The 105,262-nt window shown below is 37.4% G+C and overlaps 4 protein-coding genes across 17 annotated transcripts; 2 read left to right on the top strand and 2 right to left on the bottom strand.

Moving 5' to 3' along the window:
- Nucleotides 1–1,090: 1,090 nt before the first annotated feature.
- Nucleotides 1,091–21,389, bottom strand: USP16 (ubiquitin specific peptidase 16). 6 transcript variants are annotated; one of them, XM_026077746.1, is made up of 18 exons: nt 21,303–21,389; nt 19,605–19,703; nt 17,379–17,554; nt 16,598–16,701; nt 14,155–14,258; nt 12,116–12,297; nt 11,061–11,153; nt 10,205–10,335; nt 9,757–9,844; nt 8,650–8,728; nt 7,640–7,731; nt 6,759–6,815; nt 5,439–5,606; nt 4,168–4,840; nt 3,326–3,420; nt 1,999–2,085; nt 1,526–1,682; nt 1,091–1,408 (listed from the first exon to the last, which is right to left on the bottom strand). In XM_026077746.1, the coding sequence occupies exons 2-18, from the start codon at nt 19,663–19,665 to the stop codon at nt 1,284–1,286; spliced, it is 2,472 nt and encodes an 823-aa protein (XP_025933531.1). In that variant the 5' UTR covers nt 19,666–19,703; nt 21,303–21,389; the 3' UTR covers nt 1,091–1,283. The 6 variants fall into 6 exon arrangements, with proteins under 6 accessions (XP_025933531.1, XP_025933532.1, XP_025933534.1 ...); XM_026077747.1 differs by lacking the exon at nt 21,303–21,389 and adding an exon at nt 20,975–21,060; XM_026077749.1 differs by lacking the exon at nt 21,303–21,389 and adding an exon at nt 20,661–20,742.
- On the top strand, nt 21,155–25,000 carry RWDD2B (RWD domain containing 2B). Of its 2 annotated transcripts, none has more exons than XM_026077753.1 (5): nt 21,155–21,260; nt 22,171–22,386; nt 22,487–22,554; nt 23,193–23,558; nt 24,286–25,000. In XM_026077753.1, the coding sequence occupies exons 2-5, from the start codon at nt 22,180–22,182 to the stop codon at nt 24,521–24,523; spliced, it is 879 nt and encodes a 292-aa protein (XP_025933538.1). In that variant the 5' UTR covers nt 21,155–21,260; nt 22,171–22,179; the 3' UTR covers nt 24,524–25,000. The 2 variants fall into 2 exon arrangements, with proteins under 2 accessions (XP_025933538.1, XP_025933539.1); XM_026077754.1 differs by lacking the exon at nt 21,155–21,260 and adding an exon at nt 21,550–21,749.
- Nucleotides 25,001–26,316: 1,316 nt separating this feature from the next.
- LTN1 (listerin E3 ubiquitin protein ligase 1) lies at nt 26,317–58,077 on the top strand. Of its 8 annotated transcripts, XM_026077599.1 has the most exons (31): nt 26,664–26,921; nt 28,112–28,315; nt 28,700–28,798; nt 29,875–30,105; nt 30,913–30,965; nt 31,399–31,579; nt 32,251–32,424; nt 33,486–33,676; nt 34,983–35,130; nt 35,508–36,296; nt 36,847–36,888; nt 38,130–38,322; nt 41,243–41,482; nt 43,168–43,321; nt 43,562–43,712; nt 44,475–44,676; nt 45,552–45,711; nt 45,885–45,989; nt 46,271–46,413; nt 46,721–46,856; nt 47,846–47,990; nt 49,920–50,133; nt 50,400–50,637; nt 51,555–51,629; nt 52,575–52,761; nt 53,111–53,282; nt 54,417–54,637; nt 55,166–55,360; nt 56,057–56,224; nt 56,962–57,033; nt 57,821–58,077. In XM_026077599.1, the coding sequence occupies exons 1-30, from the start codon at nt 26,679–26,681 to the stop codon at nt 57,022–57,024; spliced, it is 5,517 nt and encodes a 1,838-aa protein (XP_025933384.1). In that variant the 5' UTR covers nt 26,664–26,678; the 3' UTR covers nt 57,025–57,033; nt 57,821–58,077. The 8 variants fall into 8 exon arrangements, with proteins under 8 accessions (XP_025933387.1, XP_025933384.1, XP_025933383.1 ...); XM_026077602.1 differs by lacking the exons at nt 26,664–26,921; nt 57,821–58,077 and adding an exon at nt 26,317–26,442 and having other exon boundaries at nt 56,962–57,389; XM_026077598.1 differs by having other exon boundaries at nt 56,962–58,077.
- A 5,155-nt stretch (nt 58,078–63,232) lies between these two features.
- On the bottom strand, nt 63,233–68,676 carry N6AMT1 (N-6 adenine-specific DNA methyltransferase 1). Its single transcript, XM_026077606.1, has 6 exons — nt 68,534–68,676; nt 67,841–67,927; nt 66,347–66,437; nt 65,577–65,660; nt 64,704–64,845; nt 63,233–63,653 (listed from the first exon to the last, which is right to left on the bottom strand). Exons 1-6 carry the CDS (start codon nt 68,674–68,676, stop codon nt 63,547–63,549), a joined length of 654 nt encoding a protein of 217 aa, XP_025933391.1. The 3' UTR covers nt 63,233–63,546.
- Nucleotides 68,677–105,262: the final 36,586 nt, after the last annotated feature.

Here is a 105,262-nt window from a genome sequence, read left to right on the forward strand (position 1 = left end):
CATGCTCTCAAAATGTGACAGTGGTTAAATGCATCTTATTCTAACATCCACCGTTAAGCTGCCTTAAAAATAGCGTAGGGAAAAGTTAGCTATTGAGAAGTGTCAGGCACATCATACAGTGTGTTAGAATCTTTTAAATAAGCATAAGGGGAAATTTTGGAGTCCTATGTTAAGAATTTTTATGGACAAGTAAACAGCTTATGTGTCCTAAAGAAGTTTAAAGGGAGCTGCATTTGAAATTCAAGCCACTTTAATAATTAAGAAGTCTTTTTATTACTCTTGCCAGCACTATTCTGTTTCACAGCCAGAAGGGAGTGGAAGGCTAAATCAAGTCTGGAACTTACTTTCTTATGCCTAAATAAGGCTGCCATACAACAGCTACTCTACTGCTTGCTTTATATGCAGTTGCTGGTGTGGCTGAAAATTAAACTCAGCAATTTTTCAGAGGGATTGGCATACCAAATCAACTGCACAAGTGGTACTGCTGGCAACCTTAAGAGTAACAGGAACACATATGACTACCTGTTTTCTTAGCAGGTTTGTTGTGAAAAATACACTAAATGGAAGCAGTAAGTCAGGAAGAAGTTGCTTTTCAAGCATGCAGGAGCCATGATTTCATTTACGTAAAATGCCATGTGCAGTCTAGCCTGCAGGGAAGACAACTTTAAATTAGAAACTACAAACCACTTTAGGACTAGCTTTTTTTACCACTGCAGTATAGAAAGGCTAATCTGAGGTGCCTTTAGTGAAAGGAAAAGAGAAATTTGAGTCCTTAAGCTTGTCAAAATACCAGAGTAAGGTTCCTATGTCAAAGAATTCCTAGAGAACTTGCAACCTGAGTGCTTCTGTACTAGAACTAAAGGGTCAGGGGAAAGATAGCTGGTGCTGAATTTGTCTGGAAGAGAAGATGTGCAGGAAGAGACAGCTTCTTATGCTTAGAACTACATACAGATATGTAGCTGAGCTAGCTGTAGTTCAAGATTATAGCCAGTCTCTAAAGTGAGATTTGCTGACCAAAATTCATGAGCAGTTATAAGAAAGCAGTGGTTGCTTGCTCACACAAGGTACTCATTAATTAGAAACTCAAAGCTGTAATTTTGAAAAAAGACTTTTATTTAAAAGTAGTGAAAACACTGGAAAAAGTATAAGTTAATCATTTCATTTGTCAGTGTATCTAAGAAGCATAAAGCAGCTCCAAGGTGGAACAACATGATTTGCAAGTCCATTCCTTCTTTCAGCCGGCTTAAACATGGTTGCACATGTAAGAAGGCTTCTCAGATGAGTTACAGCAGTCGCTCATAGAACAGGAGGTATGCTTGTGAGCTCAGCACTTTTGATGCAGACACAGCTTGTACGTGGGTATCACTAATATGGAACCACTGTCCTTTTACTGGTTCAGTTTCTAAAGCTGTAAAAGAAAATTTAGGAGGCAAAATTTATTAAAAGACATTTTAATTTATTAAAAGACATTTAAGACGTTACTGTTCTGCAGTAAGAACTAATTAAAAGTATTCCTAATGTTCACCTTGAGTAGATTCTCCTCGAAGGACAAGGTCAGAAAGGTGATTGTTCGTATTTCTCATTTTGGCATAAGCAGTGTAGTGTCCAGATCTCATAGTGCCGCTATGTTCAACAACTCCATAGAGAGAGTACAATACTTTTGTATTCCCTTCAGCCACATTCTATAAAAGCAAAAGCATAGGTATGTCACTGAGGTACTGGATTTTAACGAGGCTAGAATATGATCTCTTCAGTCTATTTTTCTTTACTGATGAACAGAAAATTAGTCACCACAGATTCATGCAAGTTACCACAACTATGACCAGTAGAAGTATACTGACAGACTCACATGCAGGTTACAAGGTATTCTGTACTATCATGCAAAATAAGTGAAACTTGATAAGCATGTATAAAGAGATTCTGCTAAGCAGCATAATTTTGAAAACATGTTAAAATATGGAAAGGGAGAATCTGTTCCCCTACATTACCACCACTTACTTTACATTTAACTGAACAGAAAGGAGCCAAGTCTAACACTTCTGGAAACTTGATATGCCTGTTAACTTTCCGTAGATTAAATCCAGCCTTAATAGGACATGGAAAAAAAAAAGTCACAGTGTTAGAATGTAACCTATTAAAACCATGTTTATCATTTACTAGATACTTCACATTGAAGGTCTATGAATCCTAACAAGACATACAAAATTAGGTTTACAATAAGATGGATAAAACTGCTTTTCCCCCTTCTCTCCCCCTTTCTTTTCCCCAATACCCAAGCTTTTCTGGCATTACATCCTTGCCTCTACATGCTGCACTAGAGCACGAGTTAAGACAGCTCTTTAACTCACTCTTTTGGTATCTTAACAATGGTAGCAGAAATGGAAAAAAAAAAAATCAGCTCTATATACTTATGTAACTACTTTGAAGACATCTCTTGCCTCTCAGATACTGTAGAACTGTAGTATGCCTGACAATCTAGTTTTAGATTGCCAGAACTGAAGGAATTTCTACTCCTACCCTATTCAAGTAATATTCCAGTATCAAAATTGGAAAAACAAAGGAAGTAATGTATTTTCCTCAATTATGTTATGGTCTCTTCGAGTATCCTACATATTTCTATTTACTCTGTAGAACTGATTTTCATCTACTTAAGAGCTATACCCCTTATTTTTCAAGCATTTTGACTAAATCACTTAACAGCTTTAAATTTAGAAAAGGTAATACTGTCTCCCATCCCCATTCCTCTCCTGTTTCTTTCTTGAAAACCTAAAGCCCTAAAATAAAAAAAATTTCCTGTAACTTGGAAAAAAGGATAAGCCACCTTTCCTTTGGTGTCTATAGGTAAGGCTTAAGTTGCCTTGCTTTCCATTCACTCTTCCCCCCACCCCTGTAAGGCTTCAGTTTCCTCTCTTTTCCAACTCTACTAGCCTGTTTGTTGCATTTGTTTAGTAAAGGATCTTATCCTGCCTGTACCTTTACTGATGTAAGAGTCCAAGAACTGCTGTAGTAGCAGCAAGCAATTAATACTAAGACACTACTTGATACAGTAAGCAATAATAACAGTAAATGAATAAATTGCAGAAATGTGTTCCCAAAACAGTATTTCCCAGAAAACTAGTAGAATGTTCTTTCAGTTAAAAACAAACACATACTACCACAAATAGAAAAACCCACCAGTGCCTTCCAAACCCTGGAAAAAACAGCCTTACAGCAAATTAAAGCATGCTAACACTGGTTCTAGGTTAAGCTAGTACTATACAGCTATATACATATTATGCTGGTACTATATACATATGTATTTTTGCAACAACAGCCTGCAAGTTACCTGTTGAAATCTCTTTAAGTGAAGAGTTAAAATTGGAGGAGCAAGAGAAATAAGCATTTGTTTTTTGGCATTGGTATAAACATACTTCTTTTCACCTACAAAAAACAAAAAGTATCAATGATTAACATCTAAACAAATGTTACAGCAAAAAATTGATTATTTTCACTATTTACACTGTTGCAATGTCATCTACTCATCTGCTACAATGACTGAGGAACTGAACACTCCCCTTTAACAGGACTAGCTGCACAACACCTGCCTTCTTGCAGATCCTATGTCACAAAAGCAACCAGCTCACACTATGTCTGAGCAACATCAGCATAAGCAGGATCAATTCTTCCATGTTCTCTGCAACTCCCATAATCAGAAGCCGCATGGGGCTTTTATTGGTCTTTTGAGCAAATGCCAACATAATTTCCCTGCAACTGTTATAGCAGAAGTTTTACTTTAAAGAACAAAAAAGTTGTCTGCTAAATAACCACTTCCTTCATTCAACCACATAATGAAGTTTTAGRTTGAAATGCCCTCCTTCCACCCCCCTCAAAAAAACAAACCTAAACCAAACTCACTCCTCCTCCTCAACACTCTTTCCATCCTGCAGTATTCTCTACCCAAGCTTGTGAACCCACTACTCTGCTCAAGTAAGAACTTACTTTCGTACAGTTTAACACGAGTAAGACTGTCCTTCTCACAGTCTCTGTTAAATACTGGTTCTACTGATCTAAGATTAGGTTGCAAGTTACACAACTGCTGCTTCAGGAACACCACTCCACTCACCCACCCACCCAAGTGACAGATAGGGACAGTTTTAGAGTTTTCTTTTGAAAGATAATTTGTCATACTTTTTAAGTTCTTCTTTGGTCCACAATGTCTTTGTGTACATACATCACAGAGTAGTTTATTGGTCTCACTAAGTTTTTCATTACGAGTAAATTGATATAAACAGTGATGGATTGAACTTTCTTCTAGGTTCAGGTCTTCCCTGTTTGCAAGAGTACAAAATGCTGTTTCTGGATCTTCAGTCACCACTTCATGAATCTTTGTTGGAACAGTTTGAAGGTCATCTAAAATACTTATATCAGATTCAGTATTGGCACGCAAGTGTAGTTTTGAAAAGTCAGTAGCAAGCTCCTCCTCCTCTTCATCATCATCGTCATCATCTTCCTTCAAGGATAGGTTGCCAAGGCCAYTGACAAAATTTATAGGAGAATCCAAGTTTTCCATAGGGAGATCCATGTGAGATTCATTTTCCACATGTTCTTGTTCTGGCTTTCCTGTATTTTCATGCGTGCTCTGAACATCTGTACTGTTTCCCTGTATACTTAAGTCTTTTTGTGTTAAGCAGTGATCTTTGCAGTCATTTGCTGATTCCTCTTCTTGCTTCAGGTCAGGTTTTTCAGAGTAAACTTCTGCCTTTATTTCCTGGTTATACTCTAGATCTTCTGATTGCTCAACAGCACAGATATCTGTCAAATGAAGTACCTTTCCTTGAAGTTTTTGCTGAYGGCGCTGGTTCTAAAAATTGGAATACATGATACGTAAGAATATAAGAAGAACAGAAAGTTTAAACGGTGTTTAGCATTTCAGACCGTTTCCTTATCAAAATCTTTAGAGCATGCAATAGGGGGTGGGGAGGAAAATCTATGAGTTAGTGATCTGAGCTCGTCAATTCAAAGTAACTAATACTAAATCCATCCTCACTCAAACATAGCTTCTCACTCTACCTCTTTACACAGTATCTTTAAAATACAGCTAACAACTCTCCTTATATCTTCCTGATCCTTTTTCATGCCTGTATTCTGAAGTTTTACACGACAGGAGAAYGGCTATTTGATACAAATTAATGCTGCTACAGAAGGCAACACAAATTCCACACTGCTTTGGTATTAACTTATTCTTAGCACAGCAGCTTTTAACAGAACATACAACTTCTTAATAGCTATGATGTATATGCAATTGCTCTTTTCAGCTGTGAATTTGCATGAGAATAAATTATAACTTGTCCTCTTCTCAGTGGTTCTCCTTCTAAATTAAAGAAGCAAAAGAAAATTTTTGTTTTACCAGAAGTTACAAGTGCTTTATTAATAAAAGTGAAATACTTATCAAAACCAACCTTGGCTTGTTTTTTGGCCTGTTTCTTCGCTTTTTTCTGAAGGTGCTTACTTGTACTAGGGAGCTCATCTCTCTGTTTAACATAACAGTCATTGTTTTTATCTTCATCATCTTCAGACTCCTTTTCTTTGTTTTTCTTAGCATTTCTCTCATTTGTATTTTTTAACTTCTACAAAAATTAAAACAAAAAACCCTCAGAACAAGTACAAAATTAGTTATGTTATTCTGCAGAAAAACATAGTAGTAGTCCAAAGAAAACTTCAGGGATGAGCATGTTATTCTYGGAGTTTTTCAACCCAAGAGATGACATTTTAGAGACTACACTCATTTAGGCCAACCCAATGGCAACCATACCAAAGAGATACCTCACTCCAGAGGGAGTCCCAAGTGAAATGACAAATTCAGAATGAAACAATATCAAAAAGTAAGGCTATCAGGGCCAAATTATGAACATGTAAAGGGGCAACATTACCTTTGACTCTAACAAATGTAAACCTAATTAAATTCACTGAAGACTAACATTTTACACAGCTGGATACATTTTCAATTGAACTACCTTCCACAGATGTTGCAGCATTGCTCTTCATTTGCTTCTGCTAAAATGAAATTTGTTCATTGCAGAAGACATGATCCCTTTGGCTGAGGAGATTTCATTTTAATATTTAGTCACTAGTGTTTGCATGAGCAACGCTAATGACAAATCTGAAATCTTACACACGCAGATTATCAAAATGAAACACAGGGAACAAGTCTCAAGTGTTTTGAGTGTCTAGAGGTTGATCAAATATTGTTAGAATAAATAGAGTGAATGGTTAATTATTTCTTAACTTTATCCAATATTCTGAAGACTGAAAGCATTAATCCTCTCCATGCATAAAAACTGAATGAAAATAATTAAAATATAAAGCATTTAAGTATATCACTGGGAACCCATCACTGTCATCCAATTTAGTTCAGATTTACAACAGTGAAGATGAATTTGAAACATTTACAACTCAGTCTTCTACTGTAGTAAGACAACATTTGAACATACTAGATAATCTATCTAATTTTGCTTAGGGAATAAACTGACAAAGAAGCAAAATCACCAACACACTATCAGTATTTTTCCAAAGACAACTTATGAGCTGCAATTTACAGGAATGATTCTCAAGAAAATCTCACTCTCTATATTTTTGTGCAAATTTATTATGTTGACTTTTAAGAGAGACTTTAGAATGATACATAAATTCATTCCCTAACGACCATGTAATAAAGGTGTTTTTGTGTATGCAAACAAAAACTAAGAAAGCCAAAAAACCAAGTATGTACAGTTTCTTACCTGATCATCTAGTACTGGAAGTGACAAATCAAGGAAAGACTCATGGATCAAGGATACCTTAAATGAATATTAAAGAGTTTGACTTAGATTTTTTTTTTTTTTTTGAAGTGGCTGCTTGCCGTCCATAGATTTATTTTAACATATCCTTATCTGCATTCAATGCATGCTTTTACTTGCACATACAAATATGAAACTCAGTTTTAATCTACATTCACAAACAGCTATCCATGACCCAAAAATCTACCAGTTACATTACCACAGAAATGAGCAAGAAATATTTCCCACAAATACCATTTTCCTTGTGGCCTAGAACATGATTACTTAACTTAGACTGCAGATACCAATCTTGCAGGCCCTATCAGGACATTCATCTAGCCCATTCACTAATAATTCATTCTCATGATGAATTATCCATCCTGATACCGCACTTTCCCTGTAACTATTTTCCTTGCAACCCCCTAGTCACTCCTGTGTGGGAAAGAGGCAGACCTAATAATCTGTTGGAAAAGGAACAAGGGCCCCAGGCAGCATACTGCCTGTAGCTGAACAATTCATCCACTCTAAAATTCGCTGGAAGAGGATCACCAAGAATTCAAGAGTGAATTATTCCAGCAGAGTCAGCTTCGCTCCTGCTGCCCTCTTTTTCTGGAGGCCATTTAGAAGGGACTAGAAGATTAGCTTTATACTATAAGGGAAGAAAGATTCCAGCCAAACCATGCCCCTCTTTGAAAAGTATGCAGCTAATCAAAACTTAGAAACGTATTAATTGAAGCCAACCTCTTTAATTCCACTTATTTCTACATATAGTTACTTTGGGGTTCTTCTGCAGATTACATATAAAAATTGTATTCTAGACTATTCAAAGCCGGCAGTCTACTTACAGTTCTGCATTCCTCGCACATAATCGTACTGGTTAATTCCCCACCAAAGATTCGATCTACAAAGCTTTGTATTCCCTTTTTCTTTTCATATTCTGAGAATTGACAATAAAATATAAAGTTATTACTGTATATAATATTTTGGTGACCTATTTAGTTATGGCATGCCAAATATAAAAACAGAGGATCCAGTCTGTAAGATGTATGATGGAATACATTAGATCGTTTTCGTTTCCCCAGGAATTACAGCAAGACTCTTAATTTAAGTTCCTTTTGTATGTCAAGGGAATGGAGGTGAAAACACACTGGCAGGAGAAGACAGTTTGACTGAACCAACACCTTTACTAATTTCTCAACTCAAATGCATTTCTCTGTTTTCTCAGAAGAAAACTCTTTCCAGGAAGAGTTCCTTTTTTTTTTCCCCCCCAAAATTTAAGTCAGTCAAACAACTGTCTGAAGCTACAAAATGAAGTATCAGTATTTGTCAAGATGGGTGCTCTATAAACAAAAACAATTTCCTCAGGTAATATTCCCAGCATAGCAGATACTTTGAACTTAAGTTTGCTCTTCATCTTCAAACCTAACTTATGTTGAAAAGTTTAAAAATTCTTCTGTTTAGTGGTTGTTTTTTTTTTTTGAAGCCACTGTTAAGTAATTATGGGCTATTAGGATTGAGTAAATCACTACATTCATGTGCTAATATTTTAATTTCTTACATGGTGTTTGGATGATGAAACAGTGCCCAAACATCTTTTAATGGATAGTGACTATAGAATCAGTTCTCTCTTACTCTGTTCAAGAAGGTAACCCCACCAAGGTCAATAAGACCTTTAAATAAATAGACTCTTCAAGATATCCAAGCCACACATTCTAGATGCACAGACATTCAGGACATGGCATTAAATTGTTTGCTTAAATACATGTCTTTTAGTTGATAGTAGTAATGTTACTTTGTGTACGTCAATGAACCAGATAAGTCTGAATTATCACAACATTAGTAAGATGTATTTTACCTTTAATTTTCTTTTTAAGTTCTTCTTCATTTTGTTTGTTAGAGTCAGACAGCGCCTTCAGTATTCCAGCACTTACTCGCTGAAAGTTTAAAAACAAGCATTCACTGTACAATTCCCTAAACTATTTCAGTCAGTTTTACAAAACACTTCAGACAAAGAAAAAAAATAAATCTTTACCCATTAAGAGAATCAGTACAAACATAACATGCCTTTAAGGATACAAAATAGTTCCTGCATTTCGATATTAAAAAAAAAAAAAAAAAAGCAAGCTTACAACCATAGTGTTTCAATTAGTATGAGAAAAAAAATTAGTCTGAGGATAAAAATATTTTACCAAATTAAAATAAAAAAAATATATATTTTTTTTTCCACAAGAATTCTTTCAGGCACTTCAGAAATTAACAAAGGACATTCTTTAGGACATACTCCAAACCCATTATTTTTACAATAGTTTTGGACAAGTCTATATCTATTTTCTGAAGGACAACAGACATGTAAGTTAAAAAGTGTTAAAAAAGACCTTAAAGCAAGCAAAACTCAACCTTTCTACTTGATTTTACTAGAAGAGCACAGGGAAAAAACAGCACATTGCTTCCTGCAAAAGTAGAAGAGATTATTACCTTAGAAACCTAAACAATGTATACAGTACATGTAAAACATCCAGGCTAAAACAGAAACCTTCCTTGAATGTAGTTCTGTTAAATGAAACCAGTACTACCTGTGGCTGCTCCTTAGTACTGCACTACTTAGAAACTGCCTGCTTCTACAGGTCTGTTGCTGATCCGGTAGATCTCTGTTGCTGCTTCAGGTAAGTGCTTATGCAACACCATCCCCACTCTAAGGGGTTCACTTCTCTCAGAAAAAGTTAAGGAGTGCACTTTTTCCCCTCCAGAAGAGATGAAAGCCTTGGCCTTGGGTATGAAGAAGCCGAAGTACTGGTACTTCAACCAGTACAACTGTTCACACAGTGAGCATCAGTTTATGACCCAAAGTCCAAACACCCCCCACAAAACAAAACGAAACCAACAAAAAACCCTTTAAATGAACAGATGCACTCCGTTAAAATGTACTCAGTGTTTAACTCACAAAACTGAAATAAGCACTCACTTGGATTTCTTCTGCTCTCATTCCATCAAGTAAGTAACGAAGCAATTCCTGACTGTCTTGCTGCTGATAACCTTTAAATCGTATTGCTCTGTTAAATGAAAAATAATTGTAAGGCATAATTCACCTTAAAAGTAGACAGTTATGCTTAAGACTTTGTCTTTTTCTGTCTATTATGAGTTGTTTTTAATTTTTCTATGAAAGCAGTGAGCATGAGCATATAGAGGTTTCTGAAAATATGAAGAAGTTCTCACTAGGTTTCTTTCATTTTACTTCTATTCATTTTTATTTTGTCCCTAACCCTCTTCTTTCAAAACCTTATTAAGAATTACACAAGTTTATGTGCTGTGATGTAAACTCAATGCAATTAAGAAGAAAGCTGCCCTTCTTTTCAAAAACCTGAAAAATTCTTTTGATATTCACTATGCCAGACAATTGTACAGATACTCACTTTTTACAAACCTGAGCAAAAAGTTCCTTAGGAGTGACTATCCTTTTTTTTGTCTCTTGCATTTCTGTCAGGAATTGATACATGGCTAATGTCAAAGGACCTGGCTGATCTAGTTTTATCAGCTGAGGTTCCTGTTTTAAACAGAAGTAAGAACATTGTTGTACTTTAATTTGGTGACAAATCTGTCTGGAATAAGTTTTTCCTAAAACTAAACTCTTCAATTCTTGAAAATATTCTTACAAAACAGTATATACAAAATCCCTGAATGGTAGTAAATTAACCTGACAAAAACAACCAGAGAATGGTTTCTCATGAGATGGAATCAAAACACTGAGCTAAGAATCATGTAACTATTTATTGCTTATATTTACTATATTGCTTAGATATATATTGCATATATAGCTGCAACTCAGAATTTCCTGGATTTCTTGTTTTTATTAGGAAAAAACTACACCTTCTTAAAATGAACAACCCTTCTTTCCCAGCCAAATCCTGATTTTAATGATACGTACATTACCTAAAAGTTAGTGCTGGAGACATGCTCCAGTTTACTATTTTGCATTTAGACAAATCACACCATGCCAAAAGTTACGCATTTTTATCCTTTAAATACATAATTATGATGTAATTACTTCTTTGATGACAACTAATACTTATAGTATTGAATCAGTGCTCTCTCACTTCTAATGAGGTCATGGCTCTACTGGAGTCAATGGTAAAGTTCCCACTGACTTTACATCTTAATCTTGTTAGCATTTAACTGAAGCAGTTTTAAAATCCAGAGAGGAAAGTACTGCTTGTTTCTTTAACAGACTTGAGGAAAAAAAAATCACTATGGCAGTTGAAGCATATATACCATGGAGAACTCGGGTGACTGTATTTTAACTGTTGTGCCAGACATTTTAGCTTCTTTAAGCAGCTCCCTCAGGACTGGAGTTTGTGATAAATTCTGTAGAAGATAAAGAAAGAAAAAGATTGGTAACTGGGGAACAAGCAGAAGGTCAGTGTAGTTCCACTTGTCATAGATTTTTATGGCAAATAAATTAGCAGCAGATTAATTTTTCCAAACACAAGTATGACAAGGTTTAATAGTTAAGATGAGGTAAATTTCGCAGAGCTACGGAGACTTATGAGTGTCCTCTGCATACATTACTTTAGATTGCAGAAGCCCTACATGTACTATCCTTCTGCAGACTGATCTTTTGACCCAATGTATTTACTAGTGCCTGCTTCTAAATCAAGAGGTAACATGCAGTGCATCCATTTCCTTTGATTAAAGCATGTAATAAATATCAAACAGTTCACCAAAACCTGCGAGTAGAGCGGGAATTTTGCTTGAATAAAGTGTCAGTGTTAAGACCCAAAGATCGCAAGATTATATGCAAGTTTTAATACATCTGAAAGGGTAAGTTCATTCTATCTAAACACTTATTAGCTGAGGAATACACACAAGATGGCAATGCATTATACTTATCCAGTGAATATTTAGCTCTATTTGATTTCTTGCTGCTGAGAAAGGTATTTTTGTTTCAACAAACACCAGTGGTCTTTGGGTATTGCTCTCTCATATTCTAAGAGGTCAGCAAGGGTAATATACCAGACCGTATTTTTATTTACTAAATTAGGCAGTTGGCATGCTCAGCCTCTATCAGTAAAAGATGCTGACCCTCAAAGAGAAGGCAATCGGTTGTATCTTCCCTTAGTACAAGTCTGAACCTGCAGCTCCACCGCCCCACATTCCTCTGGGCCAACTCTGTATTTTTAGCATGAACCTGTCATTCTTGGCAGATAAAAAAAATGCAATCTAGTTGGGTGGCTGTACAGTATGGCATGTTTAAATTTTTTTTTTTTTTGCTATTGCTTCTTGCTTCATTTTTTTTTATTTTTAAAAAGCAGTAACAACTATTGTACCTGCATAACTGCATTAAAGAAACATGTATTCCCCAAATTACTAAGTCCTTTCACAGTCACTTCCGAATTGGTACTTGAGTGAGAATTCTCTTCTTTGAGCGAGTCTTCTTTTTCTTGCTCATTCCTGTTGTCTTTTATTACTTTTTTATTTTCAAGTTCTTTGTTTTCCTGTTGTGTTTTTACTGAAATAACAAAAAACATACCATATATTAATCCAGTAACAGGAAATTGGCTAGGAAAAAAGTTATTATAGACAGCAGAAGTCCTCAAAGTTTTAAATTTAAAACACACACAATTACAGAATTATCATAAATGTAACACTACTGTTTTAGGCTCTTAAAACTGTCAAGAGTTGAGATTAAAAAAAAAAAAAAAACCCTGAAATTCCATTTCAGATCAGCATATGATTGAAACGGGCTATTTAGCCAACAAGCCATTCATGCCAACAATCCCTGAAACTCAGCATGTGTTATCTGAAATTTCATTCCTGTTACAACATCATCTACATTAGGGCTTTCTATAACATCCATCAGGATGGCATCTGAAAGAGTATCCCATGGGACACAGCACTACTGTGCGGAATGAAATGCACAGGTCTCCCACTCTCAAAGCATTCTTGTGCTCATTTCATTAACCTAAAAAGCAGAAACTGGGAAGTTTATATTCTTTAAGAATAATCAAGATATTTTCTCCAAAATTACCTTGGTGCATAGCTCAAAATTTCAATGACTAGTTTAACAAAACCATAAAGGTGCACCAGGGAATTTTCTGAATAATCCCTGTACTGCTTCTGCCAGTGTGCCAGTCTTCTCCTGACAAAGTTCTCACAAACTGTAGGCCAATATTAACTTCAAAACAAAGGAACACCGACTCAGAAAAAGGAAAAGAGAGGGACAATATAATCTTTGCAGATGGACAAGAAAGGAAGGACAACAGATGAAACACCTAAAACAGGCAACTTCTGCACCCAGGTATTCATCCAGTTCCAGTTCAAACTGGAGCAAAAATTCTGGCAATATAAAGTTCAAATATTAAGTGTACAAACAGGCAAAGACTCAGCAAAAGACACTGAAGAATGTGGTTCCTTGTCAGAAAACCTCAGTTTCTTCCTGAAGAAATACTCAAAGGCAACTACTGGAGATCGCTACATAGTTGCTGTTTCCCAAAAGGGATGTGATTTGATCTAACTGTAGGATGATGCTGGAATTTTTGGTAACCACAAGTTATAGCATTCTGATAGGCAAATTCTTTTAAGTCTTGCAACGGAAATGTCTCGTAGAAAAACAGTTTTGCAGGAAACGGCATGTTGTGGAAACTTAAAAAATAAATGAACCCCCCCCCCCACACACACACACTTTTTGCAGGTAGACTGCAGGCTGAAAACACCATTTCAGAGAGTGCTGAATGCACAGAAGCTACATATGCCAAATGTATGGCTTCATAAGACAAATCTTTTTTACTCCTTCCATTAGAAAATGTGCTAGGGGGTCGCAACAGCTGGGAACCTAGTCACTCCAGCTGATGCATTCAAGGACTGTAGAACTACTTAGGAAAAAAACAACAAAAAACACAAAAAACTATAGCAACAAAAACAAACTATCCTTAAGCAATGACAATTTTAAGTTTTCCCTCAAATCTTAAGTTAGACTGAGTCTTGCTGATGAATAAATGTGATACTTCTGAGTACTGATAGTGAATTCCTTACTCACACAACAGCCCAATACCATATTCCCACATTCTCTCCCCCCACCGCAAATGTCATAGTAAGACTGTATTTTTTAATTCCTATTCCTGTATTTCTGTTCTGCAGAGATTTAGGGGACACTGAGCAAAATCCTGCCCAATTAACTTAGTGGGCTAGGATGCTACTTACGCTTTCAGAATGCTGACAAAGAAAAATGTAAAGACAGAAACCAGCCTTTTTTTACCATAAGATGCTCCAGAAGTTAAATCTCATTTAGCATAGTCTTGACTTACAATACGATTTGCTACATTTAAGGTGCTTTCTAGTTTACTGTGTGTATACTACAGCTACTTACCTGTACGTGATGTGTCAATGAAAACTTGTTTTCTAACATAATCCACAGTCTGGCCCAATCGGGTTGAAGTATTATATGGAACTTCATTATCACACACATAGCACCTGTTTCCACCCCAACCCAAAAAATAAAATTAATTTTAGTTTTTAAATGTTTAAAATTCCTAAACTATTTGCTGATTTGATGCATGTCATAACACAAAGTTATAAAGTTACAATTGAGTTTTGTTTTGTTTAAGATTTAGAAGTCTTAGAGAAGAGTTTAATTTATTGCTGACTACAAGAATAAAAAGCTAGCAAGATTATCTTTATTAAATGATTTCAGTAATCAGAGGATGCAATCTACAAACATGAATTAGACCCTTGAGAGATGTGCTTAGATATCTAGGCTTCAGGCAAAATAAGTACAAGGGAAATTTTGCTAAAATAAAGAAACTGAACTATCAGGCCCTAAAGGAAATGACTTACCAATTTTATGTTACGAAAAAAAATTTGGAGTATTATGTTTGAACTGGACAAGAAACAGATCTGTGTGCTCTATCAATCATACATGCTTTTACTTGCTCTTTTGTTGCTGATACAAATCTATTTCTCTCTTTATGAAGAAAGAAAGAGAATGATTAGACCACTGAGCTCTTTTAAACAAAACTGCGAGAGAAGCTGCAGTGATAATGGCTCAAGTAAGACTGAAATTCTTCAAGACCACATACAGCATAAGGAAGAGTTATACGGACAAATTTTGTACTTCTGCCCAATCAGGTCTTTGAAGAGCTCACAAAATAAACCCAAGAGAATGCAAATACTTCTGCATTTTGAAACATACCAATTATAGTTGTTAGGCACAAATGCATTTAGCAGATTTCAGGATTACCGAGAGTCAGACTATATTTTCTGATCCTGGAAGCAGTAAATTGCTTCCCTAAACCTCTACAATCCTCAACATTAGTTGAGATTTTCACATTTCTTTGTGTCTCATTGAAAAAACCGGTCTACTTTTGCAATCTTTGTGTATTTATTTATGGTCAATCTGTTTATTTTAAACAAATGGGCATCCTCACTCTTGGAATAACAAATGATAATTAATTCCACAAGCCATTTTTAGCACAATAACCTTTTGTCTGTCAACAATTTTATAGGGGTTTTTGAAGGAATCAAGAATTGGAAGGAAGGTTTTTATCAGCGATGTGTTTGACCAGTGGGGAAAAAACATAAGTACATGTGACTGGTACATCATACCAGTACTGCAAATACATACAATAGCACCTGTTTTAACCCCTAAATAGCAGAATATAGTGACTTACTAGGACTGTCCTCTTTGTCTCCATGCTCAAAACTGTTTCTTTTAACTTCTAAAAGTACTATTTAAGTTCAATTTCAATCACACACTATGGAGAGATTCTAAAAATCTCCAACTTTATTCATACATCCATTGCATTAGTAAGTTCTGGTTACAACTGCCTTTGCTTCTATTTAGTAGCCCCACTATGGAATACAGTTCTTGAAGGTTTGGATTTATAGCAATAGTTTTACACCCAGTATCATATAATTTTTTCGAAGAAATTTTTTATACAAATTTGCACAACCAAGAAATTATTCTCTCCAAAAGGAAGCAAAATATTTTGCTTAGTCAACTTCCTCTCATTCACAAGTATTTTGATCTAAAAACCATATACATTTTAAAACAGAGAAAATAAAGCATTTCAAAATGGTGATTTTAGCACTAATTTAAAAACACAAAGGGAGATTCACTCGTTCATTAATAATGTTATTAATAATGTCCATTTCCATTCTAGAGATCAATAAAAACACTAATTATATATATACATATGTGCTAAATATGATTAAGTAGAAAGATAATGTTATATAAAATAAAACTTAATGACAAAGTAAGTTTAGAGAAAAGCAACTAAGTAGAATAAAAACTATGTCAGGCACAACACTTCTGTATGGCAGTTTAAAGCATGAAGGTTCTTCACCTATAATAGGCTATTCTTTTAAGAGAAGGAAATATTACCACACCAATAGAATTTGTCTTGATTGGTCCAGTAGCATCATGTAATTTTACAGTTTTGCTTAATTATAAATATGGAATTAAGAAGTCATACTTATTGAGAAAATAAAAGTAATCAACAAATTGTTCACTATACATGCATTGGAAAGGAACTTCCACCAAAGTTAAGATTTAGAGCTGCGTAACAACATACATTTCCATGTGTCAATATTTTGACTTAGCAAAAGAAGTAAAATATAAAATCAACAATATTCACTAGTTGGTCCATTTCAACTCTAATTATGAAATTTTTCTAGTTATAGACTTTACAAGAAGGCAATAATTATTCAGTAAATCTTGAAAGACTGCTGGGATTTTTGTGTGGAAAACAAACTATATGCCAACTTCCATTTTCTTCTAGCTATGTCTTATAACTGTTGCCTGACAAACTCACCACACACTCCAGTTGTCCAAACTGAGAACCAAACAATGGGGGTCTGATCTTGGCGTTGCATAATGCTTTAAAGCATGCTGTTCTTGAGAATTTCTGCCACAGCCCTATAATGTTGATAACCAGAAGTGTGACAAAATCCAGTTGACTATCAATGAAACATATATAAAGTCAGAATATAAATATAGTTAATCAGTTTTAATTTTAAAACTATGTTAAACTAACTAGGATGAACAGTTAGGTTGCTATTTCAAGATGCATTTCTACAGAGAGAAAAGTAACTTATTGGGTGAAGAATAACTATCAAGTTGCTTGGAGACTGGATATCTAACCCACTTTACAAACTCCAATTTGAAAAAACTGAAGAATGAAACAGAACAAAACCAAAAACCTCTTCAGCATGCACAGTTCTAAGTTTAATAAACCAATGTTAGCACAAAACACTCATGAAAATCCTGATAATGCTCCTGATTAGGAGCATTAACAGAAATATTTATTTTCCTGGCAAAAGAATTCAGACTTTAAGAGGAGAATTAAGTCCTTAAGATGGTGTTTTAGCCTTAAGTCTGCTAAATGCCTTTGTGCCAAGCTTCCAAGTATTTTATCTGCAATTCAGAACAGACATATTTCATCACACTGAAGTACATCAAATCATTTATATAGCACCACCTTCAGATTAAAAAATAAGGCAGGATATAAGGGTTTAATCAGAAGCTGTCTTGCTCAACTATATTATGAGGCACTGAAAGATAGTAAGGCAAAACAACAACAAAACAAGAGATACCCTATGGCCACATTTTAAACATAACCATATGGAAGGGCTTTCGTCAGTCTCCTCAGATTTCTCTGGTGTCTTATCATCTGTCTTGCAGTCCTGACAAACATGCCATTCCACGTTCAGCAATGCCTTTTTCAGATGGCTTTGTTCCAGTCCTTTACGGATATGCTTGCACACAGGTTCTACAAAATAGAAAGCACAAGAAGGATGTAGATAGCATAACAAGTGTAAACGTCTCTAGGCTTCAAAAGCACAGAGAGCAATCCAGAAGCCAAGATGACCTTTCTAGAGCCAAAGAAAGGCTGAAAATTTAGCAGACATCAGAAAACTGTATCAGAAAGAAATTCTTTGTTATCCATTCACAATCTGGGGATATTGCTGATCCTAAACTACTTCATTACCAGAAAAGTATCACTCAAATCTACATCTAGTCAGAGAAGCTGACAGAGCTTTTGTATACAGACCTACCTACTGTGCCAGGCCTGCTCAAGCTGTGGGTTTCTATTACTGTGGCATTACAATACCCACAGCCTCCGAGGGAGCAGCTACAGCCCACTGCCATGGTTCCTAGTCACCAAGGCAGCACCTGGCTGGCCTATAAAAGTGGAGGTAAGATTATGCTTCCACCTGAGCTGCCTCAGTGAAGTTACACAACAGACTACGGCAAAGAGCAATGGCAGAGTCATCGCATCTATATCTTTGTCACCTTACAATACTACACCCTACATAGAGCTGCATCTTCCAGGCCTAGTGTGAACCCCATCTATTTAGCTAAACTTTGCTAGGAATGGTTAAACTGAGAACTGCAATCACACATTGATGAGAGGAACTCTTAAGAGTTCAACTCCCCCCCTCCTTTTTCTTTTGTTGGTTACTCAGTTATTTGAGGGTAAAGAGAAGCTGCTTGAAAGCTTAAGTCATATACGGAGAATTCCTGATTGACAGGTGATGCATACACAAACTGATCCAACTTCTCCCAAATAACCAGCGTGATATTTAAAAAAAATTTTTTGATGTTCTTTTATACAGTGTATTTTTTTTAAGACATGTGGCATCATCAATCCACAGTTCTTCACTACTTTCATTTACAAATGTCTAAATTTGCCAATACAAGGTCAAATATCTGACAGCGTGAATACTCACTTCAAAGTTAAAAAGCACAGAGTAACCCACATGAAAAGAAAAAACAACATATATGCTTAATATGCTAAAAAACAAACAAACAAACAACAAAAAAAACCCACGCATTCTCTCATGAAATTTCAATCCAGAAGAATTACATAGCTGTTTATATAATTCAACTCTCAAGTCTTTTGCTGCAGAGGTACTTTTATAGCTCAGATCAGAGAGAGCATAACAGCTCTGGATTTACCTTTGCTGTGGACCATATGCAAGATTAGAGCCTCAAGATGGCAAATTTTTCTTGGCATGAGCTGAAACCAGTGGAAGTTTTGTACTTAGACTTCTGATTCTGACCAAGATTATAGGATTTTACCACAGTACAAACGGTAGCTGATAAAAGCTTAGTAGTGCATCTAGAGTTTAGATGCATTCTTTAAGCCTTTTTTAAAGGCACAAGCTTCATCTACAACTTCAAAATTATATTTATTTTGAAATAAAGCTCTTGGATATTGGCTGCTATTATACAGTGAAATTAACTAAGACTGATCACTGTTAGTAGTTTCTACTTGTGGCTTTATAGGTATTTCTCAGAGTGAGCTGACCTATTCAGCCAAGAGAGATTTGAGATGCCATCAGCAACTGCACTGTAACTGATCTTTTGCTGGAAAAAGATGAGAAATAGCAAAGCAGACAGCGGTCTCAACTCCAGGAAAAAGACAAAAGAGCTAAAACACCATAGGACAGAAAAGCTACCATGAGACAAGGACAACCAACTTGTCATGACAAGTTTAGCACCTGACTCTACAAATCCTTTATACATTAAGCAGTCTTAGAGAACTTAATAAGATCTATATGTCAGCGAAGAACTGTTTGAGTAATTGTTTTCAAGACAGGTTTATTATTTTACAGCAAATTTAGGAAAGTATCAAGACCAATGCTTCTTGAAAGATGTAAGTTTCAGTTATATAAAGTCACACTTTGTAATTAAGTCTTCAAAGTCAGTGACTACTGTAAAGCTCTTCTGATAATAATGAGTTTAAGCCTTCTCTGCTTGAAGTTAAAAGCAACATTTTTCTTCCTAGGACTATAGGCGTCTCTGAAGAAACCTACCCAGCATATCCAGAGACTCATCAGCCTGTGTGGTTTTGCCTTTGGTGCGTTTCTTTCCCATATTTGTGGTCTGTAGTTTTCCTTACACAGAACTGGGACCTAGCAAAGAAAAATATTAAATCAGAAACTCAGTTTCAGTTTTATTTGACAGTAGTTAGACAATAGATTATTTCTATCACCAAGTTGTCTCTCGAAGTGAGTTAACCTGTTTTAATTTGATATTTTTGAAAGAAAATGGATTATGTTTTAACACAAAACAGTTGCAATCGGCAGAAGCAAGATCCCAGTGTGAATTAGAAGGGTGATCGATTGCAACAGAGCCCTAAGCCAAGTGCTTCCCTTTGAAAAGTCAGCTACTGCACATATGGTAAGGGATTTTTAGCCTCTGCCATGCAGCTCCTGTAAGGCTCTATTGCTTATCTCACAAGAGATCATTAAAAAAAAAAAAAGTCAGGCCAATTTCAAAATTTATTTTTGCTATCCCCTGAAAATGCGTAAAAGTTCAAAACTGCTGATCTATGCAGTCTTTGCAGGCAGGCCTGACCCTGCTGTCCACACTCCAAGCCACATAAACGTGTCAGCATAGCATTATATCTGCCTTGCAACACCCATCCTTTTAGAACCATTTCTCAGCTCGGACTCCACAGTGCACCAAGCACAGCAGCACAGCATCCTGCCTGGAGCTATCGCTGCCAAGAAACGAAGCCGGACTAAGGGAATCAACGACAAACTAGGACTGGGGGCATTATGACATGATGCACAGAGAGGATCTTCTGTGTGAGAAACCATTCCAGGCGCATGCCTTTAGAACAGATTGCCCAGTTAATTAGAAATAGGCAGGCAACTGCTTCATCAAAAGTGGAAAGATCACCTTTAAAAACTTAGCGCTCAGATTGTTCAGAAAAGGAACTGCCTGTTCATCCAATAAACTGCCCATATAATACATTTTTTTTCTTAAAAAAGCTAAAATAATTGGTCTTTTACAACTATAAACGACTAAAAACCTGCATGAATTGACTTTTCTTCTGCCAGGAAAACACGGGAGTATGAACGCACACAGCTAGTGCTTTAAGCCGCACCGCGCGTGGACAGACTCGTCCGACGGGCTCCTCTCCACGGAGCAGCCTACGCGAGGCAGGGCACCGCAGCGCCCAGCGCCTGCAGCGAGCGGCCGCTAACAGCTGGCAGCGCCCCTGCACCGCGCGGGAACCGGGCGATAACGCCCGCAACGGCACGTCCGCGACCGCCGCCGCGCTGTGCGCCAGGCCGCGCCGCGCCCCCCGCCGGACACCTGCCGCCGGCGGGGAGCCCCCCCYCCGCGTCCTGCGGGCGGGAAGGGCAGGGGTGGCCCGGCCCCCCGCCCCACTCACCCCGTCGCGCGGGGCGCGCCGCCCACGTGGGCCCGGCTCCGCCGCCACCGCGGGGGCCCCACCGCACACGCCAACCCCGGCTGCGGCGCGGCGCGGCGCAGCCTACCCCGCTGCACCGCCCCGCCTGCTTCCGATAGGCCAGCGCCGCCCGCCTGAGCCCGCCCCCCGAGTCTTTACTGACGCACGCCGCAACCAGTAGGGAAAGCCGGGTGCCCCGGCCGGAGCGGAGTCTGCCGAGCGCCGGAGAAGCGAGCCCCGGGGCGGGGGAAGGACGGCGGCCGGAGCGGTAGGAGCGCGACAGCGGGGCCGGCGGGCTTCAGCCCCTCACCTGCCGCTGCCGCAGGGCACACGGCTTCGCGACACATGGCTCTGCCTCAGAGCAGCCCGGCAGCTTCACCTCATCCCTTGGCGGTTGAGCAACGGCCACCCACTGCCTTACGCGCTTCCGCCGCGTTGCATTGTGGGGAGGCAGTGCCATGAGGCCACAGCAGGAGGGAGCGAATGGGATGGCGGCTGTGGCTGCCGACGCATGCGCGGCGCTTCATCACCCCCCCCCGCGCATGCGTGCTCCGCTCGGTGGGCGACGGCCGTGGCCCCTGGGGCATGGGGCTCCGCGGGCCTGGCCTGCGGTGGGGCGGCGCTGTGCGGTTCTGCCTCGGCTGCCCGCTGCGGCTAGGGGGGCCGGGGACAGCCACGCAGTCCTTGTCCTGCCTCGCTTCCCGTGTGCGGCTGCTCGAGTGTGTCCGCGCGAGCAGCCTTACTTTAAAAATAAGCTGTACGTTGTGCTAATGGGGTAACAGCTCTGTCACTTCGGTGGAACTAGAGCTAGGTAGTTGAAGTAAATCTAAATTGGCCGGTTAATCCTAAAATTGGCCGAGGATGCTTAGCTTTCGCACACGTTTTTGGAATGAAAGGTCCCTAAATACGCTTTTGTCCAGCTTTCCAGTCACCAAACACAGACAACTGTGTGCAGAATACATGGGACTGAACAAGACATTTTCTGTTAAAACATCAATTTCTGTTCCATCTCAGATTAATGGAAACATTGTGAACTCACAGAATACCTCTTTAAGCTTTTGAATGGCCAACATGTTTTAATAGGTCTGGTTACAAGAAATAATATGATTTACATTGGGGTAGACAATGAACTTGTTCATGCATATATGTTCTTCTCTCCTAATTTCTCCTTTTCATAGGAAATAGAAATGAGTAACCGAGAAGAAGCTGAGATACAAATTTCTGAATTAGATTTACTCTCTAGCATGTTTCCTTATGAAGAGGAGTTCATTGTGACTGACCAGCTGGCTGTAGCAGAACTAAAACACTATGTTGAAAACCAGTCTGCAGAGGTGCCATCTTCAAAAGTTCAATTTATACTGAATGTAAAGGCAGAGGTCCCTGATGMCTCTATGGTACAGTAAATATTTTTGGAAAAAAAAACTATGATATTGTGGGACTTCAGGTCAGATTTTAGAGCTTCCTTCAACTTAATGTCTGATCATTTGTTTTTAGGTGGAGTTTTCTATGTGCTGTGCTTTACCATTTACATATCCAGCTGTTCTACCAGAAATTACTGTGAGGTACGGCATTAAAAATACAATTAATAAAAATGCTTAAAAACTACAGTGTACTACATATATACAGATATAATAGCAAAAAGTCCTTTTTCATAGTTTATAATCAAATTGAGCCAGATGGACAATGATGTCAGAAGAAAAACAAATCTGCAAGGATATGATTTCTCCAGTGTCCTCAACATACAAGTGAGAAAAATGGGAAAAGAATGGAGGAGTGCCAGATTCTGTACAGAGTGGTCACATATAGATACCATTCATAGGTCTGATGCTCAGGGACTGTCACCTGTTTGGACAAGGCTTAACACTAGCTGAAGGAATGAAAGGTTGCTCAGTGGTCTTATTCTTCCCTTGTCGCAATACTGTTACTCCCTGACTTCTGTTATTTTTACTGGAACATTTCTGTTTAGCGAAGCATTCTGTAGCATTGTATATTTTAGAAAATTACAGATTGATAGCAGTATATGTGGACTCAACAGTTAGCACATTGATTAAATACTGGTTATGACCTTTTTGTAGCTAACCACCTGACTTAAATATTGACAGTAAGTGCAAACCATCTGATTTTTTTAGCAGCTTGAAGTAAAACTGAAAAGCATGCTGAACTGTAAGCAAACTACAACTGTATTTATATTTTTCTCTAGGTCACCCCTATTAAGCCGCTCTCAGCAGATTCACTTGAAYTCTGATCTAAAAACATATTTGATGCAAAACTGCAGTGGTGAGCCTTGCATGTTGAGTGCAAGAGAATGGGTTAAAGATCATGGAGTTGCTTACATTGACAGAGAGCTTTCGTCTTCCTCAGTGACRACATCAGATGCTATGCAGTCAGAAGACATCGTTTTCACTAGATTATGGATCTATAGTCATCACATCTACAACAAGCAAAAAAGAAAGAATATTATTGATTGGGCCAAGGAGCTCTCTCTGTCAGGGTTTTGCATGCCTGGGAAACCAGGTGTGGTTTGTGTAGAAGGTCTGCAGAGTAGTTGTGAAGAGTTCTGGTCAAGGTTAGCTTTTCATTGTACTTAAGTACCATTAGTGGTTAGAATATTATGTTTTTCAAGTTGTATATGTGGCCGGAAGGTGGGAAACTCATCCCTCCTTCCAACCTCCTGTCTGTAGTATTTGTCTCTGTCACAGTGCATTTACAACTCTGAATGTCCACTCTACTGCTGGTTACAATAATGAAAGCTGCTAATACCCAGTGCACATTGCTATTTCTGTTCTCTCTGTATTTCAGTGTGTAGCAGTGGACTGCAGTACCCCAATCTTGTTACATATGTATGTTGTTATATTGTTTTAAGTTCATATTTTATTCTGCTCTCATCATTTATATTTCTGAATAGAGCAGAGTAAATGAACATTACTATTTGATTATACCAGCTAAGAGAGTATGAAAACTCCTAGGATGAATAGGATGCAGATGTGAGAATTCTTAGTATAGACAAGACAAAAGTGAGCACTTAAATTTAAACCACATCTTCACCAATTATTCTGTGAGGAATACCATTAAAGATTTTTAATCCTGAGAAGATATAAAAAGAAACAAGCTCAAGCTTATGGGAGTTTTTGCATTTGAGTAGTATTTCTATGACGAGCTAGGGAAACATTCTCTCTGCCAAGAAGCATGTACAAATTAAATTTATTGACTTCAGTGATTGTAACTATTTCATAGTATCTTCTAAAACTATCTGCATTTTACAGCTAGATTCATATTTCTCCAATTGCTTTCAGAATTAGAAGATTAACATGGAAGAGAATTTTAATTCGTCACAGAGAAGATGTTTCTTTGGAAGGTGGAGGACGTGATGAGATTCAGAAACAAAGAAAGTTCTCCACTTTGGAAGAAAAATGTTTTGATGCACATGGTGCCAGAGGAAACCATATGGATTTGGGGCAGCTGTATCATTTTTTAGAAGAAAAAGGATGTGCTGACATTTTTCAAATGTACTTTGGAGTTGAAGGACATTAGATTGCTACAGGTGCAAGTGCCTATATTTGTAAGTTAATCCTTAAAAGAGATTCCATAGCTTTTCTGCAACAGTTGATCAGYGAAGGGATTAATAATTTCTACTTTTTATGATGAATCCAGTTTTCCATGAAAACGAATACTCAGTGAAATCTTGAATAATGAAAATTACTAAATGAATGCTTTACTAGAGCTTTGGGTTTTCAGATCGTTAGAGTACATACCTAATTACAAAGCCAGAAAAAATGTTTGATAACCTACTGGGCAGAGTTCCAGAACATGGAATTATAGTGAATAAATACCTGTAGGAAGAGACAAAAATGAAATGTAGACATCTCAAGAAAGAAATACTGATGTTTACATAATTTATTACTCTGTTTATGTACACTACATGAAGACTTTTTGGTAACAGTCTTTTTCTTCTTTCTGTCTGAAAGTATATTCTGTCATGATATTAATAGGTTTTCTTAAAAAAAAAAAGAAAAGAGGAGGGCAGCTTCTTAGTCATGTGAATAGTTTCACTGAAGCTAGGATACCTACTAACAGGAGTAAGAATTTTCCATAGATAAAAATATGTACGCAGGTAAGAAAGATACTGTGGTGCCTCCACTATATTTGTGGCTGAGGAGTCTAGTCTATTGATTACTCATGTTATAGTAGAAGCTTACCTAGGACTGGGTTCCCTTACAGTACACTCCAAAATAGTAAAACAATCCTTACCCTACTGAGTTTACAAGTTTGCAGTGCTCTAATTTAAAGTGCTAATTTAATGCTACTTATGTTTTTGAGTCTGATTTCAACAAATTCATATCCAAGATATGAAGGCTAATTTTGTTTCTGTGTTTATGGTTTCTATATCTAAATCATGTACATGTCATAAAAAGCGGACACTGGTTACTACTGATGTTAATATTGCTGTGTAAATCCAATAAACTTCTTACCTTTAAAATCTCATGTGTGGACTTTGTTAGACACCTTTTGTGGTGGTATTTTGCAATGATTTCATTCAACAAGTGTGGTATTGCTCTACTTGAAACCTTGACAAATTGTCAGTCCTTGTTATTTTACAGGAATAGTGCAGCTTGATCAAAAGGACCTAAGACATGCTTGAAGTCTCAATACTTTTAAGACATATTGATAGAAACCAAGTTCAAAGATATTTCAGATTATTTTAATGCTGTAATTTTCACAAAAAATGATTAATTGTGCATGGTTAATATTTTTTTGTATTTTTTTTCTGTCAGTAATTGATCATTTTTGACAGGAATATCTTTTTTTTAAAGGAATAGACTTGGAAAAATATGTTCAAAATAAAACCAGCTAAACACGTTCTTTCTTAACGTAAATACATCTGTGCACTTAGCATTATGAAGAGACCTGGCAACACTGGAAGATCCAAGAACGGTAGCTCTGAGGTAGGAATATCAACACCCAAATTTGCAGAGAGCTAACTTCCCACTGAAGCCATTAACATATGGATGTCTGTCTAATCCACAACCAAGGCCTCCGCCCTGGCACTTGGGGTAATTTTATGTTTTTTCTCAGTCTGCCACAAGCCTTTGCTCTGCTACTGGTGCAAGTGTGAGGCCTGAGCACAGGTCCGCTGGAGTCCTTTACTCCCTCGGGGTTTAGCAGGGCAGCCGAGGGCGCACGAAAGGGCCGGTACTGCCCTTTAAGGGAAGCGCAGCGCAGCTGGTCCACGTGGCCTTGGCAGCGCCTGCGCGGGGCTCCCCACGTRGGCGAGGCGCCGCGCCCTGCCCCCTTCGCTGTGACGCAGCGTCGTTCCCCTTCCTCCCGGAAGTGCCGCGCTCTTGTGCYGGCCGCGGGCGGGTGGGTCTCGAGGCGCTGCTGGGCCCCGCGCGCGCTCTGCCGCCGCCATCATGGGGGGCAAGAACAAGCAGCGCACCAAGGGCAACATGCGGGTGAGCGCGCCCCGGCGTGGGCGGGAGAGGGGGGGGAGCCTCCCCTGGCTGAGTTATTCCGCCCCGAGCCGCGCAACGGGCGCGGGGGGAAGGGGCGCCGCGCCGGCCTAGCCGTGAGGGGCGGCCGGAGGCCCCCAGGCCGCGGGGCTGCGGCCTCGCACGTCGGCGCGGAGGTTGAGGGCCCCCCGTCGGCTCTCCGCGCCCCCTCTCCCCGGCGCCTCTGGGGCAGGGCCCTCATGGCGGCGGGCAGCAGCGCGGCCTGGCCCCGGGGCTCTCCTTCAAGTGCCTGGGGACTAGGGCGAGGGCCACTGCCAGGCTTCAGGTGGTGGCCCCCAACTGAGCCTGTTCCTCTGCTTCCAGTAATAATAATAATAATAATAATAATAAAGAGATGGTGGCTTCACCTTCCTGCGATGATTATACAGTCTTTCCAGAGAACTGGAGGGGTAGGAAAGTGTCATTGCAAAATCATCAAGGGCGTAAGTTTAACTGGGTTAGTTTAGCTACAGTTAGTGCAATTTTCTGTAGTTAGTCTTACGATACAGCTGTTGTGGTGTTTTTGTCTTACATGTCTTTTAAGTGGTGTGGCGTCTGTCATATATGGTGCTCTCTCAGTATGAGAGCATTGTATGTGAAGCATGTGTTTAATATATATAGTTCTTACAAATCTTTCATGTACTTAGAGATGTTTAGGGAACACAAGCATGTCTGTACAGTTAAAGTTTCATAGGCACAAAAACTAGTCAGTTCACAAATATAGTAGTCATGTAAATTCTGGCTTATTTACCTTTCATTCCTAGTGACAGTTGTGGTTTTGTGTTTGTTTTTTTTTTTTTTTGGTAATGATAAATTGCTAAAGTTCATTATACTTTTCTGAAATTTTGAGGTATCAGGAGCCATGAAATATTACGGAGAGGCTTGAAGCATCAGCCAGTTTTGGGATATCCTCCTCTAAGAAGTGTGCTTGAAATAAATGTGAAGCCACTGATATGATGAACGCAGTGTTGATTTAACTGGGACAAGCTACATGAGATGCTGAGCTCCAAAACACTTGCTTTAATACTAGTGGGATAGTGTTACGTTATATTAAATATGTGCTGTCTTGTTCCATTGTTCTGTATCCTTCCTGGACCCCTTAATTGTTGCTGGCAGCATCTTTTTGTGTGATGGGTTTTCTGATCCCCACCTTCTTCCCCCCCTCCCCCCCAAAAAAAACATTAAGAGCGTTCCTTGGAAGCTATATCAGTTTGTATGTAATGACGTGAAAAGAACTGGAAGGAAGAAATTAGTGAAGGAGGGTAAATAGTTTCTTAATAAATTGTTCATGTACAGAAGTATGTCCTTACTATACTTTTTCATATGCACATAAAAATAATGTAATTTTCCATAAGTATTCATGGATTAAAATCATTATGAGAAAATGGAATGCTGATTCTTTAAAAAAAAAATAAATAAATAAAATTCCAGGTCAAACTTCTGTGTTTAAAGTGTAGGTAGCCTTTTTTGTAAGGTTTTGTTTTAAATAGGTTAATTATACAATATGAGTAAGTTCATTTTTTTTCAAATGCATGATGCATGAAAAAGGTTTATAAAATCATTTTGATAAGAAGTAAAATAGTTTAAAGTGACCAAAATATATAACTGAGTAACGTCTCTGTTTTTTAATCAGCCTTCTAGTAGTGGCCGAGCAGCAGAGCTCCTTGCCAAAGAACGTGGAACGGTGCCTGGGTTTATTGGCTTTGGAACCTCTCAGAGTGATCTAGGATATGTTCCTGCAGTTCAAGGAGCAGAGGAAATAGACAGCCTTGTGGATGCTGATTTTCGAATGGTGTTGCGAAAACTCTCTAAAAGAGATATCACAACAAAACTAAAAGTATGTATATCCTTTGTCCCCTGTAGAAACTTTTATGGGAAGAACAATATGTTTTTCTTAAGGGTGGGAGAAGAATCTGCCAAGGCAGCCAGTTCATTCCAATAAATTTCCTAGAACGCACCATCTTTTTTTCACCTGTACTTTTACACATTGCATAAACTATGTTTGGCTGTGTGCAAGCCAGAGGGTATTTTGGAGGACTTCTAAAGGTCGCTCAGGCAGTGCGTTCATAAAAATATCTCTAAATGGTATATTGCTTCTTGCTCAGTTGGAAGAAATGAATATGTTGAAAATGAGAATTACAGTATTTAATAGAAGATGGAAAATTACAGAACACATCTACCTGACATTTCTTAAACCATATTGTTGATTTTTTGATTTTAGGCTATGCAAGAGTTTGGGACGATGTGCAAGGAAAGAGAAGCAGAAGTTGTTAAAGGTGTTCTTCCTTACTGGCCAAGAATTTATTGTAAAATCTCACTAGTAAGTGTTAAAATATCTAAATTTAAAACTTCTCTGGATACTTTCTGTGAAAACCCTTAAGGCAGTCGTATCGATATATTTAACTCTTTATTTTTGTTTGACTTCCTGTCTTATTCTAGGAAAAAGATTAAGCTGATGGAAAATAATGTTCCTTGTGGTTGATAGGTTTCAGTATTTGCCGTGGGTGAAACCCTGAACTACTGATGCCCAAGCTGTATTTTTGGGATGGGGGTAGCTGCTTGTTAGAACTCTGTTAGAAGGATGATAGAACTTTTTCAACAGAAGAAATCTTTATTTATTTATTTATTTATTTATTTAATGTTGAGAGCAGAATAGATAAAGAGAATGTGCTGTTTAGTTAAGATAATTATAAATATTCTTGAGCTAGGACTAATAGCTGACCATCCTGATTATTAAAAAGATAAATAAAAGCATATGTAGCCAGCTAACCCAATACAGTATTTTAACACATATCCAAAGTATCTCAACAGGCTACTGTTGGAAACAGGATATTGGACAAAATGAATCACTATTCTGATCCATTAGAGCAATTCCCAATACCTTTTTTAGGAACCAAGAGTGTAGAAAGTCATGATGCTGTAAATTCGTACACAAATAATTGAAAGTTGCAAATAAGTGATTTGTGTAGGCTTCTGGATGTTTTAATGTAAAAAGTGTCTTACCTGAAGGCTACCTCTCTGTCTCTCTCTGTCTCTCTCTCTCTCTTTTCCTGTCTTTCTTTTCAATGTGTGTATAAAATGGAAATAACAACTGTAGTTAGGGATATCAGGAAAGGGTTACAATTTTGGATGTACAACACATATGGAGGTGCTAGTTTAGGACCCTCCCCTGTATTTAGGGATGCCACTGAAAAAGACTCGTTTTTGTTTTTGTACATATCTTCAAATTTCCGTAGCCTGATTCATTGCAAAAATGCCTGTACTAAGAGAGCTTTTCTCTTTAGATGGAAGAAATTGGGATGTAAGGGTATACTAGAAGAATTTTTGCTTTGAAGTACTTGGCATCAAAAAGTACACTTCTTAAAACAATAAAACCTTTTTTTCTTTTTTAAACAGGATCATGATCGCCGTGTTCGAGAAGCAACTCAGCAGTCTTTTGAGCAGCTGATTCTTAAAGTAAAGAAACACTTGGCTCCTTACTTAAAAAGTATCATGGGATACTGGCTGATTGCTCAATGTGACGTTTACTCCCCTGCTGCTTCTGCAGCAAAAGTAGCTTTTGAAAAAGCTTTTCCTTCAAGCAAGCAACCTGAAGCCTTAGCATTCTGTAAAGATGAAATTCTTAATGTGAGTTTATGTATTTAAACTTACTGTAGTAGTTTTATCAGGCTTTGTGTGAGTATATATCACCTTTTAATACAATTCAAAGACTCATCCTGTCCCCATCCATTCCTAAGTTTTTTTTTTTTTTTTTTTTTTTTTCTCCTCACCTGAAACTTCGCTGCTGCTAAGGTCAAGAGAAGACTGAGACAAATATACCTCCTCTTTATTTGTTTTTTACATGCAGTTATACTGACTGGAACCATACAACTATAGGAATGAATATGAAGTAAACTTTCTTGCTTGCATTTCAATGTAATGATGCTCAGTCATCAGATACTGTTACTCATGGATGGAGTAATGATGCTGGTATGGTTTAGCTGCAGTGATAGAGGACTAAAGAATGCTGAGCACTGTTTCAGAAAGCCTCTCTGAGATGTGTGCTGACCAAGGTTCATGCTCTTCTGCCATCATGTATGAAACTGAATTGTCTGAATTTAAAAAGGTGAAAGTCTGCATTGCTGTCCCTTCATACAGAAACATAATTGTTTTGTTTTGTCTCAGCGTGTTGTCTTCTGTCAGAAGCATGTCAGCACAGGGCTGCAACTTATGAGGTCTTAAAAAGTCTGGATTCAAACAGTACCACCACTATGTTTAACATGAGTYAATTCCATTCTGTTCTTGCTTGGTAGCATGTCTGAAACACGTTTAGTAATGACTTCACTGAGGTGTAAAGATGTTTCTGAATGATGTGTAGACTGTATGATTTACTTGTAAATAGTAAGTTCTCATGGTGTCTGTGTGTGTTTGTTTTATTTTGTTTTCTTTCCCTAGATACTTCAAGATCATCTTCTGAAAGAAACACCTGATACACTCAGTGACCCACAGTATGTTCGCCTGCTTTAAAGTATATCTTTTAAGTCTTAGTCTGTATTGGGTGTTCTCTTGTCCTGGGACATAGTGGATTTAGTTGTTCCAAGAGGGAGAATAGTCATTTAAGAGTCCAAATCCCAACTTTCTTTGGGGCTTAAGTACAAGTATCTTAAGTTGCTGTTGATAATGTTATTGGTTGCCTAGCTTTTGTTTCAGCTTTTTTAGATGTAGCATTCATGAATACTTGGAAGACAAGATGACTCCAAACTATTTCTAACGCTTATAATGTAATTTAGTAGTATTAGAACCTGTGAAAAGTTTGTTATCTGTATTGCCAGCATTTGAAATCAAAAGAAAGAGGGGAAAAAACGAAGACAGTATAATTATAAAGAGCTTTAGAAGCCCACTGATTAATTCACAGTTAATTTTTTATTTTATTTTTCTGAGAACTGTACCAGAGGAAGAAAGAGAAGCCAAATTTTTCCGGATTCTGACCTGTTCCTTGTTAGCCTTAAAGAAGCTGCTTAGCATGTTGCCAAAAAAAGAGATGCGTTCAGTGGAGGAAAAGTTAATGTCACTTCTATCTCAAAATAAATTTTGGAAATATGGTAAACACAGCATACCACAGGTATTTTCTCTTTTTTTAATTCTTCTTTATTTTGGTGGGTTTTAGTTAAAGATAATATGCTGAATCTGAGAAAACACTAATTTCTTGTATTCTACAAGCAAGAATGAGCTTTTGTGCTGACTTATTTTTGAAGTGGTCTTCAAATTTCTAGGCCTTAAATAGACAGTGTTATAGACACTTTTACTTTAAAATATTCCTAATAGGCTAATTTGTTATTTTCCACTATCATCTACTTCTTGGCAATTTGGAGTTGTTTCAAATTCATATAAAAGAAACAAATTGTGTCATTTTAATACACATGTTCACAGTGCTTTGGGTTTCATTATTTAAACTATTTTGTTGGTCTTTACTCTGCCAAGAAGTAGCTGCCTACAGTGGTGAATAAATTGGTTCCCATAGTAGTTCGTTAATTTTTTTTTTTTAAGATGTTTTTGGATAAACAAAATGTTCAATATGCATGTTGTTACTGAAAGAGGTTGGTCTTTTAAAATTTTACAGGCTTATCAAGTAATTTATTTTTAATAATATTTAAGCGTTTGCCTATGTGATTAAAATACTGTGACTGCATATTGCAAGTTTGTGTGGCTTCAAAAGGAATATTATAAAACTACAGATAGTGAAAAAGTATTGTTATTTGCCAAAAATGTTTATTTTTCTGTGGCTTTCCTCAGGTTCGCTCAGCTTTCTTTGAGCTGGCTTCTGCTTTTTGCCAGTACCTGCCTGAGCTGGTGAAAGCTGAAGCGCCAAGAGTTTGTCCTGCTGTTCTTCTCAGCATTGATGACAGTGATGCAGTGGTGTGCCCGGCTCTTTGGGAAGCTGCACTTTATGCTCTTGCCACAATTGAGGTAATGTGGGAAATATAGAAGGCAGGTGTTTTATTTAAATATCGCATTTAACTCCCCACGAAGTGCCAGTGTTCTCTATGTAGAATTAGAAAGAACAGTTTGACTGGATTTTCTTTATGATTAACAACACGAACTTCTCGATGCTGCACACCCCTTTTTCCTCCTTAGGGTACTCATTTTAATTTTCAAACATAGTGTATCCAGCGTCTCTGAAAATCAGGATTGTTCCATCAGATTAATTTAATCTGAATATTTTGGATTACAAATAGTTACTAATAAGTAAAATAATATTTAAAACCTTTTTGTTGGTTAAAAAAGGTTACAAGAATGGCCTTCAGTACATTTTTGGTTTGCTTGTTTCCCCATCTAAGCTAATGCTCAGCCTGATAACCATTTTTGTTTTCAAAGTGAAATACCAGCTTCACTGAATTTAATAGCAGGCCAAGCAGTGCTTCCATAGATTGGGATGGTATCAAGATTTAATGTTGCAGATCTGTTTTGTAATTGCTGGTATAAAGTGTAACAGTTCATGAAAAAACAGATTTCTGTTTGATCCATTTGTTATAACTATAGATATCTGGAACCACGATAAATCAGGTGACAACGTTCAAGGGGAAAAAAGCGCTGAGCTACTTTGTAAATATCAACCTTTTGCAGTGAGTTTTGAAGTCTGTGATGCTTCTACAGTTAGGATTTAGAAATCATTGCATATTCTTGATAAAAAGAACTGAGAGTTAAATACAAGATCGGGTGTGATGGTGATTTTTATGAAGCATCCTTAAATGCAGGATCATTAAGGAGAAACCTTTAACTGAGACTTGCTAGCAAGGAAATTTGGTTGTCCTTAAACAATATTGTAATGGTTTTATCATGTTAAATTCTTACAATTCACAAACTGAAATAGGGAGATCGTGTTTTTTTAGAAATACTGTAAAGGCAATTTAAATATGACAATAACTTGCTTCGGTTACAATGTGGGGAGGTAGACTGAATGACTGGCTAAGTTCTTCCAAGGCAACAGAGTCTGATTTAATTCAGAATAACTGTGTTTCTTTCTGAAGGACTGTTGGAGTCATGTAAATGCCAGAAAAGGAGTTCTACCAAAGCTATGGACAGTGCTTCGAGAAGGTGGACGAGGACTAGCTACTGTCATATACCCGAATCTCTTGCCATTCATTAGCAAGGTACCGCCTGGTATTGCAGAACCAAAGCTGGACTATTTCAGAACTTTTTTCAGCTCTATAATTCAAGGGTATGAATCACAAATTTATTATTTCTCTCTTTTTTGAAATCTCTCTCACTTCCTATTTCCTTTCCTCATTAAAAAAATAGGAAATACTGTTTTTTATTCTGTTTTTTAAGCATTTTAAAATAGGTAATTATGTATCCTTTGGCTGGAGGATATTTAAATATGCATCAATAGTTTATTTTGGGAAAAGACTGTTTCCACTAAAATATTGGAAAATTAATGTTTTCAAAATACTTTTAAATACTCTTAGATGTCCAAAACTGGAGTCAATCCTTTGTAGCTGTCACTGTCGTCTTAAACCTTCAATCTTCTTTCTCATTTTGTCTCTCTTGTCTAAAACATTCTTATTTTTCCTGTCAAACTTCATGTTTATTCCATGATAAGTTTTAAAATGGGAAATGAGTTTAGTGTTAAGAATGGCTTTGAAGATACCAGACTCCTCTCAGCAGTGCATAATTATTACAGAGCTTATAGAAGACTAACATTTTAGTTGTGAGATTTACTGTTTGCAGGAGCTTGATAATTCTCATGCTGATTGAGATTTGGATTTGACCTTTGTTTGCTTTGCCTTTAAAATACTTCAAAACCAACTTTCTATCAAATGTAGCTTAAATACATTTATGTGCATTATATACTTAAAACCATATATAAATTACTTAATGACTAAAATATAGCTTATTTAAAAATCAAGTCTTGATTGACGTTGGGATGGTCATTAGTAGAGTTCTTGGGGGGGGAAAAAGGAGCTATGTAAGGACTGGTTTTGAAGAGCACATTGAATTTTATTTCAAGCAGTAAAATGTTTGTAATATCTGCATGGTAATTTAATGAAAACTAGACCACACACACAAAAATCAATTATTTTTACTCAAACTGATCATGGTGAAAACATCTGTTTTTCTCCTTTTTTATTTTTGTAATGATTGGTTCCCATCTGTCTGCAATTTATTTCATATGGCACAGGATTAAAATAGTGAAGCTTTGAAACCTCTGCTGTGTGTGTTAGAATGAAGAGATTGGACAAATAGGTGAAACAGTAGACTGTGTACTTGCTTGCATATGTTTTCTATATTTATGCAGATATCTCCGAATCCTAAAACTTGATGAAAAATTTAATAAAGCTTATATTAAATGCCTGTATTTATTTTCTTGACTTTTTGAACAAGTCCTATTGAATTTGTTTTGATCTGACATCCCATATTGTTCTCCTGATAAAAGCAACATATTCAGGGTTACACTTAAGCATTGTAACTGAGTTTCTCAGAAGCATAAATGATGGATTTGTTTTCCTCGTGTTGCCTTTCCATAGGTTGTCAAGTGAGCGAGCAGTAAGTAGCCCTTCAGAAAGTTCAGCAATTATAACTGCATTTATGGAATGTCTGCGCTTTGTCATGCTACAGAAAACAGGTGAAGAGGATGAGCAAAGACAGATTCATCAAATGCTTATATATGACCAGGTATTGACTAGAAATACTTAATATTGTTGTATGTGCCTTTAATAATTCAAAGTTACAGAACTAAATTTCTGTGACAATTGGTTCATCTATAGAAAGTCTCATTAGATTTTATGAAAAAAGTAATGTTAGTTAAGTTACTCAAACTTTTCCTTGCTATAAAATTAGCCCTTCCAGTGTGAGGTTTAAATTAAATATATAAAAAAGAGCATCTTGTACCTCTTTCTCATCTGTATTATGTGTACAAGCATTTGTAGTCCTGAATTTTTTGGAATTGCTTCCAGAATGTTTTTCAAAATTATAGAATTTCCTAGTATTATAAAGAATGAAAAGATTATCTGTTTGGGTTTGTGTTCTTTAATTATTTCTTGTCTTTATAGCTAATTCCTCTTACTGATGCTGTACTTAAGGAGCCCAGGTTACAAAATGGACCATTATTTTATCAAATAGCAGAAACACTGAGCTCTTGGGAAGCTAAAGCAGGACTCTCCAGTGATGATGGCACAGATGAAACTTTCCAGAAACTGTTATCAAATTTTTGGGACTGTCTTTTAAAAATGTGTGTGCTTCATGTTGATACTTTGGACGCTGATGAGAGATCATTGCTTGCTATATCTGGTATGCTAGAAATTCTTCAGAATCCAAAGAGTGCTACAAAACCAAACAATAGAAAGTCTCTAATAATCAGATTTACAGATGAGGATGAATCTGAAAGGAACGCAGAGAATGGAAAATTCTCAGAAGTGAAAAATAATAGTGACTCCGAAATACAGGCTGAACAACAACATAGTTTGCCTTTAAGGAAAGAACCTTTAGAAAACTTAGTCTGCAACCTTGCTGAACTGAGTATTGTGTATGTCAATGAACAGAAGTCAGAGCAGCATTTGAAATTCCTCTCTGCCCTGCTCAACTCTTTCTCCTCAAAAAGAGTTTTTCACGTACTTTTAGAGCAGGGAAATGGTGCAAGTTGTACTCACGCTAAATCCCAAGAAAAGATAAAAGCTCATAATGAAAATCCATCCGTACAATTTCTGCATCTGAATTTAATAACTTGGCTGAAAGAAGACTGGAGGAAAGACACCCATTTTCTTGTTGATATTTTGTACAGTGTGCTTAATTGTTGTAACAGTAGTGATGAAAGGAAAATCATTCTTGATGATTTAACAAAGGTATGACTCATTTTGCTAATAGGTTAATTTATCAAAGTGACTGGCCTTTTTGTGGGATGTGATTGATTAGCTTTTATTCTGGGGTTGTGGAAGATGTTCTGCATAAACTTGGATAACTTCAGCATAAAGAAGGTAGACTTAGAAAAGGTTGACAATAGACTGTTGCTGTGAAGGATTATGACATCGATATGTGTCCCTTATATGGCATAAATCATATATCGGCATAAATCAGCAGAGAACTGCTGATGTTGAATTTCTTACCTGCTTCTTTATGCAGTTTAATTCCGTACTAGCCATTGGTGACCTTTCTCTTAAAGAGAGAGAAGACTTGGGAGGCAAAGACTGTGGTATAATAAAAATAACTCATTAGAGTTAATAAAAGAGTATAATAAAAATAAATCATCAGGATAACTTTGTTATTGAAACATAGCAACTTCTTCTTTCCCTGCAGAAATTAAAGTTGTAAAACAAACAGTTAAAATGGTATTAAATACTTCAAATTCATCAAAGAATTTCTGATCAACTTTGTGGGATTTTGTTTTCCTTCCAGATGGATCTGAAATGGATTATTCTTCTCCAGATAATTCAAAAGGTACCTTTTCAAACTGTTTTGGTTTTTGTTTTGCATAGTTTTGAATATTTCCCTGGTTTTAACTTTGAGAATTACATATGCTGGGGTTACTTTTTCTTAAGTAATGTTAATTTCCRTACTTTGAAAACCCTGTAGTAATAGTTTGAGCGCTGTTTGATTTTGACCCCATTTAGATGTGGGGACTGTCTTACAAATGAAATGACAGTATCGAAAAAAACCCAACCATTTATCTTTGTCCCTTCTATTTTTGGTGAATTCTCTTCTCTGAGCTAGAGGGATTCCTGATTCATTTCTGCTCATCTAAGCTAGAGAGAAAGGAGTTTGGTATTAGATCAATGATTTTAGGTTAATCATTTACATTTGTGTCTTCATTCTCCACTGATTATCACTCTGTGCACATTTGCTTTAAAAATGAATATGTAAACTCAAGTATTGTTTATAGAAAGCCATAAAATACTGATGGATGAGGGATCTATTCAGAACACTTTAAAGGATTATTTGTACCATCACCCTTGCATCATGCTTATGAGGAAAACATAATATCCCATTTTTGCACATGGGAAACTGAGGAACTGACAAGTGATTGCCTGGGAAGAAATATGAAGTGCATTACAAGTTTTGGACAAGAATTCATAGCACTTGATTTATAATCCAGTGTGTCGACCACAGTATCTTTCCTTACAGACATTGTGTACTTTATGAATCCTCAGTTTTTATGATTTTGTTATTTAAAATGGCTTATCACCAAAATAATGTTTTTTTGATTTGTGACCTACTGTGTGTTGTTGTTTGGGGGGGGGGGTTGTGTGTTTGGGGGGGGGTTGTGTTTTGGGGTTTTTTTGTTTTTTYTTTTTTTTTTTTAACAGAAATTCAGATGCTGTAAATAGATTTTATTTCACTTGGTCATCTAAAAGTTAGTTTTCTAACTTTGAATTAGTCATTTTTTGGGCTCTGTAGTTAGAGAAAAGAAAAAATAAGCTTTCTCTAGGGTGACTAATTTCGCCCTAAAGCCTAACATAGCCATAATATGTTGCTGTCTCTTGTCTGTCCAAAGAGAAAGTTGGGGGGATTAGAGCGGACATGATAGTTGCAGACTTACTGTTTATGACAGATAGAATTCTCCCCCTATCTGTATACCGTAGAAATAATATTTCTGAGGACCACATACTAATCTTATGTTTAGTTAAAAATAAAAGTTAATAACCTCCGAAGGCTAATAGAATTATTTTCTTGTGGTTCAGGCATGCTCAAGCACAACAAAACTTTCCTTAATCTCTGACTGGCTGAAGGGAGACACGCTTGGAGAAAGACTTGTAATGCTGGCAGATGATCTGTGTCATCTGGGTTTGAAACCCATCGTGGCCTCATCAGAATCATCCTCTTCAGAAAGGTGGACCCTCCTGAGCTTAGTGTTGTCACAACACATTAAAAATGGTAAGCACATTTATTCTTTGGAGTTTGCAAAGTGTAAATACTGCATTTATACTTTACACTTTACTTTACACTTTCTCTATGCTTTACACTTTGCTTTGGGAGGAACTCCTTGAGATCTTCCAGATTACTTAATTTATAACATCTGTTTGTTTGTTTGTTTTTTTTAACCTGAGCCAATTAACCATATCTAGTTTAATTTCATAAACACTAACTTGCAGTTGTGCCATCACATATTTTCTTTTCTGTTTAGCTAGTGTGTCAGCGTTTAAAGAAAATAATCAAATTTGTGAAGCTGGAAAACTTGAAGAAAATTTAAGTAATAGTTGAATTTATTAGCTAAGCTGCTGTAAAATAATATTGTTAGCTTTTAAACCATACCTTCTGAAGTTTACCTTCAAAATAGCATATCAAGAATCAACGGTTATASACTCAGGTGTGCAGTGGCAATGCCTTGTTACAGGAGTTAAAAATTGCTTTGAGCCATTTTTGGCTAGACGTATATTGGGGGAAAAAGTGTATGTGCTCATGTCATAAGTGTACTCTATTTTTTGTTGTTGTTTGGTTTTAAATAATAACATGTTTCATTTTTTCCTTGTGTTTTTTGGCATCTGTGATAGACTTCTCTACTGGAATTGAATTTTCTTGATGCTTTGCATGTAAGCTTTTTGTTTGCGTTATGCTGAACTCAGTATTTGTTTTGATCCCTGAAGTAATATACATGCTTTAATTTTTCTGAATGCTGAGCATGTTTGTGCTGTTTTTAAGTTTCAAAAATACCCATTACAGCCATCTTATTATGTATATTTGTAAGCAGTGCGTCCTGGGTGTGTTATAATATGTTGTTTTTGTTATTGGAACTTTGGAACCTTTAATGCAAAGGAGCATTGGGAAAACCTGTTCCTCACTCCAGATAACGCATTCAGCAAACTTGTTTGGGAGTCAGAGGCTGATTGTCCAGTGACTTAGTTTGTTAGCTCTAGAGTTGGAAGCTTTGTGCTCAAGACATTCATTTTGTGCTGAGTGCTGTATAACACAATTTTAATGCATGTTGGATGAAGTCTGAGAGGCATTCAAGACCTGTGATTCTTCTCAACTTAATAATTTAGGCCAAAATAGAATACATGGATTTTCAAAAAAAAAAAAAAAAAAAAATTTGCCGAGATCTCTCATCTAAGTTTCTCAAGGTAGACTGTATGGAGTACATGGAAGGGCTTTTCATGGATTGATAACTGATCACAAGATAGGAATTGAAAGAGGGGAAAAAGGATAAATAATGAAAGGATGATAATTGTTTCTGATAACAGATTTTTGAAAGTAGTCAAATTAAAACTGCAGGGAACTGTAGCAGCATCTTGCAATACTGAATGATTAATTGGTAAAATTACAACTGAAATTCAATTACAGTAAATACAAAGAAGTATACATGGGAAGAACATAATTGTAACTGTATTTATTCAGTAACAGGCTCTGAGCTTTTATGATCTGAGAAGAGAGATCTTCAGTCATTGTGTTGGTTCCCTGCAAGTGGCAGCTTGCTCCTTAGCAATTAAAAAGGAATATAGGTTATTAGGAACTGCTGGAAAAAGAGTTGAGACATGGAGCTATTGGAGTGAGTCCAGTGAAGGACTACTAAGATGATGAAGGGACTGGCACATCTCTTATATGAGGAAAGACTGAGACAGCTGGGACTCTTCAGCCTGGAGAAGAGAAGACTGAGGGGGGGATCTTACCAAAGTGTATAAGTATCTGAAGGGAGGGTGTCAAGAGGATGGGGCCAAACTCTTTTCAGTGGTGCCCAGTGGCAGGACAAGAGGCAACAGGCACAAACCGAAACACAGGAAGTTCTGTCTGAGAATGAGGAAAAACTTCTTTACTGTGAGGGTGACCGAGCACTGGAGCAAATTGCCTAGAGAGGTTGTGGAGTCTCCATCCTTGGAGATATTCAAAAGCTGCCTGGACATGATCTTGGGCAATGTGCTGTAGGTGACCCTGCTTGGGCAGGGGGGTTGGACTAGATGATCTCCAGAGGTTCCTTCCAACCTCAACCATTCTGTGATTTTGTTAGGGCAAATGAAAATCATTATGCTACTGGTGTGTCAATATCTTGAATATTGCCTATAGTTTTGGTTACTGAAATATCCTAGTTCATCTACATGTTTCTGAAAAAGGGTTCAATAGAATCAGAAAACATCCAAAGAAAGATGACAGGGTTGGTTAGAGAAATGCAGTGGCTTCTGTTTGTAGAGGGAATAAAATAGACTAGAACCTTTAAGCTTGCAAAGAAAGTGATTGGAGATGTGGTTGTGATAGAGTCATAAAATCATAATCCGTTTGGAGAAAGCAAATAGGAAGAGTTTTCTCGTTATTTCTGAAAACGCAAGAGCCAGAGGTTGTCTGCAGATGTTTAGATAGCAGGCTTGAGAACAGGAAAAGGTATACTTTTTCATATACTTCATAATTAAACTGTGGAACTTGTTTCCACAGGATGCTATGGAGGCTTAGCCCAGTCAGAAAGGGGCTAAGCATATTTATGGAAGATGCATCTAGACCACTGCACCTAATTACGCCAATCAGATACAATCTCTGGCTCACAGGATTGACAGGAGTTAGGAAAACACTGGAGGGAAATGGATCATACTGCATTTGCTCTGTTTATATACCCTTCATTTAAACTGATTTAGCTGTTTTAGAGAAACAATACTTGGCTATGTGAAGCTTTGGCTAGAAGATTCTAGATAGCTGTTGAATAAGAAACTGAGTTTAGGTTTGCAATAAAGCTGCTTTGACCTTTATTTTGCATTCAGTGTTAGTAAATGAACCTTTAAAAAAGCAAGTATGTAGAAGCAAATATGGTGACTTTGAGCAATCGTGCTTGTCAAGTAATCAAAGCTGCCTCTCTTCTTTTTCCCCTCCCCAATAGAATCCTTGATTGGTGAAACTTTTGTTGAAAGGATTATTGATAAACTTCAAGCAGCGTTATCTAAAGCTAGGGATCTTTCTGAAGCTGGTAATACAGAACCATCAGTGTCTTTCATCTGTGATGTAGCCTCAAGCTTTTTCAGCTCTGTTAAAGGGTGTTTATTGATGCCATCCTCAGAAGACTTGCTGTTCACCATCTTCCAATTGTGTGCTCAGAGGCAGGATGCTACACACTTAACAGGTAATTTGGAAAAAGAATTGTATTCCAGACCAAATCTGATGTTGGGATGTTAATTTTTTTCAGTTATTGATCTCTTAAAATTTGTCCTGTGGTGGAACATCAGCTAAGTAGTAGAATGGGGAAAATGCTTAAAAATCTGAAGGGAGCTATTTTTGATTTTGCAGAGCTTTTATGTATTGTTTCCAAAAAAATAATTGTGTGAAGCAGAATTTCTAATTATCTTCTCCCAGAAGGTTGCAGAAGACAGTTCGCTAGAATCAAGAGGTGAAAACTATATTGTGAAATTGCAGGCCTTGAAAATATTAGTTTCCCTAAACACCCTTGCAGTTTGTGATTAGTTGTTCTCTGTTGGTTTTTATAAAGTCCGTACAATGGTATTGTTGGGCTTTATCAGATATGCAGCTTTTATGCTTTTTTCCAGATATGCTGCTTTTCATATTAAAAACTTGGGATTTTGCTGCTTTTTTGTGTGAAGTTCTTCTGTTACCCTTTCTAGATCAGGGATATAACATTTCAGAGAGGGAAAGTGGCTTTATCAGAATATGCCTCTTTTGGTTGCTGTGAGAATCAACCCAAGTTGGTCAAATCATGATCTTTGGGAAAAGAATCTGCTTGGCCTCGTAGAATTCTCCAGCTAAGACACACAGACACTAAATACTCTAGACATGCTGCTATGCAGGCTGCGCACAGCTTCCTCTGTGTTGGGAGCAGGAATTGAAAACTCTCACTTCAACTTAACTTTTTATAGATGATTAAATCTGAATTCTTTTTCATGAGACAGATTGAAGAATTTAATACTGAGCACTTGCAGCTGTAACTGACATTAAAATTCTCACGTTGATTTACAATGCAGGTAGTTACTTCTAAACATCAGGTCTAGAGCATCTTGACAGGCATTTCAGACATTTTTGATGTTAGTATCCCTGTGCTTCAGCTATTTTTGAAATTGATATTCCACACTTTAGAAAGTGTTGTAAAGATAAATTAATTGAGGTCTTTGAAATACAAAGAGTGACCATTTTGTTGTTCTTCCAGTAATGCAGAGGTTCCATTGGAAAAAATGCATGCAGTCACTGCACTAAAGATACATATATTTATTCTGAAACCAATTAGATCAGATCAAGTTGCTCTGGCAAATGGAGTCCATTTCTCTCTCCACAGTGTCTCATTTTCAAGCTGAGATGCTGATTTTATATTCTTTGAATGCAGAATTTGTGAGTAGTAAGTTGGCTATATGTATTTGCTGGTATAGATGCAAAAGACGAAATGTTGCAGTATTACGTTAGAATTGAAATAGAACAATATTAACCTGAAAACCAGTGCTGCTTTCCAAGAGAGTACCGATGTTGTGAATGTTCAGTGTTTTAAATAGATTTGGAATTTTAAAGACCTCATGGAGATAGTGTAGTAGATAACAGGAAGCTCACTTTTTTTCTCAAATAAAAGATTACTTGTATATCGGGATTTATTTAAAATTACCACAACAAACCCGTGTATCTGCTCTTGATAGCTGTCATATGTAACTATATATAAAAGAGAATTCTGTTTCTGCTCTAGCACCTTAGTTTTACACGTGATGTGCTATACACACACGTGATGTGCTATGCACGTAAAATGTAACCTGGAAGTTTACCTGTTTGTGTGTGTTTTTTTTGTTTTGTTTTTGTTTTTTCTTCCTACGATAGATTTACTTATATTTAAATTAAAGCACACTTGGATGTCTGGTGTAAATTCACTTGTACRTCAACTTCGGAGTATGCAGAAACAAAGCACCTTTTTGCATAAATCTGCACTGTGGGTCAAGAATCAAATTCAGTCTTCCTCTTTGGATGTTAAAAGGTAATTGTACTTGTCCATTTCATAATATATTGCTCTCCAGAACAGTCCAAGGCTATGCTAGTCTGTATTTAATTAGCATCTTCATTGTTTAGGGTTTTTTCAGCCTGTCAGAGGTGAGAACTGTGGCTTAGAGCACAACTTAAAAAGCCATTGGTACAGCATTGTATCAGGGTAAAACAAGGCAGCTTGGTTTTACTGAATAGTGCTAAACTTGCTTGCCATGTTTTGTCCTTTTCTCAGCCTGCAGGTTTTGACCTCTGCAGTTAGTGATTTGTTGTCTAAGCTTCTGGAAGCTGAAGGACTAACTGGGTATTTTGTGGGAGCTTATGTTGAGCATGTCACACCAAACAAAACTGAATGGGAGAAATTGCACGAGTCCCTATCCACTGAGGTATGAAAATGGTAGTTGACTTTCATGCTGTTGTTGATCTTACCTGTCTTGAAGGCTTTGGCTTTTAGAATAATGAACATGCCTATTTTGACATAGCACTGTGGTTATGAAGACACATGTCTGACCAGAGGTTCTTTCAGCCACTTCCCTTGCTGGAAGAGAAAATATGTATGTTTGTGGCCCCATCAAGTACTACTGAAGAAAATCAGAATTTGTGAAATTAACCTTTTCTACATGGAACACCAGCAACTTACTTTAATTCAGAAATTTAGTGTCTAACAGAATATACCTCGTAAGGCTGTTCTTATGTTTAAGTCTTCTGTAAGATTACTTTTGTGAGAGGACTCCAGTATCTTCAGAGGAATATGAATTGCTGASTGTAAATAAAATGTTAGCATATGTGAAGTGGAGAAAGGGGAAGGAAATAACTTCCTGTCCAACCACCAAGCTTCAATAACCTTATTATTTCTTGTACCTTGTATAAGATATTTAGAGCTCTAAAGATATATATTTATTTCTCAGGCAGCAATGCAATTTCAGGTTACATCTGTGCATTTAATTTAGTTTTTTTTAACTACTGAAATTTGACACAAACTGAATTTAAATAGGAATGGCTCATCTTCACCATTATGCTTTTGATGGTAGTTTGACTCTTTCTTGACTATTTTTTAAGTAACTCTGAATTTTCAATGGATTATAACTCTTCTACATATCATTAAAATGTCATTTATTGTTCATACTCTTTTTATGCACATATTACAGTGGATGCACAAACCTCTTTTGGAAGGAAGGCTGAGTATGAATTGTGAGCATTTGGGATTGTATGTTAAGCTGTGTGGCGCAACTAAACTTCCCAGCCATCTGTGTACTTCAGCCTTATTAAGTAAAATGGTGCTGTTTATGTTGGAAAATGGTATAGTCCATGGATATGATGATGCTGAAAGAAAGAAAATTGACAATATAAGTAAGTTTAAAATGGTAAAACTTAAAGGAATTTGATTTTATAGTAGTTATAATCCAACCAGAATTGATAATAAGAAATGAACAGTAAAGATTTGGCATATAAATATTACAAATTATCCTTTTATCCTTTACATTTTTTTACTTTAGTTTGCCTTTAAAAGTATGAGTTTGTGCAAGTACAGTGTTTGTATTTCTAGGACCTTCTGTGATTATATGCATGCTGTCTCAGCAGAACTTTAAATTTAGAGTTTGAATTTATGCTGAACTTCAAATATTTTGGCAAAGAACAACTTTTCAGTGCATTGGCATCAGTGGGCAATAGGAACTATATCTATGCCATCAAATAAATGTCTTGAGAGTTTTGCTGTAACACAAAGATATTTTGAGGCAGTATTTTTTCTTAATTCCACCAGGTAGAACTTGTTTGTTTTTATTTATGGAATATTAATATTGCATGCAAATTCTTAAATCAGACCCAGCATTATGAAATTAGCTATTCGCCTCCAGAATCTCACTATGAAGAGAAATGCATTTGTTTCGTGTAAGTCTTTGTGAGCTGATGAAGTAGCCGCATATTAACACTGGATTTATTTTTTTTCTGAATTTAGATCTTGATTACCTTGTCTGCAAGAAATAAAAAAGACAATGGAGAAGAGTTAGTCCTTGCCATGTGTTTTGTTTTAAAATTTCCTGAACATCTAGGATTGATTATTGTAACTTTTTTGTGTATTTTATGATGCAATAGCAAATATGCAGTTCATGCTCTGAAGCACCCGAGATTGTATGTAAATGTCAACTTCTTAATGTGTTAAAACTTCTGAAACTTTTTGCATATGCACTGAATATATTCAGCAGTTACTTTTGTTGTTTAATTAGTTGCAGAACTGCTGTACTCATTACAGTGGATTGAAGAATTGGAGAATCCTCCTTATTTGCTTCTTGAATATCTTCATATGTTAGAAGAAATGCACATCACATATGAGAAGTTCAGTACACTTAGTAATACAACTAACCTTCAGCAAACAATATTTGATAGGTATGTAAGAACAAAGTAAAACCTCTATTGAAATACAACTCTTAATTGTGGCTTATCGAGTATTTAGTGCCACCACATTTCCTTGTGTGTGTTAATTCTAACTTCATACAAATGCTTTTGTGGTGAACTGTGCATCTGTATATATTAACCAGGGTCTTTATTCTTCCTTGAAGATCAGAGGAACATGGAAGACTGTGGTCCTTAACCATGGCTAAAGTGATTCGTGAAGGAAACGCTGGATCGTGTGGGATGAAACAACTTTTTAAAACAAGCGAAGGGTATCTTAATACTACAGCCCATATAATCTTGTTGTTTACATTGCAACTTTTAATGATATTAAATGGTATTGATTCTGGTGAATGACATCTGAAGATTGGAAATTTTGAAGTGTGGATGTATGTGCAAGTATGTAAAAGTGAAATTCAGTTTAGTGTATGGGTTTAGTTAAATTACAGGATATTAAGTAGTTCTTCTGTGACCATTATAAACCAACTGACATTTCGCTTACTAGATAATTTTGGGGTTTGTTTCATTCTGGGTGTTGTGTTTGTGTGAACAGGTTTCTTCCATTAACAGAGGGCAGATTGCATACACTTCAGTGTCTCTCCTCATTTTTAACTGAGGAAGAAAAGAAAGAACTTGTCTTTGACTGTGTGGCCAAACTCATGACTTGCATGCAGACAGAGCTCTCTAGTACTGATGGTCAGTATGTTCTTAACTCATCCCACTTTGTTAGAATTTAAGAACGTTACTTTGTAATAATGCCTGCCTTTAAGACATCATATCGTCTTTACTAGAAAGAAATGTCTTTGCAGTTGGATGAACTTTGGATGAACTGTTGAAAGAAAAAGACTTGGGTATTATCCAAGCTATGTTAAGATGTTAACATTAAATTCAAATTAAAAGATCCAGTCCATTAACACACATTCTAATGTTCGTCTTGTCTTGATAATTAAAACCTATTGCATATGCATTATTATTTTTTTCACGTATCTTTATTATGTTATAGAAGCATTTGGGTGTCTTTCCGTTTTGAACTCCTGCTTGAATGACAGAAGTATTGATTGTGATCATTTACTACCTGGAATACTAAAAATCATAATATCTTGGAAAAATGATAATGAAGACAGCTTTCTTTTTAGCTGGTGGGTGCAACTTTGAGATAAATTGATGTCGTTCTCCCTCCCGCCCCAGTAAGAGTTTAAAAATACAGAATGGTCTACTAACTCAAGCAAAATCAACAGGTTTTTTTGTAAATGACACCTGACATCTGCTGCATTAATACTAAATTTTTAAGCCTTTGTAAAACTGGATCCCTCAGTTCGACATACCTGTCTTTAAGTGTTTAATAAGTCATAGTGAAGACAATTGCTCTAGTGCTTGAAGGTGGGGCATATGAAAGCAAGGTTGGGAGACTAAGAGCTTATTTATGCACGTAGATAACAACTGTGTTTTTAAAACCACTCAGAACTGACCAGTTTTTGTACGTTTTGCTGGCTTTTCAGTTCTCAAACTTCATATTGCTTATGTAAGTAGCTTGAATAAAACTTGGGTGCCAAACTTAGTGTGTGGTGGGTTTTTTTTTTTTTTTTTTTAATTCTGGACCTGAAGATGTAACTTAGAAAACTTAGCTTCCAGCAAGAAGTGAAAATAATCTGAGGTTCATCTGTCTTGAGCATAGTGAGGAAAAATTCTCACAGCATAGCCCTGAAATAATGTACCAGATGGGAACATTCGAGGGCTTATATTTGAAAACAGGTCACTTTATTAATTGAAAAAATAATAATTTTGTTGCATTAATTAAAATTTGCTAAATTTTACAATTCATGTAAGTATATTATTTGAGTTACTATGTTGATAAGTAAATTGTACAATTTTAGGAATCCATTAAAGTAACATACAAATGAGCAGGTAGTTCTGATGGTTTATTTTGTGTCTGTTAACTGGCATATATAGGATTGGTAGTTAATGCAGGATTCAAACCCTGGAAGTCAGAGTAAGGGTATGAAAAGTGCATAGAGCAGAGCCTGGTATAAGACTAATTTCTCCTAAGAGAAGAAGCAAATGTAAGAACACAAATACTTTGTTTCCACAGCATGAAGATATGTAAACTTGAGTTGTATTTTTATTGCAGCAGTCTGAAGGAAACAAGTGCTCAGTTGCTTGGTTTCAACATAGAGATGATCCGTTTCCTTCCTTTGTTGCTGAAGTATTCTGCAGCTCCTTTGGCTGACAGTGAATGGGACTTTATCATGTGCTCCATGCTGGCTTGGTTAGAGGTAAAATGAAAGATTATTGCTAGCCATTGCATTTCCTCTTATAGCATTCTCCTACTGCCCTCTGAGCCTCCTAGACCGATTTTTTTTTTTTTTTTGAGCAGGGGATTAAAATGCAAAGTAGGCTAGGAAAAAACTTAGTTATTGTCATCTTAGTGTGCTTTCTTGCTGGACCTTTTGTCCTAAATCTTAGAATGCTGTATGTTAAAAGTTCACCTATCTATTTATATGTGAGCATCTTTACAAAATGGAAAGGTGTATGTCGGGATAATAGAGCAAAACATTGTAGAAACCACTTTAGATGGCAATTAAATTTGAACAAAGATGCACAAGGGTTACCAAGAAGAATGGAAACAGAGTAATTCTAATCGTTCAGACAGCTTGGAACATGACGGTCTTAAGCGTTTTAACTTTTTTCATCTCATGTTAACTTTCTAGTGCTTTGGAGGAATGAACTATGTTTTCAGCATTTCGAAGATAACTTTTTTTAAAAAAAGTTATCTCAATAAAATATGGAACTAAAACCAAATTTTACATACCACATCAGTGTTGCATCTCTGGTTTTGATGTGCTTACTTTTTTAGATTTTTCTCTGGATATGACGGATGTAGTTCTCTCAGCTTAGCAAATATTTGACAGAAGGTTAAAAAGAATTGCACAAAATCCTCTTTTTCATTGAGTTTTGGCAATGTTTGTGTGGCTTAAAAGCACAAGCAATACTTCTCTCTTTTGCATGTTGAGATGAAGTTACATCTCTCATGTAGTAATATGTTTATTAGTGGTATTGATAATTGGAGAATAATTTTAAAATATTTCTGCTCTGGATCTCTATGTTGGAAGATAATATTCTGTAAAACTGAAGTCTAACATGATATGTTAAAATTGACTGAACGAAAGCATCATCAGTCTATCAATATCCAAATGATTATGCAGAACTTGAATATTATAGTCTAACAACTGTCAGAAAAAAAAATCAGTGAGCAGCTGACTGCTTATTTAGAAATCAAATAAAGATATAGAATCTCTGACCATCTAGCCTCTGTTACTAAATTACAGTGCCCTCTGTCACTAGGGTAGAAGGACAGACATATCTCTTGGCAAAAGGCATTTTTTAAGTTTGAGGTTTGCCTCTATAGACAAAGATGAGATAGGTCAGTAATTGCAAGGAAGCATGATCTTTTTTTTTTCAGAAAGCAGATCAGCCATAAAATGGAAAATATCACCAGGGCTGGAAACTTCCATGTGGCCTTTCTTGATGCCAGGATTAATCTTACCTATGCTGTATGTGCCTGTATACTTCGTTTTCTTTTTAAAAAACAGCAACAACGAACTTCTATGGAAAAACTTCTTGCATAGATTAAATGCTTAGGAGTATTTTTAATATTTAGCGATTGTCTGGGACAAATAAAAAGGCGGAGCTAGGTTGTGGGGAGGAAATCTTCTACAGGCAGCCACTTGAATAGTTCCAGCTTAGAATAACGTGTTGTCAATTTCTTTCTGTGATTGGAAAATACAAGCGTGATATTAATGTTTCTTATGTTTAGGAGGGAAAAATGAGAGCACTTCATATTGCAGTTTTGGCTCACTTGACAAGCTACAGATGCATACATTTCTATTTGAATCCGCTTGATGGCAGTTTCCTTCTATCATAAAGAAAGGCATATAAAGAAAGCAATCTAGTATTCTAAACCTTGATGAGATTCAGAAATTCACTGTGACAATTTCAGTAAAAATACAGATAGTTTTAAACTTTTTTTTTTTTTTTTAACTCATAGTTCTAAAGTAGTCTTTGCAGCTGAGTTTTGTGTGACATTACACTTTCTGGTTGTTTTATTTGTTTCTATGTAGAAAGTGAATGTGAAGCAACTGTTGTTTTAAAACAAATTTATAGTGAAGAAATTCTCTCTCTCTTTTTTTTTTTTTTCCTCCTAGACAACAAGTGAAAATCATTCACTTTATCATGTCCCGCTTGTGCAAATTTTTGCTTGTGCCAGTTGTGACTTGGCATCTGCCCTTAGTGCTTACTTTGAAGCTGCAGCTCCTGAAACTATTGAAAACCTTCCTGTGAACTTGATCAGTGAATGGAAAGAATTCTTTTCTGAAGGAGTTCACAATTTGCTGTTACCCTTGTTGGTGAAAGTCACAGGCAAGTATATGGTAACTGGCAAGGACAGTAATAGTGAATATGTGATACAAGTCAGATCAGTCTGAAATAGAACTTGGCCATATTTTTTATTTATAGAAACATTATATTAATGTAGCTTATAAAACTCACTTTTTTGACACTTAACATTCTGTGACTCTTAAGATTAGGTATATTCTAAGTGCAGTCTGAGTTGTTTCTAGTTAAGCTTACTTATGCTAATATCCATGCATTCTGTATCACAGCTTGTCTTTTTCCATTTTAAATAGGTGAAATCAAAAATGCATCTGAAAGCGCTTTTCAAAATTCTGTATTAACGTCTTTGGGTGAAGCTCTAACATACATATCGAAGGACCAGTTGTTAAACCATAAACTGCCAGCGAAGTTTGTTGCAGGCCAGAAAACAAATCTTCCGGATAAACTCCAGACTCTGTTAAATACATTATCTCCATTATTGCTCTTCCGGGCTAGACCTGTGCAGATTTCTGTCTATCACATGTTGTATAAGTAAGAATCAACAAATTTCTCACTACCTCCACTTTTTTTTTTTTTTAATATGCTGTAGAATATGCACTTACAGTTGTGTGTCTAGCAAAGTGATGTTCCAATATGGGAGAAAATGGTTAGCTGGGCAACTTGTGTTCTGTATCAGAGTACATTATCTAAAGCTGTGAATACTAAGCTTACTTATAAAAGTGGACTAACTGTATACTGAGAAATTCTACTGCAGTACATGAATATAAGAGTTTATTTTCTGGTGAAACTGTACCATAGTTACTTAGATATCAATATAAGCTGCTTATTTATAGCCCCTATTTCAACACTCATATAAAATCCTAAAATGTAAACTGAAATGTTCCTGTATTGATCTCGTACTGTAAGTATCAGTAAATAGCATGACCTCTTCATTTTCACTAATTTGGTAAAGAAAATGAAGTGAAGAAAAATATTTAGTATTCCTGTGAACTTTTTGGTTATCTCTAATACCAAAAGATAGAATACAGAATTTGAAAAATAGTATGTGCATTTGACTGCTCAAAATGCAGATTATAAGGCAACTGAGTGGAGGGTAAGATTTCAAAGCTACCATCATCTTTTATTATACTGAGGCATGAAGGTGTAATTGGTAATAGCCTTGTACTGAGATAGAGAAGTTTATTTTAGTATGATTCAGAAAGTTTAAAATGTTCGGAAAACAATTAAGCAAGGTTATGTGCTCTTTGGCCTTTGCCATTTAAGAGAAAACTCTGCAATGGTAACGTATCTCTTAAAGGTTCTGTGTTCTTGTTAAGCAATAAAATAATGGCAATTATTTCTTACCAGTAACATGTTCACTGATAAGCAATGACCTATGCATTACTTGTGTCAAAATGCATAGTCAGTAAAAATTAAATCTGATTTTTTTTTTCCCCCTATCTCTATAGATTAATGCCTGAATTGCCTAAGTTTGATGATGAAGATCTCAAATCTTATGGTGATGAAGAAGAGGAATCAGCATTGTAAGGATTTTTTTGTCCTGTTTTTCATTACTGTTTTCCCTATTTTTAATATCTTTTATATGGATTGTGATTTGCAGCAGAGTAGTAGTCTGTCAGGAGATGTTAAGAGTAAAAATGACATGGTTATGACAAAAGGGACATAAACATTGAAATTATACAACGTAATTGCTTATATCTGCTTTTGTGCTACCACTGGGACCAGTATTTGCAATTGTTTTCTTGGTACAGTTACTAGAGTAACTGCAGCATATGTCCTATGTATTGTAAAATCTTGAGAGATTTTTACTCGACTGCTATGTTCAGCATGTGCCCAGCTGTACAGATAACTTTAGTTTCATGGATTATTCCTCTTAGATGAATTTATCAGTGAATTGAAATAAAAGTGAAGATCTCCAAAATAGACCTGGGTGTTTTATACAGCTTGAATCAGATAAAGTCTACAGTTTGAAGAGGGAATACTATAATTTATTTACTTACTTTTAATCTTAGCTCAGTAACTAAAAGTATGTTTTACTTTGGAGTTAAAGACTTTTTAATCCAATGCAAAATGCAAACCAAACACATCCAGTGATTAGGAGATTGTTCACTAGCTGCTTTGTTGGTGTGACTTGACAAACATGGAGGAAAGCAATCCAGCACTCCATGATGTAGGTTAAAGCAGCTCAGACATAGACCAAATTCATCCTTTCAGATTAAGTGATCAGCATTCAGTTTATATGCTTCCTGCAAGGGGTAAATAGAGCAATTGCCCACTTGAGGAAAATGCACTATTAAAATCTAGCACTACTGTGCAAATCTGGAAGTAAGTTTCTCTGTAGTAAAAGACCCCTTTGATCTGCATATATGCTTGTACTAATAAGGATGGTAGGTACACTGTGAATATAAATTCAATTAATCTTCTGCTGAAGTTTTTTGCTTATTATGCCAGATAACATTTTTCCATAGACCACCTCCTGCGGCTCTTATGTCTGTCCTGGCCACTCAAGAACTCTTGCTAGAAAACATCCTAGAATGCATTCCAGTTGGAGAATTTGCAGTTATCCAGCCACTGAGTGATGAGTTCTGCCTTGTTCTAGGATATCTTCTCACTTGGAAGTTAACATTAACTTTCTTCAAAGCAGCTTCTTCTCAGGTATATGTTCAGAGTTTTTTCATTTTAATGGAATTTGGCTTCTGGAATTAGTGGTATTCTAAAAGCTTCAATAGAACTAGATTTCTGCACTGTGATAGTTCAGGATAGTAATATTAGTAATAATGATTTAAGATTTGTTAACAGATGATTCTTTATTACTTTTTCAAACAACCTTGCTGCATTTTCTAATTATATAATCACTGAGAAGGCTGCAGAGAACTAAATTATTCTCCCAAACATTCATTTCAAATCACAGGATCGCTTTTCCTCCCTACACAAACATCTGTGTCATTTACAGGACAAACTAATTTTATTAAATCTCATCTATTTTTTGTTTTTACCCCATCAGCTGCGAGTTCTCTACTCACAATACCTTAGAAGAACTAGAAGCTTGAATAAACTGCTTTATCATTTGTTCAGGCTAATGCCTGAAAACCCTATCTTTTCTGGGCCAACTTCTGAAGTTCCAAATAAGGATACAAAAACTTTCTTTACTGAAGAACTTAATTTTGATGTTAAAGGTTAGTAAAAATGTATTTGATGTTTGTGCATTTGAGAGTTTTGATACTGCTAAGGCTTAAATATACGTTTCTGCTTAAAAATACATATTTAGAAGATCTTTTCTATACAAAAACACACACCACGTGTACGTACATACATATGAATGAAAATTTTTTGCAATCATTCCCCATAGTGAAGCTCAGCCACAGTAGAGCTATTTACAGAAAAATCGGGGGGGGGGGGAGGAAATGCTTATTACCAGATTATCACTATTAGTGACAAAGTATTATTTCTGCATTGTCTGAATCTTGAACGTATGCAAAAATTCTGAAATACTAAAAATATGTGGTCTAGCCTGCAACTTCTCAATTGTTTCTAGTTTTTTTTTTGATGCTAAGTGGATTTTTTTAATTTTAATATACAAATAAAAGCAAAAAATAAACATTTTAATATATTAAGACTTTTAAAAATATTTAAAACTTGTTAAATTGTCTGTTTTCATCACACTGTTCAGAAGAACCTGAGTTAATCAACCATAATGACAGAAAATAAACTGTTTTTTCTAGCTGAGAAACATGAAGAATTACTTTTGAAAGTTACTTCACTGAAATTATTTTACGTACCTATAGGGATGTAAGCAAAGATACTGAGATTTCATTTCTTAATTTTGTGTTTGAATAGCACTGTGTTGCAGAACAGTTTATTTGGATAACAGGAAGAAAGGCAGAAATGGGGAAGTTTGGGGAATTACTGACACAACATCCCAAGAGAAAGATTTCCCTTATCTCTCTGTACCCTCTCACAGAATATTGCAAACCTCAAATATGCTCCAAACATCTCCTTGCTGGTTCCCTCCAAAGCGAACTTTTTGTCATTTCTGGAAAATTACTGTTGATTTCTGGTAGTTCATCTATAGTGCACCTCTAAGTTACAAGATGAGCTTCCAGTTTGGAAGTGTTAGTCTAAAAAAACAAAAAATAATAAGACTATGGAGAAAGGCAAAGCCAAATATGGAGTTATGATATCAAATATAGAAGGGGCATGTAAATGAAGTTCCAGTTACCACAGTTAGGTTGGTATGAACATTTTTGTATGTGGTGTGGAAGAACCAACATCTGATACAGTATCTCAACATTTTTTTTTTCCCCTCACAGGAACAGGACTACTGTCATCTCAGATACCACACTTGGCTTGCTCTGTATATCACATAACATTGAAAGACTTGCCAGCCATGGTTAGGCTGTGGTGGAATAGCTGTGAGAAACGTGTCTTCAATGTGGTAGATAAATTTACAAGCAAATACGTCAGCAGCGTGCTTTCTTCACAGGAAATAGCTTCTGTACAGACTAGCACCCAGTTATTTAATGGCATGACGGTTAGTAAGACTTTGTGTCCTTTTTTGATTTTACTTGAGAATTTTGCAAACTCTTAAAGAAATGTTTCTTTTCAGAACCAGACTGTAACACAGGGTCTTGTATGATTGTATTTTTCTTACTCTGAATGACTGATGAGAACATAGTTTAGCTTGGTATCAGTGTGTTAAGTTGATGTTGGTACTTACTAATATTCTGTGTTCTGAATAAGTTAGAAAAGAATGGTGGTTTTCWTGGATGTTGGAGAAATTGAGGAGGTAAGTGGAAGATGCCACTATCAATATGCTGCTCCCTTTTTGGTAGATTTGAAAAATATAATCAACTGCTAGATTGAAAGATGGATGGCAACTTCTTGTTAGATTGCCAAGATATGAGTGGGCTTTTATTTGCTTTGAGGAAAGTGTTTTCCTGGTCTAAGAAAATTGTGCGTAGTGAAGTATAAATGGTTCATATATATTAAAAGACAGCAGATAGTGTACATCTCTAATTGATTATAGAGTTATTACTTTAATGATTCCATTTTTTCACAGGTCAAAGCTCGATCTGCTGCACGAGAAGTCATTGCTACTTATTCAGTTGACGATATATTTATCGAACTAATAATACAGCTTCCATCAAATTACCCACTGGGATCCATAACAGTTGAAAGCGGAAAGAGGGTTGGTGTGGCTGTTCAGCAATGGCGCAATTGGATGCTGCAGTTGAGCACGTATCTTACACATCAGGTGAGTTTAGAGAAAGCCCTTAGTTTTGAAAACTTAAATGAATCCTGATGATAGAAAAATAACCCTAATAATATAATACCATTTAGATCTGTATAGCAGATCTCACCAGTAGAACTCAGCGCGCTATAGAATTGGTCATTCTCATCTACTTTTCTCCAGATGGTGAAATGGAGAGGTAGAATTAGCTCCCTAGTAAGTCGTAATAAATCCATGGCCAAAGCTGAGAATGTAAATCTTCTAAGACGTAGCCCAGAGTTTGCCGTGTGAGGCAATGCTATCTCAACTATAATTTGAAGAAAACACAAATCAGTATGTGAAATTCTCTAAAAGATTGGAAGCGGTTGAAATTGCATCCTCTGTGGTTAGGAAAAAATTTAAGAAAATGGTAAATGACATTTTAAAAATCACCTTTTAAATGTTCTTAAATGCCACCTTTTCATTGTGAGGGATGTTTCATATTTCAGTTCATAGTTCTGTTTCTAAAGATTAAACTACTGACTACTATCTGTAGTTCATGTGTTGGCTTTGTAAATTACTCACTGCAGAAACTGCATGTAATTTCAGTTTATTAAGTCTTCAGGCAATGTGTATATGGCATGTAATGTCACTGGGCCCTGTTCCCTTCACGTGCTTATGAGTAACAGAGGATATTCTGAAGGGATTCTGATGTTAACAGCTATTTTTTCTTTCTGTTAGAATGGAAGTATTATGGAAGGCTTATCTTTGTGGAAAAATAATGTGGATAAACGTTTTGAGGGTGTTGAAGATTGCATGATCTGTTTCTCAGTCATTCATGGTTCCAACTATTCTCTTCCCAAAAAAGCTTGCAGAACATGCAAGAAAAAGTTTCATTCAGCCTGTTTGGTAAGTACCTAGACTACATCTTTCTAAGTATGCAAAATATCTATTAATAATTTAAAACAGATACTTTTACTGTATTACCGTCAATTCTCCATCATACTGATGGAGTATCTGGGATGAACTGAACTCATAAATGATTTGCATGGATTTTGTACTAGGCTGTAAGAGCATTTAATGAGAGATGGATTTCTACACTTCACAGATGATAACTATCCCTTTTCTGTTCACCAAGACATAAACCATTACATCTRTGTAGGGTGTAGCAACAGTATCTTGATGCATCTGCTCAGATAGGGGAATAGAAAAGGCTCAATTTAATTTAGGYAGCATGCTCTTCAGTAAACTCAGCTGGTCTTGATATTTAATAGTTGACCATATCCAAGTCATCATAAACATTGGTTGTATGGTTACTGAGTATATCTGGAATGGGTTGGTGGCTGTATAGCCATACAATGGAAAATTATTGCTGTGTTTAAAAAACATTATTTTTCTACTCTCCTAAAATGAGACTGGATGAGATTTCCTTCATGTGTTTTTTTTTTTTCTTAGAGTAAATCTTCAGCATTGTGTATATACTCACACATACCCACACAGAAAAGTACTTTTTTTTTTCTTTCTTTTTTTAAGAATAGTAAATTTTATCTTAGTTATCTTCATTGGCAAGTAATACTTTGTGATAAAACAGTGTTCTTAGTATCCAGACTGTGTTCGCATATTAAATGGTCGTATTTCTTTTTCAGTACAAATGGTTCACATCTAGCAACAAATCCACATGTCCGCTTTGTCGAGAGACGTTTTTCTGAAATAAAATGGTTGGTCTGTCTTTCTATAAGCTAACTAGTAAATGAAGAGGAGGCATTAAACTGTATGTTGAAAGAACCTAATTACTACTTTGAAATAACGTCAGTTACTTTGAATTCTTGACTAGTGGGATATGATCCATATTTACCTCTGGACTGTTTTTTGTAAAAGTTTAAAGATTATTCTTTGATATAAAGAAATATATAAGAATAATTTATTTTAATTTGTATATTTTTAAGGTGTTAAGATATGTTAAAAATTCAGAAGTGATGCAGAGTTATGTCTGAAAAGTGGTGTTTAAGCCACAGCATAGTTGATTCAAACCTCTTATTTTTAGCTATATTCTAACATGGTGTTATGCACTTAAGTCAGATCATGCCTCTTAATATACATACACATGAAGTTACCATAGCTGGTATGAAGACTTGAATTTTTGATTATAGTAAATGTACCTTTATAATAGTTCCTCTTACAGAAAAAATGGATATTGCTGTTATACATTAAAGTTAAGGCATGGAATTAAGGTGATTACTTTGTGTTAAAGAATAAAACCTAAACATAGCATGATCTAAATTAAAATGTTTATAAATTGAGCTTTCACCTATAACAATCTGATTTTTCCCAAAAAAATTCAGCCATCCAGCAACCTAAAAACATGAAAATTCTGAAGCCCAAGTAAGCACGGAGGGAGCAAAGTCATTCCTGCATGACAGTGTAAAACACTACCTACTTATTATAGATAGGCTTTTAAAGAGAAGACATATACACTGATCAATTCATGCATTTTCATTATTTCAGTTAATGTCTTCACCATCTGCCAAATAAGCTGTCACTGAACCTCCACTGTACTTCCACTGTCCAGTAAGGACTTGTTTGCTGACCGAACGTGACAGATGTATCAGAATTTAATGTTGTCTGTGTTTCACTATTTGTTTTTTTATGCTTTTTTTTTGTTTAACAGCAGTAGCATATTGATATATTCTAAGTTGGATGATATTGCTCTGTGCTAGATTTCTTGGAAAAGTCAATAAAAGGGGAGGAATAAGTGAATTTTATCAGTCTTTGTATTCTTTGGATTACTGTTTCTTCCTCTGTGTGATAGACTTTCAGAATTAATAGGTTAAATTTTCAGATTATGAGTTTTTTGCATACATAATTAGCTTTACCTCATCAGCTGATCTTTAGATGCTCAGTGTTTTCTCAAAGTTAGTCACTTTTAAAGAGAGCTTTAAAAATAATTTTTTTAGCTGTCTGTAATTGAAGTCTGTATACTTAACATATAATGCTTGGTTTCCAGAAGAGAAATTTCTCTGTCATTTTTTAAGAAAGAGATGATGGGAAACATTAAAACTGGTGAAAAAAAGGCTAACAGAAAACACACACCGAGGAGCAAGCAGTATTGTTTTCATAATTGCTGATACTAAAAATCTGGAATTTTTTCTTGTGTCAGTTGTTTCAAAAAAGACTCACTATTGCAAATGACTTGCTTGCAATTTAGATAACTGATCTGAAGGTGAATTTTTGTTTACCAGATATTGCTTAAAAAGAGCTAACTATCTTAACTCATCTAGCAGATCTTGTAAATTGCCTACTCGAAACAGCCTTTTGTAGAGCTTTTGTCTCAGTTCTGGTCAATACAAGTCCAGGTGCTTGCAGAGCAGCAGTATGTCTTTTGACACAGGTACTTGCTGCTGCTGTACAGGCATACCTCAGAGATATTGCAGGTTCGGTTCCAGACCACTGCAATAATTTTTTGGTTTCCCAGTGCATATAAAAGTTATGTTTACACTATACTGTAGTCATTAAGTGTGCAATAGCATTATGTCTAAAAAAAACCAATGTACATACCTTAATTAAAAAATACTTTATTGCTAAAAAATGCTAACCATCATCTGAGCCTTCAGTGAGTCATAATTTTTTTGCTGATGGAGGGTCTTGCCTCGATGTCGATGGCTGCTGACTGATCAGGGTGGTGGTTGCTGAAGGCTGGGGTGGCTGTGGCAATTTCTTAAAATAAGACAGCAATGAAGTTTGCCGCATCGATTGACTCTTCCTTTCACGAAGGATTTCTCTGTAGCATGCGATGCTGTTTGATAGCATTTTACCCACAACAGAACTTCTTTCAAAATTGGAGTCAATCCTCTCAAACCCTGCTGCTGCTTTATCAACTAAGTTTATGTCATATTCTAAATCCTTTGTTGTCATTTCAAAAATGTTCACAGCATCTTTACCAGGAGCAGAGTTCATCTCAAAAAACCAGTTTCTTTCTTCATCCATAAGAAGCAGCTCTTCATCCGTTAAAGCAATTCAGTCACATCTTCAGGCTCCACTTCTAATTCTAGTTCTCTTGCTGTCAGCCTGTCCTTTGAAGCCAGGCATTGACTTCTCTCTAGCTATGAAAGTCCTCGATGGCATCTTCTTCCAATAGAAGGCTGTTTCATCTACACTGAAAATCTGTTGTTTAGTGTAGCCACCTTCATCAATTATCTTAGCTGGATCTTCTGAATAGCTTGCTGCAGCTTCTCCATCAGCACTTGTTGCTGCACCTTCCACTTTTATGTTATGGAGATGGCTTCTTTCCTTAAACCTCATGAACCAACCTCTGCTAGCTTCAGACTTTTCTGCTGCAGCTTCCTTTGTAGAATTGGATAGAGTTTGGGCCTTGCTCTGGATGAGGCTTTGGCTTAAGGGAATGTTGTGGCTGGCTGGATCTTCTATCCAGACCACTGAAACTGTCTCCCTATCAGCACTAAGGCTGTTTTGCTTTCTGATCATTCATGTGTTCACTGGAGTAGCACTTTGAATTTCCTTCCAGAACTTTTCCTTTGCATTCACAGCTTGGCTGTTTGGCACAAGAGGCTGAGATTTCAGTCTCTCTTGACTTTCGACATGCTTTCCGCACTAAGCTAAGCTTCATCATTTCTAGCTTTTGATTTCAAGTGAGAGAGGTGTGACTCTTCCTTTCACTTGAACACTTAGAGGCCATTATAGGGTTATTAGTTGCCCTAATTTCCATATTGTTGTGTCTCAGGGAACAGGGAGGCCTGAGGAGAGGGAGAGAGACGGGAACAGCCGGTCGGTGGAGCAATCAGAGCACACACAACATTTATTAAGTTCACTGTCTTCTATGGGTGCAGTTTGTGGCGCCGCAAAATGATTACAATAGTAACACCAAAGATCACTAATCACAGATCACCACAACAGATATAATAATAATGAAAAAGTTTGAAATACTGCAGAAATTACCAAAATGTGACACAGAGACACAAAGTGAGCAGATGCTGTTGGAAAAATGGTGTGGACAGACTTGCTCGATGCAGGGTTTGTAAAAATCAATTTGTAAAAAATGCAATATCTGCAAAGCGCAATAAAGCAAACTGCAATAAAATGAGGTATGCCCGTATTTGGAAAAAAAAGCTCTCTGATTATGACTGAGTGGTGCCTCAGGAGCTGGGGAGCAGCTTTGTTTTCTTCTTGGCAAGTTTGACACTACATAGACAGTCTTTATCTGCCATGCAGCTTATTCTCATGTGCGCTGAATGCAGGAATAGGTCTTTTGAACACTCCAGAAATAGCGTTGCGTTCTTTGCTCATGTTCTAGGAGAAAGGAATAGGTGGGCCCTGGCAAATGGTGAGTGTTCATGCAGACCTGTGTGTAGACACAGCAAAATTTTAAGGATTAAAAAAAGTAATTTGGCCTGTCACTAGTTCTGAGCCTTCACCAGGATGATGTTAGCATAACCAAAATCAATTCTTACAGAACTCACCTGTGTTCTTACCTGGATTGCATTTTGAATAGTGCTTCTACTAAAGTTGCAGCTGACAGCATGATGCTTACTGACTCATGTTTTATTAAGGTATATACAGATATATTTCCTTGTCCAAAAATTCAGTTACTAGTTAGTCCAGCAGTGTGTGTTTTTTTTTCCTCTTCTGATTTTAATTATTCTGCCCTATATGGTTTATGCTAAAACCACACATGCTGTTGAGGTTTTGTGATCTATTGTGCCAGATGACTGCCCATTTCTTCCTTTCATTACTACTTTTTGAACTAGTTCTTTAGTTATAACTAAGAACTAGATGGATTAACTAAACCTCCCTTTTGTTAAACTTGCAGTTTCAGTCTATTATGTGCTTTGACTGCATCTTAAAATTGTCTTTTGATGTTGTGACTCTTCTGCAAAGCAACCTAACTTTCTGTTGGCCAAAGCTGTTAACAACATACATAAAACTTCTAGAGCGGTTCATTCACACTGCATTACAACTACAATTTAAAAAAAAACAATTCTGCATAAAAGCAAATTGCTGAGCAGAGAACCTCCTCTCCATAAGAACAGTCGTCTAAAGGAGAACTGAACAATAAAAGTAGTATGACTTAACAAAGGGTCTGCAATCAAGTCAGAAAAGTTCTAGACTTAGGAGGTTTTCAAACTGAAATATGACTTCTCAGTACTGACCAGTTGGTAAGCAAGTTTCTGTTCTCACAACTTATGTTCTTCACTGGCGAAGACTGTGGAAAAACAAGTTATTTCACAGATGACCAGTTTCCTTTCAGTTTTTCACCTTTGAAATTCTTTAGACAAGCCATTCAGAAGGTAAGAAACAACAGTCTCCAGTTCTGGCTTCACCCTTATCAAAACCCATGTTTTTTCAGACTTGGTGGATCCAAGTACTAGAACTTCTTCCTGTATATAACATTAAGGTCAACATGCACCGTGATTGAGTCTTCCATCTAGACCCTCATCCTCTCTGTGTGTATGCATATATATAATATATGCATAAGAATATACAGTTATAAATAAAATATATTGTATTTTTATATATATATATATAAAAATAAAATACAAACTGACAGGGAAGTTACTGAAAAGGAAGTATTAGCTGTGCTTAATTGTTCTTAAATGAGGCTGCAATGTTGCCCTTCAGTAGTCTTTCAGATTGGGGAATGATTACCTTAGGATGTAAAACAATTGCCAATCCAGACTTCCTGCTATCCGCTACTTCTCATAGTTCTTCAGGGTAGAATAAACAACACCTTGTGCGAAACAGAAGTCAAAAATAGCTTCCCATATTCTTTTGCAGTAAAATACCTGGAATCCTCAGGTTTTGTAGTCACCCGTCTCTGTTAATAGGACCTACCCTGTTAAATATTTTACATACCCCGAACCTCTTTTTTTCCAATCTCCTAGATGAGTTTTTGGCAGGTTAGTTCTACCTGTGGAAGAATTTTTAATGTTTGCAGGCTGGTATGTACAAAGTAGTCTGTTTATTTCTCAAGTCTTACATGGAATAGTTTTTACAGTCCTCCAAAAAACTTCTGTGACCTTAGCTAGATAACAGTTTATCAGAACATCAGGTTGCTGTTCAAACTTTAAAGATCTTTGAGAATGCTTTCAGAGATGGCACTAGTGGTACTGAGTACCCAAACTGGCTCTAGATTGATGCTTTGTGCTGCATACTGTAGACCATAGTGCTTTCTGAGAGGACTGACCACTCCTCAGGGCATGTCTCGTAACACCATTGGGTAACACTGTATTAGAACCTATTTGTGGGCACTGCAAAGCGAGGCAGGAGCTACAGAGAAAAGCTGCTTCATGGGGATCTGGTGATCAGGAAGTAGCTTCCTATTCCAGACAATGAGTTTGAGAGAAAACTTCTATTCTGCTTTTCTACTTATATCCAACTTTTCAGTAACTAGCCTTTTTAACTATCTCATACACTTTATTCTCCTGGATACCTTCTCACAGAAAAGAAATATGCACCTGCATAGTTTGTGTACTATTACCCAGTATGTAAAATGGTAACCATAGCTTCACTACCAACCAAACCATTGTTTCACAGATTTTTGAAAGAAGTTGCAGGGACATATGCCATAGAAGGGAGAACAATCAGTGGTGTAAGCTCTGATCTAATGCCCAGAAAAGCCTTCTGGAGAATACCAGCTTGTATTTGTCTCAAAACTCTTGATATATAGTTACTGGGTCTTTCTGTTCAGCAGTATGTGGTTTTCCCCCTCTAAAAACAAACTCAATAGCTATGCCTTAGACTTGTGAAAGAGGTGTCTGATGCCTACATCAGACCATTAGAATGAATACTACCTCTTCCTGCTGTTTATTTAAATACAGCATAGGCCAGCTACTGAAACAGGAAAAAACTATACTAAATACATTATTTTAATAAACCACAAAGACAAATATACAAATTCTTTATTTATTAAAAAAAAAGTCTTTAGTACTAAGTGCAAATGCCAAAATGCCCCTTGAGAGGGTACTTCTCAGTTCCATTCACAACTGTCCTATGGATGCCAGAGGACAATTGTACCTCTGACAGCAGATAAAAGCTGGCTGACATCCAGAATAAAAATACAATACAATACTATGTCTAATCAGTTTGACTGATCAATAGCTGGGAAGTGAGGATACACTTTAGTGTGAAAAACCTGGCTTAAAATATTGGTTTGACAACTTTAATATGCTGTGTTCAGCTTTCTGCATACCCACTATACAGAAGATTAAGAACAGTTATCAAGACTTCTTGAATTTGAGAATAGTAAGCATCTCTCTTCCCGCTTGCCTGGAAAGTACTCTTGTGCCTTCTAAGCCATGTTTCTTCATTGTTTCCAGAATTTCATCTATAATTAAATGTGCAGTATTACAACCAGGTTTGCATTCGAATAACCCATAAAAGGCAGTGCTAAAATATTTGCCAAACATAAGCTGCAAGGCAAAGATTATAAGTTATATCATCTTGCTCTTTCAGAGAGTAACTTTGTGCAAAGTAATCTTCTACCAGGAAGAAATAAATTTTACTTTCTACTCAGGTACTGTATTTTGCTACTTGTGCATTGGTGGTGTTTCAACATGGTATCCAGCAGCAAATAGTTTAATTAGGAAGCTAAATTTGTAGGAGAAACTGAAATTCATCATATCTCTCAAAAGCTGCCTAATCAGCTGTGAATGAGTAATTTTGAAGTTTTTTCACAATGTGTATCTATTAATCTATCAGGAGTGAGTCTGTAGCCCACTTACTGAATATTTTCTCTCCACAGGTCAAAAAGGAAACAGATCTCATTTCCAAATAAAGGCATTTGCCTTCAGGTATACAACATMTTTTCCCCCATCCCCAGCACTCCTTTTTAGTGAGAAAGGATTGCCCTGTCTTAGCTATCTAGGCTCAGAAGATATATAGCCAGGTTTCAGACTTGGAATTAAAGTCTTGCAGAGCTGTTGGGCTCAGGACCTACCTATTACTGTTTCCTCCAAACTAGATTAGAGAGCTCTTAATGTCAGTGAATTTTATACTTTCATCTAGTTCACCATACACTGAATGCACAGGCCCTACGTTCAGAAGAAGGATTCCAAGAAGCACTGGGTTATGCAAAAGTCCCACTGTAGATTAGTCACCCTAATAACTTGAAAGAAGAGAAGTACAAGGCTCTATGAGGGTGGGCATAGTTTATATGAAGCATGCCAATGAACACTAGCTATCTGTAGCACTCCTGAAGAATTACACAGAGCAGCTTTCTATGTGAATTTTAATACATGCTGTCAGTCTTAAATCATTGCTATTACCATATATTAAAGTGATGCTACATACTTTTTTGTTCACCAATCAGCCTGATAACCTATAGACCAGATTAAATCTAGTTTGGCAAATTTAAGAATTCTGGGAAAATGATCACCTGGATTATTTTCTTTAATTGTGACCAAGTAGAATAATCCTCCTGTTGAAAGTAGGTCTGCTACTAATGGAAAAACCCTGTCCATTACTTCTCTGCCATTTTTGCCACCAGCCCAGGATGCCTCTATTCCATGACTCTCCACCTAGGAAGTTAAAGCAAAGATTGTCTTACTTAATACAGAATGACAGAAATGTTAGTGGTGATTATAAGAGAAACATCACMATAATCTCTATCCTTAGAAGTCTGCCATTAGAAATCTGTCAATTTTAATTCAGAAGATGATTAGTTTATGCAGCAAAATGACTTCCAAACTTCCTTCTGCAAGATGAACATGCTACTTCTGTTCTGAGTTCTAACTGAAAGAGCTGCAATGTCACATATATTATATACATTTTCTTGTAATGTTGTGAACTCATTTGCTAAATGGAAGGTGGTCAGTAAACCCTTTGTGTGTTTTGTAGGTCAAGTTTTGAAAGAGTCAGAAATCTGTGGAAGCAGAGGGTATTATTTTGCAKAAAAATTGCATTTTCCATTGAAAGTCTTCTATAGGAATACCTAACCAAGTCTTATAAATAAAAATTACATTGTTTATACTTGATGGAGAAACTATGTTTTGAGAAGCAGCAGCTAGTGATCCTTGTTCCTATCTAGTCTTTATAAGCAACTCTAATAAATCATTTTCACTGAAAACAGTTCTGTTACAACTACTGGCTCCACAACACCCTTTACTCTCTTGCAAAAACACTGCAAATTAAGGAGAAGTAACTGAACAACTGCGAGCTCAGTCTTCATACCAGAACTTATTTTATTTGCTGTATCCTCCAACAGCAGAAATCCCATTTTACTTCACATTTCAAGTCTATTTTTTCTTACCTCTTCAGAAGGTGTTACCACATATGGTGGATTAAACAGCAGGAGATCAACCTTCCCATTTAATCTTGGTGACAACCCTTTGACCTACAGATGAAATTGACGATGCCTTGGTTATTTTCTTTGATACATACAGAAGACAAACATTTTGTAACAATACAGTTATATAGCACTAGATATTTGCTTATGAATTTAAACAGCCACAAAGATCAACTTAAAAAAACCAAAAAAACCAAACCCACAAAAAGCAAAGTCTGTGGCATTAAGTTAGCAACTGTTAAAGATTAATCAGATAAGAATGAAACATTCAGACCTGTAGAGGATAACTAGAAATTAAAACAAATTTTAAACAAATTATTCATTAATAGTTACAGATTGTCTTGTACGAGAAAATAAACTACTAAGCTGCATAAATTCACCAGTCTTCTATAATACAACTATATCACCATTCTAGAAAGCAAACTATTTATCTGTGCTACATGTGTCCAGTAACACTAGATTAAGACTGAATTTGAATCTTTGACACTTATTGAAGGAATTGTTGTTCTTCTAGACTTTATGGTTACTTTTGATGTTGATGTATGTATGCTTATGGATTAAAGGAGTACCTCTGGAAGAATGCCATGTTTTATAAATACTGGCATCATACACAAAATATTACTGGGCCTCATTAACATATTCCTGTAAATATTTGAGATGATTACAGGAAAATCTCTAGTAAGTATTAGAAAAATTACAAAAGAAAATAATATTACAAAAAGCATGTATCTTACCAAGTCAGTAATTATTGGCTGAAGGTGAACATTGTTAAGCAGAGCTGTCTCCAGTGTACAGTAAGCTGCCATTGGGTTGATATCTGTACATCTGAAAGCAAAATGTTATTGACTGCTGTACCTGGAAGTTTAACAGTGGAAACTGTATGCTAACTAATGAGTACTCTTCAATGCAAGTAACATTTTCCAATATCCTTTACTTTGCAAGTAAACAACAAAAAATATCCTGTAAAAAACACACAATATATCAGCAGCTAAACCACTTAACACTACACTGAAAGTACCAAATGGAAGAAGTTTGTTCTTTCTCTCCTATTCCCAAAATAATAAAATCTATGAAGAAAAAACTTACATGAACTCCCATTCCACCTACAGTGGGTACTTTGGGAAGTTTAGTACGAATAAGGGGAAATACTAATTTACCAGACAAGGACTCAAGTTTATTTTTAATGAACAATTTTCAATTCAAATACAACAGAAATTAAACAAAACTTAAAAGCCATTTGTGAGGGTAAGGAGGAGTCAGTAACCCTGAGTAAATGATTATAACCTGTCTATGCGTATGCTTTCCAAAACAATATTCCCCAAATTCTACTCTTCAAAACCTAGATGAGAATATTTTGTGAAATCTGAAAGAAAGAATGAAGTTTAAATTGCTGTCTGATGGACTCTGACATCAAGTTATCTGACAACCCAGGTCTACCTTCTAAAATAATACTTGCAAATTTAGAATATGTACTAGTAAATTTTAATAAATAACCATCATCCAAATTCTGAAAAGAACACATCACTCTGGTTCTGCCTGCGCATTCATGTAACCAGATTCATATAAACATTATGAAAAGTGAACATTAAGATTGATATAGTTAAGTTGCACATACATGCAGAGCTGTATTTGTATCTGTAGATGAACAGAAGTATCTAATTAATTATAAGTTGTTTTACATATCCAATGTTGTATCAAWATTGTCTGTGTTTTATCCTAAATATGAGGCCAAAACAGATTTTTTCTGCCTTTAAACAAAACAGACCACACACTGGAAACTCATCTTAAACATGACTGTCTGAAAGTTGAAGYATGTGAAAATGTGATGTATTTATAAGATTTCCTTCTTAATACTAGCTCTGCATAAGTCTCTAATAATATTACACACGCTACCTGCCAACACTGAAGCAACCAATTAATGTCATGCCATCAAAACTCAGACTAGTCACTGACTAAAATTCAGGATTCAACCCAGCAAACAGGTCTAAGTTAGGCAATTTGTCTAAGTGAGAAAACTGGATTCTAGTCATACCACTACTTAATCATTGCAGAACCTTAAGTAAGTAGTTTAGACCTCTCTCTGCTTTGATTTTGACATCCTGGAAAATTGGGCTAACATTTCTCTGTGAAAAAGATGGTTTTAAAAATGTGAAAGTGAAAAATACATACTGTCAGTGCTAAATATTCATTATTATTGAATGCAACAGTTTAAGTGCTATTATACTTACATGTAGAATGCACTGGATCCAATAATCGAAGCCAGAAATGTTGAAACCACACCAGATCCACATCCTATTTCAAGGCAGATCTCAACTCTAAATTTAAAGAGAGAAAGCTCTGGACACATTTTTTGTAACATATAAGAGCATCTCCACCAAAGAGACACAGGATAAGTCAAGGTAGTACTATGTAACTTGCTGCTGAAGTGCCCTTCACCCAAACATGCCAAAATACTTACTGATCATACTACCCCCAAAGCCTGCATTGCATGATCTGGTTCATGATTGCCTGCTCTCCACTTGTGCCCATAGAATAAAGACAACTCCAGGCTATCACAAGTCTGTTCAGAAAACACATATGTTTCTCCTGTGTTTTGCACCAAAGTAGCAGTCAGCCCTCCTTGCAGCAGAGGCTGCACAACAGATCAACCGATTACTTTCCAACCTACCACCTTGCACCCAGCAAACCTATCCTACGTGGAGAAACCGCCGTGGTGCTTACCACCACCTCCCTTAGCATATAAAACGCCCTGAGCCCGACGAACGGGGCAGCCCGCCCTCACTGCAGCGGGAAGAAGCCATTAGGTCCAACCGCCACCGCGCCCGGCAGCCCTGCGACGCCCCGGCGGCACGTGCTGACACCGCCTCGAAGCCCCGCCCCTCCCCTCCTACTGGCTGCCTCCCCCTTCCTCCCCCGCCTACCGAGCCTCTTTGAGCTGGGCCGCGTCCTGCTCCAGAGCATCTAGCAGCAGGAAGGTGTCCTCAGCCGGCTCGTACACCTCCCGGAACGGCCCGTGCGGCCCCACGTGGTGGTACCGCGGCGTAGGCAGCGCAGGCGCCGCCATCGCTCCCGCGCGGCGCGCGCATGCGCAGGTCCCCCTCCGGCCCTTCCCCGCCCACGCAGGAGGAGAAAGGGGCGGGGCCAAGGATGTCGCGTGACGCACCTGCGCGCAGGCGTTACTGCCGCGAGAGGGAGCGCTCGCAGTGCGGCTCGAGCGTCAGGAAGCGGGCGGGGGGAGGGGGCGGGGCTGGCTCCGTGCCGGGTGCGTTGGCGCGCTCGGGGGGCCGCGGTGCCGCGGTGCCGCGGCCGGGGCGGGGACGAGAGCGCGCGAGTGCACGCGCGCCACCGACGCCGCCAGTGCAAGGCAGCTGCATCCCCCGCGCCCCGCCCCTCGCCTAACTGGGGTCCAACGGCCGTTAGGCATGGTCAACGGCTGCGGCGGCGTCGGGCCGCCTTTCTCGACCTCACCGTCGCAGAGAACAGGCGGGGAAGGTGGGGGAGCGCACGCTGAGGGGAGTCTGGGGGGGGGGGGTTCTGTGGGATGCGTGCGTGGCTCCCAAATAGCTGCTTTCAGTAAATACTTGTGTGAATTTTTCATATCGATTTAATTAATCCACGCTAAAAGTCTTGGCTAGTCAGGAGAAGTCAGTTCAAATGCATAGCTATCCCAACTATAGCTGACCTAGTCATCCCTAAAAATTCGCATGAAAGGGATATTAACTTAGCTTGTTACCCTTGCATATTATTTTTGCATCAGCTCCCAAAATTACTCCTTGTCCATTACTGAGAAGTAGTTTTTCATGAAAATTTAGCAGGAGGTCAAAGAGGGGCTGAAATTTCTAGGCAGAAATTCTACATCAAAGCACACAGGAAAGATTTACAGCAATACAGTTTTTCTTAATTTGTAAATAAAGTGCTTTTTCAGTTATGAAAGAAAATGTTTCTTTTCTGTAATTTTTTGCCAGTGCCAGTTGACAAGAACCTTAGGTCCAACTCTAGGGAACTCTAATCTTTAAAAGAAAATAAAGACTTCACAAAACTGAGAACTGAAGGGAAATTCCAAGGTGAAGAACAGGAGATTAATATTTTGCTCTACATAGCAAAGCACAAATGAACAAACAAATTCTGATCCAAAGGACAAGGAGAAAGAGGGGGAGGAGTTCTAGTTTCCAGGATGGGTGTGTTTAGTTACTAATGCACTGGGCACCCAAAATCTGAGAGAAGAATAAATGTGTAGAGTGAAGAAGGAAAAAGGTGAAGCTAATGAATAGGCCAGAATCTTATAACACTATTTTAATAATCATTTGAAAGCACACCAGCTTTTGTCAAAAAGTACATGATTAATCCATTAAATGAATTTTTGTTGGCTTAAGGAATTGACTTGAGAACACTGAAGTGTGTCTTGTTTGTCAGCCTCTGTTTTTGGCTCGGGAACTGGGGGAAGATAACTAATCATTCTCATTTTTAAAAAGGCATCTCTATCTACCTCTATGTGGACCCTGGGCCCTGAAAATTAAGAACCCAATGTTGATTTCCTATAAGTATTTCTAGTAGATAAACAATATCCTCTCTAGAATAGAGGATGTCATCCATTCCTACAGAAGAATAATTTGTGATTTTTAAGCAACTCATAGTTCATAAATTCAGCTCATTTAGAAGCTAGGTCTATTTTACTTATTGCTGTATCCATCATAGGCCAGCTTTGCATAGCATTATAGGCACTTAGTCCTGAAAGTTCAGAGAACATCTAGTCCACATACCCACATGAGAAAAAAAAGGCGTCATCAAAATAGTCAGTCCTTAGAGTAACAAGAAATTTGTTAGGAGAAATTATTAGGTAATTGTAGAGAAAGGACTATGCTGCCCCCACTACAGACCCCCCCCCCCCCAAATCTGAATAATCTCTGACAGTTTTACACAAAGGAAAATTCCTTTCTTAATACAGATGGGGAGATTGGTTTTATCTAATCCAAGCGTATAAGACAAGCTCACCAACCAGACATCTGGAAGACTTAGCTAAGATTTCAGTATTAGCGCACTGCCTTACATCTGCCTTTAGCTGTGGCCCACCTTCAGTGCTTCCAAGTAAAATCAACACTCTAATCCTCTGTGTAAAAGCAAATGCTTTTTCAAGTAGCCAACAGATGATTTGGAGAATCACAATTAATATATCAGAAATACATGCAAACTAATATGATTAACAAGCAGCAAATGAGTCTCCTTTAAATCCACTCTTTGGGGGGATATCAAAGCAATCAGTTACCAAAGATTAATAATCAAAGATCCAAAATCAGATTTTGACTCAAGGATCATTTTTATCCTATCATAGGAGCTTGGAAATAAAATCATCAAGCTTTATCTTAAAACAGTTTAGGTTCCTTGCTCCAGTATCTAGCGTGGAGCAGTTCTAGTACCTCAGAAGTTCAGAAAACTTCAATTTCCAGGCTAAATTCATTCATGACCAATTTGGGTGAACCTGATCTTGTATTACCTTTTGATTTAAAATGTTCTTTTCTCTTAGTTTATTCCCCCAAATGTATTTATAAAATATTGTCATAACCCATCTCAAACTTCATTTTGCTGACAAAATAAACTCCTGTCACCTCCTAATTTATCTTCAAATCATGCTCTTTTATGAACCAGTTCTAATATAAGTAATTCCTTCTTTCAACTTAAGTATCCTAAACTGCATATAATATTCTGTGAGATCTTATCCTGTTTATTAATGCTTTTCTTTATTGAAAATACCTTGCCCAATACAAAGTAAATTTATCACATCTATGTCATAATGAAAGTACTAACAGATGTTAACTTTTCTACTCTTCCTAAATTCTCTTGATGGTCAGTGAAGAAAGATAGGCTGTCTTAGGGGACAAAAGAGAGCAGGAGCCGAACTGGAAAGAAAATATCAGTTTTTTAATGCAAAGGAAAATACAGTAGATATTCCTTTCTTTCATCTGTCCTATCAATGATCTGCTTCTGTGCCAGAGGAACAAGTACTTGTAAAACATATTAAGTTTGTATAGTATTCCAATTACTTTGGCAACATGAAGTCATGTAAGAGACAGAATTTTGCACTCTGCCCATATTAGGACAATTAATTTTTTGGATATATTTTTTTCATCTCTATAGGTGGTCAGGCTTTGGAGTGCAGTAGAAGAAATGACTTCATCTTCAGCTGTACTAGTTGTTATTTTTGGCTATTTTGCACCTTATGAAATCTGGTTAATTATTATTGTTTTTTTAAATAGTTACAAGTCCTTCTGGGTGAATTTTATAAAACATTTATTTTTATTGCTTATATAACTATCTAAAATGTTTTTCTTGGTAGACGGCTTCACTGTTTTTGCCAAAACAGATTCTATTTCAATCTTTAGAAATTGTTGGAAAGTTAATATTCCCATTTTAATAGTGCCTTGGCCATGTTATTAAAATAGGCTTTATAGAAATGAAAAGTTGATCTTGACAGGAATCATAAGCATTTGTTTACACTAAGCAAGCTGTATGGTCCTATCCCATTTGGAATTCAGTGCTGATCATCTCAGAGATACTTAACCCATAACTGCCTAGCTGCCTGTCAGCCCACAGAGGTTTCCATCGTAAACGTCTCAAACATGGTGTGCATTTGGCACTCCACTTCCCAGAGGAGATCTAGGGCTCGAGTGGAAAAGTGAGCGTGTGAGGAAGTGGAGCGCCCAGGATCCCTGCAAGGACAGAACTACTAAGGTATGCGAGATCTCGAAGAAATCTCCTCACCTATGGAGCCCGGCAGGCAGCCGCATCACTGCAATCTCTTTCTTAAACTGAGCAAATGCCTTCATAAAAGTAATCTTTCTTGCCCTCAGTATTTCTACTGAAAGGCTGTTACAAAACCTCAGTGCTCTAATAATTAGAAACCATTTATTTCCCAGCCTAGATGTGTCGATAGGTTTTATACCCACTTACTCTTATGGCAGCATTGTAATTCAACTTACTTGTTTCCATAGTGTTTGCTTGATGCATTTACAGAAAAAGAAAAGCTTTCATCAGCCTTTGCTTTGCTTGACTAAATAAGACAAGCTCTTTTTAAAGATATCATAAATGTCATAAGTGTCATAAGACATTTTCTTCATTCCTCTTACCACTCTTTTAGACCTTCCATGTATGTATCAAGTGTGACTTCACCCTGAATATGACTTGTACAAAATATTCCAGGTAACATCTTACTGGAGCTTTACAAAATGCACTAACTTCTTTGTCTCTACTGGGACTTTCCTGGTACATCCCAGGATTGTGTTTGCATTTTCCTCACAGGAGTGGTTTCTGTGATCAGCTGTTATACTCGGTTTCTCCTCAATGGTTTCCAAATAACTGATATAAAATGAGAATTTTATAGTATTTTATTTTTTTTCTAGTTCACTTTTCATTTTTATTGCTTAAGTTCTGATCATTTTGTTCCTTTTGCATRATGTCTTGTGACTTTATGTTATCATCAGAGTGATGCCAAGGTTGACATCACTAGCCTGTGTAAAAGTTGTTGATAAAAACAGAGTCCCAAGACTGACCTTTTGGGAACACCGTTAGTGAATTATTTTTAACTTGATACTGCCTCTTTTCAATACGATCTATTACTATCACACGCTTATCCAATTCTTTGTTCACCTTATGTTTCCTGTACCAATTCCATCATCTCCAGCTTATTTTATAGTTTTCCACATAAAACCACATCAAAAGCTGAATGACAGTCTAATTAGATTCACTGTGCTTCATTTTTTCTGCTCAAATATCAGTAACTACTTGGAGAAAGACACTGTAGTGATCTAGCAAGATGTACTGCCTTTGCCATCATGGCCAAAATCATCATCCTTCTGTTATTTTTAATTGCTCTCCTAGCTTGACTGTATAGAGGTCCTGCTCCTTTCCTTATTGTCTTTTTGAAAATGTGTGCAAAAGTTTTTGCTCTATGTTTTAATATCTTCATAAGACTAATTCAAACTGATTTTAGCAATTGTCATTTTACATTATATTTTCTGACTTCTAAGACAGGGTTTTTATTGATCGGTCTTTTCTCGATCACTTATTGACATTCTGTCTATTCATAATATATTGCTTGAGATAGTTATTTAACCAGTTAGGTCTGAAGCCTTTTCCTGTGCATTCACTCCCATTCTTCCCCCTTTGACCAGTACCAAATATTTTCACCCCCTTTGACTTCAAGCAATTGAAAACCTCTTCCACATTCATGTCCTGAAATCCTATATGTAGTCTGATTGATATCATTCACTTACTCTCTTAATTACCAAAGTTTGTCCTTTTAGAATAGTGACTTTTAGTTAAAGACCTACTTTTGTTTATCCTTTTGTTTACTTATGTTTAATTATTTCTTGGTCACTCATCCAAGATTATTTTCCATGATGTCCCTGAAGTAACATTCTCATTACTTAGCAGAGTCAAAAGTAGTATGCTCTTTTGCTGCTTTCCCTGACTATTAGGTGAAGAATTTTGCTATTGTTCGTGTCAGGAATATTTGGACTTTACTGTCATTAGAAACATTTCCTTTCCAGTCTTTGGATAATTAATTTTGTTTCCAAATGTCACATTTCCCAATTACATTTATCCTTCTATTAATATTACTGAGTTCTCTAACCATACTAAGAACCAAACCTTGGAGTTTATTGCACCCCCATTTGCCGCAGAGATTGTCACATGAGTAGATGCTGCTTTTACATACTGTTCTTTCCTTTTTTGCTCTCTGTTGTATTTGCTAGGTAATGAGCATCTTTCTTTCATTATAAGGTGAATAGATTAATATTTTTTTCATTTCCTTGCTTCCCTACTGACTGATGAAAATACTTGCCCTCTCATCATGACATTGCTTCAATACACTGTGGCATGGTAATGTTTAATCATGGCTATGGTATTTCCAAACCTGCTAAGGAAAGGTCCAGAGATGATATATTAGAGAATAAAAATGATTGATACTTCTATATAGCCCTTCCTCCCAAGATCCCAGAGTGCATGCTAAACTTTACAAACCAATTATAAACTATTATATTCAAGGAATCACATCACTCATCATTGAAATACAGCTGCCTTGGGGAGAAGGCAAGGAACTTTTTAATAGTGTACAGAAGTACTTCAACACTTCAGGAGAGAAAATGAGTAATACCATAATCATCTGAACAGAATGTTAGGTAAGTAGTCATATACAATTGCTTGAACTGGATTTAGGCCAGAAACCTAGGAAAAACCTACTGCTAATGCAAAAAAATTGACTTGGGATTTTTAAGTCACAAATGACCGAGTCCTTGGATTTACATTACCTCTTAAATGACAACACTTCAAGCAGCAGAGTCACAGTGGAGTTTTATTTTACAACTGAATTGTGAACATTGCTTCCTTCAGTGTTTAGGAATAATGTCTGATTTCCACAAGAAATTACAATAATGTGCCTGCAGGCAGATTGGCTCCTTAAACTATTTCCAGGGGTATCTCTGCTTTTCCTTTTCCTTACCATTTTCAACTGCTAATTTTGAAAGGTATATAAGACTAAAAAAAATGTCTTATAACATTGGTTTCTGACAGGCAAACTAGCAACACAAAAATGTAATGCAGTCAGGCTTACTAGGATCATGGCAAGGAATTTGCCAAAAAAAAGAAGCTATTTTGAATGTATACACATATAATATAKAGAGATTTGTATTTTTATTTAATTACATTATTAATGAATTTTATACATCTGTGGGGAGCAATGTGACACAGGAGAAAAACGTACTGGCTAGAAGGGCATTTCTTCCAAGGCCTTACATGACAGAGAAAATCTTTCAGACTACATGTTCAGCAAACACATTCTAAAAAGGATTAAAACACTCTCCTATTTCAGAACTCAGACTGAACAGATATTTTCATCATGTGGGTAATGGATGATTTCTGTAGGTGTCAATCTACTGGAACTGGAGTGAAACAAAACTTACTGAACAGCTAAGCAGAAGCAACTGAATAAATTCAGAAGTTATACCAAGGGGGACAGTATTTCACCTGCAATTCTTTAAGAAAGCTCTTTGGTTACTAAATCTCTTTTTTGTCATTTGAAAAACATAGAATATTAAAGTTTATGAGTTAGCCAGAGAGAAAACCTTCCTTTTTCGCTCTGAGAAGGTGTAACAGGAAAAAAAAAATCAAAGAATATGTGCTCAATTTGGAGCATGAAAGCAGAATGGCAATTACCCAGATGATTTGAAACAGTTCTGACATTATACAGGACTATATAGAGAAGTGGCAACACTACAGATAGTCAGTTATTTAAATTAGTCAGTGTTAGAGAAGACTGTGATTAACTCTAGTCTTGACTTATCATAGGTATCTGAGTAGGTATAACCATAGCAGATTAAATTTTTATCTATTCTAAATTACTAAAACTTTATTGACTTCAGCAGATTTCTAGCTGCTCTACTGTTAACAAATAGAAAAACTGGACAGAACAATTATAACTGTCCATATACACTTCAGAGTTCTAAATCAGTTGTCAGTCTTTAAAATATAAATCTGAATGTCATTATGAGCAAATCAATGAAAATCTGTTCAACAAACACAAGAGGTCAGCCTGTATAAAGAATGAGAAAGAAAATAAAATCAGAAATATTATAATTCCATTATATATATATATAAAAAGTATTGATGTGTATATGTGTATAAATGGTATTTTATATATATGATCTATATTACATGATGTATATATAGAGAGAGCATTATTTTGGTTATTGGCTATTTTCATAGAGAAGCTCATAAATGGGTCATGGAAAACTATTAGAGCCAGAGAGAGACTCTGGCTTTCTGGAGAGTAAATTAGAATGCTAGAGAAGGGAAGAGTAAGAATAAAATATAGTAGAAGCTTATTGAAACTTTAAGTGAGCCAAAGTGAGTTCTCAGGAACCCATAATAAGTAAGAAATACACTTTTTTCACAGTGTATAATTAAATAATAGAATTTGTTTTCAAAATGAGGCCAACAGCCTGGAGCAATTTAAGGAACAGACAATAAAAGACAATAACCCTTATGCTTCAAGTAAAAAACAATCACTCTCAAATGGGCATTTAGAGTAAGATTTATTTAACAGTCAGGTTAGTGCAACATTGTGTAGTAGGTTTTTATTCTGATGGGGTTACTCTACATTAACAATGACTATTGAGAGTTGTTGCTAGAAAAAATGTTTTCTTTTGATTCTGTGAAGCAGGTTACACCAGGAATATTGGGAGAAACTCACTAAGGAAAATAACTCAGTGTTTGAATCAAGTCATCTTTAAGGAAGAAGTCTGAGAACAACCAAACATTATGAGAAAGTTTGAGCTGATTTTTTTTGTTATCTTATTTCTACTGAAAAGCCCCTAATGATAGGGTCACAAAGTCACTCAGGTGGGAAGGGTCCCCAGGAGGTCTCCAGCCCAACCTCCTGCCCAAAGTAGGGCCAACTCTGGGACCAGACCAGGCTGCTCAGGGCTGCATCCAGGTGGGTCTTGAAAACCTCCAAGGACGGAGCCTGCACAACCCCTCTGGGCAACCTTCTCCACTGCCTGCCCATCCTCAGGGTGAGAACATTTTTGCTTATATCCAGCCTGAACCTCTCTTGTTTCAGCCTGTGTCCACTGTCTCTCATTTTTCCACTGTAGGACTGGTTCTCCAAGTTTGGTGTCCTCTGCAAAATTGTTTGAGACTACTTTATTAAATTAAGTGCTTGTAAAAATATCAGGGAAATTACCTACCCATGGGAGGTTTCTTATACCTTCTTCTGGCTGACACTGCCGTACTGGATCAGACAGGCTATGGTTCTTGCATTTGTAAATGTTATGCCTCTTTTTCTCTTTTTGCTTGCTTGGATATATTGTGAACATTTTGCCAGCACATTCTTATCCATACTATTTTCTGGAAAGTTATATGTGTTCAGATAGTCAATGAAGGGAAGTGTGAGTATTATGAAACTAAGCAAAACCTGCATGTAATTATGTTTTGGGTGGCAGTTTTCTCTGTGTGTATTTTAGTATGAAAACCTAATATTGAGATATTAAAAAGGATTTTCATTTCAAAACAATCTTGAGATGTCTTTCATAATGACATTTGATATTCCAGTATAYTGATGCTTCAGAAGTGGGGAGTTAGGCAACTGTCTACCAAAATATTGGATGTTGATGTAGCAAGCTTAGTAGGTACTAGATGGAGCATTTTATCAGGAGCATTAGAGGAAAGTTTTTCTTGAGGGTTGTATAAATAAAGCATCTTGACAGACCATAGGAAAAGGACATTAATGCTATGCAAAATGCATGTTGTCTCTATAGCTGTACATAACATAGATGATTAATGAATATACATTGTAAAAATTCAGGTCATAGGTATTCATGTAAGTCCATTTTAGTAGAATAACTTGTGAAATCATGTATTATTCAGTCTAACAAAGAATGGCAGAATTAGGCCCATAGTGAAGGACTTTATAACAGTACAAGTCAAGACTGTCATCAATATACTCTAACGTAGGCTAAGCACTATAGATAAGAGTCCACATTTGCTATAGCTTTCCATAGCAACAAGTATCTGCTTCCACTTAATAAAGAATGAACCAACCCTATATTTTGTGGATTTTGCAGGTTTTCAAATAACCTTACATCAAGACTTTTCTTTGAATATGTGTTTCCTATTTTTTTTAAGAAAAAGTGAAAGAGAAGATACAGAAAAGAATGACAGAAAGAAGAAACTAAATACATTTTGGGAAGGAAACTGAAAATTAGCTTCTTTCTGGATCAGTTAGCCTGCCATAGAATCAGAATGTGGAATTTGGTGGAACTTTTTTTTTTGGCTTGTAAGGCTATATAATGTAACATTTTCATTGGACTGCACTCAGATTGAGTCTTTGTCCAGCAACAATAATCTCTTAAAGCTCTCCATCTTTTCACATGCACACCTGTTAATATATTTTAAAGGAAATACTAAAAATATGTTACAAGTAGAGGCATAACATATGTCAGTAAGAATAAATGAGGTGATTTAGAATTGTATTAAAGTCTTCAAGGTGTCTGGTTGGTGAGCCATTCTCCAAAGCACTGCAGATGGACCTCAGCTGGAAACAGGATATAGCCAAGCATGTAAAACTGCTGCAATTGATCCTTGTCTCTCCTGTTCTCTTTGTGTTGCACGTTACACTGTGGCTTTGGTCTTTTATTGTAGAGCTGAAGTTTGTAAGAAATATTGGAAAATATTTTGTGATCTGTGGTGAGTTGGGGCACATGGAGTCAAATCCATCCTTTGGGTCTAAATATCTATTGCACAGTTGCTTGTAAACTTGGAGGACTGACCTCAAAGATCCCTTTCAGCACCAAAAGCCCAGCTGGGAGCAGGGACAGGGATTTAGAACCACAAAGGCTGAGTTCAGGAGGAGCTCTCAGGGACAAATTTTCCGAGCAAGAGGAAATGTTTTAAAATGAATATAGAAACAGCTGCCAGACAAATATGAAAAAGAGTGACTGTAAAGGGTCAGAAAGATGAGAGAGAGAGAAGGAAAGGGAGAAAGAGAGGGAGATGGAGAGAGGTTCCTTGACCCTGAGGCCAAGCCTGAGCTGGAAGACTGGGGCCCAGTGGAGAGATTTTGAAACCCGGAATGAACTGATCCAAATCCCACCTCTAAGGCAAGATAAGTTCCACTTTGAAATAGGGAAAAAAATTTGCTTGCTTTAGAAAGATTTGTATATTTCTTACATTGTATAAGATCAACACTAATTTGTTTTCCTCTTGCTGAGTCTTTACCTGTTTTCTTCAACTATCACATATCTGTCAATGATAAATTATAAGCTAATGTGCCAGAAGAGTGGAGTTTGGGGATGTTTGGTCTCCTAGGGTACCGTTGGTGGCTAGAAACAAGGACTGGCAGCACCTGTTTTTTTGAAGACTTATTTCCAGAAACTGGGGAGAGTCTGCACTCACTAAGCATGCCACTGAGACTCACATCAGAGCTGGTGGCTGGATCCTGCCTAATCACCAGCAAGAACTGAAAGTCTTTTAAGCCCAGTGTGTGTGTACAGACATAGAAATCGGATGAATATCTATGAAAAGGAGCTTAATTAGCAGTGTAAATTTAAACACTAGACTACTCATAAATGCAAATGTGAATATTAGTTAGATCTCAAAATCTGTACTATAGTTTTCTTTCAAAGGTAGTACTGCACATCATGCTGGAGTAAAAGTTCTCTGACATTGTAGACACTCTAGTGACTACATCTATATCTAACTTTACAAGCAACAGGCTTTTGAAACATCACTTTAAAAACTAATAAACAGATGTTCAGTCAAACAAATAATTTATGAGAGATGTTAATAAATAGTAGGAGATAAAATTTGGGATGGAARTCAAAACTTGTAAGTAGATACATAAACAAGATCATTAATTAATAGGTCCATAACAATTACACATGGAAGAAAAATGTTGTAAGTCCTTTCTGGCTGTCATAGTTCCAGTACATATGTTAAAGAAAATAAGATGAATAGAATACTGAAAGATGGGCTGGTAGGTTGATTAGCTAATGTAATTCTCCTGAATATAATTAATTTTTCCAAAATACACTAGATGTTGCAGTTAAAACTATGTATCAAATAAAAATCCATATGGCCATGTTTTTTACATTTGCAGCTTAAAATAACAATACTGACCTTGGCACAAGGTAAATTCTTGAGATTAATGATCAGCTAGGGTTAATGATCCTTGGCTGTGCTGCTGACCTTCATCTCCTCACAGCCAGTTATTAATCCTCAGGAAATTTATTGCACCTTGATTATTATTACTTACATAACCCATGTATAAACCGCAGGGATTGTGGGAGGTATAAAAGTGATTACTTCACATAAAGAACTCTTACAATAGAAAACAAAACAAAAACAGTTTGCAAAGTTCAAGAAATTAGGCAAATCATATGACTGTGGTCAAAGTATTATTAACAACCTCACTTTCATTGTGTGCTGCTTTCTCAGTGTGAATCTTGGAGCAATTATTGAAGAATATTGCAGAATATGAAAAATGTGGTGTTTGGCATTGCCTATTTAGTTCAGACATTTCTAAAAAAACTATCGACTTTGAATTTAAGTGCCACATATAATATTTTGCCTTGATGTAATTCTTCAAAGCACCATTCATTTTCCTGTCACTGGAAATGGCGCAAATCAGAACAATGCATTTATAGAGATATAAAATTAGTGGGGAGGAATTCAGGATTTTGCTCATCAATTAATTCTCTGTATCCACCTGCCATGCAGTTAGCTCTTGCACTTAACTACAGTTTATTGGTGGAGATTTTGAGACAGAGATGATGTGATTTGTCTAAAACCCTACAAATAACAACAGAGAGACTTACAATTAGAAGATGAGATTTTGCTAGTTAGTGCTGATGTTAGTGTTCATTCCTGAAAACCATTTTCCCTTCTCTCTCTGTGCTAAGGGTCCTGCTCCTTATGACAACATAACAAACTTTCCATTCCTAGCACTGACAGCATCAGCAGAGTTACACGCTTAGAAACAAACAGGGAGAAACAGAAGTAATGTGATACTCCTTTCTAGATCTGTTTGAACAGGCAGTTCTGGAAAAAACAAGCAAACAAACAACAAAACCAAAACCCAGAATTATGACTGAAACCAAAGAAACAAATACTTCATGATGTCAAATGTCTTGCAATTAAATTTGGATTTGGATTTGAGCCTCCTTTTCCCTCCAAAAACGAACAAACAACAAACTGGGAGTGTGAGTAGAAAGGCATCCTAGAATACTTTAGCAAAATAAGTTAATGACTGTAAAATATCTTTAAGCAAAGGCATTTTTCTTTGTAAATTAGTAGCTTTTAAGCCAAGCAGGCCAATTATTGTAATGTAGACGAACTTCCTATAGAAAACAAGCTATATACCCTCAAACAGGGTATATGGAATATCTTTTATAAAGAGAAAAGTCTTGATTTACAGACTGTCTTCTGCATGGCATTTTATACTGACAAAGAAGCATCACATGCAGTAGTACACCGTAAAGAGGAGCATAGTAATGGGAATGGGTCTTCTGTCAAGTGAAACTCAAGAGTGACAAGGTACAAAATAATGAAAAATTGTGGACAGATCCTAGATCATGTTCCTAAACTTTGTTTGCATTTTTTTTTTTTGAAGAAGTCCAGCCGATTATCTTGGATGGACACTATTGTGTTTTTTCACTGCATGGGTTTACTGTTCTTCTAATGCAGGCTGGATACAGGTCACAGCACTTCTCTCCTGAGGGGCACCCGTCAGTGCTGTTTTTGTGGAGGCCACAAACCTAACCCTCAAAAACAGCCACGCGAAGGATGAGCATATGCAGCAGTGCCATCTAATGGTGAAACCCGTGCCCTACGTTTGCAGAGGCTAAATGCTCGAGTGTACCATGTACTGGCAGGACCTTTACCCCGCCGTGTGAATTACTGCAGGCACAGAGAAATAAATTGATAAAAAAAAGTGTGGTAGTTGGCCTGGGCCTGTGTTCCTCTACCCAAAACTGCTCACCAGTGGATAACTTTGTGCAACATAGTGCAATAGTGATCACTGTGTAAAGACAAGTTTGAAATTTGTCCTGATACTAATGTCACAGCAAGAAGTCATACCTGGGCAGTGGTGCTCGTTCTCCACCCAGCTGCGGATAACACCAGCACTCCATAGCAAGGGGGCAGGAAAAAGATCTGGCTAATTCGTCTATCATCATCTGGCTGAATAGTGTCTTGGCCCTGCATCACCAGTGGTAGCAGTCACGGGGCAGCTGTGGCATGGGTCACTTCACTGAGGAGCACCCCATTTCACTTGGGGTAGTAATGGACTTCATGGAGGTCATCTAAAGCTGGCTACTCTTCACTCAGAGGCATTTAGTGAGATCCTCTTCAGAACAGGAAAAAAAAAAGCCTGTTTTCATAACCCTCAGTGATTACTGGCATGCTTATAAGTGATTTTGCTAAGGAGATAGGATCTCATTTAATTTGGAATTGCACATCTTCTTCCATCTTCCATCCTTCATGATTTTCTTGTTTCAGTTTTCTATCTAGTTAGGCCCTGCATTGCCTACTGGCAGTGTTGTGGCTAAAGAAAATTGGATGAGAAGCTCTGGAGATGCTGTATTTTAACCAACTAAATAGATAACCAATGAAAGATATGTCTTTTTTTTTTTTTTTTTTTTTTTTACCCACAAACAATTGATCTCAATGTTTTCCTAGCATTCCTAGGTCTGCTAGTCTGAGAAGCAAAAAACGGGGATAGAAATAAAACAGCTACTAATTGTTTTGATTCTGTCTGTAATTTCTGGCTCTGTGCAGATGTGGACTAAGCAAGCAAAGGAGTGGTTTTCCCAAGAGAAGCAAAAGCATCAAAATGCAGTTACTTTATAAGGACTTTTTTTATGGCAGAAGCACATTTAATGAGAAGGAGAAGAGACGTCTTTCTACACACACTATATATAACTTTGTAAACCCTTCCTTTGAACTATTTGCATGGAACTTAAGCTGCATTCAAGAATCCATGAAAGTCTTTTTAAAAAAGTTAACATTTTAATGAAAATGTTTTCGTAATACAGAAGTAAAAGCAAAAATTCGACTTTTCTCTAGTTCTGAGTAGATTTTATTGAAGTGAAACAAGAAGGAATCCAGGAATTGGTCAAAAGTCTGTTTTTAGGGCAAGTGTAATTTCTTGTGGTGGAGAGGAGGAAGGAAGGAAAAAGGTCAGGAACTGGCAGGGAGTTTATCCATTCAAGCCTGTGGCCTGATTAGATAGGGATAAAAACCTGCAGTCAGAGGCAGGACGTTCTGAAAAGAGCTGAATTCTGCTAAGGATAGTGGTGGATGATGGAGGGCCAACTAGGTGGCAGTTGGTTGACATAACAAGGGACAAGAGGCTGAAGATTTCCAGGGCTCAGTCAATGTGGAAATGGAAAAAGGAGAAGGGGAATGAGTAGATAAATCAATGAAGGAGGGAGTATGCATTTTCTATCTCAAACAGACCACAACACTCTCTTAATATACCAGGCAGCTTGCTACCCATACTGGATTACCAGCTGCAATGCAGATTTTTACTTTTTTAAGGGAGAATGAAAGAATTTTGTAAGAAAATGTGCAAATAACAGTACTTCATTGGTCCTACCATTCTGTAACATCATCTGAAATGTTTATTCTCCATATCTTTTCTAAACTTAGGGCATTTCAGTAATATGAAGTTTACCTAAAAATTCTTTTTTATGTCACACTGATATTGATATATGACTGATATTTTTAAAAATGTCAGCAATACAGGTACATAAACATTAATGATTTAACTAAAAGCCAAAAATTGTGCATGGCTTGTCACTCTTGCAATGTTTTTTTTTTCAGCTATGTCTTAATATCTAATGCCTGAAGCAAACACCCTCAAATATTAAGCCATTGATTAATACCAGCTAGCTTGAAAAGACTTCTAGAAATGGAGAGCTAATTAGACAAACAGATAATCTAATATACAGCTTTGGTATCTCACCCCAGATTTCTTTTCTTTCTTTCCTCCTGTGACAGAAAAGGAATATGTTAATTAAGAGCCCAGATTAATAGATACATATACACGTACATACATTTAGTACTGACAGAGCAGTTTAGTGCCAGCTGAGATTTTCAAAAGTCCCTACAAATCCTTGTTTAAAGGATTGCTGTGTATAATTTTGTATTAACAGCAGCAAATTGATGTTTTTCATTAAAAAATACGCTGAAGGAAGAAGATACAGAAGACAGAATAACCATCCTTTTAATAGGTTAACAAAACACATTTTCCTTTGAGAAAATATATTAAATGATCACGCAAATAGACAACGAAAATGTAAAACATATAAAATTGCCTAGGTGAATTTATATTTGATATTCCTTAACTTTCGAATGCTTTCCAATCTTAATTTTATTTTAAAGTAGTTAAAATATATGATGAAAATTATATGTAAAAAAAGAAATGTAAATGAAGAAGAAGGTGTACTAAATATATTTTAAAATCACCAAAAATCCACTATAAAAGTAATGGATACCGCAATGGATAGCAATTTGTCTAGAGATCTTCATTGTTAATGGTAATGTTTTGCAGCCTCTGAAAGCCTGCTCCAAACAGCACACATAAATTTCATATTGCCCTTATTATGTTATGTTATAATATGCTATACTATGAGAAGTTCATAGAAGAAAAAAGTGGCAGTAGGATAGGAAACATTCAAAGATTCAAAGCAATGAAGGAGAATCTCTGTGCAGGAAGGCTGCCTACTTTAGCAATTTATTTTGGAGCTTAGTGTGGCTTTAAAATGACCTGCTTTTCTTCAATTACTGTGCATTGATTCAGTTTACGGAGTGGTTCTGGTATGTGTGAACTAAAGTCCCTTTGGAGGAAACGAAACTGGAAGCTCCTCATCAACTGCAGTTTGGTACTGGAGGAGGATATTAACTTTTGAGTCAACCTGTAGGCTGTATCCCTCTGTGAAGGGAGACCCTTGCAGGAGAACTGGAAGGGACCTCTCCTTTGCCTGCTCCCTGCCACAGCTTCTTGCATCCGCTACTTCCCTGTGCCAGTGCTTCTGGTAAATGTGTCACTTTTGTACATCTTGCACGCTTCACCTGCCATGGTGACATGGAGAGAGGGGAGTGCTTGAGGGTTATGGAGGAATTAGGAAATTAAACTGATAGCTGCAGAGAAGTGATATATATCGCTAGCCTGGTGGCAAGGACTGCCTTGCCTTTAGAAGTAGTTTCCCTGGAGAAAAGAGTAGTTTTCCTGGAGCTGCAAGAGAGCTTTCCTGTGTGTCCAAGGGTTACATCAAAGACAACCCATCTATTTGACACCCAGCATGAGTACCTTGCTCAGTTCTGGAAGACTGAGTCAATACAGCTCTATTAGACATCTCTGTACACACCATGTTTGGGGATCTCCTGCTTGCCCTGAACCCTGTGGACTAGGGATGAGATAATGGTGCATGCCCAGCAGCAACGCAGCGCAGACCTTGTCCCTGCCCTGAGTCTCATGAATGGCAAGCACAAGTTGCCAGGTTGAAGGGTTTCTGAGTATTAAGCAGTTTTTGGCTGAGGAGGTAGCAGTCAGGCATGGTAACACTCTGTCGCCCTCCTTCCCACAAACATAATGAGTTACGTGGCCGCTCACCTTTGGTGCGTTGCTGCTCATGCGTAGCCCTGCTCCCAGATGCCCTCTGCCTGGGATGGGAGGGGAGGCAGCCCATAGGGCTCAGTGCAACCCCTAGAGCACATAAGCGCAGCCCATTCCTCAATCTGGATGGGCAGTAGCATGGCATAGCAAACACCCATAAGATGCCCCTGCTTTACTTAAAGAATTCATCCACTGTCAAATCATTGGGTTGAACTCCTGTCTCCAGCTGTGGACACGAGCAGATGCCTAGACAAATATAAAAGAACAGGGCAAATATGTGGGGATATTCCTAATACACCTTCTCATCCTCCAGTACATATAACAGATGAAAGGAATGACTTTATTTTCTGATCARCTCCTGTTGCCCTGTATTACCTGCTGAAGGCCTGAGCGGCATCCATCCAGAACGCAGAAACCAGCCTTCCCCTTCTCTTGGTGAGAGGAGAAGGATCTTCCTCATCCTGGCACAGGAGAAGACAGCTTTGGGGCTCTCTGGAGGAAGTGTAAYGAGGGGAGGGTTATGCAGGCCACCGAAGTGGTTCAAAGCTCTGTGAAGCCCTTGGCACAGCGTAGAGATTCTTCTAGACTTGGACAGGCCTGTAGTGTTAGCACCTGTCCAAGGGTCTTCTCTGGTCCCTTCTCTGGTGAGGAAATAGAAATAGTGCTTAAATCTACCATTGGTCCCACTCCCCTCTAGCTAATAGATTTGTGCCGCACCCTCTAAATTTACACCATAAAATAACCYGGTTAGTCAGTAAAGAGCACAACTGAGCATTTTTTCCTCTCATATCAGGGCAAATGCAGAAGTCAGGTGAACAAAATACAGATCCGGGAGAAAGTATTTGTTCAGCCCAGCCGAACTGAGAGCTGCAATTCACTGCAATCCAAGGCCTTCACTTTCTAAGCCACTCAGACACCTGTGCAAGCAGAGATGTGAGGCGATTAGGTAGTCCATCCCCACAGACTACAGTAGGATCAGCTACACCTTGGTCGTTCCTGACAGATTTATATGTGGTCTGTTCTTAAAGATCTCTGAAGTAGACTCCATCATTTTCTAGGCAATCTATTACGCTTCTACATTTTCCTTGAAATTAGAAGGTGCTTTTCAAAATGCCTATCCTAAATATCTCTCATTTCTGTTTAAGCCTGTGCCTCCTGGTTGTCTCCACCAAYAACACAGAGAAAAAAGATTTCTCCTTGCAGTAATCTATACTGAAAGATTTTTATCATATATGTCACTCATGTTGCTTACCTTTGAGTTATCTGTTCAGGATTAAATGTCTTTTAAGATATAACCACTGAATAGTATTCCACTCAGGAGTACGTGTTAAAATCTACAGCAAGGGCTGTACAAAAGTTCCTTCCCAGATAAAACTATTATTTAGTGCCTGATTATTTGCTACCAATTTGAATAGATGCTGCAGTTAAATATGGTCACACCCTATTCACAACATATGTGCCAGAACAAGAGAAAAACAATTAGTCTTTCTGTTCTATTCAAATCACATTTACTGCGGAGAAAAAAGTTTCTTTCTTTCTGCAGGAAGGTTTTTAAAAGGGATTCTTTTTCTGTCTAGCAATGCCAACATTCCTTTGACATTAGAAAACTTGAACAGATTTAAGCCCTCATTCAAAGCACTGTTTGTAGTACAAACATGCTACAGTTGTCAACACACAATGCACAAACACACAGGGGCAAAAATAGACAGAATGGAATGGACCTTAGCCCTTATTGCTAAACTGCTTGTGGGAGGGAGGATGAAACTATTTTTATAAACATCCAGCCAAGCTGTTTGAAGTCTCAAAAAGTCTATATTTGGACTAATTATATGACTATGTTACAGCTTGGCTAATTGCAGCAGTCATGTTAAATAATTAAATTATTCAGCCATTTCCCTTTGTGTGAGAAGTGGCCCCAGATTGTCATCCTCATCCGTTTCATGCCAGTGTAGTGCAGCAGCACTACTTATTAAGAGCATATGGGGAAATATTTTTAAGTGCAGTGTAGCTAGCTTTATTTAAAGAAATAAATAAACTGCAATAATTCCTCAAATTTTTTATTCCACAAATGTTCTATAAAATTCTTGTTATGTCCAGGCTCTTACAAAATAATTTTAAAAGTTGGCAAAGGAAATAAATGTTATTAAAACAAATCACTATTCTGTATGATTCACTATGTAAAGTGTGGTAAAACTAATGTTGTCTATAGGATTTAAGATATATACTCAATAAAAAACTTCAATAAAAAGCTCAATCTTTATAAAAGACAATTTACCTCAGCACACTTTTGCCTCATCTACTTGGATTCCACAGGTTAGATTTACAACACAACCCAGGAAACAAGAGTTATTATTGAAATTCCACCTGTCCCCAGTGGTATGTACCCGAAAATGATTCCAAGTCTAGCATGATGTCAGAATGAATTCACTCACACAAGGGTAGAATTAGCTTAACTGCAAACATTTGATATTATCCAGACGCTCTTAGAAAAGGTGGAAAAGCTAAACTGGGCTGAATTTTGATTAAGGAAAATATTAGGCAAAAACGAGATGCTAAGAGTTCCGCTGAATTTTCATCTCCACAAATTATTTTGTTAGTCTTCCCATTCAGTGCTTAGGTGCACCGGTGGGCCGTTGTGCAAAGGGATGACACTAATATGTCCACAAGGCCATATTATTGCATCCTAACTGAACAGCGCAACAAGCTCTAAAAGGTTATGTGCATGATTAGAGAGGATACGCATGGCACAGCTCCTGGAACCTTAACTCCAAAGATTTTAGTTAAACCAGAAACAGGCAGTCCTATTGCAGTGCTAATCCTAAACCGGTATTCTAAAAGAACGCAGATCTCTTAGTTTCTTCATCTGTTTGCAGGTGGCCATACACACTGAATGACAGTACTAGTTTTTAGGCCCTTTGATTTTTTGTGCAAGCTGTTTTTTGCATAGTGTGTCTGAAATAGGAAGCATCTGGAATGGGTTATAAAGGATTAGGTTTTTCAAGATTTCTTATATTTATCCTTAAAAAACCCCATCAGTTATCTACATATAAACTGACAGAGAGGAGAATCTGAAATTATGAGTGTTTTTTGAAGAAATATTTGGAATCCAGTGTCTTTAAAACTATTCCTTCCTATAACTGGAAGTTTAACTTCAGGATGGTCCATAAAGTCTCCTACTAACTCGGGAGGACAGGCCCCTTTTTAAAATATCTACACTCCCTTATTCTTTCTACAGTTCATGCTCAGTATTGAGTGCTGGGACTTCTCTCCAGACCTGCTCAGAAAGGAGCTCAGGCTGGGCAGATGGAGAAATCACCCCCTCAGGGACCCTGTAGTGAAACTAGCCTTCCCTGGGAAGATATGACACTGCATTACTTGGTAAAGGGACGCTGAAGGAGCAAGTGAAYGTGGATAATGGGAGCATAACTGGGGAGATGCTTTGCGTGAGCATGTGTGAGGGCATGCTCTCGCGGTGGAAACGCTGAGAGCAGAGCAGGACACTCGTCAGGGTGAGACTGAGAGGTACAGTAGAAAGCTTAAATGGATTTTGAAGAGAATACAGCTTCTCTTTTCCCTAACGCCCTTCATTTGGTGATTGACAGAGTGGTGAGGGTGAGTTAAGCGTTTGCACAAGTGCTTACAGTACAGTGGGTTTTTTGGGACAATGATCCCTGATATTAGCAGAAACAGGTAACTAACTCATGGAGAGGCTGGAAATTGCATAGGGTACACAGTCTTTTGCAGGCCACAAAAGTTCTCTCACCAGCAAACAGTTTAATGGATGATTTCTGTAGCCCTACTGTTTTGCCTCCAATTGCTGAGTCATCCCTTTTGGTGTCCCTGAGCTTTATTAGGGTCAGAATTTTCTTCTGGTGTCAGATTGCACTTGAATTGCATTTCAGTGTTAATGTACAGCTCATGAATGGATACTTTTCCCTCAAAAAGATAGGTAGGTGAGGATTCTCAGTATTAACTTGGGCAGGTTTAGCAAAAGGACAGGGCATTACCCCCTACTATGTTGTATTACTACTGCAATGGGAAATAAAAAAAACAGAAAAAAGCTTCAGTATTCCCTGGTAGATCAGTTTGTAACAGCAAAACGTGTCTTAGTTGTAGTAGCATTCTGCTAAACAGTATATAGAGTTCCTTTAGTGCACAGATTTGCAGCACATAGTTATCCCTTGAGAACATAAAATTCATATGTGCAAATATTGGAAACATATTGTAATTAAAATTACTGCTTTATTAATAGGTGGTTTTGTGAGCTATGTGATTTTCCCCCTCAGCAAGGCTAGAAATAGCACAACAAGACCACCATACTTCATAAACTAAAACAGTACCAGGAAATTCAACATAAGAAGTAGACTCCATGAAACATTCTAATCCATATATACACTTTTCCCCACCTTGGGAGTATAAGCATGGCGATATATGGCATTTTGAATTGAAGCTCCAAGAATCTTTATTTCTAAAAATGCAAGTTTCAGTCTGAAATCTACGTGTAATTTCCTTTGCCATATTATAAATGCGATCATTCTTTATAATTTCTTGGGAAGGCTCTGATAGGACTTACAGTTCTGAGGGACTTCGTTTTGTAACGTTTAGCACTCCTAACACAATGTCATCACCCAGGCAGTAGAAGGTGCTCTTGTACCAGCAAAAGACGTTCCTTCATTTGACCAGTTGGAACACAGAAAATCATACTGTCCCTCATCTAGCCCAACATCTTGTATTTCAAAATCAAAGGAGCCAAATGATTGCACAACCTTATTGCTGTTAATCAAGCAAGGCCAGTTTTAATTACATTCCAATTATATATATAGCTATATTTGTCAAACAGTTTCAGTTGATCTCTTGGGTGTCTTCAGTGGAACATTTCTAAATTGTATAAATATATTATATTGCTGTCAGGATTGCATGTGTTTTTATGTATAAGAAATGGTGTGAGGGGTTTGGCTGGGAACAAGGAAACGAATGTCAATATCATATACATAATTGCATGCAATACTAGTGCGTACGAGAGACAAGTTTTGTATGATTTCTTCAATATTGCTTGGGAGAACAAGTTACTGGATAATAGTTTTCCATAAGCTTATTCCTGGTCTTAACCTCACATAGGTATTTCCATAGGACTTAATCACTTGTTCAGCCCTTTTCCTTAAGCACTATCCAGTATCCTCGTAAGGTCTGGCTCTAGAACATAACCACTTCTGGCTTCTCCACCTTACCTTGACTGTCCTGCAAATTCAAGCTTCCAGTAAATTCTTCATCAGAAGAGCTTCATGACTGCTTTTGTTCACTTTCACAAGTCCAGTGTCTCCAGCAACTGGCTTGACCCACGTTCTGGAGAGAGTTCTGACAACTCTGATGGTGCAGAATATTTCTCTTTTAAATAGAGTGAAAAAGCTAATTTCTTCTATGCTTAGTTCTTCTATGAGATCAGAATAGATGAGTGTGAAATAATTTTTCACAATGTCAGCTATAACTGTTCTGAAATTTAAGTCTGCTGACTTCAGGAATAGGAGCTGCGCTTTTTATAGTTAACAGTGACGGAGGAAAACTCAGCCATTTTTCAGTTGTTTAACACCATATCTGATAGCTGTGAGCATATAAATATCAGAGCATTGCTTCAGTTATACAAAAAAACCCAGAGCTTTCCATCTCCTTTTATGTCTCAATGTAAAATGAAGTGCACAATTGTGAAAAAGGCTTGTGACTGAGCAGTTGTTGAGACTTTCGGTTCCACTGGTTAGGACATGGTTCTTGGCCCTCAGAGAATGAGACTTATGGAAGAAAAAGAGATAAGTAATACATGATAAGTTAGCCAAAGCATTTAAAAAATGTTGACATTTTCCTTAGACATTAATGGATGAATTTCAACTCATCCCTCCAAGATCTAAAACAAATTACAGCTGTTACTTTCCAGAGGAAGATTTTATTTATTTTAATTCTGAGAATGCCCTGGAAATGCTTTTATACTTTCAATCCCATCTTAGTATGAGTATACCAAAAATTATCATTAGTTTTTTTCTCTTATTCCACTGTAGTAAATAAGTCCCTTTTATGGATTTTTATAGTTCACGATGCTTCCCTGTGTGAAGAAAGTGCAGTGAAATTTTACGAAGCTTCAGTCTGCCAATAGGTATGTCAGTTTGATGCACATTAAATTCAAGATAAAATGAAAATTGATCCTTCTAATTATGTAACAAAAGTAAGAAAATACTGGAAAATGCGATTTATGGACTTTCTAAGTTGTGAAAGGACCCAGAGTATTCGGACTAAGGTGTACAGGTTTGGGTGCCTATATCTGAATTCAAGTACCTAAATAAAAGCAGCCTTATTTTCAGGGATGTTAAGCCCCCACAATGATGTGGAGCAGCAGGGGGTCAGTAAGCCTGAAAACCTGCCCATTTTATGGTGAGTGCAGATGCCTATGAAAACTTTGGCAGCTACATTTCATTTTTGGCTGGAGGTGACTTTTTGAGTGCAATTAATTAGAAACATAGCTTAGTTAGAAGATTATTTGCATGATGTTTTAATATCTACCTCCAGAATGGAGCTAGCCTTCCAAACAACTGTGGGATACTGGTCTATGATCATCTTTGATCATCCCTGCCAGGGGGTAAACAGCGGATGCAAAGGGTGATTTGTGGTCTAATACTCAAGTCAGTGAGGCAATGCCCAGGGTGAGGCGGAAGTCTCGCCACTCGACATTGCTCGACCCAAAACGACGCCTGGGGCGAGGTGGGAGTCTTGCAGCCTGGTGTTGTTACTAAGGGCAAAACAGGCCAGCAGCCATTGACACCCTCTGCTGAGCTCCACAAGGACCAGACATCCCACAGTGTTTGACTCAGCCCCACCTCGCCCAGAGTATAAATTCAGTGCATAAACGATCCTCCATTTCGAGGACGAGAACACCAACCTACGGACGGTCAACGGGACTGGACCTCTCTCCTCCCCAAAACAGGGACACCTTTTTGGTAAGGTTTGCRCCTCCGACAATGTCAGATGTTACCCCGGGAAAAATACCATTGGTGAAAGCACTTAATTATCAGTTTGAGCTCAGAAAAAGTAGAATTTGTTGCAGTAAGTGCATTTATCACTGGCAATCCTGAACCTGTTGATCTGTCGCTTTAATAAATTGTCTATTTTGATCAACTTTGTGAACCTGACTCAGTGAAAGTCCTTTTGAGGAGGGCTCTGGCAGGCAAAGTTGATTACCCCTTGTCCTCCCTTCACACAACAGTAACAACAACTTGTGACCCTTTCTGAGAAAATCCATTTTAGAAAGAAGATGATCTACCTATTATGTTTTAACACACTTGTATTGAAAAACTCTGCTGAATTTCTTGTAATATCAGTAAGTGAAAGTGAGATCATACTAACAACATGATCCTATATTGGCATGTTATCTTGTTTAGTTCTAAGCTAAGGCACTTGAATGCGGTAGACTTGAAAATGGGCCACCAAAGAGAATCACACAATTAGCGGCACAAATGAATCAAAGCAGTTTAGAAAAAACTTGAATGAGGAGATCAGCAATAGGTAAATTTTAGCTGGTGTATTGAAATCCCAGACTTTCTGTGAACTGGTGGCCACTGCCAGTTGGAATAGTATTGTACCAGGGACTTCCATCATGTAACTGCAGTGCTGAATCTGGCCCAGAAATCTATGGCAGACCTTTGGTCTCTTACCTAAGTTGCATATGACTGTTACTCTATGTATTTCACTTGCTTACCTTGCCTTCTTTCATTTTCATCTCTTAGTAAATATGAAGTGATAGAGCTTCATTTTCTTGTGTCTTCAAAGCAGTCTTACAAACTTTGCAAAAATGACAGAAGAATCATTGAAGGAGCAAATCCTGGGCTTTTTTTCCCAGAGTTTAAAAACTACATATTCTGAGCCATGTAAAATAATTTAATTTGCACTCAGTTACACTTTTAAAACTGAAAACTCTTTCCTSTTTGAGTGGCACCATCACAGAATCTACCTCAAGATCACTTACTTGGTCAGGAATAATCTTGCCCTTAGAGCTGTCCCTTACAGCTGAGATCAAAATACTTTGAATATCTTCTACAAATCCTGATCAATTACAGCACTAATTGTCAGCAAGAGAAATTGAAAGGATACATGCTCTAAAAAACCCTACGCCCCCCCCCGCCCCAAACATTGTAAATATTAATTAATATATAAGGACTTGTTAATGATGTTTTAGAAACAGAAGACAAACATATATTTTAAAGTCAACGTTTCCAAAAATAATCAGTGGCTTTGGGGATGCAGTTTCTGCATATAATCAACTAGAGACAGTCTAAATGTACAGTATCTTCAGGGACTGTCTAATAAACACTTGTGAAAGTGTCACAGCTTGTGCACTCAAATGACATCTGTCATCTCTGGATATAATGAAAGAGCCTGAATACACTTCTCTAGCCTTTTTCTTTAGGATTTTTCTGAGGGATTTAAAATTAAATGATAAATGTAACGATGTACAATTAAATGGAAAACATTAACTTGGCTTTTTGTATTGTCACTGTTTTATTTAAAAATGGTGTCTTATAGAACACATTTTTATTGGAATCGAAAAAATATCCTGAGGGGTACTATCTATCTGCACTGAAGAGTAAAACATGCAAGGCATACTTGTCTTATTTTTGGGGAGAGTGGGGAGGGTAATTCTAAGCATACAAAGTACTTTCRTTTTCTTAAGTTCTTACTTAGTCTTCATTAACATGGTGCTTAACCTCTCCCAGTCTTTAGTGTACACGATTTCCCAATGTACTCATAAGGCAGGAAAGGACTATTACCCAATTATAATGGTCAGGAGATTCAGGCCCAAAGAGATGAATGGCCTTGGATTGCCTCGCTGAAGAAGTTTGTGACAAAGCAGGGAGGAAACTCACTTCAGATCGCAGATCAACACGTAGTCAGGGAAACATGCTTACTCTCTGAATTCACTGATTTCTCTCCTGTTTTAGGCTTCCTATACACTCCCACTATATATCTTTTGCACAGAGAAAACATGCATCAAAAAACAAACACAGAAATTATGCTAGCTTTTAATGAAGTTACTTTTATATGAAAGAACAGTTTAGCAAAGGGGAAAATTTTATCTACTTTCTTACAGTTGTATGACAATTGATTTTTATTCAGACTTAGGAATAAGGAAAAAATATCTGTGAATAGATATTAAAAACTTCAGTCAATAAAGTGAATACCTTGGAAGGTTCTGATGCAGAATGTACAGGTGATTGTCAATGACTAATGCAGCATCAATTATATTTAAAAAGTAATCTATACTGATTTTCCATTATGACTACAAGATGAAAGCAAGCATTTCCTAAGTAACTTTGTTCGAAACCAGTCATTTCCATGAAAGAGAAAGCAATCAGATTTTCTTCAATTATATATTTTTAGGAAACACTACCAGCTGTATTGTCAAAGCACTGAATAGTGGCATGCTAAAAGCCATGTAATTAAGCACAGAAACAGAGTGAAACCATTATTCCTTCTAGGGAGAAAAATGGGATCCCAATAGCCACACCTAAGACTATTCCTCTTTGAATTAACAGAGAAGAATATTAGAAGAGCCAGATCTCAGGCAGTGCTCTAAGTCCTTTGTTTGCAACAGTACTTTATTTTAAGCATAAAGTTCACCTCATCTATGTTAAACAGGATTCTACATTTGAAAGCTCAGAACAATCTGTAAAAACAGCATTCAACATTTTAGCTCATCTGTGCCGATCCACCTAATTTTCTAGCCAAGAATCTTCAATCTAAGGTCTGTTCTCTATCCTTTTATTTGTTACYTTGTCTCCTATAGCCAGTTTATACAAGGATCCATGAGATTTATTCCCTTTGTTGATAGTGGTGTATTACAATATCAATACTCTATTTTTTTCACTTTGAATACTGCCTGCAAGCTGTAACAAGCAAACGTGCTCATAACATCACTGTGGAAATCCTTTTGCTGTAACTCAGTTTTGTGTGCCATAAGCTGCAAGAAAGGTAAGCAAAACACCAGCCTCTTTGCCAATTTGGCCTAGCAAGAAAAATGTCTGTTTGGGATCAGAAAAGTACTCTGCAACATCAAAAAAGACACAGCTAAGGGGAAGGTGAGCTATGTGGCAGTTAAATATGGGGAAAAGACTTTCAAAAAACCTGAGAGTTTAACATGCCTTGGGAGAAGAATTGCCAGAGCCAAACAGCGTGCCTACTCTCCTGTTTGTGAGGAGTTGAGAGCAGCTGTTTCTTTTAATACGCATGCTTTTTTCCCCATCCAATGCTGCCATATTTATTGGCATCCCCTCAAAGGCACTTACAGATGAATCAATGGAAGCAACAGCGTTTTCGGGATCTAGTCCTACTTTGTGGTTTTGATGGAGGAAGGAAGAGCAAGTCTGTTTGCACTGATGTTCTAAATGTGATCTTTGGTGGTGATATGTATTACAGACTGAAAAGATGTGCCATCAAGCTTCCATARAAGAGTTTTTTTTTAAAAAAAGGAAATTTAAAGTAAGATGATCACATATCTAGTCAGTTGTTTCTTAACTGAAGCAAAGGTTGCTAGATTGCAAAGCACAGAATTCCAAATTTAATGGATATTTTCCTAAATGAACTCCCATATACTGCTGGATAAACATAGGGACATTATCCCTTTAATAGCTTTGGCTTTAAGATGGCATAGTAGCCCACACAGTGTAGCATCAGACATCCTCAAATTCTTTGCTTGGCAGAACATTTGAACAGAGGAAATATGACAGGTAAAATGATAAATTCACCGGAAAAATCATTCCTGTCTCTTAACAGGCAAACCAAATCATTACAAGTGTAGTCATTGCATTAACATCTTACAGTGGTTGAAACTATGATCATGCCTAAATTAACTTGTGTTTATGCAAATGATACACATCAATATGAACAGTGCATTGGCCTCTCCTGCTTTTGACACAGGACTGGTAGGGACCAGGGCATCCCCAAGCTCACAGCAGTTTCCATTTGTTCTTTGCCATGCATWTTCTTCACACAATTTGCTCCTTAAATGGATCTCACATTCCATGAGCCATTTAATTTCCCACAAGAGATATCCGTCAGATGACAGATCATCATGAACAGAAAATAGCCAGTGTGGTCTTTGTTCTTAGATGGATTTTTGGCAAATGAGCAGACAGTTTAGAACATAAATGTTATGGAGTGCAATAGCCAAGTCACAAGGCATTTCCTTTTTCCTGGTCATCTTGCTCCTTTCAAACCCATCTGATACAGGGGTTTTTGTGCAGTTATCTCATGATCTCTGTCCTCAAGAGCCATGTCACTCACRCTGTCATCTTTGCCATATTGTAGCTTTTGTAGGTTTTGCCTGTGTTTCCAGTTTCCTTCTCCTAGTTTGGAAAATGATTTTTCATCATCCTGGTATCTGGGCAACCAGTGTAGTTTTGGTGCTTTGAGTCTACAGTCTGTTCTAGCACCAGCAACAGAGAGGGGAGGGAGCACCAGACAGAGAATTTTAAGGAAGATTCATTAGACTTTGTAAACTAAGCACAATGTTTTGTACAAACAGACATAAGTAATAGCACTGGTCCGAGGCAGACAAGAGCCAGGAGTAATGCAGGCATTGTGTAAGCTCCACACACGTTTATGTCACAGTCGGATCCTGATTTCCAACACCCCTTAGACCTCATATTCAACTTTCATTTGAATATAAGCTGCCAGTCATGTTTCATTGGATAGTGCTTTTGCAATGTGCAGTATGACCTCTGAGGACATGGATGACATCATTAAACTTACTTTATCTCAAAAACTGGGCAAGCTTTAAACTTTCACATCTGGAAGTGCTAGATGTGTGCATGAAAGTCCTCTGATGTGTTGCAGAAATCCAGTTTCACTGTACCCCAGCTCTCCTTTCCAAACTTCACTTTAAAGTGAATGGAACAGGAGGAAGTTTATTTTATGCTGAACATGGGTATGAATCTAGTTCAGGACTTTGTAATTAGTTAGCTTACTTCACAGAMCACTGCATACAGCATGCAGCAAGTGATTGCAAAAAGGATAATAAATTAACCTGTAAAAAATGTGAAACCTCAGCTCATGGCAGATTTCCAAACAAAAGTATTGGAAGCCGGACATTAGTTTGATTTTGAACACCTGCAAGCACAGGGAGATTTATTTCTCCACCATGCTCCTAGCGTGAAGCCGCAGATATATTCTGCTCATATTGTAAACATGCTTATCTGGAGTTTGGGGTTTATCTTCAGATTAGGCTTTCAGGTGCTAATGTACCAACAACAATTATTATAAGCTGAGTGGTTGTACCTACTCCTGTTATGTTGTGCTGCTTCAGCAGATTTTTAGTTTTAATGTATGCATTTATGTTTCAATTTATCTTGGCAGTACAAGAAACATTCTTCATGACCCTCTTGGAGTCCCAGAAGTTTTCTGTATACCTCTTTGACATACATTTTTCTCCCACTGCTATAGGAAAGTGTCTGACAGTCTCTAAGAAGACCAGTAATTTTATTTCTAACCTGGGCATTAAAAGTTGTTCAAGTGTTTTGTGAGATGCTCTTCCTCATTTCCCAATCCCTTTTCACCCAAACAGTCAGCTCAATAAGCTTGCAGAAACCATCACGTATCATCTACCACATTTAATGCCTGAATTTAGGATTTCCGTGATGTTGGATAGACAATGAATTAGTGAATTGGCCTCACTACAATAATACAGTATTTTTTTTAATTTATTAAAATATGATTTTATTTTAATATATTTTTCTTTTTCCTCTTGCATTCAAACTATTCCCAGAAATTAAGGAAGAACACTAAATTCTCTTCTGATTTATGGAACCTTAAATAATTTTCTTCAGTGAAACTAATCCTGCTGGTTTTATGGTCAAAACATGTTAAAAACTTGCTCTGTAAAAGCACTGTTAAGCTCAATAAACTGAGAAGAAAACCCAAGAATTTATAAAGAAGCTAAAGTAATCATCTACATTTGAAACAAATTGATTCCTTTTCTTAGTCTTAAAAATGTACTGTTAAAACAGAATGAATAACTTAAAAATTTGCACTTTTTTAGTAAATTGTTTTAATTTTTTGAAACCGGAATTGCAGTTATCATAAATTAAAATCTATAATGCACTCATACATTTAACAAAATATGAAAAAGCCTTCAAAATCACTCTGTGATTAATATACGYAGACCAGGACAGTCAGAAAAGAATTAATGTGTCACCAAAAACCTTTCCAACTCTTTGTTACAAGCCAACTCTTCATGCTATAAAGGGGAGATAGGCTAGATCTATCTTATGGAGACTGCTTCCCTGTTAAAGTCTCCACATGAAAATGCAGACCTGACTGAGGAAGATTTCCTTCTTCCTTTACTAGTGACTGTCTTAAGGGGATTTCTGTGTCACTGCGAACTCCAGCTAGCTTTAAAAGAGTCTAGCTGCGGCTCTGTAAGACTCAGTGCTGGCTGCAGACTCCTGTCTGGAGGTTGTCCTATGTCTTGTGCTACAGCCAGACCACTCTCAGGACCTCCTCCTTACAGGAGGAAGCTAATGGGGAGTGTCGCCACAGGCTCCTGTCATACTTTTGATTTTAAGTATGAAGTACAGGCTTGCCCTTGGACCTGTCTGAGCTGCAGTGGGGTGGAAGCAGTCCCTGGTTCACTGCAAAGGTGGGGGTCCTGGTAGAGCTTGAGCCCAGGAGTGGCAAGGTTAATATGGACTTTGACTGTTCTCTGACAAAAATGGAGGGTAAAACACCTCATCCTAGCAGAGGCTGTGCTATAGTCTGTCGCATCCTGGCAGCAGCACAGGAGCACTGAGAGAGCGAAGCTGCTACCTGCTGGTCCTGCTATAAGCTTCCTCCTTGGAAGAGCCAGTCATAGCTAAGAGCTCTTTGGCTTAAACTAGTGCGCTGCCATTGTGTCTCAGTGTCCTGCAGAGCACCATGAATGTAAGCCTCACTGGCTCCTACTTTCAGTGCAATGAATCCTTGTRGCTATACCTATGAGACCGTGAAGTGAAACTGGAACTAACACTTTTTTTGGCTTTTTTCTGGACAGCATGTTTGCGATACTAGTACCCACCCAAAGAAGGACTCAAGCAGCTAAGACCTTGAGCATTTTTCCCTTTGTTGACTTTGGGGTCTCCTGCATCCTCCTACCGCTGCAAAAAACAACCATTTGTGAAGTCTACCTGACTACCTTCCTGCTTGAATTGTTTTATTATTTTTCTGACATTTTGACATCTGTGCATGCTATGTGTTTTAGACATCTCGTTTAGATACAGTTCAGAAGACCAAAGTAAAAGATTAAGGATAAACATACACATCTGCCAGGAGCTTTCTAAGGGTACCTACATTACAAGGACAGGTTATCCAGAGGGCATTAAGATTTGAGTTCTTCCATAAGCTGCTGTTTCCCACTACATTGCAGATATCAGCACCATTTGTATTTTTAGAACCTCTCTCCATTTTTTTCCTTGAATTCCAAGTCTCACAGGAGATTTAAAGAGGTGGGAAGAATGGCAGTGCTGCACTAGGGATTAGAGCATGGTAATGAATGGAAGCAAGAAGAGAGAGGGAGACATGCCCAGAGCTGTTCTTCTGTCTTATGATCTGTCACAGGGGTTGCACCTACCTCTGTTAGGTGCCTCAAGTACATCATATGAACATCATATTTGACTTACGTTTTTCATTTATGTCAATTTTCCTAGCTCAGTTGAAGCATATGCTATAAGATTACACAGGCTGAAGGAGAGACTGGACAAGTTCATGGATGAGAACACCATTGGGAGGCTTCATAAGAATAAATACAGTGTCTGTCTCAGGACATTTGTGAGATACAAATTGCAGCAGATTGGGAGAATCTATGGCAGAAGAATAGCTCTGTGGTTCCTGTATTCTAGTGCTCTTTGCTAAACATTTGTTTTGGCCATGGTGGTAGACAGGATATGGAGCAGATGAACCCAGCACTGCTGCTCTATGTCCTTATGTATGCAGGCTCTCAAAAGTGTACCTGCTTTTTAGGAACTGTTTTGGAAATACATTTTGCAGGTGTCCACTACATGGCCACAGGGCCAATAATTAGAAGGTATTTTGGTCTTTCTTTGAAACAAAGTCAGCACAAATACTGGCACTGCTACCCAATAAACACCAGCATGTAATCTGTTATAAACTAGCAGTAACTTTTGTGGGAGAGACAGAAATGTCTTGAAATCACATGAAGCACATTGTTGATGTATAGATGTTAGCTTTGATACTTAGGAGAACTTATTTCTAGGTCCCAAATTAGTGCAGATTTAATAGCAGTTATTACTGCTATCCGTTAGTTGTTTATGGGGAAGAATTTGACAGTGTTACTCTAATTCTTAGAAGACGCATTTACATCAGCAACTTTCCTTCATGCTTATGATGCCATGTGGTGGTTTTGGAAGATGCTGTACTGGCTAAATACACAGTGAGTGCTGTGCCAGCATGTGCTCAGGAATGGGCTGCTGGTGGGCAGCGGTGCAGTTACTAATGCTCTACCTGTAGCTGCAGTGAGATCCTCTTTCCCCAAGGATCTCTCTCAGTATCATGAATCTTAAAGTCAAGCAAGCTCAGCCTGAGATGAAGAGGGAGGCAACTCTGCATGTTCACCTTGGCTCTGACGGCTCCATGTGGATTTTGGAAAGGCACAGAGCTGCCTTGTGCGTTACAGTCCTCATCTGCAAAACAGAAGCAGCACTTCTTTACCCTGCCTGCTCCAAAGGGTATGGTGAAATAATGCTTTTCCTCTTCTTTTTCTAAATGCTCTGTAGTCAGGATTTATGCTAGTTATTGTAATTACTGTATTTACTTAAAGTAGGGACTTTGCTTTCTATGTTCAGGCCCTCTATTATTTTGTAAAAATCAGTTTATTTTGTATTTTAAATTCTGTTTAAACATGTAGTTCAGATTTATTAACAGTTGATGGCTTATCTTGGAAAGCAAGAATCAGAAAGATATCCAAAGCAAATGCTTTTGTATAGCTCTTTAGACTGTGGTTACAAAGTGAGTGACCTGTAGCCTTTAATTAATAGACACAATTCGCTATTTATTGAATTGCGGACTTAACTGGCAGAACTGTAAGAATTCCTGAAATAACTAGAGATTTAAATTCCTACCAAAATATGTCACTGAGTTGTCCTGCCTCAGATCAGCAGGAAGAATGTTTTTGTTTATACAGCCCTTAGAGTGATTAATCCCACACATTTCTAAATACAGCTGATTTGTGTTTCTGCTAAAAGAAAAGGTTCACGTCAGACACTGATAAAGGCTAACCCACATCCATCTTAGGGCAGATGCACAGAGAAGACAGAAGGCAAAGTTATAGTCTCCTGAACCAAGCAGTGAAGAAGAGCTGATGCTTTTACATTTCCGCAGGAGTGTGAACTCACCTCCATGGATGGGTACTGTGGTACCCATTCAACAAAGAGTACTAGCCTTGTTCTAAGAGTATTTCTTACCATATTAAAGGGATTATACCTTAGTGTACAGTTTGACCATCCAAATGGAAAAGTCAGAAWCAGGGTTGCACTGAATATTTAGTTCTTTCATTTATTTTCCATACTGTTAAACCCCTGAAAGAGTGTTGTGGAAAAATCAGCTGAATAGGGGCAAAATATTCTCATCTGGATAATTTCTAACAGGAACTAAGGAAACAAAAGAGGAGGCTTGCAGTCATGGGGATGGAGTTAATGACTGTGGTAGTAGCATCTCTGATGTATCCAGTCTAGAAAACTAGGGCACATGAAGGTTTGACCTCCCCCTCTGCCTCACAGGATTTGAACCCACTTCCTCCACAAAAATTCCCTGACAGGAATCATGGACAGACTCTACTCTAGACCATGCTGCTTAGGAAATGAGTTCCCTGTTTAACAAAACTCAGCCCTCTCACAGTCCTTTTAAATCACGGTAGTCCATCTAATTTGCTACACATAATAGGCCAAATTAAGTTCTGAAGTCTTGAAAGTCTCCTTTTAAAGACTGATGACACTTTACATTAGGAAAATGACAATAGAGGAAGCTCAAAACCTRTAAATTACCTTGGCCTTGGAGACTCTATGGTCATTCATCTTTATAAGTGTTCCTCCAGATTGTCTTTGTGGGGTTTCTCTCTTCAAGGTAGTGAAGTCAAAGGTCTGAGGCTGTTGCTTGCCCCAAAGTCTTGTTCTTTTTCCCAGTGAGTGCTTGTTATGCTTGCTTCCCACTGTATCTTTCTCTTGGCTCTAGAAATAGTTCATTCTTTTAGCTACTTAAAAAAAAAAAAAAAAAAGAACAGGGATGCATTTGCGGTGTCTGCACTTCCTCTCTTTTTCCTCTTTCAGTGTGCTACTTTTCAACATAACCCTTCCTAATAGGGATAGATGCAGCCCGGATCTAACCATGGGGAGAATGAGGAGGGAAATGCAGCTACATGACTGTGACTGCTGGGCTGGGCAGAGCTGGTGGTGTGGAGGTTGGAGGGAGGCATGATGGACACCTAGCTTCCCACCTCTCCCCAGTAAAAARACTGCTAGGCTGCATCCACATAAGCAGTTTTGTTTGAAAAGCAATACAGTTTTGAAGTGAATGGTTCCAGTCATGCCTACATACCTGGCATTGGTTTGGTTTGCAGAGCAGTTTTGTTGTGCACAGACTATATATACTTTTGGACAAAATGAAAACAGAAGCCTGCTCTAAGTTTGCACGCATATGTTTCAACACCTCCTGTGGACATATGGCTCTGAACCAGAGATTTGTCCTTTGGATAGCTTCAAAGTACATGGAAAATAGGGGGTGTGGTCCATGGCAAGAACAGGGTAAGGAGGGCCTAAGTATCAAATGCTTTCATCTGCCAGTCTGTTCCTCCTGTGCTACTTCACTTGGTAATGTAGACATAGTCTTACATACCCTGTTCTTTGGACTGGCCTATCCTTTATTCTGATTTTTTCCTTAAGTATTTCTAATCCCCTTCTACTTCTTGGGTTAATCCCTGTCATCCTCCACCAAAACAAGTGAATGACAAATAACCTGTGAATGGCAGATCATCTAGTCAGAACAGAAATTACTCAGACTGTGATTTTCCAAGTTGCAAAATTAAGCACCTGATTTAGGAAGTGCCAGTAGTAAGATTTTCTGGCCAACCTCAATGCCTCTGAGTTATGATTCAGTTCTGCAAGTATATGGCCACATGTTGCTTTTTTTCCAAAGGCTCCTGTCTCATTTAGAGTGCATGAAAGACTGCAAAGCAATTCTGTGTTTGACTTAGTTGTACAAAAGAAGAGGATTTGTTTTTGCAAATTAAATGTTCATCTGACATAGATTTAAAAAAAGCAGTAACAATATCCTACAAATGTAATAGTATTCTACAGAGAGATTTTTGCCTGCAGTTTCTCACCATGTCTCCCATTGAAGAGATGGTTTATTGGTTGTCCCAGCCTAGTAGCTTTCCCTTGTATTACACAAGGGATCCAGTTCAGCAAACACATGCTAAGCACATGCCTAAACCTTTTTGCTAAATTGAGGCCCCAGCAAATGATGTCTGCCTCAGTATCTTTTCTTTTCAAAATAACTTCTGCTGATAATTTTGAGGTGGAGAGGTTTCCTTTTCACATTAAATAAAAGATATCCATAAATTTTGATTAATCTCTTTCCATAGGTCATTGCAAATGTTCATTTTCAACATCTTTTCACAGCCCTCTTTTTTTTTGCGTTTAAATTTGTATCTTTGTTACACATAAAACTTCCCAAAATTTGTTTCTGGTTTGACTTTTACTGCAGTGTCATGGAGGTATTAGAATAAATCAAACCAAAAATTTCTTACATGTCTAATCAAGGGTTTGATATACCTAGAGCATCTATAGCAAGATTTACTAGCTCAAACTCTCTTCAGAGCATGTGTGCCTTTTAGTTTCCTAATGCCATTAAATAACATATTCTTCATTAATATCTCCTTAAAATCATACCATTATCAAAAAAAAAGAAATCCCACAGTTTGCTCAAGGCTTCTATAATAAGATGTGTCTTACAGACAAGAGCGTGTTAGCTTCTCTAGCTAAAGAGGTAGGTGCCTCCTTCTCTAAGTAGGTGCCTGTCTGGTTTGTCCTAGCTGTGATCCTGCAGCAGTTTGCGCAGCAGTTTGCGCAGCAGTTTGCGCAGAAGGGCGTGCGAAGGGACGCGCGAAGGGCCCTTCATTTCTGTTCCCTGTGGTGTACACTTCCTCAAGTATGGTCGTGACACGCCGCACAGCGCGTTCCCCAGCGGCTGTTGGAGTTGCTGTGTCAGAGGCTGGGACTCAGACCGACCCTCTGACAGTAGATGCAGCTCTACAGGTCTCAGGCTGCAGGGAGTGCTTGGGGCCTCTCCGGGAGGCCTGGGCTGGCAGCCAGCTCTCCTGCAGGAGGTGCGCTGCTGTTGACGAGTTGTGTCGTCAGGTAAGGGAGTTACGGGAGGAGGTCAGTAGGCTGCGCAGCATCCGAGA

The sequence above is a fragment of the Apteryx rowi genome, unplaced genomic scaffold (assembly GCF_003343035.1).
Source record: "Apteryx rowi isolate R43461 unplaced genomic scaffold, aptRow1 scaffold_46, whole genome shotgun sequence".
NCBI lineage: Eukaryota > Metazoa > Chordata > Aves > Apterygiformes > Apterygidae > Apteryx > Apteryx rowi.

What these genes read in the sequence shown, in the direction of transcription:
- N6AMT1 (XM_026077606.1), bottom strand. Translation starts at nt 68,676, where the DNA reads ATGGCGGCGCCTGCGCTGCCTACGCCGCGGTACCACCACGTGGGGCCG. An exon ending in GCCCAGCTCAAAGAGGCTCG is followed by an intron (nt 67,928 to 68,533) that starts GTAGGCGGGGGA and finishes CTTTAAATTTAG; the next exon opens with AGTTGAGATCTGCCTTGAAA. An exon ending in TGGTAACACCTTCTGAAGAG is followed by an intron (nt 64,846 to 65,576) that starts GTAAGAAAAAAT and finishes TTAACTTCCTAG; the next exon opens with GTGGAGAGTCATGGAATAGA.